This window comes from Leucoraja erinacea, chromosome 11 (genome assembly GCF_028641065.1).
Source record: "Leucoraja erinacea ecotype New England chromosome 11, Leri_hhj_1, whole genome shotgun sequence".
Lineage (NCBI taxonomy): Eukaryota > Metazoa > Chordata > Chondrichthyes > Rajiformes > Rajidae > Leucoraja > Leucoraja erinaceus.
In genome coordinates this window covers 60,241,743-60,364,173 of record NC_073387.1, presented here as the reverse complement: position 1 = coordinate 60,364,173, position 122,431 = coordinate 60,241,743, and the positions used below count along the sequence as shown (strand labels likewise).

At 43.2% G+C, this 122,431-nt stretch overlaps 1 protein-coding gene across 1 annotated transcript; it reads right to left on the bottom strand.

Annotated features, from left to right (window-relative positions):
* Positions 1–29,046: 29,046 nt before the first annotated feature.
* On the bottom strand, positions 29,047–116,022 carry LOC129701877 (lysine-specific demethylase 3B-like). The gene is given in 28 exon segments (XM_055643367.1): positions 29,047–29,982; positions 32,619–32,753; positions 33,366–33,542; positions 35,290–35,429; positions 39,665–39,688; positions 43,237–43,356; positions 47,561–47,691; positions 47,768–47,858; positions 52,451–52,622; positions 54,324–54,593; positions 56,229–56,488; positions 59,388–59,718; positions 65,851–65,978; positions 67,071–67,178; positions 68,065–68,217; positions 70,395–70,609; positions 73,290–73,491; positions 77,573–78,936; positions 84,395–84,513; positions 86,916–86,951; positions 86,953–87,644; positions 88,549–88,645; positions 89,810–89,941; positions 90,395–90,519; positions 93,591–93,693; positions 96,957–97,070; positions 97,357–97,524; positions 115,673–116,022. Coding segments are annotated over 28 exon segments (5,859 nt in total). The 5' UTR covers positions 115,844–116,022; the 3' UTR covers positions 29,047–29,901.
* Positions 116,023–122,431: the final 6,409 nt, after the last annotated feature.

Here is a 122,431-nt window from a genome sequence, read left to right as displayed (position 1 = left end):
GTTAAACATGGCTATAATATACTGACTTAAGCTTAATGGCTCCGACATAATCAAAATCCATTTGACACAAGGCTCATCATTTAATCATAAGGCACCTAGTGGTGGCTTGGGAAATATCATCTTTATTTAATTTTCTTCCTCTTCCAGCTCAGATTCAGATTCAGATCAGATTCAATTTTAATTGTCATTGTCAGTGTACAGTACAGAGACAACGAAATGCATTGTGATCTTCACGGTGACTTCCTCTTTCTTTCATGCTTCAGAACTTGAACAGGTTCATGCTTGTGCTGAACATGATGCCAAGTTAAACTGATCTCATCTGCCTCACGTGATCCACTGCCCTCCATTCCCTGCACTTGCATGTGTCTATCTAAAAACATCATAAATGCTACTGTCCATCTGCATTCCACATTCCCATCACCCATTAAACTTTGCCCCTCCGCACTGTATGTATTCATATCTGTATTATGTTTTTCTGCAGTGTTGGTCAATAGACTCAAGTGAGTGTGTTACTGTCGACATGTTAGCTGTGGAATATCTTGATGATCTCTTTGATTGGTTGTCTGCAGAGCGGGCATGAAGACCTTTTGCTGAGGAGCTTCTGCCCACAGTTGTAGCACAAGCACATGTGTCCACATCTGTACAGAACAGAGTCCACTTGATGAGAAAAACAAACAATACAATCTTCCTCCAGCGGCCTGGCGCTCGGACGACAGCTATCTGCTGGCAGCTTAGAAGCACAGAGTCCACGTTTAGAATGGCCTGCAAGTAAAGTTTTAAATCTTTATTAATAATGTGCAGATTGCCTCTTCTTAAGTAGCCCCTCCCCCCCACCCCCCCCCCCCCCCCCACCCTCCCCCTGCCCCCCCCCCCACCCCCACCCCGATACAGAAACAAAAACTGCTGGAAATAATATTTTATGTGGTTTATAGTTTTTATATCAAATGAGCAACATTTAGATTTATATCCTTGGGTATAAGGGTATATATACCCTTATTACCCAGATGTGTGAGGACTACTCAATAAATATTTCAAATACAAGAAACATGAAATGATTTGCATTTCAGGATTCAATTACTCAATCATGTATCTATTCACTGTAAATGAATCGATTGTAATCATGTATTGTCTTTCCACTGGCTGGATCGCACACAACCTCGATACACTTGACAATAAACTAAACTAGCTGTTTGTCACAACAGGAAAATGCAGCACAATTTGAAATGTAATTGCATACTTATTCCAATTCTTTTAATATTCATGTTAACATGCATTTAGAAGTTATATCTAATTGCAAACAATTCTGCTAGAATTCCATTGGGCAGCATGTAAATTAGTGAATATTAGCCAAGACTGTGATTTTTGTTTTGGGCAGCATAATGCGACAGAGAGTGGAGCTGCTCCTAACCAAAGATTATAGAGCTCTATGATGTTTGCTCCTAACTGTATCAGAGACACAGGTTCAATCCAGTACTGCCCATGTCAAGTGTTGTCACATTTTCCTGTTACTGCATGGAGTTCCTTCAGGTGCTCTGGTTTCCTCCCTCATCTCACGACCTGCAGGTCGCTGGTTAATAGCTCACGTTAAATATTCCCCAGTGTGTAGGTGAGTTGGTGGGAAAGTGGGGAGAATAAAATGGAATTAGTGTAAATGTTGATGGTTAAGAGAGAATTTGTGGTGTTTAAGTTCTCTGCGATTATATAACCTCCAGGTGAATGGTTTCAAATGAATTGGGCAGTTAAATTGATTTATCACCTGGATTGAAGATAGAGAAGAGAGAAAACCCTTGACACCATTATATTCAAGAACCTGGCAATCTCCACTTTAAAAATGCTCAATGACTTGGCCTGAACGGCCATCTGTGGCAATGAATTCACCATCTCTGACTAAAGATCCTCATCTCCTTTCCAGAGGTACATTCTATTATTCTGTGTCCTCTCCCACTAGTGAAAACATCCTCTCCACTCTATCCAGGCCTTTCACTATTGGGGGTTTCATTGAGTTCCTCTGTCTTGTAAACTCAAGTGAGTTCAGGCCCAGAGCCATCAAACGCTCATGTGAACTCCATCAACCCAGAGATCATTCTTGTAAAGCACCTCCCAGCCCTCTCCAATGGCAGCATATCTCTCCTCAGATAAGGGGCCCAAATGTGGTGTTCCTTGTTTCTACATAATGTGCAGCAGCTACTCAAGAGGATTTACTACGCAAGTAATGCCTAGGTGTCTTCGAATTCCCCTTACCGTTGATGGGCAATGCAGAAAAAGTCGGTGGCTGAGTATGTATAGTGTCAGCTCCACCACTTGTGACAGCACCAGATTGCTGTTCTGGTAATTCATTCTGTGAGACAAATTTCATGCAGGGATCTGAAGAGGTAAAAGGTCAGCTCAGCACCATGCAGTCTAATGCATGCATCGTGCACTCTAATGCATGCACCGTGAAGTCTAATGCATGCACCGTGAAGTCTAATGCATGCACTGTGCCGTCTAATGCATGCACCGTGCCGTCTAATGCATGCACCGTGATGTCTAATGCATGCACCGTGCCGTCTAATGCATGCACCGTGCCGTCTAATGCATGAACCGTGCCGTCTAATGCATGCACCGTGAAGTCTAATGTATGCACCGTGCACTCTAATGCATGCACCGTGCCGTCTAATGCATGCACCGTGAAGTCTAATGTATGCACCGTGCACTCTAATGCATGCACCGTGCAGTCTAATGCATGCACCGTGCAGTCTAATGCATGCACCGTGCACTCTAATGCATGCACCGTGAAGTCTAATGCATGCACCGTGCCGTCTAATGCATGCACCGTGAAGTCTAATGTATGCACCGTGCACTCTAATGCATGCACCGTGCACTCTAATGCATGCACCGTGCACTCTAATGCATGCACCGTGCCGTCTAATGCATGCACCGTGCACTCTAATGCATGCACCGTGCACTCTAATGTATGCACCGTGCACTCTAATGCATGCACCGTGCAGTCTAATGCATGCACCGTGCACTCTAATGTATGCACCGTGCACTCTAATGTATGCACCGTGCACTCTAATGCATGCACCGTGAAGTCTAATGCATGCACCGTGCACTCTAATGCATGCACCGTGCACTCTAATGTATGCACCGTGCACTCTAATGCATGCACCGTGCCGTCTAATGCATGCACCGTGCACTCTAATGCATGCACCGTGAAGTCTAATGTATGCACCGTGCACTCTAATGTATGCACCGTGCACTCTAATGTATGCACCGTGCACTCTAATGCATGCACCGTGCACTCTAATGCATGCACCGTGCACTCTAATGCATGCACCGTGCAGTCTAATACATATTTATTTATTTATTAATTAAACTTTATTTCAGATTCATGGTCCAGACAAGGGACATTACATAAAATACATTCCATATAAAAACACCATAAATTACATATAAAATCTTAGTATATCACTCTGCCCCCTCCCTCTCTCCCTCCCTCTCAACCCTCCTCTCTCGCCCTCCCCCTCCCATCCTCTGTCCCCTCCCCCCTCCCTCCACCCCCCCCCCCTCTCCCCCCATCTCCCCCCCCCTATCTCTTTCTCTGCCCCTCGATGTAGGGTGGGGTAAAAGGAGCCAATGAATAATATTAATATAATATCAATGGGGGGGGTTAGTGTGTGTGTGAAGCCGCAGCCCTCCCCCCCCCCCCCCCCCCCCCCCCCCCCCCCCCCCCCCCCCCCCCCCCCCCCCCCACTTGGTCTAGTCACTTATAACAGCATCATACATTATATACAAAATACACTATACATGATATAAATCTAGAATAAAAAAGAATGATCAATGTCCTACAATGAGACAACGATACCAGTGTCTCCACAACTGGGATTGGTCGCCCGTTGTACTGAACCTTATCTTTGACAAGGCCACAATAATTACATTTTGAGAGTCATTTATCCTGCAAATGAATTTATACATATGCTAGGAAAGCTTCTAAAGTACTGACTCCTGCAGCCACAAACATGTTACTAGCACTACACCATCTGCTTGACCCACTGAGGTCTTACAGTGATTTGTTTTTTTGTTATTTCCCCCATGCCCTTCCACAAGTTTTGAATGTTAAGAAGTTCGCTGGAGGTTCACTCGGATTCAGGTGTGTGCCTCACCTGGAACAGGTGAAACGGAGTGTTGACCGTCACAGCTGGAATCCCCAGTCCACATCTCTCTCCACACACAGCCAACTGCTTGGACCAATGGAGGACACATTCTCCTGTCCAGGAGTCCAAGGATACATCATCTGGTCAGCTTGCGATGGTTTACCTGAGCATACTTGTGACTAAGCTGAGAATCTTTTACTCGAGATTTCTCAGTACACTCTATTCATGAGACTATCAAACAAGCAAAATAATAAGCTAAATTAAAAATTCCATATGACACAGCAAACAATGAAATAAACCAATGCACTTTTATGTCTGTAAAACGCGCATTCATTCCTTACCTTGGAGCTGAACTCCACATGTTGTTCCATACACATCCACGATCACACACAATGGAACTGCCACCAACAACCCTTTCATAAGAAGGTATTCCCTCCCTTCATTCACACTGTACATGAAAAAGCCTTGATTGTTCACCCAGAAAGAAATTTGAGTATAGAAGTTGGGATCTGAGTATAGAAGTTGGGATGTAATGTTAAAATTGTACAAGGCATTGGTGAGGCCAATTCTGGAGTATGGTGTACAATTTTGGTCGCCTAATTATAGGAAGGATGTCAACAAAATAGAGAGAGTACAGAGGAGATTTACTAGAATGTTGCCTGGGTTTCAACAACTAAGTTACAGAGAAAGGTTGAACAAGTTAGGGCTTTATTCTTTGGAGCGCAGAAGGTTAAGGGGGGACTTGATAGAGGTTTTTAAAATGATGAGAGGGATAGACAGAGTTGACGTGGAAAAGCTTTTCCCACTGAGAGTAGAGAAGATTCAAACAAGGGGACATGACATGAGAATTAAGGGACTGAAGTTTAGGGGTAACATGAGGGGGAACTTCTTTACTCAGAGAGTGGTAGCTGTGTGGAATGAGCTTCCAGTGAAGGTGGTGGAGGCAGGTTCGTTTATATCATTTAAAAATAAATTGGATAGTTATATGGATGGGAAGGGAATGGAGGGTTATGGTCTGAGCGCAGGTATATGGGACTAGGGGAGATTATGTGTTCGGCACGGACTAGAAGGGTCGAGATGGCCTGTTTCTGTGCTGTAATTGTTATATGGTTGTTATTAAATGACAACTCCTTCTTATACATAACCCTGTGGTAGTGCTTTTGCCCAGAACCCATAGACATCTTCTAGGTCTGGGCAGATGAACTTTGGAAGTGCACTAGGATCCATGATGGAAGGTTTAAATATGGTGCAACCTAATCGCAACGCTCCATTCCATGTGACAACCACCTTTGTGATCTTCAACCTCACTTTCTCCTGAATGAGGACAGGGCGGTTGGAGAAGGTGATCCCGTTGCAGAATCCAGATTTCTCCAAGCATTCTGGTGGCATGAATCCAGCTTTATCTGCAACCCTTTGGTGCTCGGCTGGAAGAAGAGACGATTGTTTGAGGTTGTTGGTTTTAGATAAAGCCTTGTACGTCTGTCACAAATGGATATCGGTTATGGTGATAATGACCAATAGTTTGTTCTTCATTACCATGGGCCATGTAAGTGGGATATAAACACAAAACACCATTGATGCTAAAAAATGTTACAAATACTACGCAATCTGCACCACCCAGCACGACCCATAAGATTTATGTATTAGACCAGAGGCTTTACTTAGCTTTTGTGAACCGAGAAACAGAGTTAATGTTTCAGAATGATAACTTTATCAGAACTGTTTAGTTTTGTTTAGAGATACAGCGCGGAAACAGGCCCTTCAGCCCACTGAGTCCGTGCCCACCAGCGTACACACACTAGGGACAATTTACATTTATACCAAGCAACATCATTTCGTTCAGACCAAAAGGTCTGAATGACAATAAAGGATCTATCTATCTATCTATCTATCTATCTATCTATCTATCTATCTATCTATCTATCTATCTATCTATCTATCTATCTATCTATCTATCTATCTATCTATCTATCTATCTATCTATCTATCTATCTATCTATCTATCTATCTATCTATCTATCTATCTATCTATCTATCCCAGGATATGGCGGACCAATTGAATAACTACTTTGGTTCCGTCTTCACTAAGGAAGACATACATAATTTGCCGGAAATAGCAGGGGACCGGGGGTCAAATGAGTTGGAGGAATTGAGTGAAATCCAGGTTAGTCGGGAAGTGGTGTTGGGTAAATTGAATGGATTAAAGGCCGATAAATCCCCAGGGCCAGATAGGCTGCATCCCAGAGTACTTAAGGAAGTAGCCCCAGAAATAGTGGATGCATTACTGATAATTTTTCAAAACTCTTTAGATTCTGGAGTAGTTCCTGAGGATTGGAGGTAGCAAACGTAACCCCACTTATTAAAAAGGGAGGGAGAGAGAAAACGGGGAATTACGGACCAGTTAGTCTAACATCGGTAGTGGGGAAACTGCTAGAGTCAGTTATTAAAGATGGGATAGCAACACATTTGGAAAGTGGTGAAATCATTGGACAAAGTCAGCATGGATTTATGAAAGGTAAACTATGTCTGAAGAATCTTATAGAATTTTTCGAGGATGTAACTAGTAGAGTGGATAGGGGAGAACCAGTGGATGTGTTATATCTGGACTTTCAGAAAGCTTTCAACAAGGTCCCACATAAGAGATTAATATGCAAACTTAAAGTACACGGTATTGGGGGTTCAGTATTGATGTGGATAGAGAACAGGCTGGCAGACAGGAAAATAGTAGGAGTAAACGGGTCCTTTTCAGAATGGCAGGCAGTGACTAGTGGGGTACCGCAAGGCTCAGTGCTGGGACCCCAGCTATTTACAATATATATTAATGATTTGGACGAGGGAATTGAAGGCAATATCTCCAAGTTTGCAGATGACACGAAGCTGGGGGGCAGTGTTAGCTGTGAGGAGGACGCTAGGAGGCTGCAAGGTGACTTGGATAGGCTGGGTGAGTGGGCAAATGCATGGCAGATGCAGTATAATGTGGATAAATGTGAGGTAATCCACTTTGGTGGCAAGAACTGGAAAGTAGACTATTATCTAAATGGTGGCCGATTAGGAAAAGGGGAGATGCAGCGAGACCTGGGTGTCATGGTACACCAGTCATTAAAAGTAGGCATGCAGGTGCAGCAGGCAGTGAAGAAAGCAAATGGTATGTTAGCATTCATAGCAAAAGGATTTGAGTATCGGAGGAGGGAGGTTCTACTGCAGTTGTACAGGGTCTTGGTGAGACCACACCTGGAGTATTGCGTACAGTTTCGGTCTCCTAATCTGAGGAAAGACATTATTGCCATAGAGGGAGTGCAGAGAAGGTTCGCCAGACTGATTCCTGGGATGTCAGGACTTTCATATGAAGAAAGACTGGATAAACTCGGCTTGTACTCGCTGGAATTTAGAAGATTGAGGGGTGATGTTACAAGATTCTTAAGGGGTTGGACAGGCTAGATGCATGAAGATTGTTCCCAATGTTGGGGAAGTCCAGAACAAGGGGTCACAGTTTAAGGATAAGGGGGAAGGTCTTTTAGGACCGAGATGAGAAAGAAAAAATTCACAGAGAGTGGTGAATCTCTGGAACTCTCTGCCACAGAAGGTAGTTGAGGCCACAATTCATTGGCTATATTTAAGAGGGAGTTAGATGTGGCCCTTGTGGCTAAAGGGGTCAGGGGGTATGGAGAGAAGGCAGGTACAGGATACTGAGTTGGATGATCAGCCATGATCATATTGAATGGCGGTGCAGGCTCGAAGGGCCGAATGGCCTCTACTCCTGCACCTATTGTCTATGTTTCTATCGGTCACAGACTGTTTGGGAAAATTCTCGCAAAATATTCCACCCCTCAAACAGTCTGGTTACCATCACATCTGACCCGCACGCTGTAGTAAAGGCCACACGATCGTGATACCAATCTGCACATACAACGTCGTAATATTCTGGCCAAGATTGTGCCAATGGTCAGTGAGGTTGGTGATGTTCTCTTTTACCCCACTCAGGATTAAACCAGTCACCGAGTCTGTACGCCCACTCATGGTAGAAATAAACTTGTTTTGTCAGAGGTCCCAAACCTTAATGCCGTCAATGCCACCAGAGATAATCTGGTCGCTCGTGTCATTAAACGTTGCTGCCAGTACTTGGATTGCAGCTAAAAAAGTTGCTCCTGAAGTTCCTCTTAAATCTCTCCCCTCTTACCTTAAGTCTGTGCCCTGTCGTTTTAGAATCCTCCACCCTGGGACAAAGACTGTGAGCATTCACTTTATACATGCCCTCCATGCTCTTGTACACTTGTCCGTCTATCTAACCTCTTCCCATAACTCAAGCCCATGAGCTCCAGCAACATCCTGGTGAATCTTTCCTGCATCCTTTCATGATGTGTAAGATGTCCCCCAGTATCATCAGCAGATGTGATTGGACCATCCAGTCAGTCTTGGCAAAACGAATGAGACGTGATCTGTCTCTTCCATGTTACAATGTCAGTCACAGGCTGAGACCTGTCCTGACTTTGTTTCTTCAGCTTGAGATGTGACTGGGTTTGTAAACCTCAAGTTGAAAATTATTCTAAAATAATCAGAGTTCAAAACAAATGTGTTATTTGACTTTATGTTGCAACAATAACTAACTGGCAGTTGGAACCAACAACTGGAGCATGAATTTCTTCTGGAAGAGATTCTTACAACATTCTGACAAACACTTTACATTCATTCATGGAAACCCTGCAGTAAGTAAGAACAAAATGCCTTCTGCTTTTAGTTGTGGAGAGGGTGAACGTGAAGCCGTTGCCTGTTGTGGCTGAAACCAGCAGCTTAATGTGCCAGAGGCTGCGAGCAACAAGCAACGAGCAACGAGCAACGCCCAACACACGATCTCCTTCACCGTTCTGCAGCAGAGACTCTCAAACAATCCTCAAAAAGGAAAACAAAACTTGGAAACTGAAATAAAATACAGAAAGAGCTGAGAATATTCAGCGGGTCAGGCAGCATCTGTGGAGAACATGGATAGGTGACGTTTCACAGAGTGCTGGAGTAACTCAGTGGGTCAGGCAGCATCTGTGGAGAACATGGATAGGTGACGTTTCACAGAGTGCTGGAGTAACTCAGTGGGTCAGGCAGCATCTGTGGAGAACATGGATAGGTGACGTTTCACAGAGTGCTGGAGTAGTAACTCAGTGGGTCAGGCAGCATCTGTGGAGAACATGGATAGGTGACGTTTCAGGTCGGGACTCTTGTCGGGAGGGAGAAGAAAGCTGGAAAAGGGGAAAGGCGGGACAAAGCATGGCAGGAAATAGGTAACTGTTACATTTGGTGCCGTGGTAATCATCAGATTATTAATTGTTCTGTTCTCTCCTCCAACACAACTGAGCAGTGAGAAATCCCAAAGCCTCGACCCTAAATAGGATTCATAATATTCTGAAGGGTAAAACGAAAACCAGTCTACAGTTCAGAATGTCGTATTGAAAGTGCAAACAGTCAAGCATGGTTCTGTGCCCATAACAATTACCCTTTGATTCCCAAACACTCCTTCACTCCTTCTGCTTTCATATGTCATCAGATTTGAGTATAGGAGGAGGGAGGTTCTACTGCAGTTGTACAGGGTCTTGGTGAGACCACACCTGGAGTATTGCGTACAGTTTTGGTCTCCTAATCTGAGGAAAGACATTCTTGCCATAGAGAAGGTTCACCAGACTGATTCCTGGGATGTCAGGACTTTCATATGAAGAAAGACTGGATAGACTCGGCTTGTACTCGCTAGAATTTAGAAGATTGAGGGGGATCTTATAGAAACTTACAAAATTCTTAAGGGATTGGACAGGCTAGATGCAGGAAGATTGTTCCCGATGTTGGGGAAGTCCAGAACAAGGGGTCACAGCTTAAGGATAAGGGGGAAATATTTTGGGACCGAGATGAGAAAAAACATTTTTCACACAGAGAGTGGTGAATCTCTGGAATTCTCTGCCACAGAAAGTAGTTGAGGCCAGTTCATTGGATATATTTAAGAGGGAGTTAGATGTGGCCCTTGTGGCTAAAGGGATCAGGGGGTATGGAGAGAAGGCAGGTACGGGATACTGAGTTGGATGATCAGCCATGATCATATTGAATGGCGGTGCAGGCTCGAAGGGCCGAATGGCCTACTCCTGCACCTATTGTCTATGTTTCTATGTTATTCGTAATAATATTGAAACAGGTGAACACATGCTTTTTTATACCATAATCATAATCATACTTTATTGGCCAAAAATGTTTTGCAATATACGAGGAATTTGATTTGCCGTAGTCATACCAATAAAAAGGAACAGAACATACAAAATACATGTCCAAACGACATCAAACTCTGAATTAATTGTCCTGATTCTCCTTTTAAATGCACTCAGTAGAAGAATGTGAATACTGAGGCCTGATACGAGAATCACATCTACATGTCTTTGTGATGTATGGTGTGCAGAGGTGTGACAGGCAGAAGTGTTCTAACCTTGGATGCTGTCTGTGTGGTGTGTGCACGTGCTCCTGTGACCATGCGGGCTTCCTGTTTCCTCCCACATCCCAAAGGTGAATTATCCCTTATAGAAACATAGACAATGGGTGCAGGAGTAGAGGCCATTCGGCCCTTCGAGCCTGCACCTCCATTCAATATGATCCATGGCTGATTATGTAGAAGGTTGGTTGCATAATCGAGAGGATCTGACAGAGGTTAGCAGCAGAGAGAATGAGGTTTCTGGGATTGCTCTAAAAACTGCCATAGACTAGATGGGTCAAATGGCCTCCTTCACTATCGTAGGGAAGGTAGCATGGAAGTTTGTGAACATATTCCAGTGCAGAGTTCCTGTTGATATCGCATTAACTCAGGTTGTTACTTTCTCTGCTTGCGCCTACTCACTCTCTCTCTCGAGCAGGTAAACTAGTCGTGTTTCGCCCGGTAAGTCCGACATTATCACCATGGTTGCTCAGACATGTTACATCCGGGCCTCCTCTGCTCACCAAGCTGAATGTAAACAACCTGCAGAACTAGTTTAAGAATAGTGAGGGACTTTCCAGTATTGCCTTTTAATCTCTCAGTTAAGATAAGATATTTTATTGTGTTGGAAAGAACTGCAGATGCTGGTTTAAATCGAAGAGACACAAAAAGGAATGGGTGACGTTTCGGGTCAAGACCCTTCTTCAGACCGATGCCAGGGGAATAGGAGGTACAGAGATAAAATGTAGTTGGCGATAGTAAGACTGGTCAGAGAACTGAGGAAGGGGATGGAGAGAGAAGAAAAGATAGATATAGATATGCCATTTATTGTCACTATACATGTACAATGAAATTAAAAGCAGCTCGTACTCAGTGCATACATGTAATTTAGTACAAAAAACAAGAAACAGAAAACAAAAACAAAAGGGAGAGGGGGGGGGATAGGTGCACAATTCTGCGGCGCTATGTACATATCTATAAAGGCAAAATGGTGAAGGAGATGTTTAAAGATTATATTAAATATTAAAAATGTTTTTAAAAAAATGTTAAAAATTACAGTTACAATACACATTACAGTTCCAAATTTCATTACGTGGATATAATAGATGGAAGTCCGGGTGTTGGGCTGTGAAGTCAGTGCATGTGTGAATTAAGAGTAGTTATAATTTTCGGAAAACAACTATTCCTGAGTCTATTTGTCCTGGATTTGATTCACCTATAGCGCCTTCCAGAGGGCAGCAGGTCGAACAGTCCAAACGCAGGATGGGAGCTGTCCTTGATGATATTCTTTGCCCTGCTAAGGCAGCGGGAGGTGTAGATATCCATCAGGGAGGGGAGAGGGCAGCCAATGATCTTCTGTGCTGTCCTAGTTACCCTCTGAAGCCTCTGAAGGGCTACTTGAAGTTAGAGAAGTCAATGTTCAGACCGCTGGGTGTAAGCTGCCCAAACAAAATATGAGGTGTTGTTCCCCAAATTTGCGCTGGGCCTCACTCTGACAATGGAGGAGGCCCAGGACAGAAAGGTCTGTGTGGGAATGGGTGGGGAAGTTAAAGTGTTGAGCAACCAGGAGATCAGGTAGGTTTAGGCAGGCTGAGTGGAGGTGTTCAGCGAAACGATCACCGAGCCTGTGCTTGGTCTCGCCGATATACAGGAGTCTACACCTGGAACAGCGGATACAGTAGATGAGGTTGGAGGAGGTGCCTCTTGAAAAGATTGTCGGGGTCCTTGGACGGAGTTCGAGGGGGGAGGTATAGGGACAGGCGTTGCATCTCCTGCGATTGCAGGGGAAAGTATCTGGGGAGGGGGTGGTTTGGATGGGAAGGGACGAGTTGACCAGGGAGTTCCGCAGAGAATGGTCTCTGTGGAAAGCGGAAAGGGGTGGAGATGGGAAGATATTTTATTGGTGCTCTTCCTATTATTTTTTTTTATTTTTTAAAGCATTCCATTCACTATTATGCTTTCGGATATTTTGCAGTTGTGAATGGCACTGGGTCGGTGCAAGATTGGACTTTCCTTAAGGGTTCACTGTCCTCAAAGTATTGCTAAATGCAAATGATGGACCAGTAGAACAAGTGGGACATTCCATGGGGAATTCTTACAGCATCATGAAGGGAAATGAAATCACAGAAGAAATCAAGCTGGGGTAGCTCCGTAGGTCTGGATCTGGGTCTGGGTCTGGGTCTGGGTCTGGGTCTGGGTCTGGGTCTGGGTCTGGATCTGGATCTGGGTCTGGGTCTGGGTCTGGATCTGGGTCTGGGTCTGGGTCTGGGTCTGGGTCTGGGTCTGGGTCTGGGTCTGGGTCTGGGTCTGGATCTGGGTCTGGGTCTGGGTCTGGGTCTGGGTCTGGATCTGGGTATGGGTCTGGGTCTGGGTCTGGATCTGGGTCTGGATCTGGGTCTGGGTCTGGATCTGGATCTGGGTCTGGATCTGGGTCTGGGTCTGGGTCTGGATCTGGGTCTGGATCTGGGTCTGGGTCTGGATCTGGATCTGGGTCTGGATCTGGATCTGGGTCTGGATCTGGATCTGGGTCTGGTTCTGGATCTGGATCTGGGTCTGGGTCTGGATCTGGGTCTGGGTCTGGGTCTGGATCTGGGTCTGGATCTGGGTCTGGGTCTGGGTCTGGGTCTGGGTCTGGGTCTGGGTCTGGGGTGGGTTCTGGGTCTGGGTCTGGTTCTGGGTCTGGGTCTGGGTCTGGATCTGGGTCTGGATCTGGGTCTGGATCTGGGTCTGGGTCTGGATCTGGATCTGGGTCTGGATCTGGATCTGGGTCTGGATCTGGGTCTGGTTCTGGATCTGGATCTGGGTCTGGGTCTGGGTCTGGGTCTGGGTCTGGGTCTGGGTCTGGGTCTAGATCTCGATCTGGGTCTGGATCTGGGTCTGGATCTGGATCTGGGTCTGGGTCTGGGTCTGGGTCTGGATCTGGATCTGGGTCTGGGTCTGGGTCTGGATCTGGGTCTGGGTCTGGGTCTGGGTCTGGGTCTGGGTCTGGGTCTAGATGTAGTACGCTGAAAAGCTCTAGGTAGAGTATCACTCAGCACTGGACAATTTTTTTACATTTTAACAAGCCAATGTACCTACCAACCTGTACGTCTTTGGAGTTTGGGAGGAAACCGAAGATCTCGGAGAAAACCCACGCAGATCACGGGGGGAACGTACAAACTCCATACAGACAGCGCCCGTAGTCAGGATCGAACCCGGGTCTCTGGCGCTGCATTTTGCTGGAAGGCAACAACTCTACTGCTGCACCACCGTGACTTAGAGTTAGTCAGAGAGTCGTACAGCACAGAAACAGACCCTTCGGACCAACTTGTCCACGCCCACCATGATACCTCATCTGCACTAATCCCACCTGCCTGTGTTTGGCCTATCTATCTATCTATCTATCTATCTATCTATCTATCTATCTATCTATCTATCTATCTATCTATCTATCTATCTATCTCTAAAACTCTCATCTTGTTTGTTTCTATATTTGTTTCTATATTTGCGCGTAAACTGTACACGATAGCGCTACAAGTTTTGCACCACCTTACCATTGTCCTGTAATGTACGAAAAATAAGTTTCCTTCATATTGATGCCATATTTTACAAGTTATTCATGTTTAAAACTTTTAAAAAACGCTTTAAAAACATTCACTTGCCCTGCCCGTGACCAGCCTTCCACCTCACAATGATGTCACAATACGATCCCACTTGCTGTCGTTACTTGACCGGCGTCACAAAGACCCCACGGGTCCCCAGCGTGGCCTTTGCACAATTCCACACCGCCATTGTTTGTATCCTCATCTCGCTATGTGAACACAACGCCTCCACGTGTAGTTTCCTTCCATTTTATTGCTGCTCCGGGGCCCGCGGGGACAGACAGAAGCGGGACCCGGGGCAACATTGTGGGGAGGGAGTGAGGGTAGGGGACAGGAGAGGGAGAGAGAGGTGAGGGAGGGAGGGAGTGGGGAGGGGAGGAGGAGAGAGAAAAGAAGAGGGAGGGTGAAGAGGAGAGGGAGGGAGTGCTGGGGGATGAGGGGGAATGGAGGAGAATAGGGGTAGGAAGAGGGATAGCGAGGCGCAGTTATGGGAGGGTTGCCGTGACTCGCGTCAGCCGTGCCTGCGCAGTTGGGGGCTATGGGTGAGTGGTGGAATATTGGACCATGACACATTGTTATTCTCGATGCTCTTCATTGAGGGAAATCTTCCCTCTGCTCATTTGCCCTCTGTTGCATGAAGACTTAAACCTGACTCTAACCAATGGGTCTCAGCAAGGACTGGGGTCAAACTTACACCATCACACCAATCATTCTCTCCATCTTTCACGCTGCAATATTGCAACTCACCTCCAACAAACTGCCCAGTGAATGGACCAACTCTGCAGGGTTCCATATCCAGAACTGAAGACACCAGTGATCGAGTTCACATACACATGTGATGGTCATTAACACGTTCACGGAAGTCTTTGAGAAAGTGTCCTCCCCCAACCTGCAACCCCCTGACAACACTGGTTGGCAAGGAGACTTTGGAAGCAAACACTGTCTCTGCACTAGGACTCAGAGAATGCAAATGTTGTGTATTTGGATGCGTGGAACAGACTTGAATAAGGCTCGGACACGGGAGTAATCTTACAAACTTCTTTACTGCAGGACGCCACCTTGAGTCTCCCCCTGCACATGCGTACTTGCACAAGATATCACAAGATACTAATTACATATGCTAATTATCACATACATGACAAATAATGAAGCCTCCACTTAGCTATTTGATGAAAGAATGTTTGAAGATTAACGCTGTACAAAGTTTATGGTCTATCGGGCGGCAGTGTTCTCTGCATTCCTGTACAATTCAACGACGGGCTACTCAAAGAACAGGAGAGGTTCCACTCTACAAATGTCTCCAATCCACTGGCAGTGTAGACCATCCAAGAACAGTGCTTTCCCCAGACTACTATTCCAACACTGAAGCTGTTCATTTTCTTGGTTGCAGCGGTTGAGACATATTATTCACGCAGCCGACACCAGTTCTTGGCGCAGCCGTTCCACTCGGATCTTTCTCATGAGAAGAAATTACTGGGATTGAGAAAACAATTCAAGGATGTTCTTAAAGCCTCCTCATCAAATGTCCAATCAGAGAGAAGCAGCAGTGCGTGTGATGAGACAGAAGCTTCTGGAGCAGAAGGATGAGGTCAGAGTAGATGGTCCTCAACGTCCACCTCCAAACCACTGGTTCTATTCACGGGGCAGTTTGTTGGAGGTGAACTGTGAGAAAGATGGAGAAAGGGATTGGTGTGATGGTGCGACCCATTAAGTTAAGTTTCCATCTTCAACCCACAGAACCAACCAGGTAACAGCTGCCCAAAAGTATAAAGACGTCTCAATCTCGCCCAGAGCCACGGGCAATGTTGTGAGACCGCCATCCAGGTAGATTCCCATCAACATATAAGGAATTTTACGCTGCGACCTCTTAGATACATCTTCACCCCCAATGACGAACCACCCTTGCCTTGTTGATGAACATGAAACATATAAATGTTGCAGAAAATTTACCAGGTTCACAAAATATTAAACTCCTGCCGACCGTCCCCCTGCAGATGGTGAAATGATCCATATTGAAGGCAGAGCAGGGAGACACAGTGTAAGATGAATCCAGAGGGATCAGCTTGACACAGATGCTGTTTAAATGAGAGCACTATTGAATGAAAGCTTGGTAATATTTACTTATGACAGGTGACGGTGTTTATTGAAGGAGTTCAGGTTTCAGCCCAGAAGGAGCAGTTACTGCCAAGGCAGTTCCATCTCAGCAACTGGACACTTTGACATTCGCTATTCAACATCGGCAGGAAGAAAATATGTGTAAACAACTGTAATAAACATAACCATGTCATGTGAATGTTAGATTTACCTTTTCTCTGTAACTGACACAACTATTAGATTAATCATTATCACCCATCCACGTATATCTTGTAACCCAATTACACAATCTGTGTAAGCTTGTGCCACACTTGTTTTCTATCTCTGCACGCATATTTGCATCTATTTAGTAAATGCATCCCGTGCCAGACATCACCGACACATCCGGGCGCCCATTCAAGACTTCGCAGCGCCACGCCTGCGGTTGGACACGTACACGTGGACATCGTGGAGCCGCTGCCACCGTCCAAAGGGGTTTCACACCTGATGACGGTGGTCAACCGTTTTACACGGTGGCCGGAGGCCATCCCGCTCACGGACAGTTCAACGTAGTCGTGTGCTCGTGCCCATGTAGCAACTTGGATTGCTCGCTTTGGGGTTCCACTGCACATCACATCACGACCAGGGCGCCCACTTTACATCTGACCTGTGGTCCGCCATGACCCGCCTGTTGTGGCCGCAGCTCCACCACACGACAACGTACCATCCCCAGTCAAATAGGTTGGTGGAGCAGTTCCACTGCTGTCTGAGGGCTTGTCTCACAGGCCCTGGGTGGATGGACGAGTTGCCGTGGGTCCTGTTGGGGATTCGGACGGCCCCCAAGGAGGATCTGTCAACGTCCTCCATGGAGTTGGTATATTGTGCTCCGCTCACTGTCCCCGGGGAGTTTGTCCCTGTTGATGGGTCTCAGGAACCCCCATCATCGGTGCTGATCCACTTGTGGGAGAGGGTTGGCGCCCAGTCTCCCATCAACGTCGGGTCATGAAGTGGCCCCTTCCCATGTGCTGCTGATGGGCTACCGTACGTTTTTCTTCACTGTGACTCCCACAAGTCACCCTTGCAGCGCCCGTATGAAGGTCCCTTTCGCGTGCCCTAGTCTTCATTTCTTTCTCTCTAAATTCCAAATGCCCGTCCAAAATAAATAGCCGACTACATTAGATCTGGACATGGGAGGCTGTGTCTGTGGCTCCGAGCGTCCGGAGAATCTCCCGAACCGAGCAAGACCCCGGGGCACGGGATTGTATCTGTGCGTTTGTGCCGCCCTCGAGCAGCGATCTGTGCGCTTCAGTGCCTCTGGCTCTGGGGGGGGGGGGGGGGGGGGGGTCATGGGGCGGCACCTGGTAGAAACCCAAGGTCACGACGAACCATCGGCTCTAGAGGTCAGAGTGTTGGTGGGGGAGGTGCGAGTCTCGGGGTCGTTATCTGAGTTGTGATTTAAGGCCGGGCAACGCCCATGTCAGCTGAGGAGTAGGGAGTTGTATGTAGAATATTAAACATGTCTAGAGCACACACTTGTGTCCGACTAGTTATTGGCTGGATCCTGCCAGTCCCCTCCACACCTGGATCCTTTATCATCTTTACTTTTTTGCATATCTTTCATTCATTGTTCTATATCTCTCTACATCAGGGGGTATGGAGAGAAGGCAGGTACAGGATACTGAGTTGGATGATCAGCCATGACCATATCGAATGGTGGTGCAGGCTCGAAGGGCCGAATGGCCTCTACTCCTGCACCTATTTTCTATGGTTCTACCACCATCTATATCTCTCATTTCCATTTCCTCTGACTAGTCTGAAGAAGGGTCTCGACTGAAACATCAACCATTCCTTCTCTTCAGAGATGCTGCCCATCCCGCTGAGTTACTCCAACTTTTTGTGTCAATCTTCGGTTTAAACCAACATCTGCAGTTCCTTCCTGCATGTTGCAGATAAAAGACTGGCTCAGTCTGGAGAGAGAAACCAACCTTCAGAACTAGTATTTAAAAGGATAACATTATTCCAACACGTTAAACTTCTCAAAGACTGTCTACAAATAAAATAATCTTTAAATGTGGAAGTCACTGATCCTCTAAACCCTGGGACAGACAGAGTCAGGGCCATTTTATGCAGTATCTCACTTTCTAGATCAGATTTTAAAGGCGGCTTGTTTATGATTTCTCTTCCACTGAAAGAACAGGAGGATCCCCATGATGTCTCTGGAAATGTCTCCAAATCCACTGGCAGTGTAGACCATCCAAGAGCAGCGCTTTCCCCAGACCACTATTCCATCACTGAAGCTGTTCATTTTCTTGGATGCAGCGGTTGGGACATATCATTATGCTCCATGTTATGTTGCTGTTAGCGTGGTGTGACACGGCTCGTCTCGGCTGTAATAAGTCCCAAAGTCCTTACTCTGGAGAAAGAATGTCCAGCAAACAGCAGGAGGAACCAATCCCAATTTGCCAACGCATAGGATTCAATAAAGGACTTCCAACCACAATTCAAGTTTATTCACACTGATGTCAACCATTAAATCCACAACAGCACAGAGAACTGTCACACCTAGAGCTTTGGATGTAATCAACAATTGCAGCGTCATAGCCCGGGATACTGACTGTAGGAAGGAACTGCAGATGCTGGTTTAAACCGAAGATGGACACAAAATACTGGAGTAACTCTGTGGGACAGGTAGCATCTCTGGAGAGAAGGAACGTGTGACGTTTCAGGTCGAGAACCTTCTTCAGATCAGAAGCTTCTCCTTCGTCTGAAAGGTCTCGACCCGAAACGCCACATTGTAGCTCAATACATCCATGACCTTTAGATACTTTAACGAGACTGGATCTAACGAGCGCAACAGGGCCGGGGTGTTTAAATATAATAGACTAATTTCACATTTCTACATTGTAACAACGTACAGATGTGACAGATATCGACGTCTTACCCCTGACGGCTTCCTTGATGTAGCTGTTTCCCATTCTGTTCATTTAAACATCTCGGTTCTCCCGAGTCCTGCCTGCCGTGAGCTCAGAGAACCGCGGTGACAAAGTGGCGGACCAGGTGCAGAAAATGAAACAATGCGATTCTTTACCGTGTCACGAACAGACATGTCTCCGCTTTCATATTAAAGTCACATATGTGGTCAAAACAGCTGCACGGCAGAAGCATCTCCGTACCTGAACTTACCACCATATTAACGAGCGAGGTGAAAGTCCCTTCTTATGCCTGTGTATGGCGTGCACAGCCTAAAGTTGTAGGACAGACAACTTGTTCTATTTGATCTTATTTGATTGTGCACGCCAGGTTGATTGCATTCGTTGAAACAGGGCGGACCCCCACGTGAAGGTTGCAATCTCCCACCCTATGAGTCCCTGCCTTACACATCTCCTTAGTCCCCCCTCCCCCACTCACCACCCCCGCCCCACCCCCCCCCCCCCACCCCACTCACCACCCCCACCCCAGCCCCGCCCACAGTATAATGTGGATAAATGTGAGGTTATCCACTTTGGTGGCAAAAACAGGAAAGTAGACTATTATTTGAATGGTGGCCGATTAGGGAAAGGGGAAATGCAACGAGACCTGGGTGTCATGGTACACCTGTCATTGAAGGTAGGCATGCAGGTGCAGCAGGCAGTGAAGAAAGCAAATGGTATGTTAGCATTCATTGCAAAAGGATTTGAGTATAGGAGCAGGGAGGTTAACCATATAACCATATAACAATTACAGCACGGAAACAGGCCATCTCGGCCCTACAAGTCCATGCCGAACTAATTTTTCTTTTTTCCCCTTAGTCCCACCTGCCTGCACTCATACCATAACCCTCCATTCCCTTCTCATCCATATGCCTATCCAATTTATTTTTAAATGATACTAATGAACCTGCCTCCACCACTTCCACTGGGAGCTCATTCCACACCGCCACCACTCTCTGCGTAAAGAAGTTCCCCCCTATATTACCCCTAAACTTCTGTCCCTTAATTCTGAAGTCATGTCCTCTTGTTTGAATCTTCCCTATTCTCAAAGGGAAAAGCTTGTCCACATCAACTCTGTCTATCCCTCTCATCATTTTAAAGACCTCTATCAGGTCCCCCCTTAACCTTCTGCGCTCCAGAGAATAAAGACCTAACTTATTCAACCTATCTCTGTAACTTAGTTGTTGAAACCCAGGCAACATTCTAGTAAATCTCCTCTGTACTCTCTCTATTTTGTTGACATCCTTCCTATAATTGGGCGACCAAAATTGTACACCATACTCCAGATTTGGTCTCACCAATGCCTTGTACAATTTTAACATTACATCCCAGCTTCTATACTCAATGCTCTGATTTATAAAGGCTAGCATACCAAAAGCTTTCTTTACCACCCTATCTATATGAGATTCCACCTTCAAGGAACTATGCACAGTTATTCCCAGATCCCTCTGTTCAACTGTATTCTTCAATTCCCTACCATTTACCATGTACGTCCTATTTTGATTTGTCCTGCCAAGGTGTAGCACCTCACATTTATCAGCATTAAACTCCATCTGCCATCTTTCAGCCCATTTTTCCAAATGGCCTAAATCACTCTGTAGACTTTGGAAATCCTCTTCATTATCCACAACACCCCCTCTATCTTGGTATCATCTGCATACTTAGTAATCCAATTTACCACACCTTCAACCAGATCATTGATGTACATGACAAACAACAAAGGACCCAACACAGATCCCTGAGGCACCCCACTAGTCACCTGCCTCCAACCCGATAAACAGCCATCCACCATTACCCTCTGGCTTCTCCCATTCAGCCACTGTTGAATCCATCTTGCTATTCCTGCATTTATACCCAACAGTTGAACATTCTTAACCAACCTTCTATGAGGAACCTTGTCAAAGGCCTTACTAAAGTCCATATAGACAACATCCACTGCTTTACCCTCGTCAATTTCCCTAGTAACCTCTTCAAAAAATTCAAGAAGATTAGTCAAACATGACCTTCCAGGCACAAATCCATGTTGACTGTTCCTAATCAGACCCTGTTTATCCAGATGCTTATATATATTATTTCTAAGTATCTTTTCCATTAATTTGCCCACCACTGAAGTCATAGTATCCATAGCTGCTCTACTAGTTTCCCTTACCTCACATAATTCAATATCCTTCTCCTTGGTGAATACCGAAGAAAAAAAATTGTTCAATATCTCCCCCATCTCTTTTGGCTCTGCATATAGCTGTCCACTCTGTCTCTCCAATGGACCAATTTTATCCCTCCTTATCCTTTTGCTATTAATATAGCTGTAGAAACCCTTTGGATTGACTTTCACCTTACTTGCCAAAGCAAAGTAAGGTTCTACTAAAGTTGTACAGGGCCTTGGTGAGACCACACCTGGAGTATTGCGTACAGTTTTGGTCTCCAAATCTGAGGAAGGACATTATTGCCATAGAGGGAGTACAGAGACGGTTCACCAGACTGATTCCTGGGATGTCAGGACTTTCATATGAAGAAAGAGTGGATAGACTCGGCTTGTACTCACTAGAATTTAGAAAATTGAGGGGGGATCTTATAGAAACTTACAAAATTCTTAAGGGGTTGGACAGGCTAGATACAGGAAGATTGTTCCCGATGTTGGGGAAGTCCAGGACAAGGGGTCACAGCTTAAGGATAAGGGGGAAATCTTTTAGGACCGAGATGAGAAAAACATTTTTCACACAGAGAGTGGTGAATCTCTGGAACTCTTTGCCACAGAAGGTAGTTGTGGCCAGTTCATTGGCTATATTTAAGAGGGAGTTAGATGTGGCCCTTGTGGCTAAAGGGATCAGGGGGTATGGAGAGAAGGCAGGTACAGGATACTGAGTTGGATGATCAGCCATGATCATATTGAATGGCGGTGCAGGCTCGAAGGGCCGAATGGCCTACTCCTGCACCTAATTTCTATGTTTCTATCCTTCAGATTCCTATTAAATATTTTCTATTTCACCTTAAACCTATGTCCTCTGGTCCTCGATTCACCTACACTGGGCAAGAGACTCTGTGCATCTACCCGATCTACACCTCAATAAGATCACCCCTCATCCTCCTGCACTCCAAGGAATAGAGTCCCACCCTCCTCAACCTCTCCCTATAGCTCAGACCCTCTAGTCCTGTAAAAATCCTTGTAAATCTTCTCTATACCCTTTCCAGCTCGACAACATCTTTCCTATAACATGGTGCCCAGAACTGAATACAATATGCTAAAAATGCAGCCTCACTAACGACTTATACAACTGCAACATGACCTCTCAAAGAGTTAATTCGATTCATGTATTTAAATCCTGAAGTTTATCGTAAACTGAACATTTTCTAAGTCTGTAGGTAAAAGCTCTACCCGAAACTCTAATGTATTACTGTGTACATATATATATATGATCTATGCTACATAGACACACTGAACTGTTCTGTATTTATGCTTACAATACTCTGTGTGGTGCAGCAAGCAAGAATTTCATTGTCCTATCTGGGACACATGACAATAAACTCTCTTGACTTGACTTATGGCAGAGGAGGCAATTGAATCTCTTCTGGAACCCTCTGTTGGTTCAATACCTCTGGTGGGAAGTACTGAAGCACTCCATGTGAAATGAAGGAATGCAATGTTCGAACAACTGCCAACAAACCGGAATATTATGATGCATTGTAGAGGGATTCATTTTCAGATTTATATACTTGCTTCCAGTTCAAAACAATTAACGGAAAGCAATTTAGATTGGTGGATAAAGAGAGAAAATTAGATGGGGATGGGGCAGACCGATCCTAAATAAAGAGGGGCCATCATTTGGCTTGCTCATCTTCAGCCAGGCAAAAGGGAATGAGCAAATCCAGCTTTTGCTCTTCCTTTCCTCTATCCTTCTTCCTCATTTGACAATTTAATCCAGACTCAATCCAGCTACAACTCCTCTTAAATTGAGTGCTGCAACGAAATACTTCAAATTCTATGATCAAAGCTTTCAGCAGTTATGTCAATCCGCCTCCACTATTACCAGACAGGACTCCTCCGCACTTTCTTGAACGGTAGCTCAACCAGTTCTTCTTCTTTCTTTCTCTAAGATCTTCATCTGGTTGAAGTAGTTTTCACTTTGAACAATTCACTTCTTACATCTGTCAGATATCTGGAACACACGTTCCCACACTCAGTCACCACCACTTCTAAATTTCTTACAGAAAATATAGGTGTTGCTTCATTGCCAGAATAGTATCCCGAGGGCAAAAACATGCTGGAAACACCCAGTAGTTCCAGCAGGATGTGTGGAAAGCGAGTTTGCGATTCTTCATTAAAAACAGGGAGAGATAAAGAAGCAAAGGTGGAGATGGATCTGAAATATTTTTCACCATATAATTATCCTTTTATTTCACCATCTTCTCTGCAATTTGCAATTACTTTTATATTCCTTCCCCACAAGGAATAGTAGAATTAGGCCATTCAGCCCATCAAGTCTACTCCACTATTCAATCATGGCTGATCTATCCCTCCTAACCCCATTCTCCTGCCTTTGCCCCATAACCTCTGACACCTGTACTAATCAAGAATCTATCTATCTCTGCCGTAAAAATATCCAGACTTGGCCTCTACAGTCTACAGCCTTCCGTGGCAAAGAATTCCAGATTCACCACCCTCCGACAAAAATACATTTCTCATCTCCTTCCTAAATGAAAGTCCTTTAATTCTGAGGCTATGAGCTCTAGTCCTAGACTCTCCCACTCATGGAAACATCCTCTCCACATCCACTCTATCCAAGCATTTCACTGTTCTGTATGTTTCAATGAGGACTCCCTCATTCTTCTAAACTCCAGCGAGTACAAGCCCAGTGACGAAAATTGCTCATCGTAAGTTAACCAACTATGTGGGTGGGCGGCGTGACCGACTCGTGCCGCAGCGGCGTGACCGACTCGTGCCACAGCGGCGTGACTCGTGTCGCAGCGGCGTGACCGACTCGTGTCGCAGCGCCCCCTGCAGGTCCTCTGTCCCCTTTTTTTTATTTTTTGTCATGTTTAAATGTAGTTATAGTGGGTTTTTTTAAAACTGGGTGTGTGTGTAGGGGGCGGGGAGGGGCGAAACGTTTAAATCTTTCTCCTGTACGGACAACCCGACCTTTTCCCTGTCGGGTCTCCGTTGTCGTTGGGGCCTAGAACCGTGGGCGGCCTCCAACCGGAATGACCTGGGGCTCCAGTCGCGGAGCTGCGGACTTACCCACCATCGCGGAGCTGGCCGAGTCCGGAGCGGGAGGCGCGCCGCTGTGACCTGACCCCGGAGATTCGGAGGCTCCAACCGCAGGTGTGATGGACGGTGACACCGGGAGCCCGCGGGTCCTTGGTGGGAGACCGCTTTTCGGGGCTTCCGCAACGGCGACTTTTCCCGCCCGAGTTGCGGGGTTGAAAAGTATTTGGAGCGGGACCTTACATCGCCCGGCGCGGCTTTAATGGCCACGGGACTTATTTACCATCGCCCGCCGGGGGCTTTGACTCTGACATCAGGAGGAGTGCAGGGGAGAGATAAGACTTTGCCTTCCATCACAGTGAGGAGGAGATTCACTGTGATGGATGTTTGTGTAAATTGTGTTGTGTCTTGGTTCTTTTTCTTGTGTGTATGACGGCAGAAACCAAATTCCGTTTGAACCTCAACAGGTTCAAATGACACAAATAAATTGTATTGTATTGTACGCTTTCCACTCCAGAGCCAGCACATCCTTCCTCAGATATGGTGCCCAAAATTGCTTACAATTCCCATTCTGATAAACAATGTTATCTGTTTATCAGCCGCTTTTCACAGAGGCTGCCTGACTTGATCAGCCATATTTCCTGCGTGGTTTTTGTCATATTCTAGTTTTTTTTAATTTTCAAGAATCAAGAGAGTCTAGTTTGGTCATCTGAACTGAAACAGAAACAGAAATTAAATTCTTACTTGCAGCAGCACACAGGTTTATAAACACAATACTTCTCTCAAGATATCTGCATTGCTTTATCTGAAGAAGGGTCTCAACCCAAAACGTCACCCATTCCTTTTCTCCAGATGCTGGCTGACCTGCTGAGTTACTCCAGCATTTTGTGTCTTGCTTTACATACCATGTTTTAACATCTTACTGATTTACCAGGATCATCTTCTGCAGTATAATTCTGACTTCCAAGTATCTCTTTCTAATTTTTGCCTCTTGCTTCTTGCGTAATGTTTCTGTTCTGAACAATCTACAATTTGGATTTGCCTCATACCCGGTCATTCAGAATATAAAAGCATAATCTGGACATACAATACAATACAATACAATACAATACAATACAAATTTATTATCATTTGAGCCCCAGTGAGACTCAAACGAAATGTTGTTTCCACAGCCATACAAACAAAGACACTGTCTTACAGACATACACATAATTAAATTCACACAAACATCCATCACAGTGAAGCCACTGTGATGGAAGGCAAGTCTTTTCTCTCCCCTGTTCTCCGTGTCTCTCCCGATGTCCAAGCCCCAGGCGGGTGATGATAAGTCCCACGGCCATTTTAGGCCGCGCGGGGCGATTTACGGCCCCGCTCCCGGTCTGAAAGTCCAAGGTTGGAACCCCCACGGGCGATGGTGAGTCCCACGGCCATGAAGCCGTGCCGGGTGATGTACTGTCCCGGTCCGGGTTGTTCCAACCCCGTGACACCGGCTGGAGAAGTCGCGTTACGGGAGCTCCGGGAAACGGTCTCTCTCTCTCTCTCCTCCCAGACCCGCGAGCTCCCGATGTCCCAGTCCACCGGACCTGCGGCTGCGTTGCTGGAGCCTCCGAGCCCCAGGAGTCGAGTCGCAGCAGCGAGTCACCGCCGCTCCCCACGCTCCGAGGCCGGCCACCCCCGACGATGGTGAGTCCGCAGATCCGCAGCTCCGCAGCTCCGCAGTCTCCCGAGCCCCCGGGTCGTTCAGGCTGGAGGCCGCTCCACGGTGCTAGGCCCCAACGACAGCCAAGACCCGACAGGGAAAAAAGTCGGGTCTCCCGGACAGGGAAGAGATTTAAAACAGTTTCCCCCCCCCCCCCCCCCCCCCCCCCCCCCCCACATTTACACATTTAAAAATACTATTAAAAAACAGCAAACACTACATTTAACTTAAAATGTAACAAACATTACGCTTCCAAAATGTTGGACTGGTTTAAATAAATGACTTTTATCCCATCAGCAAGCACACAGCTGCTAACCGACACTCCCGAATGATTAGAGATAATTATAATGCTGCGTTAAATTTACAGTACATTGTTTCAAGTAATTTAATACCCTGGTGGTTAATGCTGAGAAAGTCTTAAATAAATCAAGTGGACACAAATATTTTCTTTAAATTTTAATAAGAATATTGAAACCTAAATCAGCCCTTCACAAAATGCTTAGAGTAAATGAAGACAAATATTCTACATTATGTGACAGTATTTTTTTCGTCATTTTATCCTTTTATTATAAAGTCACAACAGTTTACATATCAACAAAAACATCAGATTTACGAATGGTACTATGGTACCTGCTCAAAATAAAAACATACACTTCTAGAGACAGTTTGGTTTTAAATACTGAATTCTGGAAGCAATCTATTTGGGAAAACAGGAAGAGTGAGTTCTGTTGAATCTGAACGAATGCTAAAGCTGGAAGTCTGTTGTGTGGTGACTGACGTTGGTGTACGGGGTAACGCCCACATTTTGTGCTCATTTGTCCTTTGAGATCAGGTTATATTTAAGACGGCAGAGGGCACAGCCACACACCTCCCCTCTCTGAATTTAGAGTAGTACTACACTGCAAGACATGACAGAGCTGTAAATCTTGTCCGCGGGATTGATTTTGTTACCTGTACCCTTATAAAGTTGATCCCCACTGACCCAGTTTATGCATTTGATGGAGTTTACAGGAAATGTAATACAGAAAGTGAAAGCGAGATCCCTACAATTTCCTGATATGTTCCATTGTCAAGTTCAGGATTCCCACATGGAAGTAAAGAATACTTCATGTGAAAGTAAAATAAACCAGATTTGTTTTTAATTTTAAGGAGACTGTTGGGAACTCACCATTCCTCTTTTTTCCCCCCATGACTCTTGGAATAGCGAGGTATCAAAGTGGAATTCCCTGCACATGTAGAATTAACAGCGTAATAACACAAAGATTTAAAAGGACTGGCAAGGCAATGAACCATATTTGTGAATAATCTGGGTTCATTTCGTTGCATGCGAGGTCAACAAGTCAGGCTTGCATTCTGAGCTTTTGCCAGGTTGAAGGAATTGCGGCCTTTCTGGTCCATAGTATCCCGAGTTAGACACTAGACAATAGGTGCAGGAGTAGGCCATTCGGCCCTTCGAGCCAGCACCACAAACATAAGTTAGATTCTCCATTCACTTCCTATACAAGACGTGAACAGTCACGCAAAGTTACTTTCCCAGAATAAAACCACTGACTCACACCTTGAACAACAAAGTATCATCACCCTTACTTCAGGGTTCATAGATCCCGTGTTCTAAACATTCCTAACAGAGGGGTAAAATAATTTAACTTTTTTATGGAAAGTAACTCCACATTGATAAATGTCATCACAAGAGTCACGGAAATAATTAAGATGCATTAAATTCTCAATAGCCTCCTTAAAGAGTTAGGATTCTGTTATTTTAAACCTACTTAAAACAGTAATACTGAAGCATCTGTGTAAATCGGTAAAGGACCAGACTACCTCACATATTGCCAATACTGCTCAGGCTCCACATCCCAACAGCCCAAACGAGGAAACGAGAATCTTGATTCAGGACGCCCCCTCTAGCCACTTGAACCGACATTATCTACTGCAGACTACTGCTTCAATTATTTTGACCGTGGTTTGTACAGTAAGATTCAAAATGCATGTTTAGGCATCCTGGTCTTTACCTTCCTGGTTGTGATATCAAGCAATGAAAAGGCTCAGTGATTAAGGAGGGGGAGACAATGCTGCAGCGGGTAGTGCTGATTCTGCACTTATCCAGTGACCCTGGGGGTTCAATACTGAACACTGATGCAGACTGCAGAGTTAGTATGTTCTCCACGTGACCAGTCACACCAGTTTCCTCCCATATCACAACACATGTTGGGAGTGTAATTGTTGACTGTAAATTACCCAGAGCAGGGAAGTGATGTGCATGTGTGCCAGAATAGGTTCCAGATAATGCAAGTGGGAGAATGAGATTGTGGGATCGTGTTTAAAAACTGGCAAAGACCAGGATGGGCTGAATGGCTTCCTCTATTGAAAGACAAAATTTTTTTTTTTTGAGGGAGCCCGTTTGGGATGGGGGGGGGCGGCAGCTGAAAGGGAGCGAGGTTGCGAAATGTTTTCAGCAAAGCAACACTGCTTGAGTATAGACACAAAATGCTGGAGCAACTCAGCGGGACAGGCAGAATTTCTGGAGAGAATGGGTAACGTTTCAGGTCGAGACCCTTCTTCAGACTGCTTGAGTATTTCTCCACAAGTTAACAGTTAATAACACTCAGTTGAGTGGTACGACTTTTAGTTACTAATAAATCAACTGACCAGTTTAATATCGATATTTAGTTTTGTTATTCAAGATCTCCATCATCACACTACTGCACGTCATTCCTTCCTTACTGCCCAGTTTACTGCCCGATGTCTGACAGTGAAATGGAATTTTCTTCAGGTGACACAAACGTAATTTCAAGTTGAAGGAAAGGAACTCCAACCACAGGTCAGTGCATGTAGAACCATTGTTACATAGTCCATCTCGCTGATAGAAACACGAGGCGCATGCCTGGTGGAGTTTACCTATTGCCTGCTTCAATAGGAGCTTCATGAATGCTTCCAATGAAGGAACACACTGCAGCAGGCCGGGCAAAAAGATTTATTCAGAAAGAGATTGCTCCTTTACATAGTAAAATAACTTCTGTTCTTTTTAAATATACGAAGTTGAGACACAAAATCCAACTTGGAAAATGGAAAAAAAAATAATTTCTGACAGTTCTACACCTCTGAAACCCTAACATCCACAGAATTAACCAGAAATCCAATTTCACCTCCCACTGCTATTTGTGATTGGGACCTAGAGGGATAATGAGTGATGCAGATATCATTCATTCTATGCTATAAATTGTCACATGTTAACTGGTATCTCTTCACCTGATTGAGTTAGTTTTTTATTCCAGTATGGTCTGCCTGTAACTCAGTGACCAGATACCATGAAGAAACAGCTCCATAACTGAGTCTCTGGAATATTGTAAAGGAGTGAAACTTAAATAAATCAGGAATCAATTGATCAGAGTTAATGCTAGCCCACAAATAGTCTTGCTGTCCCTTTAAACTTTCAGCTCATTCTGGAAAGATGAGAATGTTATAGCCATGGGCTATATATACTACTTCTATAAGATCACTTTTCATTAACCCAGCAGTTTTTGCATGACTATGGATAAAGTAAGGGGAAAGGGACTTTTTTGAATTAAATATAACCACTAACTCAGTGTGAAACTAACTACAATGTGACACTCTCCCAACTTCTGTTCCTACAGCTTGCTGCAGGGAAGAGCACGGTTGCTACTACATTCCACGCTGATAATCTGGTGAATGTTTATTGAACATCTTAACTTCCTCCAAAACATCCTTTCCATTTTTAAATGAACGTAATTTTTAATGAGCGCTTGTTGCAGAACAGTTCCTCCGAGTGATTGATTTCCATTCTAGGCTGTTCTATGACTTGCCCAGTCTGGGTTCCTCAGACTTCAGGGTCCCAACAGCATCTTTCACAGCATGGTAGATAATGTTCTTCACCTGAGGACAAGAAACTTTATTCTAACCTGTGGTCTACATCATTGAAAACGTATCATGAACTTTCCAATTACTAACAGACACGGAGAAATAAAGGCAACTGTTAACATTAAAACCTTTACATATTCAGGTTTTCCTAAGATGGCTCCTTTAGCCAATTCAGCAGTCCATGGTTTCAGCCTTGATGACTGATTCTGGCTGTGACCAAGTAAACTATTTCAGTACAATCAGAACAAACAGTACGGTAAACTCCACTTTAAGGAGTTCCAGAAACCGACCATGCTGTGATTTTCTGTAACACAAACCCATCTTTCTGTTGGATCAAGTTTAAGAAAGAACTGCAGATGCTGGAAAAATCGAAGGTAGACAAAAAATGCTGGAGAAACTCAGCGGGTGAGGCAGCATCTATGGAGAGAAGGAATGGGCGACGTCGTTGGATCACGTGTTTTAAGGGGAGATGCTTTCTTACCGAATAATTTCCTCTCATATGAAGCAATTTTATTGGTGAGGACTAAGTGACCCAGTGCTATTATTTAATAGCTAATACCAATATTAGACTTGGGGGGTGGATAAGGCTCATGCAAAAGTAACAACAAATTTAAATTTTAGTCACTAAAATGAGGCAATAGGATTTGGATACGACGTCACCATGTCACAGATGAATACTTGCCTTGCCTTGTGGATTACTGTAGGCAGGCGATGGAAGGACTGGCTCTGGTGACTGCAGCTCACCACAATGAAGAGGGTTCAGAGAGCAGGGCAGCGCCTCCCTCTATTCACATGTCCCCAGGCTGGGAAAGGTGGGGTGATGGAGAGAGACTACTCAATGTGACTGCAACTATATCGATGCAGTGATGTCTGCTCCAAACTTTACTGAGTAGTTAAAATCAAATATTGAAAATGTGTTTCTTTTGCATTTTGATTTAGTTTATTCCCCCCTCTCCCCCCCCTCCTCAATAAATGAAGAGAGAATTTGTTTCTGCATTACAAATTGCTGGGGAGCAATTTGTGAATTCCATTAGAGTGAATTTCCAAACCTGGAAGGGCAGTAGCATGGGGTTCACCTGTATAACTGCTCACCTGGTAGCTGGTCACACAATGTATGGGATCCCTGGCTGGTTTAGAGTCAGAAATGTTAGAATAGAAATAAGCTGCCCAGTCCTCCTTGTCCATGCTGATCAAGTTGCTATTCTGCACCAGCCACATTCCCCTTTTTTTGTTGGCCCAGTTCCCTCTAAGCCTTTTCCATCCATATCATATATCTGTCCAAACACCTTAGAAACATAGTAAATAGGTGCAGGAGTAGGCCATTCAGCCCTTCGAGCCAACAATGCCATTCAATATGATCATGGCTGATCATCCAAAATCAGTACCCGTTCCTGCTTTCTCTCCATATCCCTTTTAAAATAGATAATTATATCCGTATCTATGAGTAGGTTCTCTGGCAGCTCATTCCAAACCTCCCAATCCATCTCTGTGACGTTCTCCATTATGATTACAAAATTGGCCTTGCCCCAATTTAAGATCTTATCTTTTGGCCAGTTCTATCCTTCTTGGTTTAGCTTACTGTTACGTGTACTGAGGTATAGTGAAAACAAGTCAGCGGAAAGACAATACAAGATTACAATCGAGCCATTTACAGTGTACATGATAAAGCTAGTAAAGTCTGATCACAGATAGTTCGAGAGTCACCAATGAGGTAGATAGTAGTTCAGGACTGCTCTAGTTGTGGTCTAATCATTCAGTTGCCTGATAACAGCAACTGAATTGTATATCTCCATATATTCTCCTTATCTATCATAAAACTAGTTGAATTCTAGCCCCAAAGTACTGACACCTCAGCCACTTGTCCTACTATCTTCCCGAAGGGGAAGTCCAGTATTTTGCCCTCTTTTCCAGAGCCTAACATATATTGTACAAGATGACTTTCTTGGACATATTTACCAAATTCCATCCCATCCAAGCCCTTTATACAAAGGGAGAACAATCAATATTAGGAAAGGATATCTTCAATGAAATCCTCCCTATTATTTTTACAGCTATCTGCCATCTCCCTACACATATGCGCCTCTTATCCCACTGACGATGGAGGAGCCTATAATGCAATTCTATCATAGTGATCACTTTTTTTCTATTTCTAAATTTTATCCATATAACCCCACTGGACGATTGACCAAAATATCCTCTCCAAGCATTGTAATTAAGTCCTCCCTGATCAAAAAGGCAATTCCCCCATCTCCATTACCTTGTCTCAATCATGTCTGTAACATTTATATCCTGGAACATCGAGCTAATCCTGCCCTTCTCTCAGCTACATTTTGGTTATGACTAATATCCCTGTCACCCGAGTCAGCCCACTGCCTAAGATAACCCGCCACAACCATTAACATCGCAATAAGTGCAATATAAACCATTAGTCTTTCCTTTCACTTCGACAAGCACCTGCCCGTCCTGTTCTTGTTTGGGACAAGACATTACCTTACTGGTTAGACTTTGCATTCAGCCCAGCCCTGCATACCATACTACTCATACAGTTATTTCTGCAGGATTTGGTCTAGGTACCATTTGTATTTTAGTAGGAGCTTATTTCAGGACAGAATTTCACTGGCAATTGGACCTTATCCTTATTGGCTCCATACCTGCAATTTATCTTCATGGTTTGTGTGAGTATTTGACAAATGTCTGAATTCCTGAGTAAGTCGGAAGCAGTGTTTGACATGTTCTGGAGACACAAAATCTTCAGCTACTTTGATGCAACTGTACAGATTGTGTACCTGGAGGAGAGATATTGTCATTACTACACATTTTTGCATTAATTTCATCCAACAAAAAGGCTGAAAAACAAGCATGATTGTGCATTTTTGAACATATTTAAAAGGTAACAGATTGTTTCAGAATGCAGAGACAATGGAGAAGGGTGACAGTATTTTCTTTCGCTATTTTGAAAGAGAATAATTTTAGGAGAACAAAATGACTTGCATTTATTTTGTATTTTGTGTGACCAGATTACCCCAAAACATTTTAAAAACAGTTAGGTAATTTTGGTAACGTGTTCATTGTTGCTGGAATAGAAGAAATGGGGTACCGAGATTGACAATGAAAGTGGTAAGTGCTTGAAAGGTGGCAGAAAATAAATCTGCCAGAAAGGTTTATAGTACAAACAGGACCTTGTGATTGATTAGTATCAAGGTAGGTTAAAGAAAGAAAGAAAGAAGAAAGATTTAGTTATATAGTACCTTTCAAAAGTAATTAAGTATTTCTGTTTGTGTTTGGTTACCACCACCCCTTTCTTATAAAATTCAAGTTCATTCTTTCTTAAAACAATATTCCATCCAACTAAAACCTTGCCCAAGCAGTGGAGTCTACTGGCTCTTGACATGCCTTACCTGGTGAGGTGCTCCAGCAGGGATGAAGACAGCATCCCCCAAGAACTGGACAATAGCCCAGCCCTGCACACCATACTCCTCATACAGTCGTTTCCGCAGAGTTTGGTCTAGGTACCAGCTCTGGTCATGAATAGGGTCATGATCAGGTGGGTTATCTTGACCTTGCTCTTCCGACACCTAGAGCAGAATCAAGCATAGAAATGGCAAATTTATGCACAAGCATCTAATCACCAACTCATGACCAAAACATGGCAACCCAAAATGGAGAAAAATAAACCAGAACAGAACTAGATTCGAGTTTAAAACAAAAGATATATAGTTAGAATACATTTTCATCGACTTTCTTTGAAGTTATAGATTCTCAGTTGGATGTATTATACAATTACTGAATCCAGTAAATGGAATAGAAACTAAAAATTACGTGAATTGAAATGTTACAGCATTACAAGACATGAACTGCAATAAAAGTGTGTTTGTGACAAAGCCACAGGCAAGGAAAGTAAATCAACTGGCTCACCAACAATTAGTGGGGCTACAAATGAAAAAGAAAAACAGCTGAAGGCTTTTTCTGCATATACCAATATCCAATTCTGCAACTGGTTACTTCCTGTATACACCTACTATACAAGCGTGGACAACATTTAAATAGGGGAACATCACAAACTAAGAAGTGTGTTTTTTGTACAATTTATGCAATTGTAACTGAACTGATCTGCCTCTCCGCATTTGACTACATAATTCAATTTCACAGCTTAAGTCACACAAAGATAGTGACTTCAAGCTGAAGAGCAAATAATCATTATGAAAACAATGAATGACTCAAAAATATCCAAGGAGAAGAGCTAGGTAGAGGGATTGAACAGAGCTTGAGTATTGAACTCAAGAACTGCTGTTAAATAAATGGCCCAGATTTTGCTGTTAGTACAGTTGAGGAAGGGAAGGAAATTACAGGGGTAGTGATAGTTGAGGAAGGTTGGGCAGGATGGATATCTGTTAATAATTTCCCACCAGGGCAATCCAACATGCTCAAACATGAAGAAAGGAAATCTGCACAAAGTATTCCAGGAATGTGGAAGTCAGTAAATCATTGAAGAGAGAAATGCAAGACTGCAAAGGCTGTGCTAAGATTCCTATTGTGGCCAAGTTAGGCAATACAGAATACCATTTACAATTCCGATTACAAAAATAACAGCAAAAAACAAAGTGAAAGTGTGCAATGTACAGGAGGCGAGTTTGATGGAAATGGGAGCAGCTGAAGTACCTTTGTGATACAACATATTACATTTTCAGATAAAATAAGCCCAAAATACACTTTGTAAACTTAACCAATGGAACTTGACATATTATATCAGGAAGTAAAATATTGAGCAAACTGCTGGAGATGAATGTACCAGACAGAATAAAGGAAAACAGTGGCCTTTCATGCCTCCATAACTTCACTTCCTATAATACATTTACGCACAAAAAGGTGGGCGACAAGTTGGAACTTTCATTTGTCATAAAATGTGTTATAAAAATACATTGATTTCCACCAAAGCCGTTCAACGATGCATTGATCAGTTTGTTTGTTTTTCCTTGAGTGGTAAGGTTTGGGCTAAGGGTGGGTTGAAGGTTTATAACTTCAGAAAATGACTGAATGGTGGAACAAAAACAATAGGTTTGAGTGGCATGTATATTTAACTATCACACCAAGAGCACACCTGTTAATAAACAAGTATCGTTTAAAAATCAGCAATTTATGACAAGTGTACAAAAACAGGAAAAACAAATTGTTAAAATGTTTTATGACAATGGGGATGAATGTATCAATATTCTCATCTAAATAGATTGAATAGTTTAGCTTCCAATTATTACAGTAGAACTGCAATGCCGTTTAAAGCCATCATTCAACAGGCATCACTGTGACGGACAATCTGAAGCTTACCTTTCTCAGCAACTCTCTGATCTTTTCTGCATCTTTTGCTGCATAGATGTGCCAAAGTGCACCTGCCTTCTCTTTGCTTTTGTGGATTCTTTTCTTTGTCACCTCATCCACATCACCCTCTTCAATGGTCTTCATTACCTCTGATCACATACAGCATAACAAAGCATGATACACAATACAGGGCCTCTAGCACAGACAATATATCCTAAGCTAATATTCAGCAACATTAGAAATAAATGGGTGATGAACGTAGGTCACCAAAAGACTGATGAAAGTTACAGGGTTTTAGGAGATGCTAAGAGGGACTTGGAATAGGAATTGTAGACTGTGAGACTTTGGCAGCAGGAGGCACAGTCAGCATTAGGGGAGCCAGGGTGGGGGAAATGTCTTGAAAGGGTTATACCCACAAGGCACCAAGGCATTTAAACACTAAGCGGGTGAAAACCTTACATTGGAGATTTTGTGGAACAAGGACCTTACTGACAGGCAAGCATGAGATAAAGAATAGCTGCGTTTTCAATTAGCTCAACTTTACAAAGAGTGGAAGATGGCAAAGTGGCAAGAGAAGGAAAAACGGTCATATTGGGGGTCTGTTGGGAAAGGCAAGCTGAAAGGAACTTTCATGTTTTATTGGCTGACTGATGCAGACTTGAATCCATATATGTCTCTGAATACACAATAATCTCTACAACAATAAGCTAGAGGTTTGTAATGCTAACTTAGTACTCAAGTATTACAAATGGTTAAATAATTAAAGATAGACACTAAACAACAGATTGATGTTCAAATTTCAGTTCTTGTTTTAATTTGTAAATACACATCATTGTTATTTCATACAAACTTGCTCTTGTACAAGACAGTGAGTACTACAATCTCTGAAATAAACTGCGACAGGGTGTTATCAGAGATACAAAAACAGGAAATATTCAGGTGGTCAGGCAGCATCAGTGGAGATTGTGACAGGGTTAACATTTGGGTTGGTGACATTTTAATCACATGTGGGAGAAGTCAGAATTGAAGTTCCAAGCTGCAGGAAAAGTGGATAGGTAGAGAGGAAAGGGTAAGAATGGTCTTAGTCACATCTGCTAGCTGAAAGAGTTGATAAAAGCCGTGTAACAAAAGGCATGTCTGAAGCAATTGCAAATCAATGAATTGCATCTGATGTAAAATGCATTAGAATGGTCTATTTCCGTCTTGAATCCTGAAGGTGGTTAAATATCGTGTCAGCAAATAAGGTTCTGTTTCACAGCCCTCATGAAAACAAAGTTGGAGGCCAAAAGCTGAGGACAGGTAGGGAATGGCATGGAGAAGTAAAGTTGCAGACCCTTGCTGACTTGCAAAGCACTCCCCCTTCTGAATCTGATTTCCCCAAAAGAAGAGACCACCACTTTGAATGGAGCTAGTAGTATTAAAAGTAGTACAAGTACTGTAATACCAGTACAAGTAAGCTGCTGCTTCACCTGAAAAGATGGGAGAGTAACATGGTAGTTAGGTTTCTGGACCAACATCCAGAGTTCTGAACCACCATGAGACAAGAGCCAGAATCACTCTGTGACAACTTGAGAATTCAAAATCAAGAAACTGCAATAAAACAAAAGAAAAACATCTAGCCTCAATAATATTGCAATTGCCAGATTGTCAGAAAAACTCTCTTGCTTCGTTAATGTTCTTTGGGAAGGAAATCTACCACTGATACTCTGGCCGATATTGACCAGTAGATCAACCTCAACTGCTTCTTTAGTTAAGGGCAATTAGATGTGCGGTTTGGGGAGATGCAAGAGTGAACCTCGGACTTGCAATAGGAATGCAGCAAAGAGACAGGAAAACAGTGTGTCCAGTGGGACCATTATACTGGAGGTAATGGAAATGATTCACAGAATGAGGACACTGGGCAAAGGTGAGGACTAAAACCATTATGAGTTCTGTATGAGAGCACACGAGATCCAAGGCGAGTTGGGTCAACGGATCCAAAAATGGCTTGTGAAAGGAGCAACGGGGTGAGATGGAAGGACACCTTTCTGATTGGAATTATGGTGATCAGTCCTATACTGCAGGAATTGGTGCTGGGTCCTTTGTTGTTTATGAAATTAACAACATGGATGTGAATGCAGGAGGTACGATTAGCAAGCTTGTGAATAACACAAACATTGGTGAGTTTGTGGGCAGTGAGAGAGGTTGTCTAAGGTTATAGGATATAGATCAGGTGGAAAGTTGGGCAGAGCATTGGCAAATGGGCTGCACTTTGGGAAATTAATTCATAGCAGGACAGTAAATGATAGTGTACTAGGAATGTAGGAACCTTTGGATTCAAGTCTACAGTTCGCTGTAAATGGCAAGATGGATAGAAATGAATGGTGAAGAGGGCATATGCCATGTTTGCTTCATAGGCTGGGATATATAATACTAAAGTTGGGAATTAAGAACTTTGGAACAACAGCATCCCGCTAATTCTGGTTGTGTCATTTACAATCCAACGGTATGAACATTGAATTCTCTATTTTCAAATAATACCCCACTAACCTACCTTCTCCTCGCCGCCCCCCCCCCTCCCAATAGTGCGCACACATTTCCCCCATCGCCCTGTTTCTTTCCCCTTTTCCTAGTGCTCATTTCCACCCCTGCCATCTCAGAGTTCCCCACTTCACTTTTATTCCCCTTCTTGCATGTACCCTCTAACAGCTTTACATTTAACTTCTCCCATTCACTCCACATCAGCTCCTTGCCACCTCTAGCCTTTGTTATTTACTCCACCCATCTCCCCTTGTATCCACCTATCACTTGCCAGGCTTTGCATGCAGGACATTAGTTAGGGGAAACATTGGGTAGACTGGGCTTGTTTTCCCCCAGAGTGAAGGAGGGGTGTCCAGATAGAAGTATATAAAACTATGAGAGGTGTAGGTAGATACGATAGTCAAAATGTTCTTCCATGGTAGAATATCAAAAGCAAGTAAAATTTAGACAGGCACTGGAATAGGTAAGGCATAGGACGCAGTCATAATGCAGGTAAATGGGAAATAAAGGAAAGCATTGATGTGGTGGGCTGAAGGGTCTGCTGTGTTGCATGATACTGTCTCCATGACAGGAGAGGGCCAATGCTCACAGATGGTGCCAGACCGCAGAGTTGAAGGATGAGAAATGGATTACTCAAATGAGCATGTTAGGGCCAGAAAATACGCATCAGAAAATGTAAACTAATGAATTGGGGGATTGTCAAAAACATCAAAGGCATTGGTGAAGAGTGAAAAAAGGATGAAAAATGGTGAAGACAGGATGTGATGTTCTTTGTTTAAGAGTACGCTGGCGTGGTTAGCCTGTTGGGAGACTCGTTTATTGATCTTTGGCAGATGAATCGTGAATGGTGGGAGGACAATGAGGTTAGTGGTGTGGATGGAAGATCTCACAAAATGGGGGCAGTGGCCTTCTAGTGGTGAGATGTTCAGTGTCTGCATCAAGAACCAGAGGATTAATGAGTTTCAACTCAGTTTCTGCAAAGTAAAGGAGTTTACCAAACTATAACATTGTCCTTGTTGGCAGATTTGATAAGAGTGTTACACTTGGTCCTTAGTGAGTGAAATGCAGCAGATTCAGAGGGGTATAGGCTAGAGTGAGTGAAAAACAAAGGACAATGTCACATCAGCGATTTAAAATCTATAGCTCTGCAAAGGCTGTCAGCAGCTGTAGTCTTGGAAGATTGGGAATTCTAAAGATAGAACAATTCCTTTCCAATAACAAAGGTAGGAACTCAACATGTCAGGTCTGGAGAACATGGCCTCTGCTGAGGAACTGAGAGATTAAAATGAAAAACACAGGAAGGAGTTGGTGGAGAATGAAGGGCGATCAGGGGAATGTTTTAATTTATTAAACTCTATCATTCACAATATTTTGCTTTTGAGAAATGTTAAAAGTGATCAACCCTGGTTAACAGATAAATGGAGACCCAGGTTTAAAGGGCTTCATAATTCCAAGCTAGAAATGTGGCAGAACAAAATGTGAATAAAATCAGAATGGGAAATTGGCCCAAGCTGTAAATTTGAACCTTTCTACGTCTTGATAAAACAAATTGCAGCAGAAAGTCCAAATAATTGTTTGCTGATTTGCAACAGAGCAGGAGTGATGAAACAACAGTACCAACAAATGTACAAGATGGTAGTAAAGGATATCCTGACCTCATTTGTCCGAGCACAGAAAGGGTAAAATAAATACACTCTAGATGTAGACATTGTTAAATATCAGAGACTGGCTGTTATTAGTTTCACCCACACAATTCAAGTGTTTCCTGGTAAATTTGGAAATGTGCCACCACCACCTGATCTTGCTAGCAATGGAGAAAATAAATGAGAAGTATTTCTATGAAAATAAATGAAAATAGACAGACCTGCTACTCCACTGTTATCTGTATCTGTGAAGGAGAAAATTCATCATGTGACTAAAGGAATGAAATCAATTATCTAGAGAAACTCCATCCTTTAACAAAAAATGACAGGCCCACATCTAATTTAGGCTTGATTAATATGATCTTCCTAACCATTTAATTTGATTGAAGATCATCCAGTTAAATAATTTTGGACACATTTCCAATCCTTCCCTTTGCAAATTTCCCTGATATTTAACAGGAATACACTGATGCAGTGCTACCTGTAGCACCTCACTAAATAGTGAATATTCTTGTGTTAGACTTTCAGCATCAGCTTATTATACAGGCGCATGTTTACATCCAACTAATTCCACCCTGCCTTGACTTCACACTCTATAATTTATCAAAATTAATACTTTCCCAATACTAAATCTTCAATTTAGATGCTCTATTCCCTCAGATGAATAAATGCATTGCAGAAACACAAAACCAAAATTAAAATCATCCTAACTTAATAGACAGCACACAATCACAATGGATTAAAAATAAAACAAAGTTCTACAATCTCAAATATCAGAGCCATTGATTTTCAGTATGCCATATTGTTTTAATTCAAAATGAAGCATTTTTATTGCTTTGACAAGTAACCTCGAAATCCATTTATTAAAAAGGGCAAGTCAGTGGCCCCGATTGTGATAATGATGAGAAAACAAGTGTTTTTCTTTCAAAGTACCACATCACTACATCAAGAAATTGCAGCAAAATCTTCAACTGACACCAAATATTTTCAGATTCTCATATTCCAAATTACGTTTTATTTTTACAAAAGATGCGACTTCATTGTTGCAGTGAGTTGGGTTTGGCGGAGCTACTGACGAGGGGCAGTGGCACAGATCATTCACAATTTCTGTAATTCTAAAAAGTGCAACTACAAAAGATTTCATAAAGGTCCAATTTTGCCGTCACATCAACACCAAAGTCAAAACTTTCTAAAAATGTTTGCCAATTAGCTTAATCAATATTTTTCTAATCAAAACTCAGAATATCAAACATGTTAAATTATTTTCTACTATTCCTGTCCATATTTTTGGATTATCAGCATCAGAGGGCTTCATTCAGTAACTTGCATACATGCAGCATTTATGTAAAAGTTTCAATGCACCCTATAGCTGCTGAACTTTGTTTGGCAAAAAACTAAAAGCTGATTTTAATCAGCATCGTAAACCCGTTCTGTTGTAGGAGAATGCAGTTAGAGAAATAAATTGCAAAGTCCAAGGCCCAACTGAAAGCATGGCACCAATTAAATCAGGAACATTAAAGTGGTCAGAATTGCAGGACAGGAGATGATTACTGGATTGAGCCAATGGAGGAATCTAAAAATTAGGAGAAGAATTTCAAAATGGCATCAAGATTGCAAATGTCTGGATTGGCCCAACAGCTGTTAAGGTGAGAAATGGAACTGGTGCCAAGGGACCAGAAATTGTGAGAGGGACTAGACGGTGGCTTTGGTCTTCATTAAACTGAAATAGATAAAATAATGTATTCCTAATGATTGTATGAATGCCAAAAAAGTTTATCAATCGTTTAACTGAGATGAAGGAGACTGCTGAATAACAGCATTAGATAGAAATATAGAAGGAAAAAAAAAATAGGTGCAGGAGTAGACCATTTGGATCTTCAAGCCAGCACCACCATTCAATATGATCATGGCTGATCATCTAAAATCAGTACCTCATTCCTGCTTTTTCCCCATATCCCTTGATTCCTTTACCTCTAAGAGCTAAATCTAACTCCCTCTTGTAAACATCCAGTGAATTGGCCTCCACTGCCTACATTTAATTCCCTCATCTAAATTGTTAATATATATTGTAAATAACTGGGGTCCCGGCACCGAGCCTTGCAGCACCCCACTAGTCACTGCCTGCCATTCTGAAAAGGACCCGTTAATCCCTAGTCTTTGCTTCCTATCTGCCAACCATTTCTATATCCATGTCTATACCCTACCTCCAATACCATGTTGCACACTAATTTTGCACACTAATCTCTTGTGTGGGACCTTTTCAAAGGTCTTTTGAAAGTACAGATACACCACATCCACTGGTTCTATCTTATCCATTCTACTTGTTACATACTCAAAAAATTCCAGAAGATCAGTCAAGCATGATTTCCCATTCATATATCCGCTGACTTTGACCGATCCTGTCACTGCCTTCCAAATGCGCTGCTATTACATCCTTAATAATTGACTCGAGCATCTTTCCTACTACCGATGTAAGGCTAACGTCTATAATTCCCAGTTTTCTCTTTCCCTCCTTTCTTAAAAAGTGGAGTTACATTTGCTACACTCCAGTCCACAGGAACTGATCCAGGGTCGAGAACACATTTGGAAAATGATCACCAATGCATCCACGATTTCTAGGGTCACCTCCTTGAGTACTCTGGGAAGCACACTATCAGGCCCTGGGAATTTATCTGCCTTCAGTCCTGACAGTTTGCCTAACACCATTTCCTGAATAATGTGCATTCCCTTCAGTTCCTTCCTCCCACTAGATCCTCGATCCCCTAGTATTTTGGGGAGATTGTGTCTTCCTTAGTGAAGACAGAACCAAAGTACTTGTTTATCTGTTCTGCCATTCCCTTGTTTCCCCATTATAAATTCACCTGTCGCTGACTGTAAGGGACCTATATTCTAACAATTATTTTCTATTTGAACTCAGTTAAAAAAAAAAGGAATATTACTTCATCTGTAATTATTATAAAAGTTACTGTAATAATTCAAGATTCTTAACATAAATAGATGGGAGCATGTCAGTTAATAGCAATTTAAGAATCAAAGAAAGCTTTTATCAGCAAGACAAAGAATATAATAAACTTGGGAAAAGTTACCAGAGAAGGCTACTGAACAGATTAAGCAACAACTAAATAGGTTGTTGGTGGAAAGAAGAGATGGGATTTGATGAAAAGGCTTGGAGATGGGACTGAGATTAATAAGAAGCAGCAGGGTATTTGGCTAAATGATCATAACCCGCGTCCTAAAAATCCCTATTTTTCAAAAGGACAATACAAGACCTTATTTGGGTCGACGGAAGTCTTCTGGAAGGAACACAGAAAACACAGTGTCTGGAAAAAGTTGCATTTTCAATTTGCAACAAATTCCATGGGTTCAAATTGAATAAATCTTGGGCATGAAATTCAATCTTGTTTATCTTGGAAAAAATAATTCTGTCCTCATGTTTTATTCATCCTTTTTCTATTTTCATGGACTTTCTTTTTCCCTCACTGCTCCTGAATATCGGATAATCTCTGTCGGATAAAAGGCAATTATTCCACTGATATTTGTACGTAGGTACACCCTCTGATCATGACACTTTTTAGATCTTCCACATAATAACACTGCTCAATTTCACCACTGAAACCAAGGGAAACTGTTAATTCAAAGGGACTATCAGCTGTTATATGGCTGTGCAATCAGTAGAAATATTAGATAATAGAAGACATCATTTCTCAATTGTATAAAAATGATTCATGTTGAAGTGAAATAATGACAGAACCAGAATGAATTACTGAAACCTACATTTTACAGCTAAACTCACCCTCTTCATGGTTGCTCTCCCCTATTGGTATACCAACATAAACCATCACGTTAACTGCATCAGACACATCTAGATGGAGATTTGTTGTTCCAACCTTTCGATCTTCTGTTGTTATTAACCCTGAAGAAAATACTTTATTTTGAATACCGCATGGAATCATTAAAATACATGTTCAAAGACTGATAAATAGAAAGTTTTATTTGAAACCAGTAACAAAGTAACATTCTGGAGGTTTATCCAAATTTAGTTTAGTTTATTGTCACATGTACCGAGTTACAAAGAAAAGCTTGTGTTGCGTGCTAGCCAGTCAGCAGGAAGAGCTGAGAAATTATACGGGTAAAAAGACTCTAATGGGAGTTATTTACAGACCCACAAACAGTAGCCAGGATATAGGGTACAAGTTACATCAGGAGAAAAGGCAATTCTGGATTTAGTGATGTGCACTAAACGGGATTTAATAAGGGAATTCAAGGTAAAGGAAAACACGAGGACATAGCAACCACAATATGGTAAGATTTAACCTGCAATTTGAGAGGGAGAAGGTGAAATCGTATGTGTCGGTATTACAGCTGAGCAAAGGGGACTAAAGGCATGAGAGGGGAGCTGGCAAAAGTTGACTGGAAAGGTACCCCTAGCAGGAATGACGGTGGAACAGCAATGGCAAGGATTTCTGGGAATAATTCGGAAGATGCAGGATATTTTCATTCCAAAGAGGAAGAAAAGTTCAGGGGGAGTGTGAGGCTACTGTGGCTGACAAGGGAAGTCAAGGGCAGTCTAAAACTAAGAGCAGGCATATAACATAGCAAAGATTAGTGGAAAGCCAGAGGATTGGGTAGCGTTTAAAGAACAGAAGATATCTAAAAAGGCAATACAGGGAGAAAAGATGAATACAGATGAGAGACAGGAATCAAAGCTGTCATCTCTGTGTGGAGCCACAGGAGATGGGTAAGGTCCTCAATGAGTTAGAAACATAGAAATTAGGTGCAGGAGTAGGCCATTCGGCCCTTCGAGCCTGCACCGCCATCAATATGATCATGGCTGATCATCCAACTCAGTATCCTGTACCTGCCTTCTCTCCATACCCCCTGATCCCCTTAGCCACAAGGGCCACATCTAACTCCCTCTTAAATATAGCCAATGAACTGGCCTCAACTACCCTCTGTGGCAGAGAGTTCCAGAGATTCACCACTCTCTGAGTTCTCCCCTATATTTACCGCAGAGGAAGACAGGAGAACAGAGGTTCAGTCAATGGAAGTGTTTTGAGAGCAATCAGTGTTATGGTCGAAGAGGACTGGAATACAAAAACAGAGATGTAATGCTGAGGCTCTATAACTTGGGCGCTGGTCAGGCGGCAGTTGGAGTACTGAGAGCAAATCTGGGCCTCATATCTGAGGAAGGATGTGCCGGCTCTGGAGAGGGTCCAGAGGAGGTTTACAAGAATAATTCCAGGAATGAATGGGTTAGCATATGATGAGTGTTTGACAGCACTGGGCCTCTACTCGCTGGAGTTTACAACGTTGAGGGGGGACCTCTGACACTTACAGAATAATGAAAGGCATAGATAGAGTGGATGTGGAAAGGATGTTTCCACTGGTGGTAGAGTTTAGGACCAGAGGTCATAGCCTCAAAATTAAAGGGCACTCTTTTAGAAAGGAGGCGAGGAGGAACTTCTTTAGTCAGAGGGTAGTTAATCTGTGGAAGCCGAGTCAGTGAATATTTTTATGGCAGAGATAGACAAATTCTTGATTTGAACGGATGTCAAGGGTTATGGGAAGAAGGCAGGAAATGGGATAAGGAGGCAGAGATCAGCCATGATGGGCCAAATGGCCTAATTCTACTACCATAACTTGTGTGAAGAGGTGATGCAGGTACTATCATGTATAAAGGTAGACAAATTTCCAGGGCTTGATCTTATATGTCCGAGGACATTGTGGGAAACCAGAGAGGAAATTGCAGGAGCCCTGGTTGAAATTTATAAGTTGTCTTTAAATACAGGAGAGGTGCCAGAAGACTAGAGGGTGACAAATGTTGTGCTTCTATTCAAGAAAGGCTGCAGGGAAAATGCTGGGAACTATAGCCCAATGAGCTTAACATCTGCAGTTGGAAAGTTACTAGAGTATTCTGAGGGATAGGATATACAGGCATTTAGATGAACAAGGGCTGATTAGGGATAGTTGGCATGGTTTGTACGTGGGAAGTCGTGTTTCACAAATCTGATTGGGTTTTATGAAGACGTGACCAAAAAGGTCAACGAGGGCAGAGCTGTAGATGTTGTTTATATGGACTTCAGCAAAGCATTCAACCAGGTTTTCCATGGTAGGCTGCTCTGGAATGTTCAATTGCAGGGGTTCCAAGGAAAGATAGCTGAATGGATAGAGAATTGGCTTCATGGAAGGCAAAATGGTGAAGATGATTGTGAAAAATTGCAGCAGGATCTTGATCAATTGACCAGGATGGCTAAGGAATAGTTGATGGAATATAATACAGAGAAATGTAAGGTGTTGCATTTGGGGAACTCTAACATGGGCAGGACCTACACAGTGAATGATAGGGCTCTGGGGAGTGTTGTAGAGCAGAGGGATCTAGGAGTACAGGTGCATGGTTCCTTGAAGGTCGAGTCGCAAGTAGACAGGGTGGTCAAATCGGCGTTTAGCACTTTGGCCTTCATCAGTCAGAGTATTAAGTATAGAAGTTGGGAGGTCATGTTGCAGTTGTATAAGACGATGGTGAGGCCGAATTTAGAGCATTGTGTTCAGTTCTGGGCATCATGTTAGAGGAAAGATGTTGGCAAGCTGGAAAGGGTTCAGAGAAGATTTACAAGGATTTTACCTGGGCTTGGGAAAGATAGAGTAGACTGGGATTCTATTCCTCAGAGCGCAGGAGGATAAGGGGTGATCTTATTGAGGTGTATGAAATAATGAGAGGAATAGATCAGGTAGATGCACAGAGTAGATGAATCGAGGACCAGAGGACACAGGTTTAAGGTGAAGGGGAAAACGATTTAATAGGAATCTGAGGGGTAACTTTTTCACACAAAGGGTGGTGGGTGTATTGAACAAGCTGCCAGAGGAGGTAGTTGAGGCTATCCCATCATTTAAGAAACAGTTAGACAGGTACATGGATAGGACAGGTTTGAAAGGATACGGAACAAACGCAGGCAGGTGAGACTATTGCAGCCAGTGTGGGCAAGTTGGGCGGAAGAGCCTGTTTCCACACTTTATGCCGCCGTATCCCCACAGTAATTAGATACCATTGTCTCTTAAGTACAGTCTGTCAGTTTCACCATGCGTGGCCATTGAAATTGACAAGTAATCACTTCCATTGACACGTGCAATAATACTCTATTAAACAATGCAACATATAAACAATGTAAAAATATATTTAAACTACTAAAATAGACTGCTACTTTTGAAAACACCACAGGGGAAAATAACGTTGTTATTGCAAATTTGAAAGTCTCTGCCTTCGAGTCCTATTTTTGACACTTGTTTTACACACTGTGATCTCTAACACATGATTATTTAAGAATGCAACTATTGAGTTAGAGTGGAACCATACTTACAATTTTGACGTTCTGCAAAGTAACCCAAACTAAATAAGGTATGATGCTCATCAACTATAGTCGAAATGTAAATTTTCATGAATACAACTATTGAAAGTTTACTAAAGAATCCTACTGGAAACATCAAAACCAACCATACCAAGGTTAACAAATTAATTAAAGTGAGGTAACAATAGTCACGTGATAAAGGCCTACAATACTTAAGTTCAGCCTAACTGTGCAATAAACTAGGCAAGTTTTGAAGTTTTACATAACAGAAATAGACGGTTTCAAACATGAACGTTCCAGACACAACATGGACTTTCCAGACACAATATGGAAACAGGTCCTTTAATCCAACTTGTCCATGTCGACCAAGATGTGCCATCTATGCGAGGCCCATCTGCCTGCATGTGGCCATGTCACTCTAAAGGTTTCCTTGTACCTGTCCAAATGTATTTTAAATGCTGTTAAAGTAGCTGCCTCAACTACCTCCTCTGGCAGCTGTTTCCATATCCCATCACACTCCGTTTGAAAAGGTTGCCCTCAGGTTCTTATTAAATCTTTCCTCACTCACCTTAAACTCATGTTCTTCTGGTTCTTGATTCCCCATAATCTGGGTAAAAGATTTTATGCATTCACCCAATCCATTTGCTTCATGATTTTATACATCACTATAAGATCACCTTGCAAACTTGATTTACTTTGTCGAATGGCACGAAGCAAAATATCAAGTCTTATCCTAAACCTACAGAACATATTAATGCAATGTGCAATACTTACCATAAGCATTGTACATCTTTGGTCCGAGGTCAGGTCGCACAAAATAATTTGGGAGCCTTGATGCCAGATTTAATCTCCCATCTCTCTTTGTGTATTCAGGTAGAGGAAGGTTGTTCATCAAGTCGTCAAACCTGTAAACCAAGCAATGAGAGGCTAATATCTCATATTTACCATCCGGATGCTGACGCAAAATTAAAAAGCTATTACCTGGTTGGCATCATATCCCTAAAATCTTCACCGGGAGGCCAGTCTTTGAGTTTTAAAACCATCGGCTGCCCTTCCTCAGACTTTAAACGTTCTGCAGAAACAAAATCGGTAAAATGAGAAGAATTAAGATTGCCTCAATAGGTAAAATATTCTATATAATGTGTCCAAGTTTGTTAACCACACAGCGCAATGTGAAAATATCTTAGATGCAGTATTAATGCTTAGTGTGCGCAATAACATGGCAGATGGAACGCAATGATGAAAAATATGAGGCTGTTCTCCCTAGTACAAAAATAATGAACTGAAATTAGATTTGTAAAATGTAGATGTAGAAAGGGATCTGGATATCTGTGCAGACTTGTCTCCAGATGTCAACATTCAGTTGCAGTAAGGAGAATGGCAAAATTGGTGATCATTGAGGCATGTCCCCTTATTTATCTTGGGCAACGATATTAATGATGCCCTTTTAAATCAGGTGGGAACCCCAGACATCTGTAATGAAAGGGTGAGATATCCTCAAGACCTGTAGCCAGTTGGTCCATGCAGGTTTGGAGAACACAGCCAGGTACACCATCAGGCCATGATGTTTTCCGAGGGTTCACACTCCTGTAGGATCTTCTGACGTTGCCCTTGGTGACTGAGATTGCAATACCATCGGGTGCTATCGGAGCCCCAAGAAGCCCACGCTTAAACTCTTAATTTTCATAACTAGTGGATATCAGGGTAATTTTCTAATTTGTCCTAAGAGTAGCTTCTAAGAGATCGTTAGAATATAAATGAGGCCATCTACAGTACCCTCTATAACGTTTGGGACAAAGACCCATCATTTATTTATTTATTTGCATTTGCCTCTGTACTCCACAATTTGAGATTTGTAATAGAAAAAAATTACATGTGGTTAAAGTGCACATTGTCAGATTTTAATGGACAATAGGCGCAGGAGTAGGCAATTCGGCCCTTCGAGCCAGCTCCGCCATTCACTGTGATCATGACTGATCATCCACAATCAGTACCCCGTTCCTGCCTTCTTCCCAGGTCCCTTGACTCTGCTATCTTTAAGAAATCCATCTAACTCTTTCTTGAAAGCCTCCAGAGAATTGGCCTCCACTGCCTTCTGAGGCAGAGAATTCCACAAATTCACAACTGTGAAAAAATGTTTCCTCATCTCTGTTCTAAATGGCTTGCCCCTTATTCTTAAACTGTGGCCCCTCCCAACATCGGGAACATGTTTCCTGCCTCTAGCGTGTCCAATTCCTTAATAATCTTATATGTTTCAATAAGATCCCATCTCATCCTAAATTCCAGAGTATAAGTAAGTAAATTGGCCAAGTATTCACATACAAGGAATTTGCCATGGTGCTCCACCCACAAGTAACAACATGACATACAGTGACAGTTACGAATGACTCAGAAAACACTAAATAATAATAATACAAGCCCAGGCGCTCCATTCTATCAACATATGACAGTCCTGCCATCCTGGGAATTAACCTCGGAAACCTACGCTGTACTCCCTCAATAACAAGAATGTCAAATTTGGAGACCAAAACTGCACACAATACACCAGGTGTGGTCTCACTAGGGCCCTGTACAACTGCAGAAGGACCTCTTTGCTCCTATACTCAACTCCTCTTGTTATAAAGGCCAACCTGCCATTGGCCTGCTGTACCTGCATGCTTAATTTCATTGACTGAACAAGGACCCCCAGATCTCGTTGTACTTCCCCTTTTCCCAACTTGACGCCATTCAGATAATAATCAGTCTTCCTGTTTTTGCCACCAAAGTGGATAACCTCACATATATCCACATTAAACTTCATCTGCCATGTATCTGCCCACTCACACAACCTGTCCAAGTCGCCTTGCATCCTCATAGCATCCTCCTCACAGTTCACCCTGCCACCCAGCTGTGTCATCTGTAAATTTGCTAATGTTACTTTTAATTCCTTCATCTAAATCATTAATGTATACTGTAAATAGCTGCGGTCCCAGCACCGAGCCTTATAAGACTCTTTTATACATTTTGGTTTCACCATGTAGAAATTACAGCAGTGTTTATACATAGTCCCCCCCATTTCAGGGTACCATAATGTTTGGAACACAGCAATGTCATGTAAATGAAAGTAGTCATGTTTAGTATTTTGTTGCAGATCCTATGCATCCAGTGCTCTCTTTCATCTTAAAGATGTTTGAAACAGTTGATTTTGGTAAGCCTAAGGTTTGGCTGATGTCTCAAACTGTTTTATTCTTCTTTCTCAGTCTCATAATGGCTTCTTTGACTTTCATTGCCACAACTTTGGTCATGTTGATAAATAGCTATAGAAGTTTCCAAAGGTGATGGAAAGACTGGAGGAAAGACTAAGTGCTGAGAGCTCTGTTATACCTGCATTAAGGAGGTAATTAAACACACCTGAGCAATTCATAGAAACATAGAAATTAGGTGCAGGAGTAGGCCATTCGGCCCTTCGAGCCTGCACCGCCATTCAATATGATCATGGCTGATCATCCAACTCAGTATCCCGTACCTGCCTTCTCTCCATACCCCCTGATCCCCTTAGCTACAAGGGCCACATCTAACTCCCTCTTATTTCCAAACACCTGTGAATCCACGCGTCCCAAACATTATGGTGCCCTGAAATGGGAGGACTCTGTATAAACACAGCTATAATTTCTACATGGTGAAACCAAAATGTATAAAAATGGCCTTTAATAAAATCTGACAATGTGCACTTTAACCACACGTGATTTTTCTATTACAAATCTCAAATTGAGGAGTACAGAGGCAAATAAGTAAATGATGGGTCTTTGTCCCAAACATTATGGAGGGCACGGTGTGATGTCCTTCTCTATTTCCTGTACTTTTTTTTTATTTTTTTTAATACATTTTTATTAGAGGCAACTGCATATCATAATCCAAACCAGTACAGGCTTTGTTTAACGGTTACATATTAAATATCCAGGTTTCCAGGGACCCAGTTACCAAAGTAGCTGGGATCCTCCTTTAACTGTTACCTATTAACATTGTCTCTAATTATTGATTTATATTTATAGATAGAAAATATGTGTTTGACGGATGTCACACTCTAATGCAATTATGTATTTCAGTTCTGTGAGCTTTGTTTGTTAATTTCAATAAACTCCTGCCCCTGCTTTAATAATTATTTTCCTTGCAATTTCTTGAATGGCATCTTCAATAATTAATATTAACTAGACCAGGGGGCACCCGTTGGGTCCCATCCCCTCAACGTGCGGTTGTAGGGGGGAGAGGGTGGGGCTGCGGCATCACACACACTAACCCCCCCCCCCACCCACATGAAACATATAAGGGGGGGGGGGGGGGGGAGGGGTGAGGGAGAGAGGAGGGGGAGAAAATAATTAATCAAATTTACAGATGAGGGAATTTTTGATATCATGAGGTCAATCTCTACCGGAATATGTAAAAATTTCATTGTTACGCGTCGGATTTTTGAGATGTGAATCAAAGAAAAAGTTCAAGTTTGAAAGCAAGATTTCGCACAAGCAAACATCCAGAGTTTTATAAGTTACTAGACCAAGGGGGACCCCGGGTCCCGTCCCCTCAACGCACGGTTGTGGGGGGAGGGGGTAGCCTGCGGCATCACACACACACACACACTAACCACCCCCCACACACACACACTAACCACCCCCCACACACACACACACACACACACACACAAAGCACCCCCATTGATATTATATTAATATTATTAATTCACTCTTTTTACCACATCCCTGGACCTATCCACTCACGCATAGCCCCCAACTCGCAGGCGCGATGCAAGCAAGACAGGGGAGGAGGTGAGAAGAGGGGGGGGGGGGGGGGGGGGGGGGTGGAGGGGAGCTGGGCGAGTGTGAGTGGGCTGCGAAAAGTGGAGACAGAACCGGCCTGCCTCTCTGGAAACCTGCAGCTGCAGTGAGCAGGCGTGGGAGGGGCGTGGCTTCACAAGCTGCGCCGGCCGCGAGAAAGCTCTTCAACGCATGAGCGCCGGTGACCTCGGGCCCTGCAGATGTTTCTCGTTCTTTCTGCGCCTTTTGAAGTTGGCGTGGGGGGGTAACGTAACTTGTGGAAAACTGCACATGTGCGTTGACAGCAGCTGCATTCATCCAGAGCGGTAGGGTGGGGCCACGAGCGAGGTGGACCACGAGCAAAGGCATTGTGAGGTCAGCAGCTGGGCAGCCGTTATATTTTTTTTAAATGTTAGTTTGGTGATAAATTTTAGCAAATAACTCGTGTAATAATCAACCAAATCTACAGGGGAGTGGATTTTTGAAATCATTTCTACCAGAATATGTAAAAATTTCACTGTTATTGTAACGTCAGCAGCTGGGCAGCGGTCAGATTAAAAAAAAGGTCAGATTGGTCAACAATTTTAATAAATAAGTCAGGGAAATAATTGACCAAATTTACAGAGGAGTGGATTTCTAAAATACAAGGAAAATCTCTACTGAAATATGTACAAATTTCCCCGTTTCGGCGTCTGGTTTTCGAAGAGATGCGTTTCAAAGGCGAAATGACACACACACACACACACACAGTTTTAAAAGTATATAGATATAGATATATGATTATTTGACATACAATCAATCAAAATTCCATTTCCCTTATCGTAACTTGCACTTTTTATGAAATAATTTATCTTTGCAAAGTAATTTCTGTACTTACTTGCAATAATCTCAAAACCATCCCAAAAGTCGCGAACTTTAACATCAGAGATGATCGCACAGTTTCTGCAGTTGACTAGATCAACTTCTTGGTCTCCAAACTCCTGGCTGAAAGCTTCAGGTTTCCAGAGGGCTGCGTTAAGCTTCTTATGTACACCAGATACTAACACCGGCTGAGAAGAACATAACGTCGGAGAATGGTTTACTGAGAATTCACAGTCCTCATTAATTCACTTCGATCTTTCTAAACAATGCTAAGTAAATTATTGCAGAAGAACAGTTAGTACCAAACAAAAATCCATGATAGCAGTTTGAAATTCCTCCACAATTATGAAACCATCTGATGCTTCCATTATATATGTTTTCATACTTCTTTTGGCTATTTAAGAGTCCAAAATGAAAAAGTAAGGCTTTTGATATAAACAAATGGCACAGTACACTTTGAATACAAAGCATAGAAAACAAAAATAATCCCTTTTCAGGCATTTAAACAAAAATGTTAGTTTAATTTAGTTTAGAAATGCAGCGTGGATATAGGCCCTTCGGCCAACAGAAACTGGGGCACATACAGAAAACCCACGCGGTCACAGGGAGAACATACACTCCATACAGACAGCACCCGTAGTCAGGATCGAACGCGGGTCTCTGATACTGTAAGGCAGCAACTCAACTGCTGCGCCACCGTGCCACCCTAGCGCCATATTGATGCAAAAGCAAACAATGGGTGTAAAACTCAACATGATACACTTGATAATAAGAGGTTGTCATACAGAGAATTGTCAAACAAGGATTTGCACTCCAAACACCGCCTATTCCTTTTCTCCACAGATGATGTCTGATCCACCGAGTTACTCCACAAGCTGGAGTTTCTGTGTCTATCTTTGGTTCAAACCAGCACCTGCACCTTTTTACTACACAAGCCAGGTAAATTAATCTACATACTCTACAGACTGCCATGAGTTTAAAACTTTGACAATAACTAAATTCATTGAGAATTCTGAGATGCAGTGAGATTAATCATTAGATACTTATTCTATTTGCAGGGGATGGCCCAATGTGCATTCATAGGATGTAGATCCGTATCCATCTGTAGATCCACCAGGTGGCGCCATCAGCGATGGCAGCCTCGCCAACTGTCTGCTTTTTCTTCTTTTGTGTTACTTTTAGTGTGTTTTAAAAGTTTGTGTTAAGGTTCTCTGGTTTGTTTTATGTGGGAAGTGGGTGAGGGGGTCTGGGGACTTTCACTCTCTTACCTTGCCGGAGATGCGATTGTTTTCTGGATCGTATCTCCGGTCGCTCTGCGGCCTAACATCATGGAGCTCAAGGCTTTGCTCGAGACTGACTTGGAGCCCCACAGCAGGCCCTTGCCTCGGATCGACGCTCCAACTGAGGCCTGCAGATTCCAACATCGAGGAGCTCGCAGTCTCGGTTAGAGACTGATATCGGGAAGCGCCAGTCGCAGGTGATTTCGACACGCCCCGACCCGGGGTAGAATGCCAAGCGCGGGGGAGCCTAGACCCCCCCCCCCCAATGCAGGAGCTTGATCGCTACCGGCTACAGGAGTCAAGGTCGTCCCATCAACTGAAGGCTCAAGACCCCCGGCCGCGGGAGAAAAAAGGGAAGAGATTGAACTTTGTTTCGCCTTCTATCACAGTGAGGAATGGGGAGCAGTCACTGTGGTGGATGTTTATGTTAAAATGTATTTTGTGTGTTTTGTTGCTTTTTATTGGTATGACTGTATGGCGAATCAAATTTGTCGTACGTCGCAACAATAAATGCTAGTCCACATTCTCCCCAACTGTAAGCGAGAGTTCTCCCCTTTCCGTTGTTACACATTCAGCGGGAAACGTACTCAAAATGTAGGTATTGTGTACCTGACCCTGCTTCCAGCACTCCCTGAAGATCTTCCAGTTATTTTGGTTGCTGGGGTCTTGTAGGCAGAGAAGGCGACCATCACAGAGCCAGCAGTGCTGCGTGTTTGGGTCTAGAACACTCATTTCCATCACACCTTGCTTCTTGGTCTCCTTCATGGCCTCTGTAGAATTCCCACTTCGCTTTGATGGGTCAGTGGACATTTTGTTCTCCACCACCGATGCAATTATGTGATCCAGGAAATTTGGGAGCCCTCCTTTTCCTTTCTCAGTCTATTTTTTTTTTTAAAAAGCGTGGGTAAAAAAAATTAAAAGCCTCAGAAGTCATTTAAAATAGTATAGTTCTGCATTCTAGATGGAAGCCCAAATTTATTGTTCTATATTATTCCATTCGACACATAACATAGGAATGAAAACACTTCAAATCCTTAGATATTCATTTCCCTTTCTATGGCAGAATAGAGCTGATGGGACTTGGAACTCATTAACAGGCTACCAATCCTCTTTTGATGATGTATATTGATGTTCAATAACTGGAATTCACTGTGGAGTTTGTAAGGCTGATGGAGAGCAATTGTCCATATCTGAATATGTTACGAGTGCACGGATATAGCGTATGGAATCAATGTCGAGGATTCTTAGGGTCTGGATGCTAGGGATACCCATGGGTTGTGACAAAGCAGTCTGGGACATTGGATAAAGAGCATGACCATTAGGCTGCTGGTTGAGTCCTGTGTTGGACAGGTATCTCAGACACAAGTGAGCAATTTGCAAGGTTAGTGGAGATAGGCCAGTCTTTCCTCGTCACAACCCAATCAGAGTGGTTTAGTTTTATTCTTGTTGGGTTTTAAATCTTACAAAGTGACTTGCTAATAATCACCATATATGTCTACAATTCTCATAGATTAGGTTGGAGAGATAGCAGTCATTCTTTCCTGAAAGACACTAGTTAACCAGATTTTCTTTTTAAACTATAGTTAAATCAAAAAAAAAACCCAAAAAAAACCGGTGCAGGAACAGGCCAGCAGATGCCCAACACTTGTCCCACCATTCAGTATATAATGTCCCAAAACACTCAACTCCTTATTCCATCTCAACCGTAAATATCTTATATTACCCTCAGATAAATTTCTACCGCCCTCAGCCCTTTATTTTGCAGCGTGTCCCCTAGGTTGTGACTCGCCCACTAGTGAAAATGGTGGGGAATTTCATGGTTATTCCCAGCACTTTAAAAAATGTTATTATTTAGGCAGTGAGCAGGTGCTATAGAGCACAGGAAGGTAGATGCTCCCGCCCCCACGAGTCTTGGGCAGATGGAAGGCAGTCCATCTAGGAGAGGGAAAACTTAATTTAAAACCTCCACTGCCTTGTGGCCATATCCAGTCATGGAAAAGTCTCCTGGAGTAAACCTCAAGAAAATCCAGAGTCGGATCCCCTAAGGCAGTTCGTCGTTGTCTACAACCTCGCTCTGGCAGCTCCTGCAACGGCGCTGGTGCCAAACTGTAACGGCCCTGCTGTTCCTTTGGATCGATCAGCGACGTGGAGAGGGGGGATGTGCTACATGGGCAACAGCCTGTCCTCCATATGACATGGTCTAGGATGCATCACCCATGGTAAGTCATGACCGAGAGGGGGCTACTATTTACCTTCTCTAGCTGTCATGTTGGAATTTGAAATGACCAAAGGGCATTCATTCTTGCCTGTGAATCACTAGTCCATCAACCATAAGGGTACAGTACAAGTTTGATAACAAGACTAGACACAATACAGCATGCATAACTTTTGTTATATTGCTTTTAACGTTAAAAATGGCACAGTATGGATCAACTTCAATACCGGTTGTTGAATCATACCATTTTTAATTATTTGAATTTCAAATATCGTACTGTTGTGCTGAGATATACTCACTGTTGCGACAGATGTGAAGACGGATGGAAATGGAAGGTTGGTCTCAGCAGCGCACCGTTGTAAGTTTCCTGGGGCAGAATTTAGAAGATCCCTAAGGCTTGACCCTTCACTCTTGGTGCTCGAAGGGCCTCCAGATAAAAGACTGCTGAAGGGTTCTAAAATGGAGGGAGGCTTGGACAAAGCATTAAATGAATCCAGAGCTAATGGAGGCTTAGAGTCTTGATTTTGGCTCAGCACAGATCTCAAAGAATTACTGTTTTCTGGGAAGAAAGGAAAATGAAATGTTGAACTAGCAAATTATAAAATGCATTAGCAAAAGCAACAATGTCCTTTCTCTACTATAAGGGTTGGTTAACAGTGTAATTGCTTTAAGTGAAAGCTTTAATATTTGCCATTTGTGAATGCCCCTTATCACAACCATTAGGAGAGGTTTGAAAATCTTTATGTACTTTCGAGATGAACGTCCACATAACCTATCCAAGGAAACACAAGATCTAAGAGGGCAGTTTCATCCTACTATAAATAGTTACGTTAATGTTTGCCAATTATCACCAACATTCAATTAAATTAGTAATGTCGCTAGTTATACTATCACTTAGAAACAGAATACCTGTAAAACCTGTGAAAGGGTACAATTGTCACCAAACACTAAATTCAGTGAACCTGTATCTGAATGTGTTTATAAAACACATGCCGATTACCTAGACATCAGGTTCATATACAATTTTATTTTGGGAGGTTTGAAAATCTGGTACGTACAGGAATAAGGAGACACATATAGGAATGCAAACTTACATTTTTATGTGAAAGAAAACCAAAAATAAATGCAGATGCTGGAAATTTGAAATTAAAAGAGAAAATGCAAGAACCAGACAGACGAGATGGAAAGCGTTGTTAATGATTCAGGTCTGAAATACTTTGTCAGAGATTAATTAACCAATTCACAATGGTCCCTTTGAGGAATATTATCAAATAAAAAATCCCCTAAAATGTTTTCAAAATAGACAAAATCCTGCATAGAGAGGAAGGATCAGTTTTTAATTCCCAAGAAAGTCAGATGTTTTTAAACAGCAGGAACATGTTACAACATTTTTAAATCCCACATCTGGCACCACACCCTAGCAGATTATTCTCAACAGAACATCAATTCTGGATCAGGGACATATAGTTGTGGCCCACATAACTATATTAAACTTGTAAACCAAAGAATTCTAAATGTAACCTTCTCAAGAGTAAGCCAACTCAACAAAAAACAGATGAAACTGACCCCGTGAACTTGAGTTGTATTCTTATTAGAAGGTTAAGCGCTCAAAGTGGCAAAGGAATCTGATCAGGTGGAGCAGATGAGGAAACCATTTTCACTGGTGAGGGATCCAACACACGTAGGGAAAAAGCATGGGACTAAAATTCAAAAGCACTTTTCACAAAAAAGGGCCATAACAACCTGGAACAATCCCAATGTTCAACACCACCTTACCACTAATTCCAAACAATTATTCATTTTGAAGTTGAGATTAATTAAATGTAAAGGAATCAGGAGTATTAGTTGGTTACTGTAAATCCACTTCGGGGTGAGTGGTGAAAGGTGAGCTGATGAGCATGGGAGAGAATCAGGTGAGGGACTGCAGGGAAATGGGAAGTGATGGAATTGCTCTGCTGGGAGCTGGCACAAAGTAATGGGATAAAGAAGGTCATCTTGTGTCTTAAAAATAGACAGATAAATGGACCACCAGCAATGTGTTCAAGCATGTTGAAAAAGTAATAGCGAGAAGTAAGTAAGTAAGAAGTTGAAAAATGATGTACATAAATAAGGTGACCATGCTCTGAATTATTTGGGCCAAAGTTAGATCAAATACTCATTTAAGGCATCCCTCCCAGCAAGAACATTTAAGTGATTACCTGTTATGACTGGAAATATCAGGCAGTAAACACACAATTTAAAATATATTCTATGTAGTAATATCTTACAGCTTTCTTGATACCAGCAAAGAAATGATCAGTACTGCAACACATTCAATAAGCCAGTTCTGTATACTGAAAAACGCTAGGAATCAAGGGATTTGTCATAGGTCACTGGATCTAAACTGTACGTAAATTCTTATCTTTATACATACTTGTAAAATTACATTTAATCTGAGGAACGGGGGTGTGAGGTAGTGGGAGTAACAACGAGGGGGGCAGATGCCAGTGGGGGGTCGGGAGGGCGTGCACAGACCCGCGTCTCATTCACAGCCCTTGTCCCCAGTGCCGAGCTGCCGCTGGACCCCCCCCCCCAGGTGTCCCGTCCTTGCCCGGGGGGGGGGGGGCAGTCAGAGACATCCGGGGCAAGGACGGGACACCCGGGGGGGGGGGGGGGGGGGGGGTCCTCAGATGGCCCTGCTCCAATTCGGCCCCGATCCTACTCCCGAGGAACCCATTCCTTTTCTCCGGGGATGCTGCCCGTCCAGCCGAGCCTCCACAGCACCCCGCGCATACCCCCCCGTCGATAGCCATCGGCAGCCACTGGGTGGGGGCGGGGGGCATGGCTGCCCAACCTACAGGGCGCCGGCGTGCTGCGGTGGCTCGGCTGCACGGCTGGACCGACACCATCCCCAGAGAAAAGGAATGGGTGACGTTTCGGGTTGACACCGCTCTCCAGAGATGTTGCTGGCCCGCCGCAGTGCCCTGTGTGCGTTCATGGTGGTGGCCGGCGCTTGTCCCCCACCGCCACCAAACGTCTCCGTCTGAATCATAACACCCTCCACCAGCAGGGCCTTTGATGCCGGAAGACTACAAGCAGCTCCAGTGGAACCATCCCAGCTCCGACTGACTCACTGGCCCATGACCTGCCAAGGGATCCATAGTGGAGCTAGTGCCGGCTGCGAGCTGGCCTGACACCTGCGGCCGGGGATGGGATACACGGGGGGGGGGGGACACATGGTCCAGCGGCAGCAACGGAAACCCGCGCATGATCCCACGAAGCATAAAGCACTCACTGAAACAAAGGTCTGATAACCACAGATAACACACAGCAGATACACACCCTCCAATGTTTATCTCCAGTGACCTATGACCTGGGCATGCACAGTCTGAATACCGAACTCGCTATTCCACAAACAGCCCAAGACTGGAGACTTCTCGGATATGAACTCAACAGTTAAAATATAAAAGGAACCGTACCTTTTTTCTCCTCCTTAGCCTTCTGTGTGGCCAGGTCAGCCAACCAGTGCAGTGCAGATGTCGTGTCTGCTGAACTCAGTGTTGTATCCTTCAATGTTGAAGTGGTGGAAAAAGCTTCATTGTCACTTGCAAAGCTCATGTTATTGCAATTATCGTCAGCCAGGTTCACACTACTGGCTTCTCCAGCTTCACAGTTTCTAATGTCTGCTGACTCTGCTTTCACCTCTGCTAAACTCCCATCAGATTGAGGTAACATCGCAGAGCTTCCGCCACTTACAGACACTTCGTTCAAAATAATTGCTGGAGCAGGATTGGGAAGATTGGTTGAAAGCTAAGGGAATTCAGAATTTAAAATTGATATTAAATCATTCACACTGCTGTACAAAAGTAAGACTGAATTACAACACAGGAAACAAACTATTGGCCATAAGTCCAAGTTGGGCTTTAACTTTCATATGATCAAATACTGCTATTCCTAATTTCTCATCTCTCAATCACCTGTCCAATCCATGCATTGGAATGGACTTTGAGGTTATGGAATTCACTTAATTGCTGAATTAGAATCAGAGGTCTGAAGATTTTCTTCCTGCATTGTACATTTGATTTTGTGATTTTTGTGACCGGGAACCATCTTCTTTAAGCAACCTTGTTGCTTCCATTCAGAATTCCAAACTATTTATATTTTGCCCCATTTTCTTCAATGGTCTAGAAAATAATAAATCAACTTTGTTACCCTTTTCAAATGTATTTTTTCACACTAGGCAACAATCTTCTACAGCTCCAGTAGATGGTGAATGATAAGCATCTGCATTCCCAAGCAATACATAGAAACATAGAAATTAGGTGCAGGAGTAGGCCATTCGGCCCTTCGAGCCTGCACCGCCATTCAATATGATCATGGCTGATCATCCAACTCAGTATCCCGTACCTGCCTTCTCTCCATACCCCCTGACCCCCTTAGCCACAAGGGCCACATCTAACTCCCTCTTAAATATAGCCAATGAACTGGCCTCAACTACCCTCTGTGGCAGAGAGTTCCAGAGATTCACCACTCTCTGCGTGAAAAAAGTTCTTCTCGCCTTGACTCAGGCAGGACATTCCAGGAATGGGGCTCAGATGTTTCCTGCACCCTGTGATCCAACTAAATCAGAACTGGTCAACTGACCCAGACAGGCATCTGTGGATAACTGGACTAAATTCAGCTTGCTTCAGCTCATTAAAGTTTTAGCTAAGATCTATTTTACTGCTTTTAAAACACCCACTTCTCTGGAGATGCAATGTAGAACTTGAATCAGATATTTGGTCTGAGATATGTCTTTAAAATTCAAGAAGATGTATCTATTATAATCCTCCATTATTTTAAAGCATCAGTTTATTACCTTGTAGAATGGGGTGACTGCCATTGCTTCAGGCAAACTACATTAAATAATCTTAAAATATTAAGTATTTCCGACCATCTTTGCAATTGAACCACAATGATGCTGTCTTGTCTCTTTTCTGATGCTTAATACCTCGCATTCAGCCCTCTTTCCCCACACCCGAATTCAACATATACATTATGGATAATAGACAATAGGTGCAGGAGTAGGCCATTTGGCCCTTCGAGTCCTTCAATATGATCATGACTGATCATCCTAAATCAGTACCCCATTCATACTTTCTCCCCATATCCCTTGATTCCATTAACCCCTAGAGCTATATCTAACTCTTTCTTGAAAACATCCAGTGAATTGGCCTCCACTGCCATCTGTGGCAGAGAATTCTACAGATTCACAACTCTCTGGGTAAAAAAGATTTTCCTCACCTCAATCCTAAATGGCCGACCCCTTATTCTTATACTGTGACCCCTGGTTCTGGACTCTCCCAACATCTGGAATATTTTTCCTGTATCTAGCCTGTCCAATCCCTTAAGAATTTGATATGTTTCTATAAAATCGCCTCTCATCTAAATTCCAGTGAATATAAGCCCAGTCGATCCATTCTTTCATCATACTTCAGTCCCGCCATCCCGGGAATTAACCTGGTGAACCTATACTGCACTCCCTCAATAGCAAGAATGTCCTGTCTCAAATTAGGAGACCAAAACTGCACACAATACTCCAGGTGTGGTCGCAGCAGGGCCCTGTACAACTGCAGTTGGACCTTGCTCCTATACTCATATCCTCTCGCTATGAAGGCCAACATGCCATTTGCTTTCTTCTCTGCCTGCTGTGCCTACATTCTTACTTTCAGTGACTGATGTACAAGGACACTCAGGTCTTGTTGCACCTACCCGTTTCCTAATCTGACACCATTCAGATAATGTGTAAGAAGGAACTGCAGATGCTGGTTCAAACTGAAGATAGACACAAAAACCTGAAGTAACTCATCGGGACAGGCAGCATCTCTGGAGAGAAGGAATGGGTAATTTTTCTGGTCGAGATCCTTCTTCAGACTGGGGAAATGAGACATAGACGAAGATGAGGAGAGATAAAGAACAATGAATGAAAGATATGTAAAAAAGTAACGATGATAAAGGAAACAGGCCATTGTAAGCTGTTTGTAGGGTGAAAACAAAAAGCTAGTGTGACTTGGGTTGGTGAAGGATAGAGAGAGAGAGAGGGAATGCTGGGTCTACCTGAAGTGAGCAAAATATTCATGCTACTGGGCTGTAAGCTGCCCAAGCGAAATATGAGATGCTGTTCCTCCAATCTGCATTGAGCCTCACTCTGACAATGGAGGGGATCTAGGACAGATCTAGGAATTAAAGTGTCTGGCAACATGGAGATCAGGTTGGTTCAGGCGGGCTGGGCGAAGGTGTTCTGCGAAACGATTGCCCAGTCTACGTTTAGTCTCGCCGATGCATAAGAGTCCACATCTTGAACAACAGATAGAGTAGATGAGGTTGGAGGAGGTGCAAGTGAACCTAACCTGAAAGGACTGTCGGGGTACCTGGACAGAGTCGAGGGAGGAGGTATAACGACAGGTGTTGCATCTTCTGCAGTTTCAAGGGAAGGTACCTGGGGAGGGCGCGGGAAGGGACGAGTTTACCAGGGAGTTGCGGATGCGGAGGGAACGGTTTCTGCGGAAGACAGAAAGGGCTGGAGATGGGAAAATGTGGCTAGTGGTGGGATTCCGTTGGAGGTGGCAGAAATTTCGGAGGATTATGTGTTGTATGTGATGGCTGATGGGGATGGAAGGTAAGGACTAAGGGGACTCTGTCTCTGTTGCGACTAGGGGGAGGGGGAGCAAGGGCGGAGCTACGCGGTGCCGAGGTGACATGAGTAAGGGCCTTATCTGTGGCGGGAGAGGGAAACCTCGTTCCCTAAAGAATGAGGACATCTCGGATGTCCTGGTATGGAACTTCATTTTGGGCGCAGATGCGGCATTGGTGCAGGAGGTAGCCCAGATGCAGTCATCAATGCAACGGAGATAGAGTTCGGGGATAGGGCAAGTGTACGCCTGGAACAGGGATAGTTCAACGTACCCTACAAAGAGTCAGGCATAGATGGAGCCCATGCGAGTGCCCATAGCTGCGCCTTGGACTTGGAGGAAATGGGAGAAGTCGAAGAAGTTGTTGAGGGTGAGGAGTAGAGGGAAATTGGATGGTTCTGTGGTCGAGGAAAAAAACGGAGGGCTTTAAGGCCTTCTTGGTGGGGGATGGAGGTGCAGAGTGACTGAACGCCCGTAGTAAAGATGAAGGAGTGGGGGCTCGGAAAGCGGAAGTCATTAAAGATACGAAGGGCAAGTGAAGTATCTTGGACAAAGGTTGGGAGAAATTGGGCCGTGGGGGGGGGTAAATAGGATGGAGTTGAGGTACATGGAAATAATTTCCGTGGGACAGGAGCAGACAGAAACAATGGGTATGCCAGGGCAGTTGTTTTTGTGGATTTTGGGAGAAGGTAAAATTGGGCGGTGCGGGGCTGGGGAGCGATAAGGTTGGACGCTGTGGAAGGCAGACAGCCAGAAGTGAAGGAGTCAGTAATGGTGTTTGAGATTATGGCCTGGTTCTCATCTGTGGGATCATGTTTTGTGTCTACCTTTCAGATGCTAATCTGCCTTCTTGTTCTTGCCATCAATGATAACCTCGCATTTATCCACATTATACTGCATCTGCCATGCATCTGCCCACTAACCCAACCTATCCAAGTCCCCCAGCAGCCTCATAGCATCCTCCTCGTACCACGCACTGCCATCCAGCTTTGTGTCATCCGCAAACGTGGGGATGTTACATTTAATTCCTTTGTCTAAATCGTTAATATATATTGTACTTAACTGGGGCCCCAGCACTGAGCCTTGCGGCACCCCACTAGCCACTGCCTGCCTTTCTAAAAAGGACATGTTAATTCCTACTCTTTGCTTCCTGTCAGCCAACCAGTTCTCTATCCACATCAATACTGAACCCCCAATACCATGTGGTCTAATTTTGCACACTAATCTCGTGTGTGAGACCTTGTCAAAGGCTTTTTGAAAGTCCAGATACACAACATCCACTGGTTCTCCCTTATCCATTCTACTTGTTACATCCTCCAAAAATTCCAGATTAGTCAGGCATGATTTCCTTTTCATAAATCGATGACTATCATGTCGCCCCACTGCAAATGCGCTGCTATTACATCATTAATAATCAACTCAAGCATTTCCCCCACTACCAATGTCAGGTGAACTGGTCTATAATTCCCCGTTTTTTCTCTTATTCCTTTCTTAAAAAGTGGGGTTACATTAGCTACCCTCCAGTCCACAGGAACTGATCCATAAAACCTTGGAAAATGATCACCAATGCATCCACAATTTCTGGGGATTTATCTGCCTTCAGTCCCAACACTTTACCCAACACCATTTACAGACTAATCTGGATTTCCTTCAGTTCCGCCCTCAGTCCCCTTGTATTTCTGGGAGATTATTTGTTTCTTCCTTAGTGAAGACAGACCCATAATACTTGTTTGAACTGGTCTGCCATTTCCTAATTTCCCCATTATAAATGTACCCGTTTCTGACTGTAAGGGACCTACATTTGTCTTCACTAATCTTTTTCTCTTAACATAACTATAGAAGCTATTAGTCAATTATTATATTCCCCGTAAGCTTTCTTTCATACTCTATGTTCCCCCTTCTTAATTAACCCCTTTGTCCTCCTCTGGTGAATTCTAAATTCCTCCCAGTTCTCCGGTTTGCTGCTTCCTCTGGCCAATTTATATGCCAGACAGGGATGAATAATTGTGGTAACTCATCCATATGAACTTTAAATCTTTGCCTTGCATATCTACTGTCAACCCTTTAAGTATCATATGCCAGTCTATACTAGCCAATTCCCATCTCATGCTATCAAATTTACATTTTTTTTAAGTTCAGGACCCTTGCCTCTGAATTAACTGTCACTCTCCATCCTAATGCAGAATTCTACCATATTATGATTACTGTTGCTCAAAGGGCTTTGCACAACAAGATCACTAACTCATCCTTCCTCATTACACAATACCCAGTCTAGGATGGCCTACCCTCTAGTCCGTTCCTCCACATATTGGCTTAGAAAACCATCACGTATATACTCCAGGAAATCCTCCTCCTCAGTGTTGTTACCAATTTGGTTAGCCCAACCTATTTGGAGATTAAAGTCATCCATGATAACAGCTGTACCTTTGCTACACACATCCCTAATTTCCTGTTTGATGCTATCCCCAACCTGACTACTGCTGTTTGGTGGTCTGTACACAACTCCAACATGCGTTTTCTGCACTTGGCTATTTTGCAGTTCCACCCATGCAGATTCTGCACCATCCACGCTAATGTCTCTCCTTACCATTCCATTAATCTCCTCTTTAACCAGCAGGGCCACCCCGTCTCCTCTTCCTTTCTATCTATCCTTCCTGAATATTGAATACTCCTGCATGTTGAGCTCCAAGCCTTGGTCATTCTGGAACCATGCCTCCATAATCCCAACTATATCGTATCCATTGGAATTTTCTTCTATTGGAAGAAGATTTTGCAATTCCCTCCAAGAATCTTAGTGGTAATAAGTTGAACAACTAATGCCAATAGCAGAGGAATTATCCTAGAACTAAGCCAAATTTGCTTTGATATCTCTAATATTTTATTAGAACTATTGTTGATTTTGAATTTGTGTTTATAGCACACGTGTAGAACAGGCTGAGATTTATACATTATAAAAAATGTTTTTCTAGGAATGAGTGACACTGGCCTTCTGCCACCACTCTACCCATCACACACCTCAAAGACATCTGGCATCCTTCCATCAGTCCTTTCTCTAGTGACAAACAATCATTATTCTCAACTCTGACAGAATTTATTTCTCATGCCCCAATTGAAAACCTATTGTTTCTCCACATTCCAAGTATGACACTTTGTGTTTAGAATATTAATACTAACTGATATTTAATTTGGGACAACAGAATAGACATTTGTGGATTTTAAAGTGGCTTCCCCTGAACAGCTAGTTCTGAGAACAATGATCAATACAACATACCTGTGATACTCCATTTGGTGGTGCTGGCTTGGGTAAAGGCTTGAGCTGCTTGGTAATACATGGGCAATTTGCTTTGATACCCCATTTTCCCCTGGTGGCATGGACCATGTCTCCAATATCATACAGAGCTACGGATTTAAAAAATAAATATTTTCAAAAACACTTTGCTTATTTTTTTAAAGCAAAAGGCAAAAAAGCAGCAGCTGCTTTTTAAAACAAATCAAAAGAATAGATTTCCCAGGTTACGAACACTCAACATATGGTGTTTGGGAAACTGGTGGGATGATGTGCTGGTTGCTGCAGGCATACTCGGTCAGGTAAGAATGGGCTCTTTCAAACATCTGCTCTGCCCCACCCCTATCTCCCCTGGGGCACAACTGACCTCAATAAAATTTACATTGCAAAGAAACCTTAGATTTGTTGTCAGCTGCAATCTGCACAGACTTTTACATTGAAATTGACATTACATTCTGCAGCTTTCATTACAGATATTCTACATGCTCAGTGTGGACAGCAATTATCAGGAGGCACTTTGCTACTCTGATCTTTTGATAAGCTAAAGGTATAGCCAAGGATATCCAGCCCCTACTGGTCATAGTCGCTGTAAAAGATTCAGGGGAAAAATGGTCCCCCAGCATGTTGGCGAGTAAGCTTAAAAACTAGATTTTTTTTATTTTTTTTTAAATGCAAGTCACTAGAAATTAAAAATAATGTTAAAGACTTGTGCAACATCTACAATTATCTAAATAAAAATGAACTAAAAGCAATTTGTTCATAGGACTTCAAAACGTTGGAGGATATCCAAGTACAAGAGCCAGCAGAAAAAGATTTAAAATGAAATGTAGTTATTCTGGGTAAAGGAACTATCCTGGTAACTAATTTATAAGTTTAAAAAAAAAACCAAATGGGTGATCAAAAAGTTGCACTGCGTCATCATGATGAATGTTCAAATCACAAATAGTCGTGGATGTCACTTTCGGACATCAAGCAAGCTGCCTCAACAGGTCCCAGAGAAACAGAGAGACCTCTTTCAGATAGATCAATAAAAGTAAGGATTGAGCCTTGCATCTTGTGTATTGCAGAAAGTGACTAATAAGTTGAAAAACATAGCAGGAAGGAAATACAAGATTCTATGGAAAGTAATCTCCTGGTTTCTGAAGGCAAAGTCCAGGAGAACTTTGTGAAAGGCTATTTCCTGCACTTGTAAATCACGTACTAACCGGTGCTGGGAATAATCTGCGTTGGCATCAGATTCACTGGGTCATGTGTCTGCCCCTTTGCGCATTTCAGCCAAGAGAAAACTTCATCTTCAAGACTGTCATCATCCTCTGAGGAAAAGAATGGATACAATTTACCAAAGGATGATCATTTCAAACTGCAACATACTGTATCATTCAATCAGCAAAGTGATCAAGATTGAAGAATACTATTGAACTTTGACAGTATTCATTCCATTTACATTTGGGAAACTGAATGACTATAATGCAAGAATACACAGTGGTACAATAAATTTCAAGCATGGGAACTAGACATTGACTAAGATCATAGCTCATAGTTTAACTCAGCAGTTTTTTTTGTTTTTTTTTTAAATCAAGAGTTTTTCCACCATTTGGTTTTGTGCTTACACTGGCCCCAGAACATCATCCAGTGCTCTCATTTCCACTGGAAAACAAACAGGTCTTTCACCAGAATTGGAATCTGCAACAACTCTCCATTAATTAATTTGTGGTTTTCTTGGTGTAACAGGCAACTATGATACTATGGTTACTTGCTTGCTCTTCTCATGTTCTTCTCATTCATAAACAAATCCGCTGGATACCTGACCCCTTCTTGCCACGCTCGTGTTGCCTATCCTTTGCTTCCTTGTTTTTCATGAGACATTTTCTGGAATTCAATTTTTCGAAAATGTTCCCAACGCAAAATGATAATCTCAGAAATCTATAATGAAGCAACATAACATACATGTATACCTCCAGCAGTGTGCTGCCTCCAGGATATTCCAAATCCAATATTTTTGTTCGTCGTACATAATTACCATGGCCTTAATTATAAAGCATCTAGACCTAACTCACATAATTCTCACCTACCAAGCCTCTCTTGAATAAATCTCTTCAGACCAATTTAACTAATTAGGTCCAAATGTGAGTGCAATAATGGAATGGCTCTACCAGAGTACCCCAGAACAGTTCTCTGCATTTCACAGCTGTGCCATACCTTGTGGCGGTCGACTCTTCCTCATCCTGTAGCAATCAAGGCATACACCAAAGCCACATTTGCGACAGACCCAGTGGATGTTAAAGAGAGTCGTCTCACAAGCATCACACATCTCTCGAATACCACGTACTGCTCGTTTCCATGCCAATTGCTCTTAAAGTAAAAAAAAAAAAAAACAACAGTCAATCCACAATGGACATCAGAGGAAAGTAGAGCTAGGGAATTATGACAGATGACAGCAAGCATTCAGAAGAGAGGAAACTTTTGTTTCTGACTGGGCAATTTTCTTAAACAATTCCAAATTACTAGTTTACTGTAAAATAACATGGTTCTCATAAAAATACTGGAATTAAAAAAGCAACTGATCACAAATTATCCGTGTTATTGCTTGTGCCGGCTAGATTCACGTGTGCTTCCTCTTATCTTATCCATTGCGCCTGATGTTCCCAACGCGTCCTCCCGCAAGACTCAACGACCGCTTCGCCAAACACTTAGTCGGTCCGCCACGTCCTACTGGATCTCCCGGTTGCTAACTGCTCTCCCTTTTCCCACAAGGATGGTGTCCTAGTACCAGGACGTCACGGATCAAGGGTGAAGGTAAGCAGCCGGAAGTGGAAGTGCATGTCAGCACAAATAACGTCGGGAAGAAGAGGAAAGAGATTCTGCAGCGTGACTTCAGAGAGCTCGGAAGGCTGAAAAGCAGGACCTCCAGGGTGTTATCTCCGGTTTGCTTCCAGTTGCTCATGCTGGTGAGCGCAGGAACAGGGAGATAGGGGATCTGAATGTGTGGCTGAGGAGCTGGTGCATGGGGCAGGGATTTAGATTCTCAGATCATTGGGATCTGTTTTGGGGTACGGGTGAATTGTACAAAAGGAACGAGTTGCACCTTAACAGGCGGGGGACCAGCATTCTGGCAGGCAGGTTTGCCACTGCTACACGGGTGTGTTTAAACTAAATAGTGGGGGGGGGGGGGGAAAGAGTAGACAAAATTGGAAATACAAGGATGGGAGTTAAAGGGAAAGAGAGTTTGTATGACTGCAGAAACCAAATTTCGTTTGAACCTCTGGGTTCAAATGACAACAAATAAATTGTGTTGTATTGTATTGTATTGTATTGTATTGTATAGGAAAAGTTAAGAAAGACACCTGAATTAACGGGGCAGAAAGCTCATGAAGGGATTCAGGTTCAGATCCGATTCAGATACGGACGGCCCGATGTACAGGCCCTCTCGTCGGGATGATCGAAGCTCCGACATCGGAACGGATGGAACACACTCTGTGGCTTGTGCTCAAATCGGCCACTTTCTTACCAGAGACCGCAGCTTCTCGATGTTATAGCCCGCAGGCAGGCCAGCAGTCGGAGCTCTTATCCGGCGATCCCCAGCAAGAGATCCCTGGCTCAGGCATGATAAGTCTGCTTCACGCCTGCTGCTAGAAGCTCCGCAGCCCACGACTTCACGATGTTAAAGTCAGCAGGCCGGAGATTGGAGCCTTTCTTCTGGCTCCGCAATGGAAGTCCACGCCGCGCCTACTGTTGAAGCTCTGGGCCGGTCTCCGGGAAAGGCCGCACCAATCCAAGTTGTTAGGCGGCGAGGGAGGGTGAGAAGGCGACTAGTGGAAAAGTCGCATCTCCGCCAAGGTAAGTGACTGGAAACGGTTTCCTCCTCCCTCCCTCCCCCCACCACCCCCACATAAAAACATACCTAGGGACATTAACACATACATTTAGACAAACTAAAAAAACAAAAAAAGTCGAAATGACCGACAAACTGCTGGCGAGGTTGCTGCGCACGGCACCACCCGATGATGTTAAAAAAGTGTATAACATAGCAAAGAGTAGCGGGAAGCCAGAGGATTGGGCAACTTTCAAATAACAGCAGAAGGTAACAGATAGGAGAGTATGGCCAAGTGAAATAGGAATCGATGTGAAAGGTGAGGTGAGTAATGGATTAAAAGTATTATATATGAATGCCCGAAGTATAAGAAGTAAAGTGGATGAGCTTGAGGCTCAGTTAGAGATTGGTAGATATGACATTGTGGGGATTACAAATACATGGCTGCATGAGGATCGGGACTGGGAACTGAATATTCAGGGTTATACGTCCTACAGAAAGGACAGGCAGGTGGGCAGAGGAGGTGGGGTAGCTCTGTTAGTGAGGGATGAAATTCAGTTACATCAGTCTGAAGAAGGGTCACGACCTGAAATCACCCATTCCTTCTCTTCAGAGATACTGCCTGTCCCGCTGAGTTACTATCATCGATTTAAATTAGCATCTGCAGTTTCTTCCTATATAATCTACAAACAGCATTGTCTACAATACATCAACGTACGGTGTGGTTCCACCAGAAGCAGAGCTTCTTTCTCAGACATCACCAGCTGACAGAATTGGTCACCGACGTTTGCCAAGATGTACTTGGATGTTTCCAGGTCAAGGCCTTCAGCAGGTATACGGGATGGAATCCAGAGACTCAGGGCTTCACCATCACATTGTCTGGGATTTAGAAACCCTCCCACACGCAGGACACCTGTCCTTGTAAAGGCAAGTCTGGAAAAAGAACGAAAAACTCGACAGTTGATACAGAATATTTAATATATGATTGATGAGAGATTTTTTAAACAGTATTGAAAACCTTGTTTAAATATTTATATAGTGTTTATTCTTGGCTACTGAACCAATACAAAATTCTGCCCTGTGTTGAAGTGCACAACATGTTACAAGTGACTTGTAGCGATGGTCTAGGCAAGCCAGTGATTGGATCATGTACTGAATTGAGAATAGTCATTTCCTTTTGCTTTTCTGAATTACAGAACACTGAAATAAAAAACAATGCAGATAGATTAGCCAAACTTTAGTATGAAGAGAAAGTTCTTCCTAAAATACGGAAGTTCCGAAAAACAATTCTGGAGAAGCGAGGACAAGTTTTAAGTTTTATATCCACATGTTGTCTTGAAACACTTCAAACACCACAACTAAGGAGCAAAGTAAAAAAGGAAATCAGAAGGGCAAAAAGAGGCCAAGAGATAACTCTGGCAGATAGCATTAAGGACAACAGCAAAAGATTTTATAAATATATAAGGAGGAAAAGGGTAACTAGAGAGAGTGGGACCCCTCAGGAATCAAAGCAGTCAACAGCAGTGGAGCCACAGGAGATGGACAAGGTCCTCAATGAGTATTTCTCCTCTGTACTTACTGAGGAGAAAGACAGGAGGATGGAGGAACTTAGGGCAGTCAATGGAAGTGTCTTGAGAGCAGTCAGAGTTACGGTTGAAGAGGTGCTGAAGGTATTATCGTGCATGAAGGTAGACAAATCTCCAGGGCCTGATCAGACATATCCGAGTACATTATGGGAAACTAGAGAGGAAATTGCAGAAGCCCTGGTTGAAATTTACACAGGCGAGGTGCCAGAAGACAGGAGTGTGGCAAATGTTGTCCTTTTATTCAAGAAGGGCTGTAGGGTATATGCTGGGAACTATTGGCCAGCGAGCTTAACAACTATAGTTGGAAATTTACTAGAGGGTATTCTGAGGGATAGGATATACAGGCATTTAGACGGACCAGGGCAGATTAGGGATACTCAACATGGTAGCCCTAATCTATGGTTTTGTACGTGGGAGGACCACAGCTATTTACAATATGCATTCATGATTTAGATGAAAGGATTGTGAACTGTGCAGAGGATGCTATGAGGAAGCAGGGTGACTTGGACAGGTTGGGTGAGTGGGCAGATGTATGACAGATGCATGACAGATGCAGTTTAATGTGGATAAATGTGAGGTTATCCTTTTGGTGGCAAGAACATGAAGGCAGATTATTATCTGAATGGTGTCAAGTTAGGTAAAGGGGAAATACAATGAGATCAGGATGTCCTTGTTCATCAGTCACTGAAAGTAAGCATGCAGGTACAGTAGGCAGTGAAGAAAGCTAATGGCATGTTGGCCATAACAAGAGGAGTTGAGTATAGGAGCAAAGAGGTGCTTCTGAAGTTGTACAGGGCGCTAGTGAGACCACATCTGGAGTAGTGTGTGCAGTTTTGGTCTCCAAATTTGAAGATGTTATTGAAACATATAAGATTATTAGGGGATTGGACACGTTAGAGGCAGGAAACATGTTCTCGATGTTGGGGAGTCTAGAACCAGGGGCCAGTTTAAGAATAACGGGTAGGCCATTTAGAACGGGGATGACGAAAAACCTTTTCACCCAGAGAGTTGTGAATCTATGTAATTCTCTGGCAGTGGAGACCAATTGTCTGGATGCTTTCAAGAGAGTTAGATAGAGCTCTTAAAGATAGTGGAGTCAAGGGATATGGGGAGAAAGCAGGAACAGGGTACTGATTGTGGATGATCAGCCATGATCACAGTGAATGGCGGTGCTGGCTTGAAGGGCCAAATGGCCTACTTCTGCACCTATTGCCTATCCCAACATTTAAGAACCAGTTAGATAGGTACATGTATAGGACATGTTTGGAGGGGTATGGAACAAATGCTGGCAGGTGTGATTATTGTAGCTTGGACATGATGGCCAGTGTGGGTAGGTTGGGCTGTGGGGCCTGTTTCCACACTGCATCACTATGACTTTATAACACAACAGTGGGCCCACTGGGCTTATCAGGACTTCATCTGTAGGATTCCCTTCTTTATCCTTGAGTGGTCCTACCTTCTCCCTGGTTATCCTCTTGATCTTAATATAGGTATAAAACAATTACAAATTTGCTTTAATCAAACTTGCCATTTAGTTGCCCCTTTAGCCCCTCTAATCAGCTGCTTGAGTTCTTTCCTCCTTTATACTCCTCAAAGGTTCTGTCCGATTCCTTCCTATTAAACCTTGCACGTGCTTCCTTTTTCTCTTTGACAAAGAGAGATGCAAGGTTCTCTTACTTTGTCATTCTTATCCCTCCTCCTCACTACAATATGTTGGTTCTGATCTTCGATCAACTGGTCAGATATGGACAATTGTTCCCAGTGTACCACGAGCTCCTAATGTAGGGAGTTGTGATCACTTCGTAAATAGAACTTTTGTAATAATCAAAATGCTGTTTATTATATTGGCCAAGGCTCATGTTAACTTAAACAGATAAATATTAAAAAAAGACGTATAAGGGATGGAAAAATAATACATAGACCGATTAACAAAATTAATCTAAAAGCGAACATTTTAAAACAGCAAAAATAATTTCAAAACAGAATGCACCAAGGACTAGTACCTTCCAATTCCCCAGTGCACTTACTTTCTAAAGTGGAAGAAACGACAGGACACCGTTGATTCATCGTGATCTTTAAACTTTCGGTAACGCACCAATCGACATTCTCTGCACTTGTGAAGGTGTGGAGCAACATTGATACAGGAACCATCTTGCAGGAAAGATTCTCCAGACTGCTTCAGCTTTCTCACCTTGCATAGATCCTTTAAAACAGACTGATCCACAGAAACTGATGGGGAGGGAAAGATAAAAATTGAATTAGAATTCACAACTATATGGAAGACCTCCTACAGCCTTGCATGGTGGTGGGCAGTTGATACAGGAATTTAATCATTTGTTGTGGTAATCAACAATACAGTCTACGACAGACCCAGCATGAGGCAAGGAAAAATGCTTTAATGAGGAATTTATAATTGAAACCTTTATAATCCAAAGTGACCTGTTCCTTAAGCATAAGACACATACGATATGACATGTCTTAAAACACTGATACTGCTATTACAAGACATTCATGTCAACATTTCCAAAGACGACAACATTTTCCATAGTGATTAATCATCAGTCTCTTGATTATTGATTCTGAGTCATTTTCTGTGTCTGGTCATGGAAGATTTGTGCACCTCTAATTGGCTAAAACACTAGGCATAAAAATGGCTTTGTGAAAGTTAACTGGCTTTTAACAGTCAGCAAATCCCAATACAAATGCTTACCCTTCTGATGTTTGGAGAAACTATTTTAAAGGAGGAAGTGTATGTTAAAAACTCACTTTTTCATTCATCCCACACATTCCTCTATAGACCTTTACATATAAATCACCAACAATCTCCCCTTTGAGACACAAACTTTTTCATTAAATAAATCTTCCAAGTGCAGGACAGCTGAACAAATCAATTCAGATAACATCAATAAAACCTAATCCTTAATACCACATCTATATCATCAATGAAATGGGACTAGTGCATTATCTGAGCTCATGGGTGCAATAGAGTCAAGTGATTGAATTTTCTATATTTGTTTATTTCTATCCAATTGTGCCTTTGTAATGTTGTGGTTTTTAAATACCTAACTGACCATAAATAATCATACACCTATTATTATCCTCTCTATTCAAATATAATCAAATCCTAGTGTTGGGGAAATACATACAATTACACAAACAAACACATAATTTACTTCCAATCAGCACAGCTAATGTGGTCAATTATTTGATTAAATAGAACCTGAAAGGTGTTGGTAATAAGAAAATACTGTTTACATACTTATCCCAGAAAGTCAAAAGCATTAATCCCCTTTGAATTAGCATTTTCAACAAACCACAAAAACAGACAGACATACCACAGAATCCACCAACATCTGCCACACAAATTCTGAGGTGTAGAAACATATAAAATAGGTGTAGGAGTAGGCCATTCGGACCTTCGAGCCAGCACTGCCATTCAATATAATCATGGCTGATCATCCAGGATCAGTACCACGTTCCTCCTTTCTCCCCATATCCTTTTCCAAAGTCACAAGCAAATTGATAAACAATTACAAAGTCATTACAAATACTTCTAAAACCTAGATAGCAGTAACAGGATCGGTCCGAGTCAGCATGGATTTATGAAGGGGGAAATCAAGCTTGACTAATCTTTTGGAGATTTTTGAGGATGTAACTGAGAAAATGGGCAAGAGAGAGCCAGTGGATGTAGTGTACATGGACTTTCCCCACATAGGAGATTAGTGGGCAAAATTAGAGCACATAGTATTGGGGGTAGGGTACTGACATGGATAGAAAATTGGTTGGCAGACAAGAAACAAAGAGTAGGGATGAACAGGTCCCTTTCAGAATGGCAGGCAGTGACTAGTGAGGTACCGCAAGCCTCGGTGCTGGGACCGCAGCAATTTACAATATACATTAATGATTTAGATGAAGGGATTAAAAGTAACATTAACAAATTTGCAGATGACAAAGTTGGGTGGCAGTGTGAACTGTGAGGAGGATGGTATGAGGATGCAGGGTTACTTGGACAGGTTGGGCGAGTGGGCAGATGCATGGCAGATGTAGTTTAATGTGGATAAATGTGAGGTTATCCACAGAACGGAAAGGCAGATTATTATCTGAATGGTGTTAAGTACAACATGATCTGGGTGAGATCTGAACATAGAAACATAGAAAATAGTACAGTATCCTGTACCTGCCTTCTCTCCATACCCCCTGATCCCTTTAGCCACAAGGGCCACATCTAACTCCCTCTTAAATATAGCCAATGAACTGGCCTCAACTACCTTCTGTGGCAGAGAATTCCAGAGATTCATCACTCTCTGTGTGAAAAATGTTTTCCTCATCTCGGTCCTAAAAGATTTCCCCCTTATCCTTAAACTGTGACCTTGTTCTGGACTTCCCCAACATCGGGAACAATCTTCCTGCATCTAGCCTGTCCAACCCCTTAAGAATTTTGTAAGTTTCTCTAAGATCCCCCCTCAATCTTCTAAATTCTAGCGAGTACAAGCCGAGTCTATCCAGTCTTTCTTCATATGAAAGTCCTGACATCCCAGAAGTTAGTCTGGTGAACCTTCTCTGTACTCCCTCTATGGCAAGGATGTCTTTCCTCAGATTAGGAGACCAAAACTGTACACAATACTCCAGGTGTGGTCTCACCAAGACCCTGTACAACTGCAGTAGAACCTCCCTGCTCCTATACTCAAATCCTTTTGCTTTGAATGCTAACATACCATTTGCTTTCTTCACTGCCTGCTGCACCTGCATGCTTACTTTCAATGACTGGTGTACCATGACACCCAGGTCTCGTTACATCTCCCCCTTTTCCTAATCGGCCACCATTCAGAAGGTGAAGAAGGGTCTCGTTGGTCAGGTCGGGTGGGGGGGGGGGGGGGGGGGGGGGGGGGGGGGGGAGTTCCCACTGCCACGGGTACCATGCAAGGAGGGGGCTGCGGACCCCAGACAGACCAAAAACAAGACCTGTCAAATGCGGATGAGCTCCATCCACACTTCAGTAGAAGTTGCGATCACTATCGTACATAGCATTGTAAGGCACTATGCCCGTTGATGATGTCTCGAAACGTCGACAATTCCTTCTCTCCATAGATGCTGCCTCACCCGCTGAGTTACTCTAGCATTTTGTGTCTACCTTCGATTTTACCACCATCTGCAGTTCTTTCTTTAACAAGAGATCTGGGTGTCCTTGTTTATTTCAGAGATCGACAGCAAGCAACACCAATTCAAACTAATCTGATTCATTCACACTTGTAGGTAACTTTAAAACTCTTCATTAAAGTACAAAAAAAGCACACCCTTTTAAGGTGGTTGTATTTATAAATGATAAATCAAAACTACAACAACAAATTTGTTAATATTACTTTCAATCCCTTAATTCAATCATTTAGATGAAGGGATTAAAAGTAACAATGTGACAATAAATGAACCGTATGAAAACAGGAAGGCAGATTATTATCTGAAGGGTGTCAAGTTGGGAAAAGGGGAAGTACAATGAGATCTAGGGGTCCTTGTACACCAGTTACTGAAAGTAAGCATGCAGGTACAGTGTGCAGTTTTGGTCTCCCAATTTGAGGAAGGACATTCTTGCTATTGAGGGAGTGCAGCGTAGGTTCACTAGGTTAATTCCCGGGATGGCGGGACTGTCATATGTTGATAGAATGGAGCGGCTCGGCTTGCATACTCTGGAATTTAGAAGGATGAGAGTGGATCTTATTGAAACATATGATTATTAAGCGACTGGACATGCTAGAGGCAGGAAACATGTTCCGATGTTGGGAGAGTCCAGAACCAGGGGCCACAGTTTAAGAATGAGGGGTAGGCCATTTAGAACGGAGATGAGGAAAAACGTTTTTTACCCAGAGTTGTGAATCTGTGGAATTCTCTGCCTCAGAAGGCAGTGGAGGCCAATTCTCTGGATGCTTTCAAGAGAGTTTGATAGAGCTCTTAATGATAGCGGAGTCAGGGGATATGGAGAGAAGGCAGGAATGGGGTACTGATTGTGGATGATCAGACATGATCATATTGAATGGCTCGAAGGGCCTACTCCTGCACCTATTGTCTATGATTACAGTGAATGGCGGTGCTCGCTCGAAGGGCCAAATGACCTACTCCTGCACCTATTGACTATTGTGCAGATGTTGGTCTTAGAATTGTGTGAGCATGACCTCCAGTACAGAGGCTTTATACCTAGAAAGTATCAAAAAGGCAAACTTTAAACCACCCTCTCTAACCATCTATCTAGATATATTACTGCAAATGATCCCTTGTCATTTAGTATTATTTCAAGGTTTTACATTTTGCACAAACTCACTTTTTGGAGGTCTTCCTCGCGGTCTCCCTCTCCCACGGCCCCGTCCCTTCCCTATCTGTTCTTTATTCCCTTCACCATTTGGCTCCCTCCTTTCATGCACATAAGATAAATATCCTTTTAAACCAGTCTTTGACTGCAATCGCATGTGCACCTCTGAATCACTGAGGTCTGATAAGTCGCTGTCAGAAGCAGAGTCTGACTCCTGCTTGATACCCAAGCTCCGTTCATCCAAAGAAAATCTCCTCTGATCAAACTGAGATTGCTGACAGGATGGGCCATCAATACCATTATCAGATGAACTAAAGGTAAACGCAGCCTGCTGGGGCTTTCCAGAATGGGTTGTGTCTGAGAAAACTCGCAGCTGTGGATTGTCCTGAGTGGCCACACCAGAAATAGGGATTGGAAAGCCTGAAACCCGATCCCCAGTCGGACTGGTAGATAAGGTTGGCATCTCAATATTGGTCGCACCAAATTGGGTTTCTGGTGAATCAGGTCTCGCTGTATTTAAACTAGTCGTCTTTTGAGAAGGAGATGAAAATGGAGATGAAAAAATCTTTGGGAGATCAGTTTTGTTGCCACCTACATCTGATGTAATCTTATCAGTTTTCTTCCAGTTAGTTAATAATGGAGGCTTTACAATAACTGATGCTGGATTGCAAGCCATAGACCGTGTTACATCACTTCTGAACAGACTTGAATGTGACCTGTTAGTTGGCAAAACATTCCCGTTTCCCTTTAGATCTGCAAACCTAAGAAATGAATTAGCTGATGGAATGGTAGGCATTTCTTCCTTCAGTAGATCTGGTGGTTGGACTGACTGAAGAAACTGTAGGCTTGAAGAGCTCCTTGGAAAAGCTGGAGTTAGAGTTGGCATGACTTCAGAAGTGCCAAGTGGTTTTTTTTTCTCAGAATCTTGTCCAGGTTTACCTCCAGGGTTTAACCCAACAGCAGGAGTTCCAATTGCCTGTGTTGTAACATGTTTCTGACCAGTGGCATTGGAAGCCACTTTGAAGGAATTGAAGCTGAGAGGGTGATTTGATAAGCTTTCTGAAATTGCAGTGAAGTAGTTGCTCTGTGGAACATTCTGAGGCATGCACTGGAAAAACAAATTATTTGATAAACTGCCCAAATCCATTTTGTTGCCAGCTTTACTGCCAGGTAAATCTGCTGCATTCCTTCCAAACCCAAATCCAAAGGCCTTGCTTTCTTGGACAAATGCTCCATTTGTTCCCTCATTACCATTTCTTTTTGATTCTTCCATAAGCATTTCATTCTTATCTGATATTTGAACAGCACCATCTTCAGTTGAAACCCCTTCTTTTCGAGTTTGGCTAGGATCTTCAAGCCATTTCTTCGATGGTCCTCTAAAATTGTAATAAAATCAGTGAATTAATCAGATAAGTTTGAAACTGAATTAACAGAATACAGGTATGTCCCAAATCTATTCAAAAGGATGCACGGAGCAAGGGTTTTCATTTTCAAAACTCATTAAATCAAAAGTTTTAACTCACAAAATTATGTAGTGGCACAATATTAAAAAAAAATCACATTATCCTACTTTAAAATGGATAATTGCTGTGGCGTATTTTCCTGACATAAACTTGAGTACTAAGTTTTCAGATTAAGTAGTAAACAGTCAACACACATGAGACGATGGTGCAGTGGTTGAGCTGCTGGTTTACAGCTCCAGACACCCGGGTTCTAACTGACTACTGGTGTTGTCAGTATGGAGTTTGTATGTTGGGTTTTCTCAGGCTGCTCCAGTTTCCTCCCACCACTCCAAAGACATACAGGTTTGTAGGTTAATTTGCTTTGGTAAAAATTGTAAATTGTTCCTAGAGTATGTAGGGTAGTGCTAATGTATTGAGACTGCAAGTCGGCACAAACTCAAAGCACTGTATCTCTAAACTAAACCCAAGACAATGTATCCCAGGAAACAAGGTAAAAATCCAAAATGAAGCTGTATCCATTGCAACAAAATTAGTTTTTCTTGACAACATCATATGTTTGTCCCTTTAGGCTAAAATATTGAGGATGTTTACCAAAAGCTGTAATATTTGGCTTGTATCAAAAACAACAGTTTGATTTACTAACATCTCACAAATTAGGGCAGCATAGCGGCACAGCGGTAGAGTTGCTGGTTTACAGCACCAGAGACCTGGGTTCAATCCTGACTACGGGTGCTGTTTGTACGGAGCTTGTACATTTTCCCTGTGACTCCGTGGGTTTCACACATTCCAAAGACATACGGGTTTGTAGGTTACTTGGCTTGGGTAAACATTGTCCCTAGTGTGCGGGATAGCGTAGCGTTAGTGTGCAGGATACTGCTAGTGTACAGCATAGTGTTAGTGTACAGCATAGTGCTAGTGTACAGCATAGTGCTAGTGTACAGCATAGCGTTAGTGTACAGCATAGCGTTAGTGTACAGGATACTGCTAGTGTGCAGCATAGTGCTAGTGTGCAGCATAGTGCAGCATAGTGTGCAGCATAGTGCTAGTGTGCAGCATAGTGCTAGTGTGCAGCATAGTGCTAGTGTGCAGCATAGTGCTAGTGTACAGCATAGCGCTAGTGTACAGGATAGTGTTAGTGTACAGCATAGTGTTAGTGTACAGCATAGTGTTAGTGTACAGCATAGTGCTAGTGTACAGCATAGTGTTAGTGTACAGCTTAGTGCTAGTGTGCAGGATACTGCGAGTGTACAGCATAGCGTTAGTGTGCAGGATACTGCTAGTGTACAGCATAGTGCTAGTGTGCAGGATACTGCTAGTGTACAGCATAGTGCTAGTGTGCAGGATACTGCTAGTGTACAGCATAGTGCTAGTGTGCAGGATACTGCTAGTGTACAGCATAGTGCTAGTGTGCAGGATACTGCTAGTGTACAGCATAGTGCTAGTGTGCAGGATACTGCTAGTGTACAGCATAGTGCTAGTGTGCAGGATACTGCTAGTGTACAGCATAGCGTTAGTGTGCAGGATACTGCTAGTGTACAGCATAGTGCTAGTGTGCAGGATACTGCTAGTGTACAGCATAGTGCTAGTGTGCAGGATACTGCTAGTGTACAGCATAGTGCTAGTGTGCAGGATACTAGTGTGCAGGATACTGCTAGTGTACAGCATAGTGCTAGTGTGCAGGATACTGCTAGTGTACAGGATAGTGCTAGTGTGCAGGATACTAGTGTACAGCATAGTGCTAGTGTACAGCATAGTGCTAGTGTACAGCATAGTGCTAGTGTACAGCATAGTGCTAGTGTGCAGGATACTGCTAGTGTGCAGGATACTGCTAGTGTACAGCATAGTGCTAGTGTGCAGGATACTGCTAGTGTACAGCATAGCGTTAGTGTGCAGGATACTGCTAGTGTACAGCATAGTGCTAGTGTGCAGGATACTGCGAGTGTACAGCATAGCGTTAGTGTGCAGGATACTGCTAGTGTACAGCATAGCGTTAGTGTGCAGGATACTGCGAGTGTACAGCATAGCGTTAGTGTGCAGGATAGTGCTAGTGTACAGCATAGCGTTAGTACAGCATAGTGTTAGTGTGCAGGATACTGCTAGTGTACAGCATAGTGCTAGTGTACAGCATAGTGCTAGTGTACAGCATAGTGCTAGTGTACAGCATAGAGTTTATGTGCAGCATAGTGTTTATGTGCAGGATAGCGCTAGTGTACGGGTGATTGTGATCGGTGCGGACTCGGTGAGCCGATGACCTGTTTCCGCGCTGTATCTCTAAACTAAACGATTAGTACCTGATCACTTTGATAGCAAGGAAAGAATAAATTAGAAACATTTCAGAGATCGACAGCAGGCAACGCCAATTCAAACAAATCTGGTTCATTCACACTTGTAGGTTACTTTCAAACTCTTCATTAAAGTGCAATAAAGCACATCCTTTTTTAGATGGCTGTATTTATACATGATAATCAAAACTACAACAAATTTGCTAATGTTACTTTTAATCCCTTAATTTAATAATTTAGATGAAGGGATCAAAAGTAACATTTGCAAATTTTCAGATGACACAAAGCTAGGTGGCAGGGTGAACTGTGAAGAGGATGCAATGAGGATGCAGGGTGACTTGGACAGGTAGGGTGAGTGGGCAGATGCATGGCAAATGCAGTTTCATGTGGATAAATGTGAGGTTATCCACTTTGGTGGCAAAAACAGAAAGGCAGATTATTATCTGAATGGTGTCAAGTTGTGAAAAAGGAAGTACAACGATATCTAGGGGGTCCTTGTTCATCAGTCACTGAAAGTAATCGTGCAGGTACAGCAGGCAGTGAAGAAAGCTAATGGCATGTTAGCCTTCATAACAAGAGGTATTGAGTATAGGACATTTTCAACCTCTCACTTCTGAGGTCTGAGGTTCCCACCTGCTTTAAAAGGGCATCAATTATACCGGTGCCCAAGAAGAGCAAGGTGACGTACCTCAACGACTATTGACCAGTGGCACTAACGTCGGTGGTGATGAAGTGCTTTGAGAGGTTGATCATGGCACAAATCAACTCCTATCTCGATAAAAACCACTCCAGTTCGCTTACCGCCACAACAGCTCAATGGTAGATGCGATCTCGCTGGCTCTCCACTCCGCTCTGGACCACTTGGACAACAAAAACTCATATGTCAGGCTGTTATTCATTGATTACAGCTCGGCATTTAATACAATCATCCACTCCAAGCTAGTTACCAAACTCGCAGAACTGGGTCTCTGCGCATCTCTCTGCAATTGGATCCTCGACTTCCTCATTCACAGACGGTTCGAAATGGTAGAAAGGTGTCAGCCTCGATAACAATGAGCACGGGAGCACCTCAAGGCTGCATGCTCAGCCCCCCGCTGTACTCACTCAATACTTATGATTGCGTAGCTGGTCATAGTGCGAACTCCACCATCAAGTTCGCTGACGACACCACCGTTGTGGGACGTATCACTGATGGGGACAAGTCAGAGTACAGAAGTGAGATCGACCGATTGACCAAATGGTGCCAGCACAATAACCTGGCCCTCAACACCAGCAAAACCAAGGAACTGATTGTGGACTTTGGAAGAGGTAGGATGGGGACCCACAGTCCCGTTTATATCAATGGGTCGATGGTGGAAATGGTCAAGAGCTTCAAATTCCTGGGCGTGCACATCTCTGAAGATCTCTCCTGGTCCAAGAACACTGATGTAATCATAAAGAAAGCTCATCAGCACCTCTACTTCCTGAGAAGATTACGGAGAGTTGGTATGACAAGAAGGACTCTCTCTAACTTCTACAGGTGCACAGTAGAGAGCATGCTGACCGGTTGTATCGTGGCTTGGTTCGGCAACTTGAGCACCAAGGAGCGGAAAAGACTACAAATAGTAAACACTGCCCAGTCCATCATCTGCTCTGACCTCCCTACCATCGAGGGGATTTATCGCAGTCGCTGCCTCAAAAAGGCTGGCAGCATCATCAAGGACCCACACCATCCTGGCCACACACTCATCTCCCTGCTACCTTCAGGTAGAAGGTACAGGAGCCAGAACACTGCAACGTCCAGGTTCAGAAACAGTTTCTTCCCCACAGCCATCAGGCTATTGAACTCAACTCAAACAAAACTTTGAACATTAATAGTACATTATCTGTTTATTTGCACTTTATCTGGTTTATTTATTAATGTGTGTATATATTTATATAATGGTATATGGACACACTGATCTGTTCTGTATTCATGCCTTCTATATTCTGTTGTGCTGAAGCAAAGCAAGAATTTCATTGTCCTATCTGGGCAATAAACTCTCTTGAATCCTGAGGTCCTTCTGCTGTTGTACAGAATGGCGGTGCTGGCTCGAGGGGCCGAATGGCCTACTCCTGCACATATTGTCTATTGTCTAACACTCAGCTTTTAGGTACTGTATTTTTCTATAATTCCAACATGTTATTGTGGACATTGGACTTGCTCTGCAACTGTAATGCTACAAAACTATATTCTGCACAATGATATTTTTTCCTTTGCTCAACTGTTGCTTGGTGTATGGTGTGATTGTATTTATGTTTAGTACTATCTGATTTAATTGATAGCACACAGACAAATTCTGTTTATAGTCTTTTAGTACGCGTGACAATAATAAACGAATACCAATGAGCACCATTGTTGGAACACTGGTGGTGCTCTACATCTTTAGTGACATACAACATGCAACAGTCCAACACCAGGACAGGCCCCTCGGTGCATAATGCCCACATTAGACATGATGCCCAAACCAACCCCAATTCTGCTGCAAATAATCCATATCCCTCCAATTCCTACATGTCCATGTACTCATTCAAAACTCTTAAATATCACAATTGTGTCTGCCTCCACTACCACTATCCCCAGCAGCGCTTTCCATGCACTCGCCATCCTCCATGTAAAAAAATATTTGTCCTGCACATCTCTTTTAAACTTTGCCCTCTTGACCAAGGTTCAATTCTAACCTTTAGTGATACGCATGTAGGTTTGCAACCTTTGTCTCTTATGGGTTACCCCACGGGTGTTCTGCTTGTCTCAAGACAGAATTGCTAGTTCTTCTCTTAACTGGCCTTTGTAAATTACCCATGGTATGCAAGTCTGGTGGGAGAATCAGGAGTTGTTAATGTGCATCTGTAGAGATCGAGTTACAGGGAAATAAATAAGGAAATGTGACTAAGCCAGGATTGGCAGATTTGATGGACTCAAATACCTTGTTCTGTATTGAAAGGAAATATGAATCATAACACAATGTTGTTAATAGATAGTAGAATTCCAAAATAACCTCAACCAGAGGAAATGAATGAATATCAACAAGCTAAATACAAAACTGGGCATGAGAGCAGGTTTGCCTTACCCTTTAGCAGTGCTGCACACCTCTGCCTGTTGCCCTATTGAAGACTCCAATGGTGAAGAATTTCCCAAAGAATTTTCTGATACAGGAGCTAAACTGGATGTCTGTAGACTTTTAACTCCCTGAAACAAAAGTGTTTGCAAATTAAGCAGGTGCGCTAACAAAGAGAAATATTTATAACTTTCAATCTAACCAAACCGTTTGAGAGTAAAATTATCTCAGCATTTTCAAATTAGTTAAATATTCAATTAATGCAAGACCTCTAATAGCATTGATGTACAGAGGGATGTTGGGGTCCAAGTCCACGAGTCCCTGAAAGTGACAAGAAGATAGAGTGGAAAATAATTCATATGTTATGCCAGTCTTCATTCGTCGGTGCACTTAGTGGAAGAGTCAGGAAGTCATGAAGCTGCTTTATAAGACTTTGGTTAGGTCCCATTTGAGGTATTGCGTGAAGTTCTGCTCACCCCATTATAAGAAGGATGTGGAGGCTTTGGGAAGGGTGTAGAGGAGGTTTACCAGAACAAAACAAAGTGGTAATAAATGGAAAATTGGTCTAAGGATAAGAAACTGGAGAAATATATAGGACTTTTACAGGGCGGCTGGAGGCATCATAGTTTGAGTCCCAGTTAATCAGAACTATTAGTGATTAAGGTGAAGGAAAGACGTGTAATATGCCAATGTAAATGGCAATAAATGTAGTTTGCCAACAACACAAAACTGGACAAGCTGGTGATTTGTGAGGATTCAAAGTGGTACCAATGTGATTTAGACAGGTTGATGGAATGAACAAATACAAGGCAGTTTTAAGTGAATTGTGAATCTACTTTGGTAAGAAAAACAAAGGCAGAGGTAACATGCAAAGGAACTCGATGTTCTTGTATGTTTCGGGTCGAGACTTTTCTTCAGATATGTATTTACTTGTGAACACAGTGGGATAAACTCACCTTAATCTTACCATTATCCCTTTAATAACCTTTTCCGAAATTTACACAAGTACATAAATGTAACTTTTACATCATGTCCTATGTCATCCTTAGAATTATGATGCAACCAAAGCTGGTGCTGGTGCATCTTCCCCTGTGTGTGTCTTTAATGTGTCTTATTAAGAATCCAAAGAATCATCATAAACATTCGTACCAAAGCAGTCAAAACAGGAATGTAATTGTGAAAACCTAGAACTTCATGTGGGTTTAGTTTTAGTTTTTTGAAGATGCAACCAAAAAGGTCGATGAAGGCAGAGTTGGAGATGTTGTATTTATGGACCAGCAAAGCATTCCACAAGTTTCCGTTTGGTAGGCTCTGGAAGGTTAGATTGCATGGGATCCAAGGAGAGATAACTGAATGGTTAAAAAAATTACTTAATGGAAGGAAGCAGAGGGTGTTGGTGGAAGGTTGCTTCTCGAACTGGAGGCCTGTGACAAGTGGTGTGCCACAGGGTTCGGTGCTGGGCCTGTTGCCATTTGTCATCCATATCAATGATTTGGATGAGAACAAAGGCAAGATTAGCAAATTGCTGATGATACAAAAGTGGGTGGTTTTGTAGACAGTGAAGATGGTTGTGAAAAATTGCAGCAGGTTCTTGATCGATTGACCAAGTGGGTTGAGGAATAGTTGATCGAATTTAGTATAGAAAATTGTGAGGTGCTGCATTTTGGGAAATCGAACATGGGCAGGACCAACACAGTGAATGTTAGGCTCTGGAAAGTGTTGTAGAGCAGAGGGAACTAGGAGTGCAGGTGCATAGTTCCTTGAAGGTTGAGTCGCAGGTAGCTAGGGTGGTCAAAAATTGGCCTTCATCAGTCAGACTAAAGACGTTAGTGAGGCGACATTTAGAATATTGTGTTCAGTTGTGGGCACCATATTATAAAGAGCACAGTGAAGAGTTACGATGATGTTGCCAGGACTAGAAGGTCTGAGTTATAGGCTGGGACTCTATACCTTGGAGCACAGGAGGATGAGGGGTGATCTTATGGAGGAATAGGTCGGGTATGACAGGATGAGTGGTGATCCTATCGAGGAACCGATGTATGTATGAGAGGAATAGATCGGGTAGATGCACAGATTCTCTTGCCAAGAGTAGGTAAATTAAGGACCAGAGGGCAGGTTTAAGGTGAAAAGATTTAACATGAATATGAGAGGTGACTTTTCCACACAAAGGGTGGTGGGTGAATGGAACAAGCTGTCAGATGAGGTAATTGGGGCTGGGACTATCCCAACATTTAAGAAACAGTTATTGACAGGTACATGGGTATGACTGGTTTGGAGGGATATGGACCAAACGCAGGCTGGTGGGACTGGTGTAGCCAGGACATGTTGGACAGGACAGTGTGGCCAAAGGACCAATTTACCAGCAATATCACTATGATTCCAGGTGGAAATTTAGAAAATATTCTCTTAATCAAGTATTAATTCCAAACCACTACCAATAAAAGATACTGCCAAACTCCAACCATAAACCATTTCTTACATCAAGATTGTGAGTCTCGTTGAGGTTTGTGAAAGACTGATGCGAGTCGAATACCTGGAAAGTGGACTGCAACCGATCCTGTGGTGCTGGGGAAGTTGCCTGGATTCACCGAAGCACACGTGGGACTTTCATTTGTGGACTCGGACATTATATTTTGTGACTTTTGTTGGGTTTCTGAATTTACATCAAGGTTTTCCTTTATCCCATGTTCAGACATTCCAGCTCCCACAAAAGCTTCCGTATCTGCACCTGTTGAATCTTGAACAAAATTTGAAGGTTCTACAGTCGGAACTTCGGAGGCTCTGCCTGAATCAGAAATTGGTAAACCCTTCTTGCTCTGAGGATTCAGAGACTCTGCATTTGCAAATGGCACTCCACTTATCCTGGGCACGGCACTACCAGCAGCAGCAGCAGCAGCAGCAGCAGTTGGCAGAAACGGTTTCCCATGAATTGGCTCATCCTGAACAACCAAGGTCCTGCCATTCTCTTTGGTATAGGTGGCATAACGCAAACCTGCTTGTGGCTGAGGTACAAAGCGAGATCGATCTGAAGCACTGTCAGCAACTCCCCAGGACAAATCATCACCTCTCTTGGAGTCAAAGTTCCCTTGCTCCACATCAGGGTTGTCATTCTTTAGCTGATTGTGACCATTGCCTCCAGCCCCTAATGAGCATACACTACCGCTGTCAGACTCGATTTCTTCTTTGTCTTTCACTTTTTTTTGTACAGGTTCATTCTCTCCATCAGCTGCATTTTTTCTTCTACGACTATCTTTATTTTTATCTAAGGAGAGAGCACAAACTTTGTCATTATACACCTACAACATATACCTCTGCTATAAAGTAACCTAAAAATAGACTTCTTCAATGATTAGATCCTGTAACTGAAGTTTTATATGACAATCACTTTATGAAAAATGTGATTATATTTATTTCAGCACTCAAATTTGATAGCAACATTTCAATAGATTTATCAAGTTCTCTTATCACAGTTTCTAAACAATAAAGCTCTCTGCTCCTCCAACTCCAGCATTTTTTATGTATGCACTAAAATGTACATAAAATTAGATAAAAGGGGATATTTAAAATGTTTGAGCAAAATGCTTACGCCAAAATCTTTAAAGTCCCAGTGTTTTTGATAAGTGCAAGATATAAAATGAATGTCATTTAAAGGAGGATTTTTAAATACTAATTAAAACAATGGGCTGTACTTTCATAAACATCGATTTCCAAGACCATACATGTAAAAAAAATGAAGAGGATCTACAGGACCATCAAATTTCTCTGTCGTCTTTGCGCACCTGGCACATTTGAGTAGGCAACTTTGCAATGAATATGAATTCCAAATTGTAAAATGCATTCCCTCTTTTGGGTCATGTCATTGCTGCAGGAGATTCAAACATAAATGGTTCAATCATCATGGTGTAACGTCTTTTGACAAAGTATGTCCCATGTTCCCTCCACCAATATCAGTAACAAAAATGCTCAACTTGCTCACTGATTCAAGTTCAAGTGAGTGTATTGTCATGTGTCCCTGATAGGACAATGAAATTCTTGCTTTGCTTAGCACACAGAACATAGTAGGCATTTACTACAAAACAGATCAGTGTGTCCATATACCATAATATAAATATATACACACACGAATACTGATGCCATAATAGTTATTTCAGAAGGTTCATGCCTACCTTTCTCATCAGGTTCCTTGGTTGGACTGTACGGTGGACTGCCCTCAGCTTTCTTCCGCCTATTCCGGGAGTTTTGAGAAGCTTGCTTGTGAGCAACCTGTTGATTTAAAAATATTCACAATGTCTAGTACTTTCCTCAAAAATCTGTCAATGATACCAGAAGCAAAAATAATTATTGAATAAATTAAACATGCGAGAAAGGACATTCTTGCTATTGAGGGTTCAGGAAAGACATTGATATTGAAGGAGTGCAGCGTAGGTTCACCAGGTTAATTCCGGGATGGCGGGACTGACATATGATGGATCGACTGGGCTTATATTCACTGGAATTTAGAAGGATGAGAGAGGATCTTATAGAAACATATAAAATTCTTAAGGGATTGGACAGACTAGATGCAGGAAAAAGTTCCCGGTGTTGGGGGAGTCCAGAACCAGTTTAAGAATAAGACGTAGGCCATTTAGGACTGAGATGAGGAAAAACCTTTTTCATCCAGAGTTGTGAATCTGTGGAATTCTCTGCCACAGGGAGCAATGGAGGCAAATTCACTGGATTTTTTCAAGAGTTAGATAGAGCTCTTAAAGATAGTGGAGTCAGGGGATATGGTGAGAAGGCAGGAAAGGGGTACTGATTTTGGATGATCAGCCATGATCATATTGAATGTCGGTGCTGGCTCGAAGGGCCGAACGGCCTAAACCTGCACCTGGTTTAAATGTTTCCTTTCTCTGTCACTTTCTCTAAATAATAGCCAGCAGCCCAACACAGATCAAATCACCCACCCAGAAAATAGAGAATGCAAGGAGCATTCATGATCAACCTCAAACAAGATTTCCTTTATTTTGAGAAATAAACTTCTCTTAAGACCAATTAGGCCAAATGAAAATGGTCTTCCCTTTTAATTTATTAAATGACATATCAGCTGTTATTAGCATGTCAGAACAAGGAACTGCAGATGCTGGTTTACAAAAGAGGACAAAGTACTGGAATAACTCAGCAGGGCAGGCAGCATCTCTGGAGATCATGGATAGGTGACGTTTCAGATTGGGACTCTTCTTCAATGGGTGGAATAGTTTAAATCCTGCGTCTCGTATGAAAGAATGACCTGATATGGATAGGGAAACCAAAACACATCATGTACAGGGAGAAGTTTTAATATTACTTCCCTATGCTTCAATAATTTGCAAAAGCATAGGACCAGGTCTTCACTTTATGTGAGGCTACAGGCCTAATAACAGAAAATAGAACAACCTGCATAACACTCACCATTGATGTATTGCTCTCATTTGTCCCAGAGCTTTTACATGGTATCCCAGTTTCCCCTTTCATTAATTGGAGTGTTTCATCCACAAGTGTGATGTAAATTCGCATCAGATCAATAGTCTTTCTCTGCTGCTCCTATTAAGGACGACATGTAGAAATATGCAAGCAAATTTACTGAAAAATTGTACTTTATCCTTTCCCCTTTACATCAAACACATTAGACTACTGTCAATGACTTGATGTTTTATCAAGCAAACATTGAACAAAACATTCAATAAAACTCCAGATGATGACAGGTAGTTTTACAACGATTATATTTATAATTTCAATTTATCATCTTGCTGCCTTAAAAATGTAATTTCCACTAAATCTTAATGTGATCAAAGGTTTCTTTAATGCCAACATAATTGACTTTATAAACCCTTTCTCATACCCCTCATAATAATCAAATGTCCTCAACACTCAACTCCAGCGAAGAAAATTAATTTGTCTTTAACAATGCCTTTAAGCAAATTCAAATTTGTAGCGTCTCCATAGAAGCCTATTATAAATCAAGTACATATGTTTAAAGCCAGCACTATATTATACCTGCTCTGTTGTAACCACCATGATGCTCGTACTTGGGTCATGATGTGCAACAACAGCAAGAATCCACTCTTCTGAGGAATCTGGTTGGTAGATCTTCACCCTATGCCCCTGCAAACTGTATGGACCTAACAGGTAAAAGAGTTTAACAAAATTGAAGTGACATGATTATAAGCACAAAATCTTGCCACTTTTCAAATAATACAGCAATGATAAAACCTTCTAAAATGTTAACCATCAAGTACCTATCTATTCTAAGAACCAGGGGCCACAGTTTAAGAATAAGGAGTAAGCCATTTAGAACGGAGACGAGGAAACACTTTTTCAACAGAGAGTTGTGAATCTGTGGAATTCTCTGCCTCAGAGGGCGGTGGAGGCAGGTTCTCTGGATGCTTTTAAAAGAGAGCTAGATAGGGCTCTTAAAGGTAGCGGAGTCAGGGGATATGGGGAGAAGGCAGGAACGGGGGTACTGATTGGGGATGATCAGCCATGATCACATTGAATGGCAGTGCTGGCTCTCGGCCCGAAATGTCACCTATTCCTTCCGTCCAGAGATGCTGCCTGTCCCTTTGGTCAACAAAGTACATGCCGATCATCAATTACCCATTTTCACTACTTCCAAGTTATCCCATTTTCGCATCCATTCTCTGCATATAAGGGCAATTTGTAGAGGTAATTAACCTACAAATCCACACGTCTTTGGAACGTGGGAGAAAACTGGAGAACCCAGAGGAAACCCACACAGTCACAGGAAGAATGTGCAAATTCCACAGCATACAAGACCATGATTGAACCAGAGACTCTGCCGCTGTGAGGCAGCAAGTCTACCTGGTATCAGGATCATGGGGATACGATTACTAGTTTTACAGCAACCTGTATTAATAATGGAAGAATAGTTTTCAAGCATGGGATTGAATATGGTGGATATTGTGCCCAGTTTCAAAAAGTGGATATATAACAAAAAAAAACTGAAGAGTATAATTAGCTGATGATGATTCATAGCATGCAGATTTAAGAGCTAAAGTGCATTTCAAATGTTATACCCTTAAATGGCATTTGATTGAAATAATAAACATTGAGAATCCATTCAGTCTCAGTTAAATTAATGGTTTCTCTTTGTTCTCAGAATCTCAAGTCGGGGTCATTCCCTGCAACTGCAGTTTGTAGAATCTCTCAATGATCCCAGGTTTTCTTGCCCCTCCAGGATACAGTCAGGAGTTAAATCCGGTTTCTAAGATTAATTCCCCTCCAGACACAGTACCACTCAAAAGTCCAGTCCAGATCAGACATATTTCAGCCTTCATTCTGATGCAGTTGGACTATTGAATGTCACAATACCACCAGTTCAAATTGTGTGGCATCCTAGTTATTGTTACTGGGCTAAACAGGTACAGAGAAGCATGGAAATTATTGCTCATGGCAGTTCAATGTCCTCACTTTCAGTTTGGCCTTGATGGCCAAACGTCACCATGTAGCCATTTTTCCGTCTTAACCTAGGCCTCTGATATCTATTACCATAGCAGACCCATTATTTCTTTCCCACCACAACTTTCTGCTCACTAATTTGTTCTTTCCAGTTTATTAAGCCTCTGCGTCCTTGGATAAGAGCTAACTTCCCAATTCATTACTACCGCTTTGTGAAGCTGAGAGAATGTTACATGGGTGGTTGTTCCTTATGCCATGTTTCTGATTCAGAATCTTGTAAATCAATCAAAATTGGAGATTCACTTCTTTAGTTCAGTTGTTATCAAACTCCTTGCTTCTGTGCGATATAATCTGAGCGCTTCTCATTTCACAAGATAGAGTGCATGGCATTCTCTGGTAAGATTATGGGCAGATGGCTGTGCATCCTGATCAACTCCTTATGGTGTTCGAACTTTGCAGTCCTGGCAAGATCCTATTCCCTGTACCTGTAACCTAACTGAATTCATTTATCCTGATAGCAGTCTACATTCTATTCCATGCTCATGCTAAGTTTGCACAATGAACTACATACTGCTACCAATAGCATTACAACAAAGTAGCTTGTTCATAATAGCAGAGGACTTCAATCAGGCCAACAACAAGCGTTAGTTATTAAAATACTTTCAGCATGTCTCGTGTCCCACCAGACCTCTAAACATTCTTGACCACTGCTACGCAACCAAAGACACCCACCGCTTCATCCCGATTGCACTTTGGAAATTGGGACCGCCTGCTGTCTTTTACTCTCTTATACGCAGAAATTGAAGCAGAAGGATCTGATGCAGAAGTCGTATATTGCTGATTGGGGAAAAGGAATGTAGACCAGACTGCTTTGAGTTTGTGGATTGATTCATATTCTTTCGCTAACATGACACTGCTGTCACAGGCTTCATCAGTAAATATGTAGAGAAATTTGTCCTAAAGCCAACACAGTACAAATCCTCCCCAACTGGAACCTATGAATGAATGATGAAGTCCTCTCCCAGGTGAAGTCCAAATCTGCAAAGATCAAGGCAAACGATCCAGATGCAATAAGAATATATTACAAATAGAATAAATCTATATGCAACCTTCAGCTAGAGTCCCGAGTAAACCACTCGGACAACTGTCGATTCTGGCAAGGCTTGCATGCTATAATGGGCTACAAAGTGAAGTCGGGCAGTATTACTGAACTCATTGCTACGGAAGGTCAGTGGAAAGATGCCATCCACCTTGACAGCCTCAGGTGTGCCTGTACCCATGGTCACTGCAGATGTCAGATCAGCCTTGGTGAGAGTGAACCCGTGGAAAACAACTGGCCCGGATGGAGTTCCTGGCCATGACCTCAGAGCCTTAGTGGACCAACTGGCAGGAGTATTAACATAAATCTTTAACCTCTCAACGTTCCATTTTGAGGTCCTTCAAGAAGACCATTTTCATCGCAGTGCTAAAGAAAAGTAAGGTAGTGTCTAATGGCTTTGATATCCATCATTAAGGCGATTTCACAAGTTATAGGAGTAGAATTAGGCCATTCGGCCCATCGAGTCTACTCCGCCATCCGATCATGGCTGATATCTGCCTCCTATACAATTGCATTTTAGCTAAATAAATTAAAAATAAAACTACTTTGCACTAACCATCAATATAACAGTTTGCAAAAATTAATGAGAAATGTGTTTCCAATTTTAAATTGTTAAAATTCTTTAAATTGTTTAAAGTAAAAAAATCAAATAAAGATATAATTTGCCTACAATACCTCTAATGATTTCTTGAATCTTCTTCTCTTTCATCCAAGACTTCATTGCTTCCTGGAGCTTTAGATTTTCCTGAACAATTGGATTATGAATGTCAGAATCCTCCTTCAAAAGGCAAATATAAATATTATAGGTGACATGAAGATAAAAGAAAAGAACACGTTTTCAAATATGGGCAAAGAAATTAAATATTTAGAGTAACAGCGATCATTTCAGCATTCTGCATTTGCGCACACAATTCTATTGCCAGGTTATATTTAAATGAGGCTTCTAAAGACACCAACACTATTGCTGTTCACGTATGTGCACATATTATCATCCATCAGCAAAACCTCTTGCACATTCTTCACTGGCTACATAGATTCCATCATCAGTTACATCAGGTTTGCATCATGGTTTCAACAAATAAAAAGTCAGTAAGTTCACTATACTTTAGTTCACTAAACCCCTATACTTTAGTCATAAGGATTATGGTTAATAACATTTGAGGCACGAGTCACTCAACAACCCTGAAGAGAACCCTTGTGCTAAATTGTAAAATTAAAAGATTAACTAATGAAGATTAAGAGCATTAAAAGAAAGTAAACGTAGGCAACTTCAAGATAGATAGATATGCCATTTATATGCCAAGATATATCAATGGGAGAAATTACAAACAAAATTGTGCAAACAATGACCCGAGATGACTCTTTGAAAGAACTAATTATTACCAAACTCTGGCTTTTTTCTTGCGAGGCCAAAAAGTTATTTCCCTATTAAATAAATCCTCTTACAATGTTTTACTGTTTCTCTGCCCTTACAATGTTTACTGGAATCTGCTTCTCTACCCTTACAATGTTTACTGGAATCTACCCTTACAACCAGTGAAGTAGTCCAGAATATTTTTTCTGCTCACATCACCTCAAAGTGAGGTCCTCTGGAACAGATGCTCCTTCTATCAAAACTCTTCATGGCTTTCATCTCCATTTGTTAACATAGAAAAATAGGTGCAGGAGAAGGCCATTCAGCCCTTCGAGCCAGCATCACCATTCAATATGATCATGGCTGATCATCCAAAATCAGTACCCCGTTCCGGCTTTTCCCCCCATATCCCTTGATTCCCTAAGAGCTAATTCTAACTCTTGAAAACATCCAGTGAATTAGCCTCCACTGCCTTATATTAATGCAGCAACGTGCCATTGGCTTTCTTCATTGCCTGCTGTACCTGCAGGCTAACTTTCAGTGACTGATGTCGAAGCACACCCAGGTCTCGTTGCACCTCCCCTTCTCCTAATCTGTCACCATTCATATAATAATCTGCCTTCCTGTTCTTGCCACCCAAGTGGTGGTACCTCACATTAATCAACTCACATTTACCCACATTATACTGCATCTACCATGCATCTGCCCACTCACCCAACCTATCCAAGTCACCCTGCAGCCTCATAGCATCCTCCTCCTAGCTCACACTGCCACCCAGCTTGGAGTCATCCGCAAACTTAGAGATGTTGCATTTAATCCCCAGGTCTAAATCGTTAATATATATTGTAACCAACGGGGGGTGCCAGCACCGAGCCTTGCGGCACCCCACAAGTCACTGCCTGCCATTCTGAAAAGGACTCGTTAATTCTTACTCTTTGCTTCCTGTCTGCCAACCAGTTCTCTCTCCATGTCAATACCCTAACCCCAATACCATGTGCTCTAATTCTGCACACTAATCTCCTGTGTGGGACCTAGTCAAAGGATGTTTGAAAGTCCAGATACACCACATCCACTGGCTCCCCCTTATCCATTCTATGTAGTTGTTCTATGAAAAACATAGTAGCTACTCCAAACTTGTAATTCACTATCTTCCACATCACTGCTAAAGGTCCCCAGCTACTTCTGTGCAAGATATCTATATCAACGCTATCTTCTTAACAATAACTAGTTAATGGTTGATTAGATTATCATTCTGATAAAGTTCTCTCATTGTCTACATCTGAAATCACTTCTCTTAACCATCACTCTTTCCCAACCAGTTTCACTAATAATTTGTTGATTTCTTCCTTGAACATTGAATGCAAAGAAAATTCCAGGAACTACCCATTTCTACTTGGCCCAACAGAGTGAAGACTACCTATGTACTTGGGATTTAGGATGAGCTAGCCAATTGGATATAAAATTAGCTTGGTATCAAAGGGTGGTAAGAAGGGTTACACAAAATTGCTGGAGAAACTCAGCGGGTGCAGCAGCATCTATGGAGTGAAGGAAATAGGCAACGTTTCGGGCAGAAACCCTTCTTCAGACGGGTTGTTTTTCCGATTGGAAGCCTGTGACCAGTGATGTGCCACAGGGATTGGTGCTGGATTCACTGTTCTCCTGAGCAAAAGCTGTTCAGACAAGGTTTTGATTTAGCTAGATTAGTATTTCAACAGGAAAATTATAAGGACAAATTTTTACATAAACATGACAAATTAAAATTGAAACACATACTCTAATAAGTAGTGCACAATTTGCATGAATACAAGGAAACAGAAAACAACAAAGCCTTTCATCATTAAAAACCAAAACTGCGACCCACACAAAACTATTACAGTAGATGGAGAGTATTAGATATATTTACTATTTATAATCAAAGCTGGAATAGTGCTGAACTAAAAAATCTTTCCCATAATAATTTATGTATTAAGTATTATGATTTAAGGTTGTGATGCCATTGCAGAACTGGACTAAAACTGAAGTCATACAGTGTGGAAACAGGCCTTCGGCCCAACCTGCCCACGCGACCAACATGCCCCATCAACACTTGTCCCACCTGCCTGCGTTTCATCCATATCCTTTTAAACCTAACCTATCTAAGTACCAGTCTATGTTTCATAAATGTTGTGATAGTACCTGCCTCAACTACCTTGTCCGGCAGCTTGTTCCATACACCCACCAAACTTTGTGTAAAGAGAATTGCCCCGCATGCTCCTATTAAACCCCCCCCCCCCTCCACACCTTACACTTATACCCTCTAGTTCTGGATTCCCCCACTCTGGCTAAAAGATGCTGCGCATTTACCCTTTCTATTCCTCTCAGAAGCTTAGATACTGAAATTAGGTGTCAAAGTCAAAGTCAATTTTATTCGTCACATGCACCCAAAGGTGCAGTGAAATGAATTTGCAGCACTTAAAAAGAACACACAATACACAATAAGATTTAACACAATACACAATAAGATTTAACACAAACATCCACCACAGCATTCTTCACAGTGGTGGAAGGCACAAAGTACAGTCAGTCCTCCTCCCTTGGTCATGAACCCTCCGTTGTTGCTGCTACAGACAGCCCGATGTACACCTCTCGTCGGGGGACTTGATTATTTACATTCAATGAAAATAGAAAATAAAGGAAACAAAAATTACCTTAAACAAGCGAAGGTTAGCACCATCAGTGGCAAAATTCTTCACCCTGTCACCAAAGAATTCAACAGGAACAATGGATCCCAAGCCTATTTTATCCACTAGTGCCTTGTACGTCTGCAAATACAAAACCAAGTAAATTATTCAAATATGACAAAAGGGTGATGCAAGTGATAGATAAACTGTTGTCATGTGATTAGCTTTCATTTACCATCAAAGACAGCAATCGAACCAGACAATGTGTACACAAATCAAAGGTAACTAGAAACTGAGAGCCTCCAGTTCAGTGGTCTCAAATAAAGTGAGAACGTGAATGCTGTTATTAGAACAGTTCAACCACTAGCAGGGTTAGTCAATAGTGCAGAAAACACCAAGCATTAGAACATTATTCAAATGTTCTTACCAATGCAGGCCACTGGTTAGCATGAATCCTTCCTCCCTGTAGATGGACCGGCTCTTTCCTTGGGGCCCACACCAGAGTGTGCTCCACAAGGAAAACAAGGACATCTTCAGCATAAACTTTCACCCAGGCCTGCTTCTTCCACCGAGAATCATCAAATTCAACGTAAACCTGCAACACAAAGTGATTTAGACTACAATCCCACAATTGTGAATTTCATTTCAACACAAATCAGATCTATGTTTGCCAAGTGAAGAACACACAATATAAACACTGGACATTAAGACATTTTCACACTAAGGAAAGACATTTTCATAGAACGAATTTACAGTAAAAAAAAGGGCAGAAAGAAGCTACAACTGATGGAAATCTCAGATATGAATGGAACAAGTGTCGGTGAGCAAAGTCAAGTTAACATTTTGCGCCCAGGCCATAATCAGAATGAAAGACTGAACAATAAATGTTATATATCAGCAATGATTGGGATAAATTAACAGACATTCACAAAAATAATCTGAAGGATAAAAACATCTAAAATGTCAAATCAGTTATTCTCCATTTTATACTGTAGACAGATAATCCACATATACAGCTTTTCGTCTGGAGTAACTCAGTGGGACAGGCAGCATCTCTGGAGAGAAGGAATGGGTGACGTTTTGGGTCGAGACCATCCATTAGAATGCTTGTCCTGCTGAGTTTCTCCAGCTTTTTATGTCTATCGTCAGTTTAAACCAGCATCTGTAGTTCCTTCCCACACAAGCACAATATTAACGTTTGAAATGTAAGAAAAGATTGTAGCAGGTACTATTTTAACCACAAAGAGAGATTGGGCAATTCTGGATTGCTTTCACTGAGCTTCAGACACTGAGGGGAGACCTGATAGAAGTATATAAAATTACAAGGGGCATAGATAGGACAGACAGTCAGAACCTTTTTCCCAGCGTGGAAATGTCAGACTAGAGGTAATGGCTTTAAGATGAAAGGGGCAAAGTTTAAAGGAGATGAGCAGAAGAGTTTTATTTTAACACAGACAATGAGTGCCTGGAACATATGATAATGGCATTTAAGAGATTTTTAGATAAGCACATGGATATGCAAGGAAGAGAGATATGGATCACATGCAGGCAGATTATATATTGGCACAGACATTGTAGGAAAAGGGGCCTGTTCCTCTATGTTATATAACTGTTTCAAATTCACGCAACTGTTAGCATTTCATCTCTTTGCTGTGATATTTGCACATCGTTTTCAAAGATGCACATTATAATGCAAATAGCCATTTTTCAGATACAATAATTATTTTTATTGAATAAACAGATGGGAGGAAGACAGAGTTCTGGTCCAAGACAGGAAGATGAAGAACATTACATAAAAAACAGTTCCTGCATGGAAGACAAAGAAAAGCTTCCAGGTGACATCTAGGTGTTCCTGGTAAGACGGCTCTGGGGAAATGTTTGTACAGGTGCAAGTTTACACTATGAATGTTTGCACTTTGGATAAACACTCACCAATGACAAATGCCTATATTCATTCTATATGCCCTCTTGCCTGATAGAAAAGTTTGTCAAATTCCTTGAGTTTAGAACCTAGGTGAGTGACATCCCTAATAAAAAATATAGAATTGTGAAAACGCACTTTACTGGCTTTATAGACAATACACAATAGTTACAGTAGGCCGTTCGGCCCTTTGAGCCAGCACCGCCAATCATTGTGATCATGGCTGATCATCCGCAATCAGTACCTCATTCCTGCCCTCCCCATATCCCTTGACTTTGAGCTCTATCTCACTCTCTTGAAAGCGTACAGAGAATTGGCCTCCACTGCCTTCTATCTTGCACTAAACGTTATTCACATTATTCCCTTTATCATGTATCTGTACCCTGTAGATGGCTGATTGTAATCATGTATTATCTTTCCGTTGACTGACTAGCACGCAACAAAACCTTTACATTGTATTTCAGTACACGTGACCATAATCTCAACTCAAACTAATGCAGCAGCAACCACCAAACTAAGAAGTGCCAAGATCAACTGCAAACATTTTGAATGATCCTGACATTAGGAAACTGAACAAATGTGATCCTGTCCTCCATGGACAAAGCATCAAGACACACGCAAGACTCTAGCTGAGGTTAAGAATTATATTATGTGCTGTTTGTGCGTTGGTCATTTAAATAGCAGAACAGTGTTAAATACTTGTCTGGTTATACTAAAGAGAAAGATTTTTATTAAGTTGCAAAAAAGACAGACAAATTCCTGTTGAACGTTAGGTATTAAATTTTCCCAACAGGAATTTAAAAATCCAAAAATGTGCTCTAATTGTTTTTGTCAAGGTCACCATTTTCAAAAACACAACTTTTTCTAAAGTTGTGTTTTGTCTAAACCCATGAAGTAGATAGTAGTCCTAGTATTTAATTAGTTTTTTCTGGGATGCAGGTTAAGTGAGGGGAGTCGTTCATACCTTTTCATACTTGCACTGGCAGGGATATCAATGTAAAACTAGAGTCTGGAGTCCTGCATTGATAAGGGTGGCAAGCTCATTTTGCTGAAGATCATTAATAAACATATTGGGTTGAAATTGAAAATTACAAACCTGGGCAATTGGTAACTTTTATACTCTAAGACCAGTCCTCGAATGTACTTCACTTTCCAAAAAATAATACGACATTATAGTAGTCATGCAGCACGAAAACAGACCCTCTGACCCAGTCTGTCCATGCCGACAAAGATGCCCAATCTAAACTAGTTCTAACTGCCCACATGTGGAGAGGATGTTTCCACTAGTGGGAGAGTCTAGGACTAGAGGTCATCACCTCAGAATTAAAGGATGTTCCTTTAGGAAGGAGATGGAGGAATTTCTTTAGTCAGAGGGTGGTGAATCTGTGGAATTCTTTGCCACAGAAGGCTGTGGACATTTACCCGTCTTTTCCAGCCCCCACCATCCCACTCCAACAACCTAAATGGTCCAGAACTGAAATGACATATGTCCATTTCCTTTCACAGGTGCTGGCCAACGTGCTAAGTTCCTCCAGCACTGGTAAATGCATGGCTGTAGCATTCCACCTGGGAACAATTGAACTTTATGGATATGCTGGAAAATTAACAAGCAAGTAAAACACAAAGTGCTGGAGCAACTCTGCGAAACCCTTCTTCAGGGTCGGATTAGTCCGAGTTACTCCAGCACTGTGCTTTATTCAGGATTCCAGCAAATGTTAGTGCTTATGGTCGGCAAGGCCAAATTAGGCCAAATGGCCCATTTCCGTGCAGTATGACTCTATTAAGTGGCACTGATAACAAAATCTCATCCTGGTCACTTATCGCATTCGCTTTCTCTTCACTCCACTGGCTAAAATTCCTCGAATCCCCTCCCTAAATTCCATTTCTTTATCTTCTTCCATCTAAACAGTTCTTAAATATCCAATTCCATAACAAACATTTTTAATTTAATATAATAAGTATAGGCTTTTTAGAAAAGCCATTCACTTATTACCTCTATATCACTTTGCCTGACATTTTCTCACATTAAGTTCAGATTCTATTCTTAAAAAATGTATTGCTTGTTCAAGTAACTTGGCTGAAGCCGAGGTTTCTAATTTCGTGATTAAGTTTAGTTTAGAGATACAATGCGGAAACATGCCCTTTGGCCCACCAAATACGTGCCAACCAAAGATACTAGAGTCTGGTGCCAACCAGTGATCAACTAGCATTATCCTTCACACAGCACCAAACACCCTGAAACTTGCAATCATTTTGCTCTCAAACACATCAACTTCCCTTTGAAATTTTTGCACCTTACTTTCCATTAAGGGGCAATTTACTGCATCTTCTCTGGAGGAAATCAACTCATCTCTGGAGGAAATCAGAGCTCTGAACGAGTACACACAGTCACAAGGACTGGGCACAAACTCATGATCAGGATCAAACTCACATCCTTGGAGCAATGATGCAGCATCACCAGCTGCTGCTCCATCATGGCATTCTAGTGCCAAACCAGTCATGCATTCAAATTGGAAAACAAAACAATTATGAACCAAAATATTTCCACAACATTAAAACAAAGTGGGAATATTAGTCTTAATTATATAATTTTGACATTGATATTCTGTCTCAGGAGGAAAATTTGCAGTAGACTCAAAATGCTGGAGCAACTCAGCGAGACAGTCAGCATCTCTGGAGAGAATGAGTGACGTTTCGGGTTGATTCCCTTCTTCAGACTGATGTCAGGGGAGTGGCGGGACAGAGATAGAATGTAGTCAGGGACAGTAAGACTGGCGAGAGAACTGGGAAGGGGGAGGGGATGGAGAGAGAGGGAAAGCAAGGGCTATTTGAAGTTGGAGAAATCAATGTTCAGTTCAGGAATATATGACAAGACAAGAGACATTTATTGTCACATGCACCAATTGGTACAGTGAAATTTGGGGTCACCATACAGTCATACGAATAAAAAGAGAAAAACAGAACACGATAGTCTTTAACATAAACATCCGCCACACAGCATAATCAAAGTTTCCCACTGTGAGGGAAGCCCCAAAGTTCAGTCATCCTCCTCTTTGATGTTCACCCGTGGTCGGGGCCTCCCAAAGCCCCCCTCAGTCGCGATGTTCAGGCTCGCTAGCCTGATGATGGAACTCCGACGACAGAACAGGAGAACATCCTCAGCGGCTTGGACATCCGAATCGGCCACTTCCTACCGGAGTCCTTGACTCCCGAAGTCCACAGGCCGCTCTGGGCGGAGATTCACGCTGGCAGCCCTCGGCAAAGGGACCCCAGGACTCCGCGATGTTGAAGTCAGCACCGCCCGCGCTGGAAGCTCTGCAAACCACAGCTGCACGATGTTGAAGCAGCAGGCCCAACACTCCAGAGCTTCAAACGGCGATCCCAGGTAAGGTGAAGCTTTAGCAGGAAAGGCCGCGTCATTCCAGTTGGCAGGTCGAGGACGCAACTCGGAGAATAGTCACATCCTCGCCAGGAAGTGCCTGGGAAACGGTTTCCCCCTTACCCTACCCACCCCCCCCACATAGAAATCCTAAAGAAACCTCCACAACATACTTTTTAAACAGACTAAAAATTAAAAAAAGGTGGGAAAACAGACAGGCTGTAGGCAGAGGCTGCCATCATGCGGTACCCCAGTGGGTGTTTAGTTGGGTCAGATGATAAGCTGTTGGAAATTCAGACATAAAACACTATTTGGGGCAGTTGCAGAACAGTCAATCAATCTGCTGACACGCTAAAGATTCAATCGTGACTTTGGATCCCGTCTATGAGACACTTTCACATTCTTTCCGTGACAACGCAAGTTTCCTCCAGACACTCAGACTGCTTTCCACCTTCAGGTTGATGTTAACTAGCCACCAATTGCTTACTAATGTGAATGGTAGAATCTAGGTGCAATCGAAGAGAATAAGGGGAGTTTGAAATGAGATTAATGTAGGATTAGTGTAAATAGTTGGTTGATGGGTTAGTTCAGACTTGGTCAGCCAAAGGACCCGTTTCCATGTGCTCTCTCGCTCTCTCTCTTTATGGCTTCATGAACAAGGCGTGGCGGCGCGGCTCTGGCTGCAGCGGCTTACCGGCAGTCCCGTTGTCTTTGTGTTTTTTATGTTGTTTATTTTGTTGGTTAGTTTAGTTTTTTGGTTTTAGTTTGTGTTTTGGGGGGGGGGGTTGTAACGGGGTTTGCAGTCTCTCCCTGCGGGGGAATACGACCTTTTTGTCGTATTCCCCTTCTCTGCCTCCGTCTGCGCTGAGGCCTAATGGAGCTGACGACCTCGAGGCTCCGGAGGCAGAGCACCGTCAGGACTCGCCCTGAGCTCACTCCCGTGAGGGTGGTCCGGCTCAGGGCTGGAAGAGGCTGGGACGCTCCCGTGAGGGCGGCCAGCCCAAGGCTGCAACGAGGCTCCCGTCGGAGCGGCCAAGCTCGGGAAGGTGCGGCGCTGGCAGCCCGAGGGAGGTTCGGCGCCCAAGTCGGGGCGGCCCGGTGCGGGGGGAGAAGCGACGCCCAAGTCTTGGTGGCCTGGTCCGGGGGGAGAAACGGCGCCCAAGTCGGGGCGGCCTGGTCCGGGGGAGGTTCGGCGCCCATGTCGGGGCGGCCCAGCCCGAAGCTGAAGACGGCACAGTACTCACGTGATGGTGGCTGGGACGGTGTTCTGGCGGCGGTGGCCTGAGTCCGGGGTTCGGCCGCGGGCCAGCAGCTGTTTCTGCAGGACTGGTGGGCGGCAGCTTCAACCACCCCGGGCCGCGGTGTTTGAGCTGTGGGACTGTTCTTAACATCGCCCGGGGGGGGGGGGGGGGTATCGCCCCAGCGCAGAGGGAGAAGAGGAGGGAAGAGACTGCAACCTAAGACTTTTGCCTCCATCACAGTGAGGAGATGCTGGGTGGACTCACTGTGGTGGATGTTAATGTGTGTTTATTGTTGTTTTATTGTATTGTATTATATGTATGACTGCTGCAATTTCGTTCAGACCAAGTCTGAATGACAATAAAAGGCTATCTATCTATCTATCTAAGAATAAATATTTGTTGCGGCATCTTCTGCAGATGCATGCAAAATTGCATGAAAGGCTGCATTTCTTGTGAATGGGAATTGAATCAGTGAAGTCATGCAGAAAACAGTTTTGGAAAGCTGAAGCTGCAATGAAAAAAATGTCTATGCTAGTGGCATTACAGCAAAGGTGCCACAATTAATGAAGAATGATTTGCTGAATGCAGACAAAGGAAATCCTAATAATTGTTCTGCCCGAAATGTCAGGGCTATTAGAATCAGGCTGAATATCCTAGTTTCCTACGAGGAAAGATATTCCAGTTTTCGAACAAAGATCACGTTTTTTTTGTTAAAAACAGTTCTCATCAGAAGTATTGTCACATTGGTTATCCACCAGAATCCCCTCCTTAGATCCTGTCAGTATAGTTACATCAGCTGGTAGTAACAAAGAACTGCAGATGCTGGTTAATTTACAAAAGGGTACAAAGTGCTGGAGTAACTCAACAGTCATAGAAACTTAGAAAATAGGTGCAGGAGTAGGCCATTCGGCCCTTCGAGCCTGCACCGCCATTCAATATGATCATGGCTGATCATCCAACTCAGTATCCTGTACCTGCCTTCTCTCCATACCCCCTGATCCCTTTAGCCACAAGGGCCACATCTAACTCCCTCTTAAATATAGCCAATGAACTGGCCTCAACTACCTTCTGTGGCAGAGAATTCCAGAGATTCACCACTCTCTGTGTGAAAAATGTTTTTCACATCTCGGTCCTAAAAGATTTCCCCTTTACCCTTAAACTGTGACCTCTTGTCCAGGACTTCCCCAACATTGGGAACAATCTTCCTGCATCTAGTCTGTCCAACCCCTTAAGAATTTTGTAAGTATCTATTAGATTCCCCCTCAATTTTCTAAATTCTAATGAGTATAAGCCGAGTCTATCCAGTCTTTCTTCATATAAAAGTCCTGACATCCCAGGAATCAGTCTGGTGAACCTTCTCTGTACTCCCTCCATGGCAAGAAAGTCTTTCCTCAGATTTGGGGACCAAAACGGGATGCAATACTCCATGTGTGGTCTCACCAAGACCCTGTACAACTGCAGTAGAACCTCCCTGTTCCTATACTCAAATCCTTTTGCTATGAACAGGTCCAGGCAGCATCTCTGGAGAACATGATTAGGTGACGTTTCGGATCGAGACTGAAGAAGAGTCTGGAACCAAAACATTAATGTTTTCCAGAGATGCTGCCTGACCTGCTAAGTTATTCTTTTAGACTTGAGATACAGCGCAGAAACAGGCTCTTCGGCCAGCAGAGTCCACTCTGACCACCGATCACCCCGCATGGTTTTGGGTGGGAGATAGTGTCTTATAAACTTAATTGAGCTTGAGCAGGCTAGGACTTCATTCCTTGGAATACAGGACGTGGTGGCGTGAACTTATAGTGATGAAAAATGTATCACTTATAGCGATGTATAAAATTACCGGCTGCAGTCAGCCAAGATGGGACCCCACCGCTCTGACACTCAGCACAGGAGCTCCCACAAGGCTGTGTGCTGAGCCCCTTCCTCTACTCCGTCTATACCAATGACTGCATACTGACCCACAGCACAAACACCATCATTAAATTTGCAGACGACACAACAGTGCATTAGGGTTAGGGTTAGGTCACAGAGGACGATAAGTCAGCTTACAGGGAGGAGGTACAAAGATAGGCTGGTACTCAGAGAACAACTTAGCACTCAATACAACGAAAACAAAAGAGCTCATCATTGACTTCAGGAAGAAGCTGAGTGACCATCCCCCACTGCACATAAACGGAGAAAGAGTGGACAGAGTCTCCAGTTTCAGGTTCCTGCTCAGCCACATCTCAGCAGATCTTAGGGTGGTCAACTAACACGCACTCCCTGGCAAAGAAGGCACAACGACGGCTTTACTTCCTAAGATCAATCAGGAAAGTCAACGCCACAACAGCTGCTAGTGCAATACCACTGTTGCTCCATAGAGTGTGTCCTGACACATGGGAAAAAGAAAGGAAGTAGCAGGAGACAGTAGGACTGTGGGAGAACTGAGAAGGAGAGGGGAAGGGGGGGGGGGGGGGGGGGGGGGGGGGGGGGAGAAAGCATGGGCTATCTAAAATTAGAATGGTTCATACTGCTGGGGTGTAGACTACCCAAGCAAAATATGAGGTGCTGCTCCTCCAATTTGCACTGGGCCATACTCTGACAATGGAGGAGGCCCAGGACAGAAAAGTCAGATTGGGAATTAGAGGGGGAATTGAAGTGCTGAGCCAACGGGGGATCAGGTTGGTATAAGACAGACTCAGTGGAGGTGTTCAGCGAAACGATCGCCGAGTTGGGGTTTTGTAAACTTAAAAACGTGATAACGTAAAATATAACATCAATCGGAATGAAACTTGATACACCACAGGACAATGGTGAGCAAGGTGGTGTAAACATTGTGGCACTATCGTGTACCGTTTTGCCGTAGTACAGGTGATGAATCTGAATGGCAAAGAAGCATGCAAACAAAGAAACACACACGCTCACTCAGACAAGATGAGAGTTTTAGTAATATACTTGACCAAGTGGGACCTGTTGGGTCCCGCTCCTCCAACGCAATATTCCACCACTAACCCATTCCAATGCATCCCATTTCCACCAGTCACCCGTTCCCCCAACTCAATATTCCACCACTCACCCATAGCCCCCAACTGCGCAGGTGCGGCTCATTTCCCCTCATCCTCCAACACTCCCTCCCCCTCTTCTTCACCCTCCCGCTTCTCTCGATCCCTCTCCTTTCCCCTACCCTTATTCACTCCCTCCCACCCTCCATAATACCTCTCCCCTTCCTGACCCGTTGGGTCCCGTTCCCCCCACGCAATATTCCACCACTCACCCGTTTCCCCAACGGAACTCATTTCCACCACTCACCCGTTCCCCCATCGCAACCCAGTTCCACTACTCACCCGTTCACCCAACGCAACCCGTTCCCCCAACGCAATATTTCCCCCACTCACCCATAGCCCCCAACTGCTGAGAGTTGATCTAAAATTTGACCCTATATAATGTTGCTGCAGGAATGGTAAATATTGCCAAAAATGTGATAATATAATTGTAAGATGGCTTTGTGAACATAAAGCACATTCCAAAAGAATCGCACGTATGCCCATCGATTACATTTAGGACAGCCTTCAAACATTTGCAGTTCATGAATTGACAAATAAAACATTCAATTTTGGAGCCAATGTTGCTGGCAGAATTGAAAGTGGAATTTTCACTTTCAAAATAAATCAACGTATTTTAATGCAGCTATTTCTACATTCATTAAAGTCAAGTGTTTAATAGTCATATGCACCAACAACAGATCAAGGAAATTCATACTTGCAGCAGCATAACAGACCTGTAACACAATACATATAAATAATATATAAACCAAAAAATCTAATTAATAACCCCCCAAAAAAAGAAAGTCCTTAGTGAAACCCAAGACAGTCCATAATTCACTGGTTAGTGTGGTGTAGGGTTCAAGAGTCTGATAGTTGCTGAGAAGAAGCTTACGCCCAAGGTAGACACACAATGTTGGAGTAACTCAGCAGGACAGGCAGCATCTCTGGAGAGATGGAATGGGTGATGTTTCTGGTTGAGACCCTTCTTTAGACTGACTCACACCCCGTGGTCACAGTTTTGACTCCTATATCTTCTTCCCAATGGTAGGAGTGAAATTAGAATGTGGCATGGCTATTTGATGACGCTGGCTGCCTTTTTGAGGCAGCTCATCCTATAGATCTTTGTGATGGTGGGGAGGCTAGTATTGGTGATCAGTGTCCTCCACTTTTCGAAATTTCCCTTCATGCCTGGGCATTATAGTTGTCAATCCGGCCATGATGCAACCAATCAATATGTTTAAGAAGGAACTGCAGATGTCGGTTTAAATCGAAGATAGACAAGTAGCAGGTTGAGACCCTTCTTCAGACATCAAGATGTTCTCTACCATACATCTGAGTATTTGTTGATATAGAAAAATAGAAAATAGGTGCAGGAGTAGGCCATTTGGCCCTTCGAGCCAGTACCACCATTCAATATGATCATCCAGAATCAGTACCCCGTTCCTGCTTTCTCACCATATCCCTCGATTCTATTAGCCCGGAGCCGTATCTAACTCTCTCGAATGCATCCAGATAATTGAATTGGCTTCCACTGCCATCTGTGGCAGAGAATTCCACTGATTCACAACTCTCTGGCTGAAAAAGGTTTTCCTGAGAAAGACCTACCCTTTATTCTTAAAACTGTGATCCCTGCTTCTGGAATCTCCCAGCACGAGGAACATTTTTCCTGCATCTAGCCTGTCCAAACCCTTAAGAATTCTATGTTTCTATAAGACCCCCTCTTATCCTTCCAAATTTCAGTGAATATAAGCCCAGTCGTTCCATTCTTTCATCATATGTCAGTCCCGCCATCCCGGGAATTAACCTGGTGAACCTACGCTGCACTCCCTCATCATCTACTGAATGTCCTTAATCTGAGGAAATCTAATTACACGTTTAACAGTGGAAGTGTGCGCATGTGTGGGGCCTCGGGCCGGCAAGGCCTGCGGAATCAACGAAAATTTCCAGGCGCTTTGAAGATGTGTATTACAGAAATTAGTTGCTTAAAGCTTAAATAAAGTTAAAGCAAATTAGAATTTTCTTCATTTGCCTCGCAACAATTTAAGCAACTCAATCTCAGAAGTTAAGCAGTGGGATATTGAGATGGAGAAACTATTGAAACCACAACGCTTGGATCTGGATCCCAACTCACCTACTGCTGCAAAGGAATGAAAGCACTGGCTTTGTACACTAAATAACTTATTTGATGAGTGTGGCGACAATGCACCACACAGTTTCAGAACATCAATAAGCTCTTCTCTTATGATGTATATGATTACATAGAGGAATGTACAACTTATGATTCTGCTATTGATGTACCAAGCAGACCCTTCGTTAAGACACCCAATATTTGCTTGACACCTCCTTGCTCCTCGGAAACAAAAACCCGGTGAGTCACTTGATGAATTTTTACAAGAACTTCAAAGACTTAGTAAAGACAGTGCCTTCAAAGCAGTTACAGCTGATCAATATCACCAGGAACTTATTCGAGACTCTTTTATCAATGGTTTGGCATCGCCTTTAATACGACAGACTGTTAGAAAACAAAACCTTGGATTTGCAGTCAGCTTACAATCAAGCTTACTTATTAGAGTTGGCTCAGAAAAATTCAGATGCTTTTTTTTTCTTTTTTTTTATTTTATTTTTATTAGAAGTACGGTAAATTACAATACTACACAACACATATATCTTAATACATTTTTTGTACCGCTTCATTTTTTTTGAGCTTTAAGAAAAAGATAGAAGTAAGGAAAGTAAAGAAAGTGCGCAAGAGTCGTGAAGTGCAAGAGTGTTGGGAAAAGAAAGCCCTTAGAAAAGAAGTTAGAGAAGGAAGTAAAGTGAGAAAATAGACCCTAGAAAAGAAAGAAAAAGAAAATAGGAACAATCGCTCTATTATAACATTAAACTCCGCAGAAAGGGGACTACCAACCAAGTCTGTTTTTGTTGTTTTACCTCCCGTTACCAGGTCCTGATACCATTTATTTATTTATTTAAATTACTATTGCACCTCATACTTGTAATAGGTCCAGAAACATAGACCAAGTCTTTTGGAATTTGTCTGCTTTACCTGCTAAGAGGAATCTCATCTCTTCCAGATGTAATGTTTCAAACATATTTGATATCCACATTTTTATGGTTAGTGTGGGCGCATTTTTCCAGAATTTAAGTATAAGCTTTTTTCCCATTATTAGCCCGTAATTAAATAAATTCTTCTGAAACACGTTTAGTTCAGGGTTACCTTCCGATATTCCAAAGATAATCCATTCATGTCAAAAGATTTAAAAGACTACCTATCTAATAGAGGAATTGCAACAAGTAAAACCATCATATCATCCTATTGGAAATGGTCAGGTTGAGAGGTATAACGGAATCATTTGGAAAGCAGTGAAACTGGCTTTAAAGTCAAATGACATAACAGATCAGCAGTGGGAATTTGTTCTACCAGATGCATTACACGCCATCAGATCTCTACTGTCAACTGCTACCATTACTACTCCACATGAGCGGTTCTTTAACTTCAAACTGTATTCTTCTAGTGGTACATGTCTGCCATCATGGTTGACTAGCCCAGGGCCTGTGTTGCTTCGTCGTTATGTTCGATCAAATAAGAATGAGCCCTTTGTTGATGAACTGACTGATGTCAACCCTTCTTATGCAACTATCAAGTATCAGGATAGTCGTCAGTCAACTGTCTTGAAAAAGCTACTTATTTTAACTACTAAACCAGGTTCGCGGCTTCATCAGTCTCACTTCGTGACCTTGCACCATGTCCGTCTTCTCCATCACTCTTTGATAATATTAATCGAGAACTACCTTCAACACTCCCATCATCCCCTATGGAAACATCTATAAGTAATTCTAAAATTGAAAATGTAAATAACAATACGAGTGAAGATGATGACCAAGCAATATGTGTACCACCAGCTATTGAAGCACCATTATCTCCTGATGCACCAGTGCTGCGACGGTCATCAAGACATACTAAACCTCCTGACCGTCTCAACATAAATAGGAGGGGAGAATGAAGTGTGCGCGCGTGCAGGGCCTCGGGCCGACGAGGCCTGCAGAATCAGCGATAATTTCCAGGCGCTTTGAAAATGTGTATTACAGAAATGATTTGCTTAAAGCTTAAATAAAGTTTAAGTAAATTAGAATTTTTCATTTGCCTCACAACAATAGTGTTGTCATTTTTGGAAACTATGGATCACTGTGAGAATTCACCTTGTACAGAATCAATCGTAAACATCCACTCTAAGGCTGCAGAAAGGGATTAATTCATGTATAGTCCTTCCTTGTACCATAAAACACATTACTCAGGAAACACTTAAAAGCCAGAACTTAAATATTATATCAATAAGTTTCCAAATCATTAAAAACAAAATCAGAAACAATTTACAAATCTCACTGATAACAAAACTGAGAACATCAGGAAAACATTGCAAGTGTGATGTGTGATTAGAAAGTGGCATAAAATTAAAGGCCTAATAAGTCTAAACATATTCTGATTGACCCAATCCTTTTTCTAGCATTTTCCATTGTTTTCCAAACATTAACCGATGGCCATGGGTGATTGAAGATGGCAAAATGGTGCAGCTGGTCAAGTTGCTATCTCATACCCCAGAGACCCAGTTTGAACCTGACCTTGGCTGCTGTCTGTAGAATTTGTAGGTTCTCCCTGTGACTACATGGGTCAAGTCAAGAGAGTTTATTGCCATGCGTCCCAGATAGGACAATGAAATTCTTGCTTGCTGCAGCACAATAGAATATTGTAAGCAAAAATACAGAAGTGCAGTTCAATAGCATTTAAAGTGCAATAGGCTGTTGCAGTTCAGTCTGTTTGTTGGCGAGTTTAATAGCCTGATGGCTGTGGGGAAAAACCTGTTCTTGAACCTGGATGTAACAGATTTCAGGCTCCTGTACCTTCTGCCCGATGGTAGCAGTGAGATGAGTGTGTGGCCAGGATGGTGTCGGTCCTTGATGATGTTGGCTGCCTTTTTGAAGCAGTGACTGCAATAGATCCCTTCGATGGTGGGGAGGTCAGAGCCGATGATGGACTGATTACAAGTTTCTACATCCTTTTCCACTCCTGGAGCTCAAGTTGCCGAACCAAACCACGATGCAACCAGTCAGCATGCTCTCTGCTGTGCACCTGTAGAAGTTCGAGAGTCCTCTTTGACATACTGACTCTCCGTAGTCTTCTCAGGAAGTAGAGGCACTGATGTGCTTTCTTTATAATTGCATCAGTGTGCTGGGACCAGGAAAGATGTTTGGAAATGTGCACGCCCAGGAATTTGAAGCTCTTGACCCTTTCCACCATCGTTGATATAAACGGGATTGTGGGTCCCTATCCTACCCCTTCCAAAGTCCACAATCAGTTCCTTGGTTTTGCTGGTGTTGAGAGCCAGGTTACTGTGCTGGCACCATTTGGTCAATCGGTCGGTCTCACTTCTATAATCTGACTTGTCCCCATCAGTGATTCGTCCCACAACAGTGATGTCTTCGGCGAACTTGGTGATGGAGTTCGCACTATGTCCGGCTACGCAGTCATGAGTATAGAGTGAGTAAAGCAGAGGGCTGAGCACGCAGTCTTGAGATGCCCCCTTGCTGATTATTATCGAGGATGACACATTTCCACCAATACGGACAGTGTGGTTTGTGGATGAGGAAGTCGAGGATCCAATTGCAGAGGGATGCGCAGAGACCCAGATCTGAGAGCTTGGTAACCAGCTTGGAGGAGATGATTGTATTAAATGCCGAGCTGTAGTCAATGAATAACAGCCTGACATATGAGTTTTTGTTGTCCAAGTGGTCCAGAGTGGAGTGGAGCACCAGTGAGATCACATCCACCGTTGATCTGTTATGGCGGTAAGCGAACTGCAGTGGGTCGAGGTTCTTGTCGAGGTAGGAGTTGATATGCACCATAATCAACCTCTCAAAGCACTTCATCACCACAGACATTAGTGCCATTGGTCGATAGTCATTGAGCACCGTCACCTTGCTCTTCTAGGGCACCGGTATTATTGATGCCCTTTTAAAGCAGGTTGGAACCTCAGACCTCAGAAGTGAGAGGTTGAAAATTTCCGTAAAAACTCCAGCCAGTTGGACCGCACAGGTTTTTAAGAACACGACCGGGTGTGCCATCAGGTCCAGGCGCTTTCTGACCGTTCATCCCCCTGAAGGATCTTCTGACGTCGGCCTCTGTGACTGTGACTGAAATACCGTCACAGCGAATGGGGGCTCGGGAAGGCACATCAGTGTTCTCCCTATCAAAGCTTGCGTAAATGTGCGGTTATCCAATAAATGTGAGGTTATCCAATAAATGTGAGGTTATCCATTTTGGTGGCAAAAACGGGAAAGCAGACTATTATCTAAATGGTGGCCGATTGGGAAAGGGGGAGATGCAGCGAGACCTGGGTGTCATGGTACACCAGTCATTGAAGGTAGGCATGCAGGTGCAGCAGGCAGCAAAGAAAGCGAATGGTATGTTAGCTTTCATTGCAAAAGGATTTGAGTATAGGAGCAGGGAGGTTCTACTGCAGTTGTACAGGGTCTTGGTGAGACCACACCTGGAGTATTGCGTACAGTTTCGGTCTCCAAATCTGAGGAAGGACATTATTGCCATAGAGGGAGTGCAGAGACGGTTCACCAGACTGATTCCTGGGATGTCAGAAAGACTGGATAGACTTGGTTTATACTCTCTAGAATTTAGGAGATTGAGAGGGGATCTTATAGAAACTTACAAAATTCTTAAGGGGTTGGACAGGCTAGATGCAGGAAGATTGTTCCCGATGTTAGGGAAGTCCAGGACAAGGGGTCACAGCTTAAGGATAAGGGGGAAATCCTTTAAAACCGAGATGAGAAGAACTTTTTTCACACAGAGAGTGGTGAATCTCTGGAACTCTCTGCCACAGAGGGTAGTTGAGGCCAGTTCATTGGCTATATTTAAGAGGGAGTTAGATGTGGCCCTTGTGGCTAAGGGGATCAGGGGGTATGGAGAGAAGGCAGATACGGGATACTGAGTTGGATGATCAGCCATGATCATATTGAATGGCGGTGCAGGCTCGAAGGGCCGAATGGCCTACTCCTGCACCTAATTTCTATGTAAAACGCATTGAGCTCGTCGGGGAGTGATGCTTCGCTGACAATTGAGCTGCCTCTTGATTTTTCCTTATAGGGTGATTTCACCAAAGGTCAAATGAGCGTAGATCCCCCCTCACGTGACCGAAAATTCTGACTGGAGGACATCTCTCAGTTTGGTACATGTAAGTGAATGGGGAAACACGCACTTTCCCACCCGTTAAAAACATGGAAAACGGCCGATGTTTGAGCTGAAATTTTCTGTGCTAGTCGGGGTGACCCTGAAGCACAGCGACCTAAATTTTCAGGCAAAACAAAAGATAGAAAGTGAGGTAATTACAAGAGGGAACTGAAGGTAGAAAGCCGCGGAAATGAACAGCTGACAATTGCCGTGGTGATTTTAAGATCCAAAATATCGGGAATTATCGCATTTGCTCGCTGAATTTCATCAAAAGTAAGTTAATAATGCCTTAGTTTTGATGAAATTCAGCGAGCAAATGCGATAATTCCCGATATTTTGGATCTTAAAATCACCACGGCAATTGTCAGCTGTTCATTTCCGCGGCTTTCTACCTTCAGTTCCCTCTTGTAATTACCTCACTTTCTATCTTTTGTTTTGCCTGAAAATTTAGGTCGCTGTGCTTCAGGGTCACCCCGACTAGCACAGAAAAATTCAGCTCAAAAATTGGCCGTTTTCCATGTTTTTAACGGGTGGGAAAGTGCGTGTTTCCCCATTCACTTACATGTACCAAACTGAGAGATGTCCTCCAGTCAGAATTTTCGGTCACGTGAGGGGGGATCTACGCTCATTTGACCTTTGGTGAAATCACCCTATAGGTGATGGCATTCAAGCCCTGCCAGTTGCCTAACATCCGTCTCATCCGCCAGCTTGGAACAAATGTGCCTTTTGGCCTTTTTGATGGCACTACCAAGGTCGTCTCTGGACCTCTGTATCTCCAGACCTGAATACCCGGGATCTGGGGTTCAGAAGAATCTCATGGTTCATCCAAGGCTTCTGGTTAGGAAACACTCGGAAGGTTTTTGTTGGGATGCAGTCCTCCACACCGGTTTCCTTTAATATCCCAAAGACATGTGGGTTTGTAAGTTAATTGGCTGCCATAAATTTCCCCAAGTAGTTGAGAAAGTGGGATAACAGAACCAGTGTGATAGGGTGATCGATGGTCAGTATGGGCCCGGTGGGTCGAAGGGCTTGTTTCCATAAACTAAACCATGTTTTTACTGTACTGTAAAATCTGCTCAGGAGCTGTATACTCTGCACCCACTCCTTTCTATCTTTTTACATAATTTTAAAATGAATTTCACATTAAAACAAACATTAATATGCCTGCTGTAAAACTGCATCCCAACATGGATCATGTATTGTAGTAAATAATTATTTCTGTAACCATACACGTTTTACACACGTGAGAAATAATCAGAGCAACAATCTAAAACAGTGCAAATTTTGATTTGTTTTGTTTCGCAAAAGTAGAGAGAAAAACAGTGACCTTCAAATCACCGATTGTTACCACTTAAAATACAGAGTATACTTCCAGCAACTTTACGGTAAACTATCTTCAACTAATATAATTTGAAAGCAGACAACCAACATACATGTAAGAATAGACACACATAAAAACATACGGCAGGTAACGAATGTCTCGGCCTGGACGGCTGTGGACACATTCGCAGTGCCTTTGTTGTTTGTTAGTGTGAGTGTGTGTACACACACAAGGGGGAGAGGGCGCATCGCCGGTGTGCACCGTATCCTCGTGCCTATCCCATACCCCCACCACTTCAAAACGTGTAAACCCGAGACTTTCACCAAGAGGGAGACTCTTTAGGTGGACTGAATATGTCACTACAGATTATAACCCTTGCGAAATACTCAACATCCCTTTAGTGCAAAAGTCCATTGCTCATCTTCAACAATGAAGGAAAATAATCCTTTCTTCCGTCAAACTTCTGAATGGCGGCAGCTTGGCCGCGTTACTTCACCTCCCTAAATTACAGCTCTTGGCTCCATTGAGGTGGACCCTCCTTTCCCTACACGACCCCCTCCCTCCACTCACTAATGGCCAGACCCCCCCTCTGTCCCGTCCCCTCCCTCCCCGGACACTCACCGCCAGCGAGGGCCCCGGGATGACGACTCTGATGAGGCCAGCGTGCCAGTCGCCATCTAGGAGAGAGTGAGGCTGTTGTTGTCCAGGCCCGGGCCCGGGCCCACCGGAGGCCGAATCCCCAAACAGGCAAAGCAAGCGCTTCCCGGTCAGCTCGGTCCCCGCCGTCGCCATGGAGCAGGAGGAGGAGCAGGAGAGGGGCTGCAGGGACGAGGGAGCTGGGCGCTGGGCGCTGGACGTGGTCTTGTTCCAACGGGCGCGGTTACTGTCCTGAACGGGATCAGAACAATTCCGCCATTTCCACTCTCCGCACCGCCCGCCACTGCGGGATCAGCCAACAGCGCCCCACGCGGCCGGAGGACCAGCGGCGACAGCGGCCCCTGCAGGACGGGAGGACCACGGGCACGGACGGCGCCGGGGCCTGGTGAGTATTGGAGCAACACATGTCCTTCACAGGGTTAGTATTAGTAACCCTGACCCTTCACAGGGTTAGCATTAGTAACCCTGACCCTTCACAGGGTTAGCATTAGTAACCCTGACCCTTCACAGGGTTAGCATTAGTAACCCTGACCCTTCACAGGGTTAGCATTAGTAACCCTGACCCTTCACAGGGTTAGTATTAGTAACCCTGATCCTTCACAGGGTTAGCATTAGTAACCCTGACCCTTCACAGGGTTAGCATTAGTGACCCTGACCCTTCACAGGGTTAGCATTAGTAACCCTGATCATTCACAGGGTTAATATTAGTAACTCTGACCCTTCACAGGGTTAGTATTAGTAACCCTGACCCTTCACAGAGTTAGCATTAGTAACCCTGATCCTTCACAGGGTTAGCATTAGTAACCCTGATCCTTCACAGGGTTAGTATTAGTAACCCTGACCCTTCACAGAGTTAGCATTAGTAACCCTGACCCTTCACAGGGTTAGCATTAGTAACCCTGACCCTTCACAGGGTTAGCATTAGTAACCCTGACCCTTCACAGGGTTAGCATTAGTAACCCTGACCCTTCACAGGGTTAGCATTAGTAACCCTGAGTAATTAGTAACCCTGATCATTCACAGGGTTAGCATTAGTAACCCTGATCCTTCACAGGGTTAGCATTAGTAACACTGATGATCCTTCACAGGGTTAGCATTAGTAACCCTGACCCTTCACAGGGTTAGTATTAGTAACTCTGACCCTTCACAGGCATTGGGCAGCTCCACCCTAATTTGAACCAGATGGAAGAAAACCAAAGCCAACAGATGGGGCAGCATCTGGAAAGAGAAACACTCGAGGTGGATAAACAAGGAATTGCAGATGCTGGTTTACATAAAAAGACAAAATGCTGGAGTAACTCAGCCGGTCGAACAGCATCTGTGAAGAACATAAATAGGGGGCATTTCGGGTTGGACCCTTCTTCAGACTGAAACATTCAACATGGAAACATAGAAATAGGTGCAGGAGTAGGCCATTCGGCCCCTTGGGCCAACACCGCCATTCAATATGATCATCCAGTATCAGTAACCCGTTCCTGCTTTTTCCCAATATCCCTTGATTCCCTTAGCTCTAAGAGCTATATCTAACTATCTTGAAAATATCCAGAGAATTGGCCTCCACTGCCTTCCATGGCAGAGAATTCCACAGATCCATAACTCACTGGGTGAAAACGTTTTTCCTCATCACAGTCCTAAATGGCCTACCATTCATTCTCAAACTGTGACCCCTGGTTCTGGACTACCCCAACATCAGGAACATTTTTCCTGCATCTAGCCTGTCCAACCCCTTAAGAATGTTATATGTTTCTATGAGATACCCTCTCATCCTTCTCAATTCCAATGAATATAAGACTAGTTAATCCATTCTTTCATCATTTGTCAGTCCCGCCATCCTGGGAATTAACCTGGTGATCCTACGCTGCACTCCCTCAATAGCAAGAATGTCCTTCCTCAAATTAGGAGACCAAAATTGCACACAATATTCCAGGTGCGGTCTCACCAGGGCCCAGTACAACTGCAGCAGGACCTCCTTGCCCCTACACTCAAATCCTCTCACTATGAAGGCCAACGTGCCATTTGCTTTCTTCACTGCCTACTGTACTTGCATGCTTACTTTCAGTGACTGATGTGCAAGGACACGAGCTCTCGCTGCACCTCCCTTTTTCCTAATTTGACACCATTCAGATAATAATCTGCCTTGTTCTTGCCATCAAAGTGGATAACCTCACAATTATCCACATTACTAGACTAAGTGGGTCCCAGTGACACGGGAGGCCTGGTCCCCCAACGCAACCCATCCCCCAACCCGAAGGGAGAGGTGGGCGGGGTATGGGGGGGGGGGGGTGTGGGGGCACAGGGGGGGGTGTGGGGGGGTGGGGGCGTGGGGGGTTTGGTGGCAGGGGGGTAGAGAGCTCGGAGAAAAGACGGGGGTTGTGGGAGAGAGTGTGGTATCACAGGGGAGGGGGCAGGAGACAGCAAGGGGGACCAGAGGGGAAGGGGCTGGAGCTGACGTTACAATGGGATCTTGTCAAAAGCTTTTTGAAAGTCCAGATATACCACATCCACTGGCTCTCCCTTATCCATTCTACTTGTTACATCCTCAAACAATTCCAGAAGAGTAGTCAAGCATGATTTCCCCTTCATAAATCCATGCTTGCTTTGACCGATCCTGTCACTGCCTTCCAAATGTGCTGCAATTACATCTTTAATAATCAACTCAAGCATTTTCCCCACTACCGATGTCAGGCTAACTGGTCTATAATTCCATGTTTTCTCACTCCCTCCTTTCTTGAAAAGTGGGGTTACATTAGCTACCCTCCAATCCACAGGAACTGATCCTGATTCTACAGAACATTGGAAAATGATCACCAATTTGTCCACGATTTCTAGAGCCACTTCCTAAATACCCTGGGATGCAGACCATCAGGACCTGCCAATTTATCTGCCTTCAGTCCCAACAGTTTACCAAACACCATTTCTTCACTAATGTGGATTTCCTTCAGTTCCTCCCTCCCACTAGATCCTCTGTCCCCTAATATTTCTGGGAAATAGTTTGTGTCTTCCTTAGTGAAGACAGAACATAAGTACTTGTTTAGCTGGTCTGCCATTTCCTTGTTTCCATTATAAATTCACCTGCTTCTGATTGTCAGGGACCTACATTTGTCTTCACAAATCTTTTCCTCTTATATATAAAAGCTTTTAAGTCAGTTTTCATATTCCCCGCAAGCTTCCTTTCATGCTCTTTGTTCTCCCTCTTAATTAACCCCTTTGTTCTCCTCTGTTGAATTCTAAATTTCTTCCAGTCCTCCGGTGTGCTGCTTCCTCTGGCTAATTTTTATGTTTTTGTATTTAACACTATCCTTAATTTCCCTCGTTAGCCGAGGTTGAGCCGACTTCCCCGTTTTATTTTTACGCCAGACAGGGATGAACAATTGTTAATTCATCCATGCGGTCTATAAATCTTTGCCATTACATATTCACCGTCAACCCTTTAAATATTATTTGCCAGTCTATCCCAGCAAATTCCCGTCTCATACCATTTAAGCTACCTTTCTTCAAGGACCTAAGCAGTCTTTCCAGTTGCGACAGACGTTCAGCTGCACCTCCTCGAACCTCATCTATTGCATCCGCTGCTCTACATCGATGGGACCAAGCGTAGGCTTGCCGATCGCTTTACCCAACATCTTCGCTCAGTTCGGGGGGAGAGATTGACAAATTGGGAGTATAAAAATGGAGTTGAAGGGGATATGAGTACAGGAAAAATTACAAAAGATTCTCAAATTAATGGGAAGTTCGAGAAGGGATAAAAGAGTAAGGTCAGGGCCAATTGCGAGGGGGGACGTGAATACGGAGGTGAAAGTGCTGTATATGAATGCGCGAAGTATAAGAAATATTGTGGACGAGCTTGAGGCTCAGTTAGAAATTGGCAAGTATGATGTTGTGGGAATTACAGAGACATGACTGCAAGAGGGCAAGGGCTGGGAACTGAATATTCAATTGTATACCTCCTATCGAAAAGACAGGCAGGTGGGCAGACAGGGTGGGGTTGCTCTGTTGGTTTGGAATGAAATTCAGTCCCTTGCAAGCGGTGACATTGAAACAGGAGATGTGGAGTTAGTATGGATAGAACTAAGGAATTGTAAGGGTAAAAAGACCCAAATAGGACTAATCTACAAGCCCCCAAACATTAGCCTGGACATAGGGCGCAAGTTGAATCAGGAGTTAAAATTGGCATGTAGCAAAAGTAATGCTGTGGTTGTTATGGGAGATTTCAACCTGCAGGTAGACTTGGAAAATCAGGTTGGTACTGAACCCCAAGAAAGGGACTTTGTAGAGTGCCTTCGTGATGGAATCTTAGAACAGCTTGTATTGGAGCCTACCAGGGAGAAGGCAATTCTGGATTTAGTGTTATGTAATGAACCGGATTTGATAAAGCACCTCGAGGTTAATGAGCCATTAGGAGGTAGTGGCCATAACATGGTCAGGTTTAATAGTAAGATTAAACGAGTACTTACCAGTATGAAGTTTGATCTGTATTTTATGAGGAGTTACGGTGAGGTATTACGTGAAGATCCCAGCCCAGTGCGCATGTGCGGCATACTTCGAAGCAGCGGTGTGAAATCACAGGATAGACACAATATTTGAAGTAAGATAGTAAAGATCATGAGACATCAGTTTATTAGTTTGATCTATATATTGAGGGTGGGAGCGGAGGGCACGTAATACCTCACCGTAACTCCTCATAAAATACAGATCAAACTTCATACTGGTAAGTACTCGTTTAATCTTACTATTTTACTTCGGAGTCACGTGAGTGATTCCGTGAAGACTTCAAAGGTCTGTGATTTCAAACCGTGTAACAGTTTTTATTTCACTCACTGCCGAAGTTTTTGAGGGAGGAAGTGTTATCGTAATCAACCAGTGGATCTGCTTTCACAAGAAACAGAAAGGTATTTGTTTAACAATAACAACATAAAGAGCTCCCCTGAGCTTAAATTAATATTGCAGTTTGTAATATTCTTCCTGCAATTAAATCGGGTTTATCAACGGTTTATAATAAAAAATGTTCTGAACGTCGTTCCCTTGATCATTCTGCTGTATTGAGAATGTGGTCAACCGGGATGTCCATTCGTTCAGCCGCTGATATCAATGCTGCCCTAGTGGAATGGGATTAAAATGTATTATTATCTATTCCGGCAGCTTTCAGTACCTGTTTGAGCCACCTTGGAGTGGTTTGGCTCGTACCCCGTCTTGGGGTTTCTGTGGTTGACCCATAGGCTTTCCTCTCCCTCTAAGATTGTGGGTTGTGTCTATATATTGTAGTAGATGGGTCACCACACTCAACCTGGACTCTGGTGCCGCACATGCGCACTGGGCTGGGATCTTCACGGAATCACTCACGTGACTCCGAAGTAAAATTAGGAGGTAGTGGCCATAACATGGTCAGGTTCGGAGTGGCGGCGCGGCTCTGGCTGCAGCGGCTTACCGGCAGTCCCGTTGTTTTGTGTTTTTTATGTTGTTTATTTTGTTTGGTTAGTCTAGTTTTTTGGTTTTAGTTTGTGTTTTTTTTGGGGGGGGGGTTGAAACGGGGTTTGCAGTCTCTCCCTGCGGGGGAATACGACCTTTTTGTCGTATTCCATTTCTTTGCCTCCGTCTGTGCTGAGGCCTAATGGAGCTGACGACCTCGAGGCTCCGGAGGCAGAGCCCGTCAGGACTCGCCCTGAGCTCGCTCCCGTGAGGGTGGTCCGGCTCAGGGCTGGAAGAGGTTGGGACGCTCCCGTGAGGACGGCCAGCCCGAGGGTGGAGCGAGGCTCCCGTCGGAGCGGCCGAGCTCGGGAAGGTGCGGCGCTGGCAGCCCGAGGGAGGTTCGGCGCCCAAGTCGGGGCAGCCCAACCCGGGGAAGAAGCGACGCCCAAGTCGGGGCGGCCTGGTCCGGGGGGAGAAGCGACGCCCAAGTCGGGGCGGCCCGGTCCGGGGGAGGTTCGGCGCCCAAGTCGGGGCGGCCCAGCCCGAGGCTGAAGACGGCGCAGTACTCACGTGAGGGTGGCTGGGACGGTGTTCTGGCGGTGGTGGCCTGAGTCCGGGGTTCGGCCGCGGGCCAGCGGCTGCGTCTGCGTCTGCAGAACTGGTGGGCGGCAGCTTCAACCACCCCGGGCCGCGGTGTTTGAGCCGCGGGACTGTTCTTAACATCGCCCGGGGGGGGTATCGCCCCAGCGCAGAGGGAGAAGAGGAGGGAAGAGACTGCAGACCTAAGACTTTTGCCTCCATCACAGTGAGGAGATGCTGGGTGGACTCACTGTGGTGGATGTTAATATGTGTTTATTGTTGTTTTATTGTATTGTATTATATGTATGACTGCTGCAATTTCGTTCAGACTTCGGTCTGAATGACAATAAAAGGCTATCTATCTATCTATCTATCTATCTATATCTATCTATCTATCTATCTATCTATCTATCTATCTATCTAGAATTGGAGAGTGAGAAGGGTAGATCGGAGGTGTCGGTGTTATAGTTGAATAAATGGGACTATGGGGCCATGAGGGAGGAGCTGGCCAAAGTTGACTGGAAAAATACACTTGCAGGGATGACAGTGGAACAAAAATGGCAGGTATTTCTAGGAATAATACAGAAGGTGCAGGATCAGTTCATTCCTAGGAGAAAGAAAGATTCCAAGGGGAGTAAGGGGCGACCATGGCTGACAAGTGATGTCAGAGACAGTATAAAAATTAAAGCAAAGAAGTACAACGTAGCAAAGATGAGCGGGAAGCAAGAGGATTGGGTA